Below are 107,874 nucleotides of genomic sequence, written 5' to 3'. Positions count from 1 at the left end.
GAGGCCAAAAGGTATGTCTGAAACACCACGTGAGAGCGCAGAGCAACTGGAGTTCTTGGAAACTGCCGCTGACATCACCACATGGGAAAAGGCCTTGGCGTTATCCTGTGTACATGAGCACGCAGGCGCTCTGTAACCCAGCAATTCCAGCTCCAGGCCTCGACCCCAGGAGCACTGCTTGAACATGTCAACTCAAAGACAAGCAAAAGAACATTCAAAGAAGCAGCTTTCATAATGGCAAAACACTGGCCAGCAGACTTCCATGCTGTGGCCTGGAACACTATACTGCTGTGAAAATGAAGGGCACGTCTAGGTGCTCATCTTAGTAAGGGCAAGATGAGAGGTAAAAGCAAGTCCACAAGATGCTGTACACGCAGTAGGAGAAAACAAGCCTCAACAGCATGCTATTTGGGGTGCCCACACCCCAAATACAAAATATTTTGAATTATCAAAGAAATGACAATTACAAAATACAGAATCAGGGTTCCCTCTGTTGGAGAAGTCAGAGGTAGAAATGGGAGTTATATATACGTAGCATCCACTGTGGAGTATATTGACTAAGGGTTTCACAAATATTGGGTATTATTATTATTATTACTAATTTGCAGTACCAGGATTGAATTCAGGGTTGCTCTACCATGGAACTATATCCCTAGTCCTTTTCTTTTTTATGTTTTATTTTGAGTCAGGGTATCGTTAAGTTGCCCATGCTGGCCTGGGATCCTTCTGTCTCAGCCTCCTAAATTGCTGGGATTACATGCCACCATACTCAGCTTTATTATGTTGTATAACTTAGATGCATAAAACATCTTCATGTACCATATGTTATATGACTTACAATATTAATGATGGACTGAGCGACATAGCTCAGTGGTAGATTCTGTGTGTAGTGTGCACAAGGACCTGGGTTCAATCCTCAGCACCAGAAAAACAAAAAATGTTAATGACTATGCAAGGACAGGAGGCATCTTCAAAATCTGTAAGTGGACCACTTACAGAGGAGTGGAGGTGGGGCCCCAGAACTGGGACTCTGCCAGCCACTCAAGTGGACATCAGAGGCCCAGTGGAGGTGAGCGTCATGGGGCTGCGAGTCCTGTCTTATCTCACTGATGAGGTGGCTGTGGGGGAGGCCAGGGTGATGGCGATCTCAAGGTGACTCTGGGTCTTCTTGTACCCAGCCTAGGGCACTGTTCCTTCCGTTCTGTTCTCCACGATTCCACCAGGGCCAACCCCTCATTCAGTTCTCAAAACAGGGGGATAATGGGCGCGGTGGCACACGCCTGTGATCCCATCTGCTCGGGAAGCAGGGGCAGGAGGATCACAAGTTCGAGGTCAGCCTGGGCAACTCACTTGGCGAGACCGTGTCTCAAAATAAAGGACGAAGAAGGCCGGGGGTGTGGCTCCGCAGTAGAGCACCTGTGGGGTTCAATCCAAGTACAAAAACTAGAAAGAAAAAATCAGAGAGGTGCTGACAGAGCTCAAGCTGTTTGGAGTGACATGGGAGGACTGTCAGGTGAGGAGGAGGTGATCGTTTCTGGCATTCAAAAATCTGGGGACCTCAAAGCTTGAAGATTCACAAAAGGGTAAACTGAGTCCAGAGATCCAGTCTAAGAAGCACAGGGGCCAGTCTAGGTTTTATGTCCACTCAGTCTTCCTGTGTTTCCTGCCCTTTCCTGCTGCTGCTGTTTTCTACCTGTGCACAGGTGAACAAAGCAGGAACAAAGCCTTTCCACCTGCCACCTGGCTTCTTCGCCCTGTCCTCCCTCTCCCCCATTTCTATGGCCTCAAGCTCAGGTAGCCAGTTAATCGCTGGTGGGGCTGAAACAGAGCGCTGCTCCCTGGCCCCAGGCCAGCCTCTCCGCATGTGCTTCAGAAAGGCCAGTGAGTGAAATTCCAAAGCAATGTGAGTCACAGGGACCCAGGAGGTCAGGCCAGGGCCAGAGTCAGAATAGGAGCCTGAAGGCAAAACAAAACAGGGCTCCCAGAGGTGCACCTGGCCAAAGAAGGGACCAGCAGCTGGCTTGTTTCTGGATTCTCTAAGGTCCTGGAGAAGGGGAGGGAAATGACTAGAAGACCAGCCTCAGCCTCCCGGTCACACCCTGGCTATAGTAAGCCGTGCTCTCACCTGTCCCCATGGGCTGGGCTCTGGATCCAGCCTTAAAAATCTTCCTGCCATTTCCTCACACATCCCCTCCCACCGACCTGGCCCAGGACACTGTCTGTCTCGGAACAGGAAAGAGTGACGTAGACAGCTGGACTCCAGGGGGCAGACAGTAGGTAAGTCTCTAGAATGGGTTGTTACTCTGTCCCCAGGGGGAAAAGAGGACCCTCCAGGCTCTGGCTGCCCTACCCCTTTTCCCCCTCATCATTTGGGCGCTTAGTACTACTTGAAGCTCTCTGATGTCTATCTCTTCTAAAAGGTGGTGTGTGAAAGCAGGACAGGGACGGGTGGGTTAAGGACATCAAGGGAACCTCAAGGGGCAGTGTCTACAGTGGCCATGTGCTGGGCAGGCTTGGGTTCCACTGTCTCGTGTGAAGCTGGTCAGGATGGAAGGAGAGGTGTGGAAGGACTAAGAAGATGATATCTCCCCCCACCCCATACACACACCAGCACACTGAATTCTTCCCCATCAAAGAGGCCACTGGCGAGGAGGAGGTGCAGGAACAGCTTACAAGGTTGGAGCTGCCTTTGCGCACGTGGCCAACTGATCTCTGCGCCTCCCTGTGGGGGGGGGGGGCCCTGCTTGTGTCTGACTTGTTACCAGGGAAGCCACTGCTCTGCTAGTGCCCAGCCTTCCCGATATTCTATACCCACTTTCCTCTCCTGCTGAGTGTCCCCTGCGTGAATGGCCCTTCCCGTTCTGGGAGATGCCCACACTCTGGCAGTAGATCTATTTATCCAAACAGAAACTGAGCAGCACCCCTGATCCTAATTCTCTTCCACTCTCGCCCCAACCCTGGATTTTGCTCCCCTTAGCAGTCCCACCTGACCAGGAGCCTTCAGGCCTGCACTAGGGAAAAAAAGGCCTTCTGGGGTAACCCAAGCCCTCCACCTCACCCCAAGACTAATGTTGCTTTACCGCAGGCATTAAGAAGGAACAGGGCTGTCACTGAGGCTTTCGGGGACCCGTGAGTGTCCCAACGAGGCAGGGATATCTCAGACAAGGGGTTGAGTGAACGTTGAGCCACCCTAGGTGTGCGCAAAGGTAGAGAAAGGCACAGGTCTTGCCCAAGTGTCAGGCTGCCAAAAGCACTCCCCGAAGTGACCATTTAAGGATCTTGCTGCTCATGTTTACAGTTATCTTGGCTCCAGGCTCAGAAGGAAGGAATTCCATATCTTGTCCTACTTGCCCCACCTGGAGGGCATATTTCCTCATTTGCAGGTCAGTTCCTGGGCTGGTCAGGTGTACACTCAGCTGAAAGTCCCTGCCTGGATGTAGGAAGACATTCTCACACTCTCAGTAGCCTGGGGGGCAAGGATGGTCCTGGCCACACCTTGGGGTGGTGTGGCCTGGAGGAGGTCCTGAGGCAAGTCTCAGTCAGCCATTCCTGCCTCTCTGCTCTCTGTGCCCCTCTGGCCACTGAATTCCTGTGGACTCTCCCTGATGGCAGGAAATATGCTAATATCACACTGTCAGGACTTCGACAACGGGGAGACCAATGACACTTTCAAGGAGACACTTTCGTTTCATGGAGAAAACTGAAGCCCAGAGATAAAAATCATGCCTCCCGCTCCTACAAAGTGGCTCTTTGACTTCGTAGGGGTTGTTTTCTGCTCTTGGCCTCAGTTTTCTTGTCTGTAAGAGAAAGAGAGTTATTCTGATACGAATTAAAAATGTGTTTAGCTGGAAGGGGCTGGGGCTGTGCGGTTGGTCCCCTTGGAAGTCTCTTGAACCTGCTGCCTAGTGGGAATATTCACACTGCCGCCTGCTTTGCAACCTGGGCACCCTGGAAGCTTCTACTTCCTCCTCTGCCTAATGGGGATAATAAAAATACTATTTTCTTCTTACAGGATTATTTTTGAAGTTTCAATAGGGTGATAGTAGTAGCACAAGACTGGGCATGCAATAAACACTGAATAAATTATATTGTTAATTAATATTATCCTCCTCATCCTCATCATCATTAAACTTAAGCTCCTTGGTGCCTCGCCATACAGTGTCTGGCACTGGTTGAAGCTTAACATGCATTCCAGAAATGAAAATGAAAGAAAGAGAGAATGCCAACAGGAATCAATGATCAAACAAGCCTTATTATTTTCAAAAAGGGAAGGCCAGGTTAGGCAGTGTGACTCGGTGGCACAGGCTGGTCACACTCCTTCGACCTGGCAGGGCTCTTAGTATCTCTACGTTGCCTCTTCCCAACCTCTCAGGCCTGGGAGGTGGCCTGTGGTCAGGACAACTGGACTCAACCTCTGGCTCTGATTCCTCCCAGCAGCCAGCTTCCTGGTCCTCAGTTCTGCATCTGTAAAATGGAGTGATCCAAGCCAAGGTCTCTGAGGGGCCCTGCTGGGTGTGAGGGCGGCAGTACATTCTCCATTTGGGGCTCTTCTTGGGGTTGCTTCCAGCCCTGGACTTCCACTTACCACCTGGGCTCCCAGAGAGTTCCCTGCAGGCGCTCCCAAGAAGGAGGAAGAGGGTAGGTTGGGAGGAGGATGAGCGACTGGCTGTGAACTTTGCCGGTCACGTGATCAGCCTCAGACAACTAAAATTGAGACATATGTCCAGTGGTCTCTGAGGAACCCTGAACTGTGTTTCCAAGGGGCCGCCAGCAGCAGCCAGTGCCCTGCCCCTCTGCCCAGGCACCTGCACCCAGGCCCTATGTGAAGCACATCCCACCTGCTCCACAGAAAGCTTCCAACTCTGAGCACCAGTTCCTTCCCCTTCTCCACACCCTGGGTCCCTGGGTCCCTCTGTCCCCATACCAGCCTATCTCACCGCACGCCTTGCCCCCATGGGTGGGGGCAGTAAGCCAGGCATGACCATGTCCTGCCAAGCAACATTCTGGCTGTGACAAGTCAAAGTGGATTCAGAGTCCCTGCTGCTCCCCCCACTCCTTCCTCCCTTTCCAGCCATTTAAAACCCATAACCTGGGCTGGGGAGATAGCTCAGTTGGTAGAGTGCTTGCCTTGCAAGCACAAGGCCCTGGGTTCAATCCCCAGTACCACAAAAAAATAAAAATAAAAAAATAAAATAAGTAAATTAATAAGTAAGTAAGTAAATAAATAAATAAATAAATAAATGAATCCCATAACCTTAGGAAGGAGTGGGATTTCCCTGAGTGGCAGACGAGGGTGGAAATGGCTTCTAATGGCCAGCGGGAGCCTGAGAGAGGGCTGTCGGGTCCCGAGAAGGCCAGGGATGGGGCAGATGCCCTGCTGGTTCCTCATTACTGTCACCACCTAGATGGGCCAGCATCCCCTGCCCCATTCGACTGAGGACCACCCAGAGTTGAATAATGCCCAATAGACTCCCTGGTGTCCTGGCTGGTCACTAGACCCTTCATCTTAAAGGCCGACTAAGCCAGAGTCATGTGTATTATTTTATTTGTTTGTTTGGTACCAGAAATTGAACCCAGGGGCTCTTAACCACTGAGCCACAACTGCAGTTCTTTTCATTTTTTCTTTTGAGACGGGATCTCACTAAGTTTCTTAGGGTCTTGCTAAGTTGCTGAGGCTGGCCTTGAACTCGTGATCCTCCTGCCTCAGCGTCCTGAGTCACTGGGATTATAGGTGTGTGCCGCTGTGCCTGGCGCATGCATTTATTTTTATAGAAACCTTCGCCCAGGAAGCCGGGCAAGGGAGAGAGAGGAATAGGGGAGGGAAATGAAAAAAGATAAGGAGAGGGAACGAGGAAAGGAGAGGGGACGTTCCAAAGGCGGGAGACATGGGTCTTGGACAGATCCCAGACTTTGCCGGGAAGAGAGAGCTCTGCAGAGTTAGGAGAGTTCCCTTCTGGCTGCTAAAGTTCAGGGTCAAAGGCCCCTCAGGAGTCACCCAGGCCAACACACCATTTTACCAAGTTCCCTGCAGGGATGGACATCAGTTCCCAACTCAGCTCCGGGGGCTTGTACACCATTCTCCTCCTTGCATCATTGGAGGGCCAAGTACCAAGAAGGCTCCAGGGGCAGAAAACAAGAACACACAGTCTCAGGACCACGTGGAGGTGCCCACAAAACTCCCCCATCCCTGACACTGAGGATGACCCCCGAGCCCTCAGAACTGCTGTGGAGGTGGGGAAGTGGGTCAGGGAGAAGAGATCGGGGGCTTCTGGGTGCACACCTCCCCTCTTCACCAAACACTGCAGCCACATGGAACCCATGGTGAACAGTTGGGGCTTTTTATAATCTTTATTTGTTAACAGTTCAGGCTATTTTTTCCCCCCATGCTGCAAGAGATGCCAATGCTCATAAAAAAAGTTGTGAAAAAAACACATCTATTTTGGGCGATCAGCCTCCTCAAAGCCCCACACTCCCAGCTCCAGAGGGCTCAGGGGACGGGACCTGGCCTTGCTCAGAAGGTCTGCAGCTTGCTAGGAATTCTTGGGCCTACAAGCACTGACCATGGGTTGGTTCTTGGACCCCCTCTTGTACTTTCTTCTTGGCCTATCAAACTGGGCAGTAGCAACACCATCTGGTTTCTTTCTTTTGCAAACCCACCTGATGGTGGGCCCTGTCTTGAGAAATCCACCCCAGGAGATGTGGGCCAGATCTGCACCATCGCTGCGTATCATGCATTTCCTTGGCATGCTGCTGTGGTGGCCTTTGTGGTATTACTTGTAGCTCTTCAGAGACAAAAACCAACAAGAGCTTAACTTTCTCTGCTGAATGAAGAGCCACTTCAGAGCTACAGAGAATGTTTTCTAGGGTCCTGGGCCAGCCATGGCTTCCTGGGAAGCAAGCCAGGGTAGACAGCACTGAGGGAATGGATAAAGGGTCTGCACTCCCTCTGCCAGAGGGGACTGGCCAGACCAGACTGCAAGTGTGTTCTGCAGGCTCTGCCTTGGGCAGCTCTGCCGACTGCATAGTGTGGCCAAAGTCTTGTTGCAAAGGTCCAGCTGGACTTGAGGATCCCAATAAGCACTCTCACTCATGTTTCCTGTCCCGTCTCCCCTGATCTCTCCTTCATTTTTTCAGGTGGTGCACAGGATACGAGGGCCAAAGTGAACATGGGATTCTTGCACCTTGGTGGTTTAGACTGTCAGAATTCCTCTCCCTAGTCTCAACCCATGCCCTCTGTGGTCTCTGCACCTGGGAATCACTTGGCAGGGACACAAATGGGAGTTGGGTTCCCCTACACCTATAGACAGGTGTCTGTGAGGGGCAGCAGATAGAAGTTCAGGAAGAATTGGAGGGATTGCAGCACTGGAAGGGACCATGAGAAGGTCACCTAGCCATCTACTGTCTTCAGGCAAGTGGTACTGTTATCCCCAGTGAGGGACCAGAGAGATGAAGATCCTGGCCCAAAGTCATGCAGCCTGTTTCAGGGTTGGCACCACGGAGGACAATGGCTCCTCTACTTTCGTTTTTTCCACTCTTGGGGAAAAAACTCCTTTTCTATTGGTTTTCTCCTATCTCAGCACTACCCTGTCCCTAGGGGAATTTTTACAGGGATCAACCATCCCCCCATTACCAACACAGTGCTAACTGTGCCAAAGGTGTTCAGCTGGCCTCTCCAGGCCCTTCTTGATCATTATTGATCTGCTAAAGTTCTAGAATGTTCTTTGGCTTATCTAAACCAAAGATAGTGACTAACCATTTAAGGAAACTAAAGTTGGAGTCCATTGTGGAATTAGATTTTCAATGTCTCTTACCGTGTCTACTCTCTACTCTTTCTCCCCCGTATCTCTCCCTTCAGTTTCCTCTTTAGCAGCTCTCAGATGATATTTTGCTCAGTTCCACTGTGGGTCAGGATCTGCTCCAAGGAAAAGGACAACCAATAAAATCCGGGTCTTCTATGTTAGGTACCTGTGTCAGTGTCGGAAGTCAGTGCTGGAATGAGCCTGGAAGTTCACTGACTCTTGTCTATGAGAATATGAGCCCAGAGAGGAGAGGGATTGTTTTAGTCAGCTTTTTCATTGCTGTGACTAAAAGACAGGAACAACTTTCAAGGAGGAAAAGTTTATCTGACGCTCACAGTTTCAGAGGTCTCAGTCCATAGATAGCCAACTACATAGCTCTGGGCCTAAGTTGAGGCAGAACATCATGGTGGAAGTGAAGGGTATGGCAGAGGAGATCAACTCAGAACATGGTAATCAGGGAAGAGAGAGAGAGAGAAAGAGAGAGAGAGAGAGAGAGAGAGAGAGAGAGAGAGAGAGAGAGAGAGAGAGAGAGAGAGAGAGAGAGAGAGAGAAAGAGAGCACTCCACTCAACAGGGACAAAATATATACCCCAAAGGCATCCCCCCTAGTGACCTACCTCCTCCAGCCACACCTACCTGCCTACATTTACCACCCATTAATCCATTTAAGTGAATTAATGCATTGATTAGGTTAAGGATCTCATAACCCAATCATTTCACCTCTAAACTTTCTTGCATTGCCTCATTCATGAACTCTTGAGGGACATCACATACCAATAACATAAACATGGACTTGTCCAAGATCACACAGCTCCTAGGATAGAACCCAAGCCTCCTGATGGACAACTGACCACTCTTTTCCAAATTACCCAACCAGTCCAGAACATGCAAATGCATCAAGCCTGGGATGGGCCATGGCCGAGTTCCTGGCCCTTACCTAACTCCTTGATTGCCTTAGACAGCAGCAATCCTGCTCTTGTCATTTGGGCTGGTCAAACCTTCCCTTGGGTCACTCGCAATGTGCTTATTCCCTTTCTCCCCTCTGCCTCCCCTTGGTCCTGCCTCTCACTTCCATCCATCCCAACCAAGAGCCGGGGTGGGGGTGGGGGACACAGAGCCATGGAAGCCCATGGAAGGCCTCTCTGAATAGCATGTGAGTCGCCACTTTGTGGCACCGTCCCCTCTCACCTCAATTTTCTCTCCCCAGATGTTCATCCCCACATCAAACACTGAAGGGAAGTCTGTGGTGTGCATGCTGAACCACGAGGCTCCAGGCTCCAGACCAGCATGAGACACGCCCTTTCTCTTTATGTGCAGGACTGGGAATGGAGCCCGGGGCCGCAAGCACACTAGGCAAGTGCTCTACCACTGAGTTACACATCTCCAGACCTGAGAAACCCTGTGGAATAAGCATCATCCCTTCCTTAAAGAAGCGCACCATACTGCTAGGGAGAGAGACAGCAACATGATTGGTCTTATTCGAGGAGCAAAATAAACAGCAGAACTCAGAGTCGACAGGGGGTGTTCACAGTAGGTTTCCTGGAGGCATTGGTGTGAGGCTGAGATTTGAAAGACAAGAAAGCATTATCCAATGAAAGGGGTAGGCAGAGGGACTGTTTTCGTGCTGAGGAAAACCCTTGAGCAAAGGCCCAGGAGGATTCTGTCTCCTCATAGGGATCTGATGGCACCCCCTAACTTCTGGGCAGAGAAGCCGAGACCCTCTAGGTTTTCCTGACGGCTCCTTCACCATGCCAGGGCTCTGCATCTTGAAATGCCTCTGCTTTTGCTCACAGTTGGTTTGGAACTTTGTACCCAGAGCAGGCTGGGGGTGCTACCTGCCCCACAGTGCACATTGCTGCGGGTTGGGTGGAGCACATAAGGTCTCTGGGGTGGGCTCTAGGAGGCACCACAGTGCCAGGACGGGGTGCAGTGAACGCAGGGTTAGTAAGTTGCCTCGGGAGTTGACGGGCTGCAGGCGCCTGGGACATGAATGGAACATGCAAGCTGGAGGAGGAGCTGGCAGAGGGGTCTGCATGGGCTGAACTGGCCCTGGGAGGGGCTGTGAAAGTCCCAGGAAGAGGAGAGCTGGTGGGACTGGCCAAGAGCCTGTGGCATGCATGTTTGTGAGAACCAGTCTGGAGGCTTCCCACCCCAGACTAAGCCTCTGTGTACAGGGCAGGCTGTGCCCAGCATTAGGAGAATGAGGTGGTGCCTTTTGGGAACAGGCTCAAGGGGTTTGTGTCACTGGGAGCGGGGAAATCACAGATGGCTTTGGTGAGGAAAGAGATGCTGGGTGGGGCAGGTGGCCAGAAATCCCTCAGCTGCAGTAGGCATTGCCCCCAGAGCAAGCAGGCACAGCATTGGCATCTCAGGCTCCCCAGGAAGGGCCGTGCAGCTAACCAGTGGTGTGGCAGAATAAACAGCTTGTTCTGAAAAGTTCCTCAGGACCACACCAGTGACTCCAAGCTGCAACAAATGGGCAGAGAAGACTGGTGTGTGTGTGTGTGTGTGTGTGTGTGTGTGTGTGTGTGTGAGAGAGAGAGAGAGAGAGAGAGAGAGAGAGAGAGAGAGAGAGAGAGAGAGAGTTCAGCAGCCTTTCTGGGAAAACTTCCCACCCAAGCCTGCCTTGTGCCTTGAGAAGTAACCTACAGAAAGAAAAGCAGAGTCTCAGGGTTGGGGTGGCAGGCCCAGGTGAGAGGCTGGCTACCTGTGCTGTGATGGCTGCTGCTGCTGACAGCTGGACAGGGAAGAGCACGGAGTGGGCCATTGATGACTCCTTGCTTGCTGGTGAGAAAACCCAGCCTCAGGTATGGCCCCGTTTTCCAGAGTCTGGCATTGGAGGGCTGGGCAAAGATCAGAGTAAGGAACCAGATCCTTGACCCTGGAGCTTCCATAAGGTTGTCTTGAGCAGCAGGAAGGATGGAATCGAGGGTCCAGATGGTGCCCAGGTAGCTCTCTGGGGCTAGACACAGGGAACATGGTGTAAGTGGGAGACCCCAGCATGCCATGGAAACTCTGAGAAATCTCATACTGTGCTTTTATTTGGTGCAATCATTCTTTGGCACATAGAGGAAGAGGTGAAGCTCTTCCATGCCAAATAAACACACCTGAGCACCATCTAGTTTCTTTCATAGACATGGATTTTAAGTAATATTTTTGATTTTATGGAGGTTGAGTCCTGACCGGAGGTGTGAAGTCATTCCCTCAGTCACTGTCAACCTTGTCTCCAGTTCTGAGTAGATTAAAGAGGGCGGGAAGCATCCTTCAACACTTGAGCGCCTGCTGTACCTTAAGCAGGCCAGAATGCACCTTTGTCATGAATACTTTCATGGGTGACTTCTGATTAGATGCCTTAACAGGTGAGAAACACGCTTCAGGCAATACAAATTTCAGGTTTTTTGGCAGTAAATTTATCTTTCTAACCATATTTTGTATAAACTAATATGAAAGTAGATTTGCATTCTCAGAGCACAAGATGAAGGCATGATGCAGTGGGGGGGGGGGGTTTGAGATGGAAGGCATGCCAATCTGGGCTTTAAAAACAGTCCAGGGGCAAATGACAAGATGGATAAATCCAGGAGTTGACTATTGTAATTACGCGCAGTTCCGATCATCATAAAACCAATTTTGAATATGGCTTCTTTCCGATGGTCCATCACGCACAGTAGATGTTAGAATCACCCTATTTTACAGAGGGGTAAATCAAGACAGAAAGTCCAAAGGGGATTTAGGCACCATTTCTGTGGCTAGTGTTTTGGTGGCATTCCTTTCGGAGGTCAGAAGATATTAGTGAACTCTCGGTCACAATAGGATCGCTAGACCACTGAAGAAGGCCTAGGTCGGGGGCTGGTATAGAGGTGCAGGTCCCCAACCCAGAAACTCACTATGGGCCGTGGCCATCAGAGGCTCAGGCTGTAGCTGCAGAGATGGTGGAGAGAGGAAGGCCCACAGGTGCCAGGAAAACTCCAAAGGTGGCACAGGTATGGAAACGCTGTTGTCCCCCTGTGGGCAAGTGGCGGAGGCCTGGGTTTGAGGGAAAGACAAGAAAAACGTTCGCATTGCACTCTCATTCCTTCCGCGGAGCACTAAGAAGTCTCTGAGTTCCTTTTCAATCTCCTAGAGGGAGAGGGTGAGGGGCGGAAAACCCCGCGCGAGTCCAGTGAGGCTCAGGGAGCAAGCCCACATCCGGTGGTGAGCCGAGACCCACCCTTGGCTGCCCGGGGGAGGGGAGGGAAGGCGGGATCAAGGCGGAGCCCCTGAGCGCCCAATCCTCGCCCTTCCACGCCCCTTCCACGCCCACACCCCCTTTCCACCAACCGCGCGCCACGGTGGGCGGTCCCTGTCACAGCTGCCGTTCCTGGGTGCGATTTTTTTCTCCCCCTCGTCTCCCTTTTTTACTTTTCCCGTTTTTTTTTTTTTTTCCTTTCCTTTTTTTTGAATGAAAAAAGGAGGTCGCGAGCGGTCCCCGGGACTGCAGCGCTAGGTGTCTTCGCAGCAGCGCCTGAGCCGGGGCCCCGGCGCGTAGCGGCGGCGGCCTCGCCCCGCTCCCTCCACTCCAGCGCACGGTCCGCAGCCTCCGCAGTAGAGCCCCGGCGGTGGCTGAGCGGCCCGGCAGACCCAGGTTGGAACGGCCGCGCGCAGCCCCATTCCGCGCGCCTCCATGACATTGGGCGCCCGGGGCGCGGGGAGATGCTGATCCGGAAGAGGCAGTGGCTGCAGTGCAGCGCGCGCGGCCGCTCGCGGCCCGCGGTCCGGCCTGGGCTGCTCTGTCAGAGTTTCTGATCGAACGCGAGCGGGGCCCGGAACCTGCAGCCCCAGCAGCAGCGCGGCTACGCCGGCGTCGTCCTAACTTGCACGCGCGGAGTGACCCCAGACATTTCACTAAAATGAGCGTGCTTAGCAGGAAGAGATGTGTTCCTTACACTAGAAATTACCCCGTCACATGTAGTGGTGTAAGTAAATGATTAATTTCTATTATGGCCGGGTTGCCAGCAGCCTCAGCAACGCGCCACCTCGCCCTCCTGCTGCCTCCTGCGCCCTCCCCGGCCCTGCCTGCGCCCTCCTGCCTTCCCCTGGGCTCCGCTCTTCCCTGGGCTCCGCTCTTCCCTGGGCTCTTGCTTGGGCTGCTGGGTTCTGAGGGGCGAAGAACTATCCTTTTCCGGTATTTTTAGGGGAAGGAAGATGACTTGCTTTGGCGTGGCGTGTCCCTCCCCTTTCCTTATTTATATAAAAAATGTTATATTGTGTGTGTGCGGAGCAGCGTGTAAGGCGGGGAGAAGGAGGCCCAGAGTGGCCGATGTGTTTCTGTTTAAAAAAACAAAAAGCAGACAGCGAACAGTGGAATTTGGGTATTTTGCCTGCGGTTGTGGAGATGTTTGAGCTCTCAACTCCATTGCAGTCTGCAACTGAGTTCTGGCAAACTACTGGTGGCAAATCTTCAGCGTTGTTTGTTAATGTTTCCACATTCTATGCTGACGAAGGCTTGTCGTGTGTTTAAGCTTGCATTTTTTTGTTAAGATGACCATTCAAGATCCCTTTGGGCCTTGCTTTCCGTTGGGTCTGCACTGGGATCCATCTTTCAGCCTTCCCCTTATTACTCTGTCGGCCACCCCAGCGGGAGCTCCTTTAATTCCGAATCCACCCTCTGCTCGCCTTTCTCCAGATACTCCCTTCCTATCCATCCTGTTTGATTTTTACCTTCATTTTCAGGGTTTTCCTTCCCTTTCACGTTTTGTAAGATGCAGGATGTGGGATATTGGTTGCTAGGAGACAAGTCAGGCTCCCAGGGAGATTCTGTCGTTTCCTTGGCAACCAGACTAGGGCAGCCACAGATGAACAAGCCTCCTATCAGCTGTGGGAGGGAAAGGGGGCCTTTTCTGAGCTCTGCAAAGAGTGTGTGTGGGGTGTGGGGGTGGGAATGGGAGCCCATGTGGTTTGTAGCTAATCTGAGCACACCTTTGGCTCTGGTCTGGGCTGAGTACAAAGAGCTGGGGGAGCAGCTGGGTAGGAGGCTGTTTCTGGAGAAGGGGACAGTGATCCTGGGACAAGAGTTGGGGGGAGTATATATCAGTGACTTTGGGATTGTCATGAGAGAGAAGTAAATGGGGAGTTGGGATACTCAGGGCAGGATGGCAAGGAAACTATAGTTTATGGAAGGTAGTCAGGAGGCTCTGAAGGAAGGGATGAGGCAATTATAAGGAAAAGTCTAGAGTCATTGGAGAAGAGTGTGCCAGAGGGAAAGGGGAAGTTGAGAAGCTCACTAGTGGGTTGTATCATTCTGCATCAGCAATGATCCAGAAAAGTAGCCATGTTCTGAAGCAAAAATTATATTGCTGTTGGCACACCATGTCCAGGACCGACTCTTGTGTAAGGCAGGCCTGATTAGACCCAGAGTTCTGCTGGCTTAACTGGGCCAGTCTGAATCTTAAAGAGAGATATAATTACATATATAGATATGCAATCTAGCATTATATAATGCTACATTACATAAGGAGGCAAATACCTCCTTTCACCCAGGCTCTCTTGGCACAAATGGATCGAAATTCAGGAGACTTTCTTCCAACGCCCTCATACCCATTTTCTGGAAGGGGAGACTGATGTCCACAAAAGTGAAACTATTTATCCTTTCCTAGATCGGCCAATGAAGTTTGCTGGTCAGGCAGTTGGGGCAAGAGTGGCATGTGAGGCTGATAACAATTGGGAGGTAGTGGACAGACATGCAGGGGAAGGTGAAAGGGGCAGCTGGGAGTGGTGTAGGAGGGGGTGTTCAGCCTGGTGGCAATCTAGGGAGTATGGTGTCTAAACTCAGGGCCCAGTATTTGTCACTCTGCTACTTGTTGGTTGGCTGTCCCCTACTTAACCCTAGAGGTGGAATGAAGTGCACTTGAGTGTTTTAATCACAAAGTAGCTGAACTTGGACGAGCACTGCTCTGCTGGGGTCCTGGCGTCATCCCCACTATCAAGATGTTCCTGATTGTAAGAACCAGGTCCTCCTGCATGCCTCCTCCTACCCACTTCTGCCTCCGGACCTGCATGCTGCTAGAATTGGAACTTTAGAAGGAAGTTCTGCTGGCCAGTGGGTTTTTTATCTTCAGCTTAGGGCAGCTGCACATAATTTGTAGTAGGGATTCTGTTTCTTGTTATTCACTTGATAAAACAGAGACCACACCCAGATGACTCCTCCTGGTGCCCACACATCCCTTAATTGTCTGACTTGAGACCGAGAACTGTCCAAGTGGGGTTCCCGGCCTCAGCTCAGGAGAGAAGAGGGAGGAGGGAGCTGCTGGTTAGAATAACGGGCCTGCTGGGGGAGGATGAGGAAGGAAGAGTGATGCAGACAGTTGCCCTGGAGACCAGGAGGGAGCTGCGTGGAGACCCCTTGTTGATTCAGGGTCCAGGTCCTGTAAAATTCCAAGAAGGAGAAAGAGGCTGTCTGTCTCATTGAAAAGTCCTTGCTGCACTTTTTGCTTAGGTTGCTGAGCTGCATCCACTCGCGCAAATCCCAGTTGCCATCGTTACTTGGATATTTCGGTTCTGCATTCCTGCATGCTGGCATCCAGTTACAGCCCGGCAGGAATGGAGCTCTCTGCTGCTGCTGGTGGCCTGACTTGCAGGCTGGATGGCTCAGCAGCGAGGTGCCTGGGCAGCCTCCAGGACTCCTCTGAGCCCAGCCTCTCTTAGCCTAGGAAGGATTATTCCATGTTGTTCTACCCCCAGATGACTTGTTCTGCACACAGGGAATGTGAGCCAGGGCAGGCCCATGACCCTGGAGAAACCAAGCTTCGGAATAACGCCCACCCTTCCCCTTCTCCTCTCAGCCCTTCCAGGAGGATGCTGCCATCCTCAAGGGAGGCTGCCATCCAAAGCTCTCTTGAGCTCCTGGTAAAAGCTTTTAAGACACTGACATGACATTTTGCCTGCAGAAGAACCTTCTGTTTGTTCACTTGCACCACCCCTCTCGGGGGAGAGGGGCAAGTTTCTTCCTTTCTGCCTGACACTGAAGGAAACTGAGGCAGGCATTGAGATTCAGACTGAAACTTTGACCTCTGCTTCCTCCAGCAGCCCCTTCCCCACTTGGACAGTAAAGTGAGCTTCTCCAGGGGGCAGCAGTCTGGGTCTTTCAGTTTGAGAACCTTCCTCCCTAGGAATGGGAAGTGCTGAGGAGGCAGATCCTACCTTGTCTGGTGCAGGATATAGGATGTTGGGGACAGCCCAGAGAGGGGATGGACTGCCCATGGGCCATGGAGGCATCATCGGGGCCATGCTTACTCCCACCTCCATCTCAAAGCTGGTCCCTCAGCTGAGGGAGACACATGGGCAACATGCTAGACCCCAGGTAGAAGAGGGGAGGCCTGTGGTCTAGGCAGGTGCATCTAGAAACCTTCCCAGCCCAAAGAGGCTGACAGGAAAAAGCTCTCGAATCTCCGTAAAGGGGCTAGGGTTGGAAGATGGACACGAGCAGGCTGGAGCTTGGAAATCCACCACCACAGAAGACCAGGGAAAAGAGGAAAGACCAGGAGAGCTGCTGCCCAGCCCTAACAAGTCCATTAAATTTTTAAGTGGCCCTGCCCTACGGCATGCTGGGAAGGGGTGGGGACCTGGACCCAACTCTGCTTCTCTCAGCTGTTTGTTCTGTTGCTGCCACAGCTGAGGGAGGAGGAGGAGAAGAGAAGGGGAGGAGTGAGCTCCCAGGCAGACGCTCCTCTCTCTGGGGGAGTGGGGACAGGACAGGCCCTGGGTAGGCTCCACCTTGGGATCTCCCATAGGCCTTCTCCATCCAGAAGCTCAGCTAGAGGATAGCAGGGACTGGAAGGAGACAGGTGGTCATCTTGGCACTGCCCCTCTCAGCCTGAATGGGTTCCTGTCTCCTCAGGTCCCTGCAGAGCAGCCTCCCGGAGAGTTACCCACTCCTCTCTCCTTCGTCAGTGCCAGTGCTGGACACAGGCACAGCCCCAGCTGAGGAGGGCTGCATGCACTGGCCCTGGTCCTCAGAGGACTGGTATGCCAGCCTGTCCTGACCACTCCCTTTCTGCCCCTCAGGTCCCAATTAATGGATTCTGACATGGATTATGAAAGACCAAACGTAGAGACCATCAAGTGCGTGGTGGTGGGGGACAACGCCGTGGGCAAGACCAGGCTCATCTGTGCCCGGGCCTGCAATGCCACCCTCACTCAATACCAGCTGCTCGCCACCCATGTGCCCACAGTGTGGGCCATTGACCAGTATCGCGTGTGCCAGGAGGTAAGGCTACAAAGGCATTTGGCTGGGGGTCCGTGTATCTTCCCAAGTTGTGGCTTGGTGTCTCCAGAGCTCACAGGAGCCCCCTAGGGATGGGGAGGGAGCTGGAGCAGAAGGAGCCCCTGCCTGGGAAGGGAGGTAAGGGGAGCCCAGCCCGAGGGACGGTCTTTGCCCATTTGTGTTCTCAGTAGCTGAGCTGGAGCCCGGGACCCCAGCTTTGGCTGGGTACCATGTCTCATGCCATCACAGTGCTCCATGTGGGGAATCCTAGAACTGAGGCTTGGGAGAGGTGAGAACCGAGTGGGGAAGGTCTGCTACCAAAAGATCAGAGGCTTGTAAATAGATAATTGCAAGGAAAGCCGGGAACCAGAGGAGGGTCTCCCTTCTGTATTCATGATTCTGCGCTCTCAGGGTCTCTTTTACTTCTGTGTGGCTTGGAGGCTGCCCTCACTGAATCTCCAGAGATTTTACTTGAAGGAGCATGTCGTACAAGGCACATAGTAGGGGCTACCAGCTCTGTCCCTCCACCTCTCATGATGCCAGAGAATATCAGGATTGTTGGTATCTGCCCCCAGAACTGTCTCCCCTCTCCCCTCTAGGTGCTGGAACGCTCCCGAGATGTGGTAGATGACGTCAGCGTCTCCTTGCGCCTCTGGGACACCTTTGGAGACCACCACAAAGACCGCCGCTTTGCTTATGGGAGGTAGGGGAGTCCTGGACTGCCTGAGAGAGCCAAGCGGGAGGATTTCCTGCTTTTCCAGGGAACTGAGCAACTCTGTGCAGTTGAAACTGGGAGGGAGAGAGGAGAAAACAACATGGAAGACACTCTTAGGGGTGGGGACAGCCTGGGCTTGGAGTCCAGAGGCCAGGTTTCAGTCCCAGCTCTGTCACCTACTAGCTCTGAGATGATTTTTCTCATTGTGAGATGATAAAATGGTGATTTCTAACTCTCAGAATAGGCGTGAGGCCAAATGAATCTTCGAGCTCTGAAATGCTACATAAATTAAAGGTCCCCTTATTCGGCATCGTGCGGAAGATCCTAGGAACAGGGTCATAGGCCAGGTGTGGAGCCAGTGTAGGGAGTGCAGGCGGGCACACGTGCCCCTCACCCCAGGAGCAGGTACCTCCTGCCAGCTTTCTCTGTCAATAACCTCTCTGTCCCACCCCCAGATCAGACGTGGTGGTTCTGTGCTTCTCCATTGCCAACCCCAATTCCCTCCACCATGTCAAGACCATGTGGTACCCAGAAATCAAGCACTTCTGCCCCCGAGCACCTGTCATCCTGGTGGGCTGCCAGCTGGATCTGCGCTATGCCGACCTGGAGGCTGTCAACAGGGCCAGGAGGCCGTTGGCCAGGTAGGGGTGCTGTTGCCTAAGGAGGGGAAGGGGCGCAGAGGGAGGGTATATCGCCCTGGCTCCGTGGTCTACCTGAAGGAATCCTACAGAGACTTACTTCTCTCCCTGAATCCAGAGGATCCGTTCATCTATGGATCCATGTGTTTATTGCACACCTACTGTGTGAATAGCACTCTGCTAAGCACCATGAGGAAAGACAAGAGTATTTTCATGAGAAGGACTTATAATTTTGTTAGAGATAATATAGCTGGCCCTCTGTATCCATGGGTTTCACATCTGTGGATTCAACTAACTGTGAATGGAAAATACTCCCTGCCAAATTGGGTCTGTATTGAACACATGCTGTTTTTTCCTTGTCATTATTCCTTAAACAAGGCATTATAACAACTTACATAGTATTTACATAGTACTAGTTATTATAAGTAATCTAGAGATGACTTGAAGTATAGGGGATGGTGTGTATAGGTTATATATATGAATTTCACAACGTTTTATATGAGGGACTTGAGCTTCCATGGATTTTGGTGTCCAAATGGGATCCCAGAACCAATCCCCCTTGGATACTGGGGATGACTATATATGAACAGGTTAAATACCAGTGTGAAACATTGCACGCTAATTGCCAGACAGCGAGTTGATGCTATCACTGCTTTGAAGTAAGGAGGTCACTGGGGGCTGGTATAGATACAGAAGACTTCCTGGAAGACTAAGGGATTGGAGGTGGACCTGAAGGACCTTGTAGGAATTTGACCAGACAGAGAATAAAGAGCAGGGCAGGAGAGGGGCCAATGACATAGACCCTGAGCAGAGTCCCTCCAGCCTGAGGAAGAACAGACAGGCTCTCTCCACCGCTAACATGCTCGGTTTCTCTTCTTGGACCTGCCAGGCCCATCAAGCCCAATGAGATCCTTCCTCCGGAGAAAGGCCGGGAGGTGGCCAAGGAGCTGGGCATACCCTATTACGAGACCAGCGTGGTGGCTCAGTTTGGCATCAAGGACGTCTTTGACAATGCCATTCGCGCTGCGCTCATCTCCCGCCGCCACCTGCAGTTCTGGAAGTCCCACCTGCGCAATGTGCAGCGGCCTCTGCTGCAGGCGCCCTTCCTGCCCCCCAAGCCCCCGCCCCCCATCATCGTGGTGCCCGACCCCCCCTCCAGCAGCGAGGAGTGCCCCGCCCACCTCCTGGAGGACCCGCTCTGCGCGGACGTCATCTTGGTGCTGCAGGAGCGGGTGCGCATCTTCGCCCACAAGATCTACCTCTCCACCTCCTCCTCCAAGTTCTACGACCTGTTTCTCATGGACCTGAGCGAGGGGGAGCTGGGGGGCCCCTCGGGGCCAGGGGGACCCCGCCCAGAGGACCACCGGGGCCACCCTGATCAACACCACCACCATCACCACCACCACCACGGGCGGGACTTCCTGCTTCGGGCAGCCAGCTTTGATGTGTGTGAGAGCGTGGACGAGGCTGGGGGCTCTGGTCCTGCCGGCCTCCGGGCCTCCACCAGTGACGGGATCTTACGGGGCAATGGAACAGGGTACCTGCCGGGCAGGGGTCGCGTGCTGTCTTCCTGGAGCCGAGCTTTTGTGAGCATCCAGGAAGAGATGGCGGAGGATCCTCTGACTTACAAGTCCCGGCTGATGGTGGTGGTAAAGATGGACAACTCCATCCAGCCGGGGCCCTTCCGGGCGGTTCTCAAGTACCTGTATACTGGGGAGCTGGGCGAGAACGAGCGGGACCTCATGCACATTGCCCACATCGCTGAGCTGCTGGAGGTCTTTGATTTGCGCATGATGGTGGCCAACATTCTCAACAACGAGGCCTTCATGAACCAGGAGATCACCAAGGCCTTCCACGTTCGCCGCACCAACCGGGTTAAGGAGTGCTTGGCCAAAGGCACCTTTTCAGGTACGGATCATACTTAGAAGTCAGGGCGTCTACGTCCTGACAGCTGTCGGAGGACCTGTGTTCCATTTACATTCTGGTTTGGTTTCAGGTCCAGAGGCCCTGGAGAAGGGACTGCCTTGCTCTTGAAGATGAAAGCTTGGTTGTTAGTGTGGTCTTGTAGCTTCGGAGGGAAGTTGGGGAGTCGGGGATCAGTGACTACCCTTGGCATTGATTATCTCACACTCCTGCTGTGTCCTTATGTGTTGTGTCTTCTCCCCAACAGATGTGACCTTCATCTTGGATGATGGCACCATCAGTGCCCACAAGCCCCTGTTGATTTCCAGCTGTGACTGGATGGCTGCCATGTTTGGGGGGCCGTTTGTGGAGAGTTCCACCAGGGAGGTGAGGCTGAGGATGGGAAAGGGAGGAAGGAGGGGACACATGCCACTTACACGTGCAGTACCACCAGTTCATGGTATTTGCTTCAGCATTGACTGTGCTGAGTGCCAAGTGATGGACCCGGGAGTGTTATGAGATGGTTGCTGATATTCCAGGGGAGGCGTTTACAATGACATATTCACTCCGTAGCTTGGAAAGCACTTCTGTACATTACCTCACACAGAGCAGCATTCCCACGTCAGAAGTGTGGCTCTGGGGAGGGCATGACTTGCACACAGTTGTGAACAGAAAGGAGTGTTCAGGACTGGATTTTTACATTTCACCCTGTTACCACCCTGGGACATATGAAACAAGTAGAAAAAAAAAATCAGCGTGTTCCAAACTAAAGTCACTAGTGTCTTCAAAGATAGGTTTTATTCTTATTGAGCTCTGGTGAGATCAACAAGTCAGGAGAGACTGCAATTGAAAAACTAGTCTGTTACCAATCCCAATGACAGAGGGGACCGTACACACCAGGGTGCCAGGACTGGAAGCACCAGGGTGGTCAGGAGGTGGAGGGTTTCTGTGGGAAGGAATAGTTGAGGCAGGTTAAGCAGACTTAGCCTTGCTAACTTGAACAAGTTCAGTGGCTCAGGGACATGGGGAAATGTCCTAGCTGTCTAGCACCTGGCTGTGGTGTGATCAGGACAGTGGAATGGTGGCCTGCTGTGTGAGGGCCCTGGGCAGAGGCGGTGGTGGGGCTGTGGGCTCTGCACTGGGTGGTCTGCAATATAATAAAAAAGACATGCTCGCCAACAACCTCTTTACTGTCTCTAGGAATTGGCTAGTCTTGGGAGGGACAGATCTGCTAGGGCCAGCGATTCTCTAAATGTCCAAACATCAAAATACAGAATATAAGAAGGCACCCCTCCCCACCTGTTCTTCCCAAATTCCTCTACTTGCCCAGGCACTGGACTGGACGCCTGAAGGGAGAGAGTCTATCCAGGTGTCCTTAGAGTTGCTCTGAGTCTGCTCTTTTTCATCCTCCTGGCCAAGCTGAGTGGCCCAGGCCTCAGCCGTTCTTTGAATCCTGGAACACTAATTACCCTCACTTCACCTTGTGGTTAATAAGGGTCCATTTTGTACAGATGCACTTTTAAAAGTCTCTCCCCTTGAAGTTTCCAGCTGGTGTGAAATTGCTTTTGAGTACAGGGACTAGGTCTTTGACTTCTGCCAGCTACCCCCCACCCACACCCCCAGGCCTATCACTTACTTGAAGGGAAAACTGAACAAAGAGCAATTTAGCATCACATCCTGCAATCCAGAATATGAGCTTCCAAAGATTTCTGGGAAACCATGTACTTAGGAGGCTAAGTGGAGGGCTGAGACGTGAGCCACTGTGAGGTGGGAGTAGGGTTAGGATTTCTAAGTGTGGCCTGAGATTCTCTGAAGCCCCAGGGGCCCACCTGCCCTGGGCACTTCTCAGTACCATAGACACCAGCTTTAAAGCTCTGGCCAATTCCCAGTGTGCCCAGACTCCCATCTGATAAGAGAGCAGTTTTTGTTGCCGTTCTTCTCTAAAGAGATCCCGGAGGCCCAAAGCAGCAGCTTTGAGCAGCCAGAGAAACCAGCTGGTGTTCCCTTTGCTCATTCTGTATCCCACTTCAACTGCTCCCTGCAGGCACATGGAGGGTTGGGGTGTAGGTGACTGAAAATGAAATGACTCCTTCCAGCATCTTCCAAGCCACGGTGACTTCAGAAGGATGCCACTGAGAATCTAGATCTCTTTAGAAGATGTCCATTCACTGATGCTCTCAGCAAACTGGGAACCAGCACCAGTTATTGCTGTGGGCCTGGACTTTTTCTGGGGAGGTCCTCTGTGCATATGTAGACACAGCACAGAGAAGGCTGCCTGCCCAGGGGAGACCAGCCCTGTGGACCGGGGCTGCTCAGTTTCCCAGGTCTCAGCTACTCTTTCCATACACTAGGCCTCGTTGTCACCTGTCCTCCTCCTTCCCCCCAGGTGGTGTTCCCTTACACGAGCAAGAGCTGCATGAGGGCGGTGCTGGAGTACCTGTACACTGGCATGTTCACCTCCAGTCCTGACCTGGACGACATGAAGCTCATCATCCTGGCCAACCGCCTCTGCCTGCCGCACCTGGTTGCCCTCACAGGTAAGTAACCGGAGTGCCCGGGGACCTCGCCCTGGGGTGAGGCCAGAAAGACCCTGGGGATCAATTATGTGTCTCCTGTCCTCTCTTTCCTCCTGGGGACAGGCTGTAGTGCCAAGGGAAGAAGCTCCCGAGAATGAACCCTGCTGGGGCATGGGCAGTTTTGGTTGAGGATATGATATGAGAAGAAGTGTGTGGGAGACATGTTCCATAGGGTCGCCTCTGATGCACTCTCTGAAGGTCATTTGGGTGCCATAAGGAGGTCTCCAGCAGGGAACAGTGTGTCATGTTCTTAGCTTGGCTTCACTCAAGCGGCCTAAGACATCGACAAAGAATAGAGCAGACTGTACCTGTACTTTTCCTCCTTCTCTGCTTCCTCCTTCCCCTTCTTCTTCTTTTCTTTCTTCTCCTCTTCCTCTGCCTTCAACTTCATCTTCCCTTCCTTCTTCCAGAAACAGAAAACAAGGGTTGACCTGCCATTCCTGATTCCTTAAAAAGACTGTGAGAGCCAGGCGTGGTGGTGCACCCCTGTAATCCCAGCCGCTCGGGAGGCTGAGGCAGGAGGATTGTGAGTTCAATGCCAGTTTCAGCAACTTAGTGAGACCCTGTCTCTAAATAAGATACAGAAAAGGGATGGGGATGTGGCTCAGTGGTTAAGCACTCCTGACTTCAATCCCTGGCACAAAAATAAAAGGACTATGAGAGCCAGAGCTCAGCATTTGGAATGGGCCGATCCCAGAACCCTCTGTGTTGGGCCAAGAACTGGGCCCTTGGAAGGTCAAGCAGCAGGCAGCCTGGGTCAGGGGTCTGGGAAGATAAAAGGTGCTATTGGAGTGAAGGGAGTCTGAGGCCAAAGACTCAGGCAGACAGACGGCTTCTGTTGATGTTGGAGCTGGTATTTGTGTGTTGTTGGATTGGTACCAGTGCTGGCGTTGAGGTCAAGTTTAATATTCCTGGATACGTCTTTAGGGCCAGAGACGACATCTTCAGATATTGAGTTGGGGTTCAGTCAGGGAAGGGCCAGTGTCAGAACTGCTGGGACCCTGGGAGGATGATCAAGACTGGGGCACAGACATGAGGGAAAAAGCAATCTCATGACAAGAAAGGAATTATAAGGTAGAGCTTGATCACATGAAGATGGCAGAAACCATTGATCAGAATCAGAATATTAAGAGCTGATCCTGCAGTGGGGTCCAAGGGCCCCAGCTGGGGGCAAAAGGGACTTTAGGACAGGGAGTAAGGAAGGTGTCCCAAGATTATAACCACAACAGTGTGTCATTCACTGCTGCCCATGAAAAACAGTGCACTAAAATTTCAAATTCTTGGACATAGTAATTCTACTTTTAAAAGACTGTCTCCAAAGAAATGACCCCAAGGAAAAATAAACTACAGAAAGATATTGCTATAATTTCATTTCATCAGGACAGGCAATTGGAAGCGAGTCAAAGAGGTACCCTTGGTTAAGCCCATGTAGTGGATTCTCTCAGGGCAACCATTAAAAATGTCAAACTGCTCGCCACCTGGAAGCCTTATGATGACATTGAATGGCTTTTTTCTGGAAATGCTCCATACACACAAGAAAACAGATGCAAAAATGTGTCTATCTACCTTGTTAAGGATCCGTGGGAGGTACAGAGTACAGAGTTTCGTGTTACTGGTGATGTGTTAAGTTTTGTGAGATATACTTTCTGTGAAGTTTTTTTTTTTTTTTTTATTTAACACTTGTTTGTTGTTAAATATAGCACAAATATCTAAGCTTCATGAATTGCATGTTCACCTTTTTTTATATTCATTATATTTTGCTACTTTATAACCTTTAGGTCAACTTATCTCCCCTTCTCTTTTATTTATTAAGGCATTAGTTACACAAAGTTCATTCTATATTCTTCTTTTTAATTATCATCTTAATGAATTATTATAAAGCAGAATGTCTTTCTAATCATGATGCATGTCAGGGGCTGTCCTACCTCATGCAGATCCCTCCCACCTCCCCAGAAGAACCCCCACTCTTTTTATGGTAATGTTCTACAAACTCACTTCTTTTTCCCTCCTTTATAATTTGACTATTCAAGTGCACTTTCTTAGACACTGTAGTTTGATTTTGGTTTTTTATTGTAACTTTTAAGTTGCTTTTAATCAATGTATACCTTGTCCATTAAAAAATTCCTCTGAAATTTATTTTTTGGAAAAAAAAAAAGCAAACATTGGTCTTTTGTTCCTATAGAGTTTTCCAAGATCTAGATTTTTGCTGATTGCATTTTATGGTGTAATTTAACATAATCCTCTGCCCATCATATTACCTATAAACTAACTGGTAATTGAATCTAGAGGCTAAGATTGGTGGCATAATTTTATTTTTATAAGGTTGCTTTATAGCCTTATAAAAATAGGTTGTTTCTCTCCATCAAGAGTTGTAGATTGTCTGTTCTATTCCTTTTTGTCATATTAGTAGCTGTTGAGTATTGTTTCCTGGATCTATGAAGTTATTGGTGCAATACAGTAATATTCCAATTTGGTCATTCCTTCTTCTCTTATCTTTTGGAAGATTTCTAAAAAGAGAGAAACTCTCCCTCACCTACTGTTTGGTTACATGGTTGTATAGTTCATATAGGAAAGACAGGCAGGTTCTTGATTCTTTCCTTTTATTTTCCAAATTTTGAGAAAATTTGTTTCCTATCATCCTTGAGAGTGACCAATTAATTTGAATGTTTTAAAGTAGTCTTATGAACTTTTGGATTTGGACACACTTGGTTGGTTTTAATTCACTGCAGTTATCCTTCTTGAAGCTCAAAGAATGTACTTTTAGCCAGTAGGAGTCTCTGTGAGTTGGCTTCAGAGCCTCTGGGCTCCCTTGCTTTCTGGAGTGGTGAGATATTATAGGGTCCTCTTGTGTATTTCATGCTCCAGACCTGGAATCAACCACGTCTTCTTCCTCCTCCTCCTCCTCCTCTTCCTCCTCCCCAGTGGGGGGACCCGTCTTCTCCTCCTCTTCCTCCTTTTTTGGAACTGGAAATTAAACCCAGGGGCACTTAACCACTGAGCCACATCCCCAGCCCTTTTTTGTATTTTATTTAGAGACAGGGTCTCGCTGAGTTGCTTTGAGCCTCACTAAGTTGCTGAGGCTGGCTTTGAACTCACAATCCTTCTGCCTCAGCCTCCTGAGCTGCTGCCACTGCACCTGGCCAACCATTTCTTTAAGAAGTTCTGGTTTCTTATAGTTGGAAATGGAAATTCTATTTCTGTGTATGAGGATGCTCATTGCTACAGGGTGGTTATTGTTTCCAGGTCTTTTCCATGAATGGAGTTGGGCAATGTATTTCTCTCTCTCTCTCTCTCTCTCTCTCTCTGTGTGTGTGTGTGTGTGTGTGTGTGTGTGTGTGTGTGTGTCTGTTTTGATGGGGATCAAACCAAGGGCCTTGCACATGCCAAACAGATGCTGTATCGCCGAGCTGTATCTCCAGTTCTTTTTAAATTTATTTTTGAAACAAGGTCTTGCTAACTTGCTCAGGCTTTCCTTGAACTTGCAATCCTCCTTCCTCAGCCTCCCAAGTTGTTGAGATCATGGTCATGCACTACCGTGCCCGGCTAACCTGTCGTTCTAACTCACAGTTCTCAGCCTTTTTCTGTTTTCGGCAAACGTGAAACTTCCCTTCCCGTCTGTATCAGTGACTAATTCTGTGGGGAATTTCATCCTGTGTTTATTAGACTACGTGGTGGAACACATAGTATGAAAAGCCCTCTTAGTGGTTTTAGATCCTCTGTCACTCCCACCCCACCCCACTGAGGAGTCTTGCCCTCGTCCCACACAAGTAACCTGTGGCCTTTCCTGGCCTGTTGGGACTTGCCCTTGGCCCTGATCTCTCTTTGCCCTGCAGTGAGCCGGTGCCATGGGGGTGTGAGTAGCTCAGGGCCATATGTGTGGTTCTCCAGCTAATTGGGGACTGTGTGTGTCACAGAGCAGTATACAGTGACCGGGCTGATGGAAGCGACCCAGATGATGGTGGACATCGACGGGGACGTCCTCGTGTTCCTGGAACTGGCTCAGGTACCGTGGCAGGGGATGAGTCCACCACAGTCAACTCTGGGTAGTGGACAGGAGAGCTGGGTGGGTGGTAGGTAGGAAGGGAACCCTTTGTCAGAGTTGGATTCCTTGTCGGGCAGACCCCATTTTATCCTCCATGGCAAGAAGCAGCTAGAGCACTCCCAGACATTCTCAGAGGAAAGCTGGCCACGGAAAGAAGGGACTAGGCCACCACGGGAACCCAGGTCAGGCACTGAGGGCTCTCCCTTTGAGACTAACTGCCCTCCTCCTTATTTCCAAACAAACAAGCTAAATCTCCCATGCACGCCCCCACAATGCCAGACGTTCAGCCACGGAAGTTTGTCTTATGAAGTCAGCATGGCTGATGCCAGGGCTGCCAACACTCCGGGCACGGCCTGCTCTCAGCTGGTTGCCCGTGCATGGTGGAAAACCACCTCGCTGCAGACTGCTGAAGGGGCAAGGGCCAAGGAGGGCAGGTGCAGTAGGGAGCCCCCTAGGGCCATGGATATCTGTAGGGTGGATGCCAGGGGCTGGACCATGGTGAGGTGGGGTTGGTAGTGGTGCCCAGGAGTTCAGATCAAGCGTCATCCTCCTCAATCCAGGTGGATGTGCCTCTGAGTTGGGGTTCGCACTGTGCCAATGCTGCAGCTCTGAAGGAGACTGTAGGCATCTCAGTACAGACCCGCTTCTGTTCCCTCCCCAGTTCCACTGTGCGTACCAGTTGGCCGACTGGTGTCTCCACCACATCTGTACCAACTACAACAACGTGTGCCGCAAGTTCCCCCGAGACATGAAGGCTATGTCCCCAGGTGAGCACCCAGAGCCAGCACCACAGCACTTGCTCCCTGCTTGTGTTGAAGCAGCCTCAGCTTGAGTCCACAGCTCGGACTTAACTCCAGGAACCCAAAGGCTGCCGGTGAGCTTTGGGCCTCACTTGACCTTGGTCATGGGAAGAGCCTGCAAAGGTATCTCCATCCAAGCAGAGGGGATCCTGGGAAAAGCACTGGCCTGGAGGGCTGGGGAGCTCAGGACCTAGACAGCTCACTCTTCCTCTCTGGGTTTCTATTTCTCAAAGGCTCAAAGAAGTCTTTGGACAAGAGTTGGCAGTTTTCAGACTCTTTTGGACATTTACCACAGTAAATGTTACGTTGGATATCATGACGCTGTACTCACATGGAAAAGCATATAAAAAATTAAAAATGCTGTGCAGGACCCTCTAAATTGGTTTCCCCACCTAGGAATGGCATGATCCCACAGCTTGGACCCCCCGCCCCCAGGTCTAAATATCCCTTTCAGTTGCTGGCAGCTCTGTTTCTTCTTGATTAAATTCTCAGGTCCAAGAGCCCAACACAGAATCCATGAGATCCAGGGAAAGATGGCCCTGGCCTCCCCCAGGAATCCGCCACTCAGTGTTCCTGGGTCTTCACCGGGCTCCTTCCGCTCTGCTGACCCTCTTCCCACTGCAGGGTTGTAGCTGCACGGGACCAACTCTCCCAGCCCTGTTCTCTCCTGTGTTTTCACATACATTACAACATTCTAGCATTTTCTTTCTAAAGCCCATTGCATCGCTCCCTTGATTCACACCTTTCATGGCTCCCCACACCCTCCAGAATAAGGCTGCCCCTCCCTCAAGTCTGACCTGTGCCTTACTGCCAGTCCACCTCCTGTTTCCCCCAGATCTTGGCTCTGGCCAGAAACTTCTCTCATCCCCCAGCCTTGCAGAATCCCTTCCTGCTGGAGGCCTTGCTTCTCCCTTCTCCCTCACCCCCAACCTTGCTTCTCCCTCATCCCATCTTGGTCTTTCCTGTTTTCTTCCCAATACCCAGGGTCCCTGACTTACTTTTTTTTTTTTTTTTTTTTTTTGAGTGACCATGGTGTGAAAGCAATGTGCATTGAGTAGAAATTGAACTTTGCACTTGACTTTTTCCTGGGCTAGTGATGTGATGCTGGTCAGCGGCAGCAGCTACAGTTCCCAGTCAGCCATGCAATCAGGAAGGGAAATGACCTCCATCCATGGTGCACCGTGCTGCTAAGCATGGGTGCTCCATTGGTTAGGTGGATCAAGTACATTTTTTACTTACTGTGGGCTGATTGGGCTCCTCTCTTTGTTATCCAGAAGTGCCTTTCCCGGGTCGACTGTGGACATCTCCCCTGGGCCTTTCACCTCCTTCAGGGGCTCTGTGCAGGAGGCCATGGGGTCCTGGACCACAGGGTCAGGGTGTACTTGGTGCTGGCTTGGAGGCAGGTCTTCAAGGGCTGGTGGACCTTCTTGGCCCCCCACCCTCCTCACTAAGCCCTGTGCATTCTGTTCCAGAAAACCAAGAGTACTTCGAGAAGCACCGGTGGCCACCAGTCTGGTACCTGAAGGAGGAGGATCACTATCAGAGAGCACGGAAAGAGCGGGAGAAAGAGGACTATCTGCACCTGAAGCGGCAGCCCAAGCGGCGGTGGCTGTTCTGGAACAGCCCCTCCTCACCGTCCTCCTCTGCAGCCAACTCATCCTCCCCGTCTTCATCCTCGGCTGTGGTCTGAGATGCTGCCACCCTCTTCTGACCCTGCTGCTGTTGTCCCCATTTGCCTTTGTCCCTCTGCTCTTGTGCATCACCCCCACCACCCACCAGGGACAAGGGGACCCACCTCACCAGGACCCTAAGGGCAGAGCTGTTCTCACCAGCCAACATAGCTCAGCCAGAGAGGAGCCAGGCCCTGCTGGCGGGACCCCAGTTCCAAGGCAAGACAGGAGATACCTTCTGGGCGGCAGGGAGCAGGGGAGGAGCCAAGAGCTCCGGCGTTTTCTCTCTGGGTTGGAGGACCCTAGAGTCAAGGGGAAAAGCCTCCCAGCACAAGGGCTTGCCTGTGTGTCTGGGTCTCCGCTCTGGCTGGAGAGGCAGCCCCCTTCCCAGTGAGCAGCCAGGGTCCTGCCTCTCTTGGCCACGTCTTTCCACCAACAGACTTGACGGTTGCAAATGTTTTGTGGGCATTTTCACATGAAGCCTACTCAAATCCTCACTGGAGAAGTCAGGGTAGAAACGAAGCTGCAGAGCTCAGCTCAAGGCTTTGACATCCCGGCTGCAGCTGCAAGAGGCCATGCATGGAGAAGCTCGCATTCTGCTGTGTCCCTCCCAGGGCTGCAGGCAGTGCGGCCTGGTTTGTGGGTAGCAGAGGTAGCGCAGAGCTCCAGGCCTGGAGGCAGTGCCTCTTGGTGCAGTGAGCACCTTCTCCCGTGTCCCTCCTGCCCTCCTAGATTTAGAGATGGAAACCAAAGGAGACGGCTGGACTTGGGGAGGAGGGGGGCCTGTGTGTAGCAATCCCATGCTCCTCTGGGCCCTTCCCCGGCCTCTGGGCAGCACTGCTTTTTATTGGGGTGGGGCAACATTAGCAAAAAAACCCAAACAAACAAACAAAACAAAAACACAAAAACAAAAACCAAACTCAAACGGAAACCACCACCAACGAAAACACTCTATCCTCTATCTCCCCAAAGAATGGAAATCAGAAATAGACCCCAAATAGCTTACATTTTTATAAAGCCAAACAGAGGCCCCATGGCTAGGAGATGGAGGCTCAGTATACCTTCAGCTCTGATGCCTTTTGGGAAAGGGCTCCTTGCCTGCTGTGGCTGAGGACATCCTGGGCCTGCCCGCCAGCCTTCAGGGCAGCCCAGCTCCTGGCCTGCTGCGAGCTGGTGACAGAGGTTGTGGGGGTGGAGGGGAGGGCTTTGGTCTCGGTCCAGTCCAGCAGCACTGGACCCCTTCCTTTGCCCATCTCCAGGATGTAGACAGCCTCACATTCTGAGGGTGAGCCCCCAGGATGCTTAGGGATTTTGTGTTTGGGGGGCTTAGGACAGGGGTCAATGTCAGCCAAAAGGACGGTTGGAGAACAAGAGTCCCATGGAATGAAGGGTCCCGGGACATGAAGCCCTGCCTAGCGCTGGTTTAGGATGAAGGGGAGAATTGAACAGAAGGAAGAGCAAGGTTAATCCAGGAAAGAAGGGTGAGCCTGGGGAATTAAGACAGCTTGCAGCCCCTATGCTCTTCTTAGTGCCAGTGATGTGGACCCTGGTGGGAAGTGGCAGAGCCAGGAGGCAGCGAGTTGAGAGCTAAGGAGTTCCCTGAGAGAGATGCTTCAGGAGGAGGGACTGGGTGGGTCCCAGGGCGGGTCAGTTAGGTCTAGATAGAGCAAACCCAGAAACCAAGGCAATCCTGCAGGGATGGTGTGGTGCCAAGACCCGAGCTCTGAGCCTAATCCTTGTCGCGAGGCCCAGGCAGGGGCAGGTCTAAAATGGCATGAGCCCCGGGCGCCTGAGCCCCGCCTTCCAAGATCTTGACTGCCTCCTTCCAGTCCTACCGTCAGTTGGCTGGAAGCCAGTCATGTGCTGCCCCCTGCTGGCTGTCCAGCCTCCCTGCACCCCAGCTCTGCCCACAGCTTCCAGGGTGAGGCTGAGGTGGGGGCCGGGGCATCCAGGAGGGGGGCCGTGCAGCCTTGGCACCATCCCTTCGTGGCAGGGGACTAGGTGAGAGGGAGAGCTCAGTTCTGGAGTGGAAGGGGCAATGGGTCTCCCAGGTGCTTGCAGGGCTGAGGAACCTGGAGGCAGAGTGGGGAAGCCCACAGGAGAGTGACCACAGAACTCCCTCCCCAACCAGGGCCAGCTCACCCCTCAGGGACCCGCCCCACACAGCCCTGCAGCCCAGAGAAACCACCTTGGGAGGCTGTGGGTGAGCCAGACCAGAGCAGGTGTCCCTGTCGCCAGAAGGAAGGGCAGGTGGGGAGAAGAAGGAGGTGCTGAATTTCGGCCCCCCAGGAACCGGCCCTCTGGATTGCAGGGAGGCAGTAGAAAACACCCCCCAGCCAGGCCGACCCAAGGAATAAGGGGGAGGGAGAGGGCACGGGTTACATGGGGGGCAGGACATCTCCCCAGACTCGGGTCACTCAGAGCTGGTTCAGAGGATGAGAGGATGGGGGCAAAAGACAAAAACCACACCTCTTTTTATATAAGGTTTCATATTTAATTTGGTCATGAATTCATAAATACATGAGTATTTTGTACCTGACGGCCTTCCTGTGTGGCTCCATATCACCAACTCGTTTCCAGTGGAAGCAACAGCAGACGCCCAGCTTCCAGGGAAGCACCTGCTAACGTGCCCGTCTGCTATCAGCACTTGGTAGGCAACGTGGCAGAACCAGCCAGGGAAAAAGCTGACATCTGCATGTCACATCTGCTTCCTTTGCAAAAATAAGCACACCCAACACTGGGGAGGCAACACTTCATGAGATAGGACCCAAGGAAGTCCTCTGAGAGAGGCAGAGAGCTGAAACCTAACTGGCTTCCTCTCAGATGCGGGGACAAGTGTCCACCCAAGCAGCAGCAAAGGCGGAGAGGGAGCAGCCTGAGGGAGAGGGAAGGGTATGGGAAGATGAAGGGGTCTCCTCTCTGAAAGATGCACAGAGGCCACATTTAAAAAAAAAAAAAAAAAAACTGTTTTGTATTTGTTCTTTGTAGTTATACACGACACATTATGCACATGGAGCATAACTTCCCTTTCTTGTGGTTGTCCATGATGTGGAGTTATACTGGTCGTGTACAAACATTGATGTGGCCATATCACTATATTATGCTGATTTTAAGTCCTTTGGGTATATGCCAAGGAGTGGGATAACTGGGTCAAATGGTGGTTCCATTCCTAGTTTTTTGAGGAATCAGAGGTCACAAATTAATGTGCCTCTGGCTTTAGCCTGGTCATACCAGCCCTGGAATGAGAAAACATACAATGCCTTGAGATGAGAACTAGCATCTCCATGCAAGTGTCCTGCCATGACTGGAATACTCCGGAGAAGATTTTGCTGGAAGGTGGGCTGAGTTAATGAGGAGTTAAATACAGAGGAGAAAGCATCCAGGACAAAATGCCCATAGCCATTTTAGGTCTTTCTGTACCAGAATTTCAGAATCTGTATTTTTGTGTTAAATCTTACACCTAGAACCCCTATGCAAATAGAGGGCTTTGGTTCTCAAGTACAACTCTGTACCCCAAAATGCAGCTCTGGGGCTTGGATTCACAAGTAAGCGGTCCAGAGTTAGCAAATATTCCACGTTCGTGAGTACTGTCTATCCTTCCTTTCTGAGATCAAGGCAGACATCAGGGACAGATCCCCATACTCTTCCTGAGCTCCGGGAGGACTCAGAGTTCAATAACATATAGCAGCAAAGATGCCACCTCTGATCTAACCCACCCCCACTTCCCCTCTAGAGCCTCAGAGGAGGGAAGGAAGGTCACTACCCAGGTCAGGGTTTCACAAGGGTACAGTTCTCCTCAAGTTCCTGCTACATCTTCAGTAAATAACTATTCACGTGCAGAATAAACAACACATAGAAATGTCAGGTTTATATTTTGGAGATGATCAGTGGTAGAGCTCTTGACTAGCATGTGCAAGGCCCTGAGTGTGATCCCAACACCATCAAAAGAAATAAGTAAATCTGTCAGGTTTAAAAGACTAGGTTCTTTAGAAGTCGCTAAACATTGGAAAGTCATCAAAGTGCTTAAGAGAGAAACGAACTCTAATGGTGGACTACATATTTTGACACACAACAATTACAAAAACACAAAACTTCATAGTCATATAACATCAGAAATAAGTTAACATTTATGTAAACATAGACACACATAACAATTCTTCAGCCCCACCCAGGGCTGAAGTTGCACAGACATGAATGGAAGCTGGGATTCAAGAATTAACCAAAAGTGGGGGTGGGGCTGGGGCTGGGGCTGGGGGCTTAGCCTAGCACGTGTTCAGCACTAGGTTTGATCCTAAAAAAACCAAAAGGTTTTGTATCTACAACTAAAAGAAAAAAAAAAAAAAAAAAAAGGAAGACAAATTAGTTAATCACTAGTAGTTTTCAAGTCCCAATTAGCATAAGTTTGGGACTTTTTCCAAACCTAAGTAGTGTAAGTTTGGACCAACAGCAGCAAACTAAGTTCTCTGTGATCTCCTAGACTAGCACACTGGATGGGAGAAATCTATCAGTCCCCTCTGGTGGTGCAGGAGGTCTACTCCCGTGCGTTCACTCTTCCTGGTCTGTGGGTTTCATTCTTCAAGTGCACAAGAACTTGCACTTGTGCAAGAAGAAGAAGAAACAGTTACAGACCCGTCATGTGGAAGCTCTCCAGTGCTTCTTCTGCGGAGCAAATATCAAGGAACGAACATCTGTCTTTCTAAAGAAAGGACTCAGCAGTGTCTGCTCCATCTTCTTGATAGATAAATTTTCCAGACCTCACCATGTACTCCTCAATTTTCTCCCTTGCAGTCCTCTCCCCTAGTATTTCTAAGGCATCCAGCAGGCTGTTGATGGAGGCATCCCGGCCCATTTTGTTGAACCATTTCACCATCATTTGGTACAAAACATCTCCTGGGTCCTCTGTTTCACATCTGATCACTTGGATCTCATTATCTGTAAGGCCCAACTGGCGCATGAGCCTGTTCCAGGATTGATAGGGAATCACGTCGGGCTGGCAATTGAAAAACTGTAATAGGGCTGGAAGAGAAACATGAAGCACAGGTGAGTTGGAAGCAGTTACCAAGGGCGGAGGATCCTAAATCAGGTCAGGAACCCAAGTGTGGAAAGTAATGAGCTCCCTAAGCCCAGAAGCCTGTTGCGCCAACATCCCTACCTGCTTCCAGGAACACTGCCTAGGCCCCACCTGCACCCAAGACACTGGGGGAGAGTCAAAGGCAACGGAGAATACTGCCCTCAGGGGGCTGATGAGCCACCCGGGAAGGGTGCGCAGTCATTGTGGAGGAAAGCGACGTGTGATAGGTGCCCGAGAGGCTCAGGGGCGTCACGGGTGCTGTCTGTCATCCTGAGTGGCCACATCTCCTCCATGGAAGGAGCAGTGCCTGCCACCCAGACCCAGCTCAGCCTCCGACACTGCCCTGGGGCACGCTGGACGGGGGCAAACAGACCCAAAGGGACAGCTGGACCCGTGAAGCAGTCAACTACACCCAGCTCACGGGGCTGAGAGGGGCTAAATGAGACGTGCGCAGGATGCACGCACAGCGCGTCCTGGGAAAGAGAAGGGACGCAAGCTGACTTTTTTTTTTTTTTTGGTGGTGCTGGGGATCGAACTCAGGGCCTTGGCTTAGGAGGCAAGCACTCTACCAGCTGAGCTGAGCTATCTCCCCAGCCCCAAACTGACATTTTTCTAACAGCCTCACTTAAAGAAGTAAAAGGAAATAAGTGAAATTCATTTCGATAAGACGTTTTCCTTAACTCAGTATTGATAAAAAGTTATCATTCCATCATATAACCAATATTCAAAATATTATCCATGAGATCGTCTCCATTCTTTTTTTAACATCTGGCGTTTGAAATCCAGATTGTAGTTGACACTACAGTGCATCACACAGGGCCTGGCCGCAGGTCAGGTGTGCACTTGCCTCCGGGGGACCGTGCAGGCCTTCAGGGGGTCCTGGGGTATGCTGAACTGCAAGCAAGGAGGGAGCACGGTGGAAGAGGGGGGGTCCAGAAGGGTGCGGACCATGAGGGACAGGTGGGTCCCCGTGGGACAAGCAGAGGGGAGGAAGGGATCTGGTCCCCAAGGCCCAGTGACAGCAGCACAGAACTCCCTGCATCAGCTCCACCTGCCTTGGTGAAGCGCCATCGGCGACAGGGACAGCAGTTACAACACTGTTCCTACCCCCTGGACTCCTGTTTTATCATCCCCAAAGGAAACACTTACTCTCACGGGTGTCCGTCCCATCTGCTGGAATCAGCCTCCTCGTCCTCCAAGAAGGCTCCGATTCTGCAGGTCTCTGGAACAGAGGGGAGATGCCCTGGTCAGAGTCAGGGATCTGGGCTGTAGGCCTGGCCCTGACAACCAGCCAGGCTTGAGACCAGGACCACTTCCCTTATTCCTTCCAGGTCTGCGTGGAGGTAGAGATCAACGTCCCACCTGGAGCGGCTCACCTGAAGAGTTCCATTCCGAGCTCACTCCGTAAGAGGCAATACTCCCACCAGCCCAGAACTTCCTTTTCTGATCAATTCCCTCCCACCTCTGGCAGGAGACAGTGGCCTTCTCAGAGGCTTGATTCTCTTATTTTTGCAGTAGTGGGGACTGAATCCGGCGTCTTGAGCATGCTAGGCAAGTGCTTTACCATTAAGCTACACCCCAGTCCTTTTTTCCTTTGGTACTAGGACTGAACTCAGGGGCATTCTACCACTGTACTAAGACCCTAGCCCTTTTTATTTTTAGTTTTGAGACAGGGTCTCACTGCCAAGTTTGGCCTCAAACTAGTGATCCTCCTGCCTCAGCCTCCTGAGTGGCTGGAATTAAGGAGAGCTCCACCACACAGGGCTCTTGCAGATTTTTTTTTTTTTTTTTTTTTTTTTTTTTTTTTTTTTTGCCGTGCTGGGGATTGAACCCAGGGCTTTGTGCTTGGGAGGCAAGCACTCTACCAACTGATCTACATCCCCAGTCCTCTTACAGATTTTTTTATGAGACTCAGGAGAAGACTGGGCATTTGGCAAAATCCAAAGTCATAGCTGGTTTCGAGACTGTGAAGGTGTTCTGATCGATAATAATGTCTCATTTCAATAGTCGACATAAGGAAATGGAAGCATTAGAGAATCACCAAGAAGGCTGGGAAGCATTTGGTGAAATTAAACACCAGCTCTGAGCTTTTAAAACAGCTTGGAATCAAAAGATGCGTTTCTATATGGGATATGGAAATGTTCACAGGGGTGGCACCAGAGGCCTTGCCAAGGAGACGCGACGGGTGCTTTCCTCCCCTCCTCCCTCCTGACCTTTTCCCTCACCACTTTTTTTTTTTTTTTTAAATCGTGCTGCAGATGGAACCCAGGGCCTCCTACACGAGACAAGTGCTCCACCACCCAGGTGCCTCCCCAGCCCTTCTCTGCGTCCTTGAACACTGTTCTCAACAGTTCTGGCCACACAGCAGGCAGGGTAACGAAACCGTGAAGCAGGATTCTTGGAATGGAGCAGAAAAGTCAGTCACCCTGTAGACACGTTTGTATACTTAAAAAACCCCAAAGTTTAAATAGTACTGAAAGAGCAACAGAACTCCGAATGAATGGCTAAAAATGTAGTGAAACAACACATGAGAAATGAGATCCAATTTATAAAGTTTATAAAACACTTAAGTACAAAGAGAACAGCACTGTTGCGAAACAGAAATAATTTGTAGAAAAAGACAAATCTTCATTTAGCTGGGAAAAAAACCACTTGTCTTGAAATGCTGTCTTTTGCGATAAGAAAAACAATGAATATTGACAAGATCTCAATTCTTTCTAGGTTAAATTTTCATATTTAAGGTGAACTTGGAATAGAAATTCCAACTAGGAGCTGAGGATGAAGCTCAGTGGTTAAAGCCTTAGCCTAGCATGTGTGAGGCCTTGAGTTCCATCCCTTAGCATCAGAAAAAAAAATCCAAATATTTTTTGACATAGAGAAGATCTTATGGGTGAATTCTAAATTTTATCTGGGAAAAATTTTTAGTTTTAAAAAACTAAGGAAAACTTGTTTGGTTTATTATGAAAACAAAAACACTTCATGGTGTGGAAGAGTATTTCATATAATATATGATCTTTCAATAAAACGTCAATAAACTTATGCGTAAAGACTTGGAGAAAGAATCACAAGGAACTAACTCTCACAGTTATCTTGGGGCTTGGGAGAGATGAAGAAAGCTCTTATTCATTGAGATCCTTTCTAAACTGTTTAAATTTTCTCACTTTGAACATGTAGTCATATCTTTCTAAAAATATCAAGGTATTTAACCAAGTTGGAGGGATTATTGACCTTTTTAATGCATATTTTTCTTTTTTACTTTCTCATCATTAAAAGGAAACTGGATGTTTCCCCCTATGAGGGATGACACCCCCTCTCCCTGTCCACAGCCTGAGACCGCCTGTCCCCCACTCACCAGTAGACTTGTTACCTCTTCAGTGGCAACTGTCCCCAGATTTTGTCTGTCCCTTTGCTGCTCCAAGTCCCAGGTGGATGATGAGTTCCTGTTGCTTAGGATCTCATTGTGGTCATTGTCCCGAGCTTCAGGCCCTCCTGGGGTATTGTGTGAGACCTTGGGAATACAAAGTAATCACTCAGGAGTCCACACCCAGGGCTCCCTGCAAGGTCCTCATCCCCGCCCCCTGTGGGGTCATCCCAGGTGGGCACAGGTTCAGACCTCCATAATCTGTTGCTGGCACCAAGACCCTAGTGTTGTGCCAAGGAGGGTGACAAAGTCCTAAGTGACCCCACCCCCGGGGGCAAGGCCATGGGAGAGGATGTCTCCCAGGCAGCAGGAAGGACAGGGTAGCAGCATGGCCCACAGGCCTCCAGGGAGCTCAAAATGGCCATCTGCCTCTGTCAGTTGGCCCAGAGTTCCAGGCCACTTCAGAGAGCAAGGGCAGCATCACAGGACAAACAGGGATGGCCCTCCCAGGCTGTGCTGCCCAGAGACTCCAAGTGGAGGGAAGACCAACTCACTGAGTTCAGGTGCTCAGAGTCTTGTCCATAGCCTGGAAGAGAAAGGGGTCCCTTTAGCAAGTGGGCAGGGGCCTTACCTCCCTCCCTTCCTGAGGGAGTGCTGGGCCTCCTGGGCTGGGGACCCAGACACAGCACAAGGGGGAAACGGGGAGAAACTGAGGGAAAGAACCATGTTCCCAGTCTGCCTGGCTCTGCCCTGACCAAAGCTGTCTTCTACCCGACCACTTCCCCCGTGACCTGCCCCCGTCAAGGAGATCACGCCTCTCTGCCTGGTGGGCCCTGACCTCCTGGACTTGGCTGAGAGACGAAACGACGCTGAGAGACAAGGTGACTGGCAGCCCCAAGAGGGACTAGTGAGACCCTGGTGGCCATGAGGTGCCACGAGGTGGGAGATGGCAGGGTCACCACTGGGAACAAAGAGCCAGGCTCTGGGAAACAGGGGAGGGCAGGGAGTGTGTGGGGAGAGGGCAGGAAGCGGGCGGAGTGCCTGGCATGCCCACCCCAGCCAACACTTACGTAAAATGGTCTTCGCACGAGCGCATAGTTTCCTCAACATCGCATACTTCCACTCAGCCAGAATCACCAGTAGAACCACAACCACAGGCAGCACAACGCCTAGGACTATGGGGACTGCATAGACTGAGGAAGGATGGGGAGAGGAGGTAGTGCTCGGGTTGCCTGTCACCGGCTCTGCAGAAGCTGGGGTTTCCCTGGTGGCCTTGGTACCTGATTCTTTGTGGACACATTTGCGGTCACTCCAGGGGAGACAGGGACTCTCCTCCACCAGCCCTTTCTTGCATCTGGGCACAGAGAGGAAACAATGGGAAGATGTGAGAAAGGGTGGACAGGGGATGAAGGAGGGAGCCACGCTCCCCATCCAGTGTCCCCCAATGTCCCTGAGAAGGTGTTAGAAGAAGGATAGGCTCCTTGTGTTTCCAGGGAACCCCAATCCCATGCTCTGCCTGAGTCTGCGGAAGGATCTGAGCACACACCTTTCCATCCCTCAGAATCCCAGCTGTGTGTGGAGGTGCAGCCTTAGGGGCCTCTCTCCAGGGTGAGGCTGCATGGCCCTGGCTGGGGGAGGCCCTGAGTGAGGTGGGATCTCACCCTGGGGGGACAGCAGGAGCCCAGGCAGCCACAGCTGAGCCGAGCCCCCTGCCAACCTTTAACACAGCTGAGCTTCTGTGGACCTTCCTGTCTGACCTTCTTACCAAGCACAGCAAACAGCAGCGACAGAGAAGAGTAAATAAACTATCAGCCCCCAAAGCCCAAAATAGGAAAAAGATACATGTTTATTAGGGGTCAGGGGTCTGGAGTGAGGCTGGCAGAACTAGCTCAGGCCTTCATGGGAGCCTTTGACTTCATGAGCTTCTGTCGCACAAAAATTGATTAAAAATTACATTTTTATTACTGACTTGGGATATAATGAATATAAGCCTGGTTGAATTTTTCTACTCATTCTTCTGTTTTCCAAAGGAATTCAGTCATGTCCTGGGGCCCTCAAAAGGATCATGGGCCCTAAGTCATGGCCTCTTGTGGCCAGTGAACAAGTCCTAGGAGAAAAGGACAGGGGGAAGGGACCACTTCAGGGGCAGGTGTGAGGATGTGCAGAAGGATCAGGAAGGGCCACCGCAGGCTCAGAAAACTCCCAAGGGACACCCTGAGGGGTTGGGGGCCTCTGTAGGGCCAGGGGAGAGAAAGGGGTACAAAAAAGTCAGGTCTTCCAGGGCTTCCCTTGTGCTGGGAGCTCCCAGCCCTAGGATCTCACCCAGAGGTGCATCTGAGGCAGTACTCAGGGGACTCTGGATCCTGGAAAGTGCCCGGTTTGCACTGGCACACCGTGTCTCTGGTTGTGGTGCATGGGCTCTTCTCTTCTTTATCTGGAGATGAAGGATGAGTTTTGGGGATGAGTTGCCCTGAGTACCTCTCCCCTTCTCCACACGAACACCCTCCCAGTCAGCCCAGTTCTGCAGCAAGAGAGTATGGGGCACGAAGACCCTGTCACCTGTATTCAGACTCACACGGAAGGAACACGATTTATTATTGAGTGCATCAAATTTTAGATCCCAAGCTCCAGTGCAAGGAAGGGGTCTTGGGATGTGAAGGCTGGAGAACCAAGCACCTGCCAGGAAGTCGGAGCACAGAGTAGACAGTCTGGGACAAAATCCAGCCCGTTTCCACTCAGTCACTTATTTTCTTGTGCTCTAGACCTAAACGTTTTAGTAGGTCCAAGAATGGAGACATGAATGTGTGTTGGAGCTTTTGTGGAAGGTTGAGGCCTGAGGTCAGGGAGTGTCTGACCCCTGGGAAGAGAAGGTAATCCACACTGAGAAGAAAGTGACGGAGCCTGAGGGTGGGGATGGAGCACAACTGGATCCCCCCAGCTGGAGGCTGACCGCAGGACAGAGCAGGGAGCCTCCCTTCTCTCCATTCTTCCTCTGCCCTTCCCTGTATGTTCCGAGGGAGCCTGGTCAAATGCAAAGCAGGTAATGACTTGAAATCTGTCAGTGGACCCCCAAATCCCTAGCAGAGTACAGAAGGCTCAGAGCAGACCCAGAATTGAATCAGGCACTTCTCCTGAGTGCACGAGGTTCACTAACCCTCAGCTCTGGACCTCTGGACGGAGAGATGTTCTCCATCTACCGCTCGGAATCCTTGTATCTGCCCTTCAACATCCTTCTCGAATGTGCCCTGGTCTATGGAGTCCAGTGTCCTTGTCTTTATTGTGGCTTGTGTCACCTGCTCAGCCCTCTTGGGCTACCTCCAGGGAAGGGTCCTCTCATAGCCAGTCCCAGTGCACTCAGTGCCTGTCCTGTCCCAGGGCATATGCTGAGTAAGTGTTTGCCAAGTTTACAAATCAAGGGACAGTGACAGCAGCAGTAATTGCCCTGGAAATGCTTCTGAGGGGCAGAGGAGCCCCTCCCCTGGGGGCAGATGAATCTCCTACCCCTCCCTACCGCTGTTTTAGATGACTACCTTCTAAAGTGGCATGCAGGATACGTGAAATTTTCATTTTTTAACAACTGTGTTTCATGGAATCATAGGCGATCATGGGACAGGGCAGAAAGAAGACCAAGTTGGGCTGGAATTGAGGTTTCTGAGTCCACATGGAATCCAGTCCCAGCCCACCACCCTCCCTGGGGCCACTTGCTCTGTACCATCTTTACAGATGCTGCAGGGGAAGCAGGAAGAGAGGTTGTTGGAATGGTTGGTGAAGTCCACACCCTCCTGGCACTCCTTGCAAGCCCCAGTCTCAGGAGCTCGGTAGTAGCCTGAGGAGAAAGAGAAAAGCCGGGGAGTGAATGAATTTTACTGCAGCTGGCAGTGGTGAGCAGAATTCGCTCCCCAACAGAGGAATCTAAACAGCGACATCCACTCTACCTGGTCTGGCTCAGCTCCTCCTTTCTGTACCTACTATACAACTTAGCCCAGCACCCACAGAAGCACAATACAAGGCACACAGGAAATCCTGACTCACTATCCACAGTAAAAAGAATATGGTCCAATGAATTTTAACAATGTACTTTTTGACCTGAATACCCAAAATGTTATCATTTCAATATATAATCAGTATATCATAGTGAAACATTCTATTATTATTTAAAATACTAAGTCTTCAAAATCTGGTTATTTTTTTTAAGTCATAGCATAGGGATCACCTAGTATTCCACTTTCAGATACTGAAAAGGGAAGCACAAATTAAAGGTGAAGCAAGTAAGTAGGCAAGAAATAAAACAGATTAAAGCATAAATGAACTAGCAGAGATGGGAAAAACAAGGGAGAAAATCAATAAGACCAGGGCTGGGATGTAGCTCAACCCTCGAGCCCTTGCCTAGCAAATGTGAGGCCCTGAGTTCCAGCCCCAGCCCATCATGCCAGTAAAGGCGAAAGAGATTAATAAGACAATTATACTACATTTATGTATGACCTATCAAAATGTATACATACATTCTACTGTCATGTACAACAAATTAGAACAAATAAAAAAAGTTTTTTAAAAAAGCTGGTTCTTTGAACATAATCTACTAGGGTAATAATGGGGGAAAACTCAAAATATTAGAATCTGAAAAAAGTACTGACTTTATGGGGAAACAAAGTTTATAAGAGAATGCTGTGAACCTTGGTACATCCCCAAATTGGGCCAACTTGTTAGAAAAACAAACTACTGAAACCAACCCAAGGATGAGACAAGACAACCCGGCGAGCAGCTAAAAACTATAAAACATCACTGAAAGAAATTAAAGACAATCTAATAAAATGGAAAAATATCCCATGTTCTTGGATTGAACTACAGAAATCAACTGTCATGCCAATTCCCACCACAAAAGACCTGCCAATCAAGGGACAGAACTACGGAAATAGACTGTTATGCCACTTCCTGCCACAGCAGCCCTGCCAATCAGGTGAAAGGAGGGAAGGAGAAGGAAATGGAGACCTTTCAAGTAGCAAGACACAAAAACAGAGGCAGGGAAGAAGTTTCAAAAAACCAAGTTCTTAGACTTCAGCTAGACAACCGGTCAGGAAAGCAGCCATGCCCCAAAACTATCTGTTTTTGCCACTTGATTATTCAACACTGCTGGTGGTTCTCATCAGGGTAGTTGGCAAGAAAAAGAAATGAATGTGACCCGATTGAAAAGGAAATAAAAACCATATTTACTAATGGCACCATCTTATTGACAGAAAAACCTAGGGAACTGATGGAAAGAGGATTAAAAATAGTAAGTTCAGCAAGGTTAAAAAATATAAGATCAATACACAAAAATTAGCTGTATTGTTATATGCTCACAATAGGAACAATCCCAAAATGAGACTAAGATAAATTCATTCACAATAGCATCAAAAGGTATTAAGTATTTAGAAATAAGTTTAACAAAATAAATGCAAAACTTGTAATCTAAAAACTACAAAACATCACTGAAAGAAATTAAAGATGATCTAAATAAATGGAAAAATATCCCATGTTCATGGATTGAAAGACTTAATGTTAAGATGACTGTACTCTCCCAACCTGGCTACAGATTCAGCACATTACCTATAGAAAGTCAGCTGACTGCTTTATAAAGACTGAGAAGGTGATTCTAAAATTCATATGGAATCTCAAGGGATTCAGGATAACCAAAATAATCCTGGAAAAGGAAAACAAAACAGGAAGACACACTTCTGATTTTAAAACACACTCCAAGTTGGTACTGGAAAAGAATGGACACAAACAAATGGAAAAGAACTGAGAATCCAAGAATAAACTCTTCCATTTAAGTTCAACTGATTTTCAACAAGGGTGCCAAGACCATTGAATGGGAAAGTTGTCTTTTCAACAAATTGTGCTGGGACCGCTACATCTGGATAGCCACATGCAAGCGGAAGAAGTTGAATCCTTACCTGACACTACATACAATAAATTATTATCTCAAAATGAATCAAATACCTAAATGTAAGAGCAAAGACTACCAAACTAAACTAGAAGAAAACCTGGGGATAAATATTCATAACCCTAGATGTGGCCAAGGATCAGTAAATATCTAATGAATAAAAGGACAAGGAACAGTAGGAAACAGAAGTCTAGAAGAACATGGAGACAAGGGTGGTGTTAAAGATTACAACTGGAGCCAGGTGTGGTGGTCGCCTGTAATCCCAGAAGCTTGGGAGGCACAAGTTCAAAGCCAGCTTCAGTAACCAAGTGAAACAACTTAGCAAGATCCTGTCTCAAAATAAAAAAAATAAAAAGGGCGGGTGGTGGAGCTAAGTGGTTAGGTGCCCCTGGGTTCAATCCCTGTTACCAAAAAAAAAAAAAAGATTACAGATCAATCTTAGAATGTACCTGCTTGACACAATTTTTCGAAGAGACCCAATTCCATCCTCCTCAGGGTAGCTGATGCAAAAGCTCTAGAGCTAGTGGCTGGCCCAACCTGGACCTGTGGAGACAAAACAGGGATTAGCATGAATGGCTTCCAGATCTCACTCCTCACAAGATCCATCTCACATTCCTTCCCAACAGCTTCCAAAACTAAACAGAATTTGGATCTTCCTTCAAGTTCAAAAACTCTCAGCTATTTGTTTATATCTATGCCTCTTAGGACTTGACAAGTGATATACACATGAAAACCTCCTTTATTCTTTCACTTATTAAAAAACAGTATTTACTCAGATGGAGGAAAAGTAAAGGAAAAGTTTTCACAAGAATAAAATCACAGAAATTGCAACCTCTATTATACTGTCTTAGTGTGAATATTCTGTCTCCCTCTTTGTCTCTCTTGTGCACACAAATACACTTTTTAAAAATTGTAGTCAAACAAACATAAGATAAAATTTACCATCTTAATCATTGTACGTGTACAGTTTAACGGTGCTAGATACATTCACACTGCAGCGCAATCGACATCCAGAACTTTCTATGTCTTGATAACTGGAAAGTATTTGTCTATGAAACCATTGCCCATTCCCCACCCCTCCACCCCGACAGCCACCATTCTACTGTTTCCATGAACTTGAGTAATCTCAGTACCTCAAATAAGTGGAATCATACTGAATTTTCTTTTTTCATGACTGGCATATATCACTTAGCAAAATATCCTCATGGTTCATTCACATTGTACCATACAATAGAATTTCCTTTCTATGTATGTTTATTTCTATGTACATGCATTTTGCTTATTCATTCATCTATTAATGGACAATTAAGTTAATCCTGCCTTCTGGCTATTGTGAATAATGCTCATGGACGTACATGTACAAAATCTCCTTAGGGTTTTTCAATCCTTTCGATCCTTTGGCTAAGGGACGGGGATGTGGCTCAATGGTAGAGCATTTGCCTGGCATGCGTGAGGCCCTGGGTTTGGTTCCTAGCATTGCAAAAACCAAATAATTCTTTTGGGTCTGCACCCAGAAGTGGAATTGCTAGGTCACATGGCAATCCTATCTGTTATCATTCAAGAAGTGGCCATCCTGTTCTTCATCGTGTCCGCAACATTTTACATGGTCATCAAAAGGGCACAAAAGTTCTCCACATCCTCACCAGAATCTCTTATTCATGTTTGGACAGACCATCTTGGTAGGTGTGAGGTGGCATCTCCTTGTGGTTTCCATTTGCATTTCCGTAACAAACCGTGGTGCTGAGCATCTATTTTCGTGCTTGCTGGCTATTTATACATCTTCTTGGAAGAAATGTCTTATTCACACTCTTTGCTTATTTTTGAATTGTACTATTTGTTTATTTTATTGCTCTTCTAGGAGTTTTTAAAAAACATACTCTGGATATTGACCTTTCATCTCATTTCTCCCATTCTGTAGGTTGCCTTTCCTTCATTGACTGGGTCCTTTTACTTTGAGGCGAAGAAGTTTTTTATTTTGATGTAGTTCAATTTATCAATTTCTACTTTTGTTGTCTGTGTTTTTGATATCTTAAAAAAAAAAAAACATTGTCAAGTCCAATGTAATGAAGCTTTTCCTCCAAAATTTTTATAATTTTAGCTCTTACATCACAGGTCCTTGAACTGTGAGTTGACTTTCATAAATGGTATAAGGTAAAGGGCAATTTGATTCTTCCGCTGCTGAATATTCAATTTCCCAACATTATTTGATAAAACACTGTCCTTTCCATCATCTGTTGGTCTTGGCACCCTTGTTGAGAATCACGTGAGCATATGTTGGACGGTTTATTTCTGAGCTCTGTATTCTCTTCCATTCGTCTGTCTTTTCTTTATATTAGTACTATACTGTTTTGAGAACTGTAGCTTTGTAAAAATGTTTGTAAGTCAGTTAGTTGAGACTTCAAATTTTGATCTTTTTCAAAACTGTGTGGACTATCAGTATTCCTTGAGATTCCACGTGAATCGTAGGATGGATTTTTCAATCTCTGCAAGTATGCCATTGAGATTTTAGTAGGAATTGCATTAAATCTGTAGACCACTTTGGATAGAAATGACATCTTAACAATATTAAGTTAATTAATTATCATTCAGGAATGGGGGAATTTTATGGAATCTTGAGGATCTTCTACATATAAGAATATGTTGACCAGCATGGTGACATATGTGTATAACTGTAGCTATTCAGGAGGCTGAGGCAGGAGGATCACAAGTTTAAGAGCAGCCTGGGTGACTTATTGAGACCTTGTCTCAAAATAAAAAATAAAAAGGGTTGGGGATGTAGGTCAGTGGTCGAGCACCCCTGAGTTCGAACCCCAGTACTACACACGTTATCCACAAACAGATTTTACTTCTTCCTTTTCAATGCCTTTCTTTCCTTCCTTCCTTCCTTCTTTCCTTCCTTTCCTTTCCTTTTCTTTTCTCTTCTTTTCTTTTTTTCCTTTTCCTTGTCTAATTGCTTGGGCTAGGACTTCCATTACCATGGAAGTGGTGAAAGGGTCATCCTTGCTTTATTCCTGATCCTGGGGAAAAGGCCTTTAAGGCTTTCTCCATTGAGAAGTATGATGTTACCTGTGAACTTCTCATACGTGGCCATTAATGTGCTGAGGTAGTTTCCTGCCATCCCTGCTGTGTTGAGTGTTTTCATCATAAAAAGGTGTTGAATTCTGTCAAATCCCTTTCCTGTATCACTTGAGATGAGGATGATAATATAGCTTTTGTCCTGTCTTCTGTCAGTGCTGCTAACATTCTGTAAGTGTGGCATATTACACTGATTTTCATGCTAAATTATTCCCTAATTTCAGAAACAAATCCCACTGGTCATGGTGTAGCATTCTTTTAATGTGCCATTATATTCTGTTGGCTAGTACAATAATTGGCTGAGAATTTTTACATTAATATTTATCAAAGATATTGTTCTGTAATTTTTTTTTCTTGTAGTGCTTTTGTCTGGCTTTGGTATTAGGGTAATACTGGTCTCCTAAAATGAGTTGGGAAGGGTCTCCTCCTCTCCAATTTCTTGGAAGAATTTGAAGAGGATTGACAGTGCTTCTTTAAATGTTTGGTAGAATTTACCAGGGAAGTCATCTGGTCCTGGAATTTTCTTTATTGGATAGGCGGCTTTGGCTCCCTGATTGAATCTCCTTACTTGCTGTAGTTCTGTTGAAAACCTCTAGTTCTACAGAATTGAGTCTTAGTGTTTCCAAGAATTTGTCCATTTTTCATATGGGACCTAATACGTAGAAGTACACCTACTCAGAACATTATCTTAAAATCCTATTGATTTACAAAAAATCAGTTATATGTTCTCATTTTCATATATGATTTTTGTTTACTTGAGTCTTAAAGTTTTGTCCATTTTGTGAATCTTTTTATTTTATTTACTATTACTATTGGCAGTAGCAGTAGTACTGGGGATTGAACCCAAGAGTGTCCTACCATGAGCCACATCCCAAGCCCTTTTTATTTCTTTTAATTTTGAGACAGGGTCTCACTAAGTGAGACTGGCTTCGAACTTGAGATCTTCCTGCCTCAGCCTCCTGAATTACTTGGATTAAAGGTGTGTGCCACCAAGCCTAGCTTGCAGATCTTTTAAAATAACCAACTTTTGGTTTCTCTGATTTTTCTCCACTGTTTTCTAGTCTCTATTTTTTTTTGAATCTCTTCTCTGATCTTTATTATATATTACCTTCGCTAGCTTTGGGCTTTAGTTTTCGCTTCATTTTCATACAAAGCTGTACCTTCTTATATGTGGAATTCATCAAACTGAGAAAGTTCACCTTTGTTCTAAATATAATGAGAATTTTTTATTGCGAATGCATGTTAAATTTTATCAATTTACATGTTCATATAGGTTTTTTCCTTCACAATGTTAATATCATGACTAACACTGATTTTCAAATGCTAATTCGATTATATTCCTGAAATAAACTCCATTGGCTCAGAGTAATTTTTTAAAAAAGTTTCTAGACTCAATTGGCTTTTCTTTTTTACGTCTACATTTATAATGTATGTGATCAGAGTTCTTTTTGTCATATCCTTGTCAGATATTACAAAATATATACTGGCATTATACAATGATGATGTTCTATAACAACAATGGTGAACCGCCTCCTCTGATTTTTTCTGAAACAATCTATTTAAGGTTAGCACTGTTTCTTCCATAATATTTGCAGAATTATCAGTGAAATGACTGTGGGCCAGCAATTTTCATTATTTTCAGCTTTTAAATAACAGATTTCAATGCATAAATAGGTATAAGACAATTCAGATTATCCTTACATCTTGTGGCTATTTTGCGAAGTAGTATTTTTCTAGGAATTTTTCCATATCATCCAACTTGTTGGATTTATTGTCAGAGTTATTCATAAGCTCTCATTTTTATCCTTTTGATGGTGGTGCCGTTCGTAATATCCCATCATTAATTCTTTGGTTTTTTTAAAAAACATTTTGAGTTGTAGGTGGACACAATGCCTTTATTTTATTCATTTATTTTTATGTGGTGCTGAGGATTGAACTCAGTGCCTCACACATGGTAGGCAAGTGCTCTACCACTGAGCCACAACCCCAGCCCCCATCATTAATTCTTAATACTAGTATTTCCTGCTCTTGCTGTTGGTCTCAAACTCCTGGGCTCAAGTGACCCTTCTGAATTAACTTCCCAAGCAGCTGGGATTACAGGCATCTGCCAGCGTGCCTGGTTTGTTCTTGTCCTTGTTGTTTTCTGAATTTTGTTTACTAATTTTCTTCATTAATTTTTTGATCATTGCAGGGAGCCAGCTCTTGGTTTGTCACTACCTTTTATTGTTCATATTCCATCTCATTAATTTCTTCTCTCATTACTTCCTTCTTATTACTTTCTTTGAGTTTAATTTATACTTATTTTATGGGTGATTAATGTGGATCTTCAGGTCATTGATTTTTAAAAATTGTTTTGATGTTGACAGACCTTTATTTTATTCATTTATTTATATGTGGTGCTGAGAATTGAACCCAGTGAATAGGCGAGTGCTTTGCCACCACTGAGTCACAACCCCAGCCCTGATTTTTATATTTTTCTTATTTTTTTCCTTAGGAATTTTACTGAACTACAATTCATGAATCATATAATTCACCTCTTTAATGTGAACAACTCAGTGATTTTAAATTTATTCACAGAGGTTCACAGTCATTACTTAAAAATCAATTTTTGAACACTTTTAAAGAAACTCCATGTCCATCAGCAATAACCCTATTTCCCCTAAACCACTATTCATTTAACAGAAGCACTAAAAGTTATATATTTCACTCTCAAAGAACTACTTTAGCAGTACCTCAGATTTCCAAGTGTTACACAATCATTACCATTTAGTGTGAAATATTTTTAAATACCATGTTTATTCCATCAGCTCAGCATGGATTATTATTAAATAGCATGTTGCTGAGTATCAAAATTTGGGGGATCTTTCTAGATATCGGTATTGATTAACAATTTAATTTCATTGAGGTCAGAGAACATATTCTGTATTATTTTATTCCCTTTACATGTATTTAGATTGCTTCATAGTCCACAATGGGATATATCTTGGTAAAAGTACCATGCTTACTAGAAAAGAATTTATGCTATGTACAATACAAATACATCACAACGAATCCCACTTTTACACATAAATTATAATATACCCATTAAAAAAGAAAAAGGGAGATAAATAAAGAAGGGGGTTCAAGAGAGGGAGGGAAGGAGGGAAAGGGAGGTACTGGGGAATGAGACCCACCAAATTATGTTATGTACATGTACAGGTATGTCCCAATGAATTCCACTACTACATATAATTTTAACGTACCAATAAAAACAAGAAAAAATAATGAATTTTCAGTGACTGTTCTGCATGCTATACACACATCAAAGTGGTTGACAATGCTCACGTATGTTATTATTTACTACTTTTCATCTGTTAATTCTATCAATTGCTGAGAAAGGACTGATATGATCTGCCTTTAATCCTGTAGACTTTTTCCTTCACATATTTTAAAGCTCTATTATTAGCACACATGAGTTTATTATTATCATGACTTCAATCAATCGATGTTCTTTTTTTTTTTTTTTGTACTTGGGCTTGAACCCAGGAATGCTTAATCACTGAGCAACAGCCCCAGCCCTTTTTATTTTTAATTTTGAGACAGGGTGTCACTAAGTTGCTGAGGCTGGCTTTGAACTCAGGATCCTCCTGCCTCGACCTCCCACTGGGGATTACAGGCATGCACCACCATGCCTGGGTGAATGATATTCTCAGCACCACAAATGGTGGTTTTTTTTTTTTTTTTTTTTTTTAATCTCTGGTAATCTCAAGTGAAAATTCCACAGCTGATTAGCTCCTGGAGCCCTGGAGCCTGGGCTGGTTCTTGGCACTTGACTCAGCTGCCTTCGAGCAGCAGCCCAGAGTACAGGCTGCTCATTCATTCAGTGGGGGCTCCTGGTGACCACACTGTACAAGAAACTGGAGTACCAACAACAGGGACTGGCACCTTCTTTACTCAGGACACTTCTGGTTCACAGGCAGCTGGGACTCAGACTTAATAACCTCAAGGTCAACTGAAGTGAAAGGAGCCTGGAGTGGTGGCTCCAGGAGAAGCGACAAATACCATCTGAGGGACTCTGGTTTACACACAGTGAAACGGAGGAAGGAAGTGGAAAGTGGCAGGGGTAGGTTGTGGCTCGTGGCTACCTTTGATGGTGGGAGGCTGAGAGTGAGTCAGACTCCGCTCCTGGGTGTGTGTTTACGGGAGTGTGAGTGTGTGACAGGGAGCTTGTTCCCAGCGCTGGCCCGCACAGACTGAGTCACCTTATCCTCCCCATTTCCTGTCTCAGGCATTCCACTGCCCCTCCAAAAACGGCCTGGTTGTCTGAAACTGAATGGCTTTAACTTTGGCTTAAGACAAGGTCTTCCTGTTGTCCGAAGTCCGCTTCCTAAGTTTTATTTTGTCGGCTTGTTTGGTCTTTTGTAGAAAGACCCCTGGATTAAAGAACCAAGTCATGTGACTTGTAGCCCAGAGCCAGGTGTGGAATAGCTCCGTGGTCCTGGAGAAGCCACTTCCCTCCTCTAAACATGTTTCTCTTCCCTGGAATAAGAGGGACCCTGTGCTAGCTCAGCGTGGGCCTCATAGATGGCCATTGACTACTGCCCTGGGGACAGGCCAGAGAATCAGTGACCCAATCAATGGTGGGGCTGCAGCTGATCACCCACCCCTGCCCAGTTCCTCTCCTCACCAAATGGGCTTTGTGGTCTCAGTGCTGCTCAGATGAAACAAAGATGGCAAGGGTTCCCCGCAGCCTGGGGGTTGTGAGAATTAGATATGTTAACAAATGTAAAGGAGCTGAGGACAAAGCCTGGCATCAGCAAGTGCAGGTTTACACTCTGGTTTGTTTAAACTCATCACCCACAATGTTGATTTTAATCAAGCCACAGCCTCAGGAATACCACAGCAGGTCTCACCAGCATCCAAGCCTCTTTAGAGGCCAGCTGAGGGGGGTTGGGCCTCTTGTGCAATCTTCATGCTGCTGCCTATTAGTCATTTAAGTTTATGGAAACATCTCCTCTATCAAACTGTGGGAAAAAAGATTCATACAGGTCTGATCCCCACCCCGTCCCCCAGGCCCAGGCTGTCTTAAGAATGAAGCTCACCATCTACTTGCTGGGAGAACTGGACCTCCGCCACCACCCAGGACACACTACTGAGTGCAGAGATGTCGCAACTACCCAAGCACCAGCTCCAGGGTGCAGCACCGGCAGGGGATGCTGCAGAGCCCCGGCTCAGATGTCAGTACAAGCAGGTACAGCCACTAATAGGTGGAAAATGTATGCCCTGTGGCCATTCAGCACCAAGTGCCGACACCACCCCTGAGGAAGTGACCTGTCCTCCCACACAACTTCATACAGTGACCAGCTCACTGCAGCTCACAGAGCAGACTTGTGTGTGCTCACTATCTGACATAAGAGAAAGCTGGGGCCACCTCCAGGTCACAGGCCTGGAGAGGAAGAGCAGCACACCATCTCTGGCCTTCAACTAATACTGCCCAGTGTCTGAGCATCTGAGATGCCAAAACTTCCCACTTTGATAAAGAGGGACCCATGTGGAAGGTCCAGGCACAGGCAATGGACAATCCCAGCATTTATAGGGCGGTGATCTCGGCTCAGAACCTGGGCTCTGGGCCAGACTTCCTCTGATGAAATCCCTCTGTCAGCCCAGGGCAAGGTCAGTCTATGTCCATTCATAGATGCTGCTTAGTGGCAGGGACTGGACTCAGGAGCCAAGGTTTCAAGTATGCAGTTGGAATTCCAGGCTCCCGGCTGCCTAATCTGGTGTCTCCTGCTCATCTACTACCCTGGAAAATCCCCTGGAGGTTGGAAAACCTCTAAAAGCTCTGCAGAATCAAAAGCACAATGCTGTGGTGTATCATTTTTTACTTGTTAGATTAGCAAGGAGTTAATGTTGCTATATCCGAGCTGCCCTTGCAGCTAGGGACAGAGGAGAGTTTGTATACTCTAGGTGTGAATATCAAACAGGTAGAACCTTCTTCTGAAGGATAATGTAGCAATATCTGAACAAATTCCAAAATTGGCTCAAGAATTCCATTCTAAGGACTTACCCAGTTTCATGGTGCACATGGATATATGCACCTGTGATACATACCTGTTTACTACAATGCTACTGGAATTAGCAAAAACAAAACCAAGATGTAATCTGAACAGCTACCTATAGGATGGAAGATCAAGACAAACCGTGGTTCACCCATAAAATACTAACCTGTTGTTAAAAAAAAAAAAAAAAAAAAAGTGCAGGTACATAAAACATCTCATGTAATTTATTATTAGCTTCATAATTGTAAAGAGCTCTACATAATGGAAGAAAGGCTGATTTATGGAAGGATGACAGGGCCATTTGGGATACCAGAAGGCCTAAGTCTCACATTTCCAAAACAAGCAGATTCAGACTTTTGACCTTGATGTCTACATTCCACTGAATACACATAGACCTGACAAAAGTAATCCATTCATCAAACAGTATTAAATGTGGATCCCACAATAAGTGTCTGTGGCTTAAAAAATGTGGATCTCACCTAATATAAACTGGTATTCAAAACATAAATTCCCTAATTATTCTGAGATTTTGACAAATAAAAATGCTATTTCCTGGATTAAGTGTTAATTTGTTAAATGAAATATTAAAAATGTCATGAGACTCGCAAGGCTGTGCTATGGTTTGGACATGATTTGCGGATATCCCCAAGGGTCCGGTTTTGGAAGCTAGGTCGGGTGGTAAGAGTGGGTGGGGCGTTTAAGAGGAGGGGCCGAGTGGGATGATATTAGGTCATTACCGGCCTTGTCCAGGAAAAAATAAGGTAGTTCTTAGTGCTAGGAAGAGAGTTGATACAAAAACACGTGCCTGAATCCACCACCCTCTCAGGGTTCTTGTCTTGCCCTGCGATCTCTCCCGCTCCCGCCCTGAAGCCATGCAATCAGTAGGCCCTTCACTGGAGCTGGAGCTGTGCACTTGAACTTCCAGAAGAGTGAGCCAAATAAAATTCCTTTATATATGACCCAGTCTCAAGTATTTGTTGGAGCAGTGGAAAACGGAATCACACAGGTTGGTTTGTTTTTCTGGTTTTGAACTTTTTTCCCTATCAGGCAAGTAACATCTACCTAGAAAGTACAGCCGGCCCGGCCCCGCCCCGCCCCCGCCACACGCACGCCTTTCTCCCTACACTAAATCACGGTCCCTCACAGGGAATCAAGACATAACTTTCGCTTGCGGCCTCTACAATCCTCTAATCCTGATGAGAGGCAGGCCAGGGAAAGTTACTTTCCACCGCCTGCGTTTCGATCCATGGAAGCGCGTGGAGCGGGAGCATGAAAGAAATGGAAAAGTCCCTTGGTCCTCCTCCAGGGAACGGTGGAACTTGCTGCGTCCGTTTTGAAATGCCCCAAAAGTGTCCCTAACCCGTGGAGAGGCGCGCGGGGCAGCAGCTCTTCTCCCCCTCACCCGGGTCGGTCCTGGGCGCCCGGGACCTGGACTTTCCCTTTCCCGCGGCTGCTGGGTTGGTCCTGCCCGGGCTTGCCGGGCGGCGGGCGACCGGGGCCTGGCACCCCCACCCCCACCCCCACGCCTCCTGTCCCCTCCGGACGCAGAAATGCTCCGAGAATCGGAGCCGGGACTCACCAGCAGCACCATCAAAACGAGAACAAGGGGCTTGATCGAAGGCTTAGGCGTGGCCGCCTGCGCTGGGCTGGGGCCCGGGTCGCGCCCGCCCGGGACCCCAGGGCCGCCGGGCGCGCTCCCCCTGGGTTGCATCGTGTTAGAGCTGCCCTTTCCTCGGTCTCGTGACTTTGATTTGGGCACTGGCCGAGGAATCTTCCGCGTTTTACGTCTACTGGGAAATGTCGCCGAGCTTTGCTGCGCGCGCTGCCACCTGCCGCGTTCGCTCTCTTCTACAGTGATTTGCTAAACTGTCCCGAAGACACAAAAGTCACGCCTACTTAGTCTCACGTGGGAAGATGGACGTAATCCGACATTACCCTGAGATCCACGCCTGCCACGCCTCCTTAGTTAGCCCAGAAGTTGGGTTCGGCCGGCCGGATCCTCCCTGGATCTGGGGCGCTTGCCTTTCCTGTCCAGGAACTCTACCTTCCCTTCTCCCACCGCCTTCCGCCTGGGAACTCATGTACTTCCCCTCCCTGGTGATCGCGTGACTCAAGGATGTCGCTCTGAACGCAGCGAATGCGTGGGTGGCTGGCTGGACAGGAGGCCGGGAAGTGCAGGTCTGAATCTAGAGTCCCCAGAGGGCTGCCACACCCACCCAGCTGCCCATCACCCCAGGGCAGTGAATCATCCGTAGCTTGGTCTCAGGGTTCCATGCCAGTGGAATGTCATCTTCACCCTACTGCGCCTGACTCAGGCAAGCCCCAGGAACCCAATTCTACCCTTCTGCTGGGCGTTCCCTCCTTGTTGGATTCTTGAAAGACTTTAGGAAACACAACTGCGGGACATTCTCAAGCACAAGACACCAAAGGGCCTTAAGCACGTGGGTCAAGTTTTTCCAGCTGCCTCCACACCCAGCGCTGCGCTGGACTCGGGGCATGGCCGTCCAGGATCCTGCAAGCCAAGAAGCTCAAGGTCCTGTCTTGGCGTTACAGGATTTTGTAGGTGCTGGGGAGTGGATGGAAGCAAACGGAAGCCAGGTCCTCTCGAGCTATAACCACCCCGTACTTGTGTACTGCAGGTGTGGGTTGAGGTTCATTTTTCTTCATTTTATCCAGTTATTTCAACACTATTTGTTGGAAAAAAAAAAACAAAAAAAAAACAAAAAACACACTTTTCCCCCATTGAATAGGCTTGCTGCGTTTGTTGAAATGCCATTGAACAGATATGTGTAGGTCGAGTCTAGTTTCGTTTCAGTTCCTTTGATTTTTGTTTACCTATCCTCATGTCAATCATTGTCTTGATTTCTGTAGCTTTATAGGCAGTCTTGGAATCAAGCAGTGAAGTCCATCCACTGTTCCACCCTCAAAAAGTTTGTATTTCCATATAAATTTTATATAGAATAAAATGTTCAATTTTTAAAAAGAATGCTGGATTTTTAATTGGGATTGCATTGAATATAGATATCATTGCATAGAATTAACATTCAACCATTTTTGGGCCTTATAATTCATCAAAAAATTATTTATTTCTATCTTCTTAAGTGTGACAATGTTTAACAAGCTCTGTGACATTTTTAAGTGTATTCCTAAATATTTTTAATGCTATTTTGTTAGCGGAATTGGCTTAGATTCTGTATTTTAAAATTTTTTGTCACTTCTATATAGAAGTACAATTGATTTTTATGCATCGGTCTTGTATTCTATGGTCTTGTTAAATTTGTATATTATTTCCAGTTGTTATTTTGTAGAGTCTTTAGGTTTCTTAATATAAGCAATCAGACTTTCTGTCGCTGAAAACAGCTTTAGTTTTCTTTTTCCCCCAATCTTCATACTTTTTTCGTCTTGCTTAATTGCCCTGGCTAGGTCATCTATCTAGTACAATGTTAAATAGAATTGGTTGAAGCAGAGATGCTTGTCTTATTCCCAATCTTAGAAGGAAAGCATCCAATTAGGTCCTATTAGATAGGATGCTTATTGTTGTTTTTTTTTAATAGAGGCTTAATGTCAGGTTAAATTCCCTTCCATCCCCAGTTTGTTAAGAATTGTTATCATGAACGGTTGTTGAAATTTGTCAAATGATATTTTTCTGCATCTGTTAAGATGATTTCATAGTTTTTCCTCTTTTATGCTATTAAAATAATTAATGGGTTTGTTGTTCAAACGTTATATACAATAAATTTCACTTGTGATGTGTTTTGATGTATTATTACCTTTTTTACATATTGCTAGATTTGATTTAGTAATACTGTTTTTTTTTTTTTTTTTTTCTTTAACAATACTGAGAATCAAAACTAGGGGCGCTCTACCACTGAGCTACATCCCCAGTCCTTTTTTAAAACATTTTTTATTTTGAGACGGGGTCTCTCTAAGTTGCCCAGGCTAGCCTGGAACTTGAGATCCACATGCTTCACCCTCAAATTGTGGGGAATACAGGAATGTGCCACCATGCCCAGCTGGCAATACTTTAAGAATATTTTTGTGTATATGTTCATGAAAGATATTGGTTTATCATTTTCTCCACTATTTCATGTCATTTGCCTTTCATATAATTGTTCCTATGAATGAAAAAGTTTTGTGTACAAAACTTCTCTTTACCATGAACCACAATGTCCCTGGGTAGCATATTCTATATATTTATCTCTCTTGAAGTGGGTTTCCAAGTTTCTCAAATCTGTGAGTAAATGTTTTTCTCTGCATTTTAGGACATATCTGTCTGTTCTTTGCCCTTCCCTTTTTCAGTCACTTCTTGGTCTCCATTCCACATGGAGTGCATAATATTGTTCTGCAGGTCGCTGAGAATCTTTTCCTTCGTTTCTTTCAGTCCCTTTCTCCTTTAGATTTTTTTTAAAAAAATCTCTCTTCAAGCTTACTCATTCTTTCTTCTGCAGTGTTTAATTTCTCTTAGGAACATCCAAGTGAATTTTGCACTTCAGATAGTAGAATTTCGGGTTCTCAAATATCCATTTGGTAGAAGACACAGAGACAAACCCACATGAATACAGTTATCTCATACTAGACAAAGGCACCATAAACATACATTAGAGAAAAGATAGCCTATTCAACAAATGGTGCTGGGAAAACTGGAAATCCATATGTAACAAAATGAAATTAAACCTCTATCTCTCACCCTGCCCAAAAATCGATTCAAAGTGGATCAAAGACTAAGGCACTAGAACAGAGACTCTGCAACAAACAGAAGAAAAAGTAGGCCCAGATCTTCACATGTCAGCTTAGAACCTGACTTCCTTAATAAGACTCCTAAAGCGCAGAAAGTAAAATTAGGAATCAATAAATGGGATGGATTCAAACTAAAAAACTTCTTCTCAGCAAATAAAACAATCAATAATGTGAAGAGAGACCCTATAAAATGGGAAAAAAATCTTTACCACATGCACCTCAGATAGAGCACTAATCTCCAAGATATATAAAGAACTCAAAAAACTTAGATACTCTTCAAATTATGGCATTTCCATCTTCTGAGGTTTTCATTAATTTCTTTCTTTAGTGTTCTGTAGTTTTCATTGTAGAGGTCTTTCACCTCTTTTGTTAGATTGATTCCCAGACATTTTTTTTTTTTTTTTTGAGGCTATTGTGAATGGAGTGGTTTTCCTAATTTCTCTTTCAGAGGATTCATCACTTATGAATAGAAGTGCATCAGATTTATGCATGTTGATTTTATATCCTGCTACTCTTCTGAATTCATTTACTAGTTCTAGAAGTTTTCTGGTGGAGGTTTTTGAATCATGTCATCTGCAGATAGTGATAGATTGAGTTCCTCTTTTCCTATTTGTATCCCTTTAATTTCTTTAGTCTGTCTGATTGCTTTGGCTAGTGTTTCAAGGATGTTGTTGAATAGAAGTGGTGGGGAGCCAAACAGTACAATGGAGAAAAGACAGCCTCTTCAAGAAATGCTGCTGGGAAAACTGGAAATCCATATGCAATTAAATGACATTAAATGTCTATCTCTCACCCTGCACAAAACTCAACTCAAAATGGATCAAGGACCTAGGAATTAGACCAGAGAGCCTGCACCAAACAGAAGAAAAAGCAGGCCTGAATCTTCATCATGTTGGTTTAGGACCAGACTTCCTGAACAATACTCCTAAATCACAGAGATGAAAGCAAGGATCAATAAATGGGATAGATGCAAATTAAAAAGCTTTTTCTCAGCAAAGGAAACTATCAATAATGTGAAAAGAGAGCCTACAGAGTGGGAGAAAATCTTTTCCACAGGCACTTCAGATAGAGCATTAATCTCCAAAAGTTATAAAGAACTTAGAAAACTTTGCACCAAAAATACAGATAACCCAGTCAATAAATGGGCTAAGGAACTGGGCAGGCACCTCACAGAAGAAGATATACAAACAATTAACAAATTTATGAAAAAGTGTTCAACATTTCTAGTAATTAGAGAAGTGCAAATTAAAACCACCCTAAGATTTCATCTCACTCCTATTAGAATGGCTATTATCAAGAACACAAGCAATAATAGGTGTTGGCATGGATGTGGGGAAAAAGGCACACTCATACATTGCTGGTGGAGTTGCAAATTGGTGTAGCCACTCTGGGAAGCAGTGTAGAGATTCCTCAGAAAACTTGGAATGGACACACCTTTTGACCCAGTTATCCCACTCTTCGGTTTATACCCAAAGGACTTAAAATCAGCATACTACAGTAAAGCAACCACATCAGTGTTTATAGTTGCTCAATTCACAATAGCTAGATTGTGGAACTAACCTAGGTGCCCTTCAATAGATGAACAAATAAAGAAACTGTGGTATATATACACAGTGGAATATTATTCAGCCATAAAGAAGAATAAAATTATGGCATTTGCAAGTAAATGGATGGAATTGGAGAATATCATGCTAAGTGAAATAAGCCAATCCCAAAAACCAAAGGCCTAATGTTTTCTCTGATAAGTGAATGATGATATATAATGGGAGTAGGTGGGTGAGGGGTAAGAGAATGGAGGAACTTTGGATTATGTATAGGGAAATAAGAGGGGGGAGGGGGTAGGAAAGATGGTGGAATGAGACAGATATCATTACTCTATGTACATGTGAGATTACACAAATGGTGTGACTCTATATTGTGTACAACCACAGAAAATTAAAAGTTGTACCCCATTTGTGTACAAAGAATCAAATGCAGTCTGTAAAATTTTTTCAAAATTAAAAAAATAAAGGTCCATTGACAACTGAAAGCATTTTAAAAAATTGTCAGGAGAATTTCTCAGACCTTATTTACAAGGACAATAGGGGAGATGAAATCAAGGACCACAGAAGAAATTTTAGCTTCCCACACTTACAGCCTCACAAACAATAAACATGGCTTCCTAGGCAGGTAAACACAAAACCTCACACAGAAGTCCTGCTTAGCTCAGTTCCTTTACCCAGTCCATCATGTGCATTTTTTTAAACAAATATTATGTAAAAATAGTAAAGACAAGGGACAGAATTTGAAGAGATAGAGCCAACACCAGAATCAGACACTGATATGGCAGTGATATTGGAGTGAGCACGTCTGGGATGTAAAACCACTCTGATTCCTATGCTAAGGGGTCTGACGGGGAAAAGTAACCAACAGGAAGGAACAGAAAGGAGGGGTGAGCAGAAACATTCAAACTTGAAGGAAAAAATGAATGTGAGAAATGAAAGACAGGGACAGAAATGACAAACGCTTTCACGGGTTCAATGATAAGCTGACTGTGGCTGAATAAGGAATCTGTGAGCTTGAAGAAATGTCAACAGGAACACCCACCAAAATGCAGAGGAAAAAGAGGAGGGCAGCAGAAGGACACTCAAGAACAGTGGGACAGTGAAAAGTGTCATGGAGAGTCCTCAGAAAACTTGGAACCGGTGGGCTGCAAATTAGTGCAGCCACTCTGGAAAGCAGTGTGGAGATTCCTTAGAAAACTTGGAATGGACCTACCATTTGACCCAGCTATCCCACTCCTTGGCCTATACCCAAAGGACTTAAAATCAGCATACTCCAGAGATACAGCCACATCAATGTTCATAGCGGCTCAATTCACAATAGCCAGACTATGGAACCAACCTAGATGCCCTTCAATTGATGAATGGATAAAGAAACTGTGGTATATATATACAATGGAATATTACTCAGCTATAAAGAATAATAAAATTATGGCATTTGCAGGCAAATGGATGAAATTGGAGAATATCGTGTTAAGTGAGATAAGCCAATCTCAAAAATCCAAAAGAGGAATGATCTCACTGAGAAGCGGATGATGACACTTAATGGGGGGTGGGAGTGGGACAAGAATGGAAGAAGGAGTGACTGTATAGAGGGAAAAGAGAGGTGGGAGGGGTGGGGGGAAGGAAAAAAATAATGGAATGAATCAAACATCATTACTCTATGTAAATTTATGAATATGCAAATGGTATGCTGTTACTCCATGTACAAACAGAAACAACGTGTATCCCATTTGCTTACAATAAAAATAAATTTAAAAAAAAAGAAAAGAAAACTTGGAACCACCATTTGACTCAGTTATTCCACTGCTCCGTTTATACCCAAAGGACTTAAAATCAGCACACTACAGTGACGCAGCCACATCCATGTTGACAGCAGCGCAAACTCATGATAGTTAAACTGTGGAACCAATCTAGGTGCCCTTCAACAGATGAATAGATAAAGAAAATCTGTTACATACACACAATGGAATGCTACTCAGCCTTAAAGAAGAATGAAATTATGGCATTTGCTGGTAAATGGCTGGAGCTGGAGAACATCATGCTAAGTGGAAATAAGCCAATCCCAAAAAACCGAAGGCCAAATATTTTCTCTGATTTGTGACTGCTAACTCACAATAAGGGTGAGATGGCAGGGATGCTAGGGAAGCATAGAGTTACTTTAGGTTAGGTAGAGGGGAGTGAGGGGAGGGGGTGGGAAGGATAGTTGAGTGAATCAGACATTGTTACCCTATTACATATATGTCTACAAGACCAGTGGGATTCTACATCATGTACAACCAAATGACAAATTATACCCCATTTATGTATGATGTATCATGGTGCATTCTACTATCATGCATAACTAACTAAAACAAATGTAAAAAAAAAACATGGAACAACTCAAAAAGGAGTAACATATGTAATAGAGACATCAAAGGGAAAAGAGGAAGGAATAGAAGCAAAATCAGTGATTAACACCAGCTTGCATATCTATGAAACTGAGTAAATAGCTAGAAGAGAAAACAAACAACAACAACAACAAAAAAAAAAAAAAAAAAAAAAAAAAAAAAAAACCTGCACGTAGACATATTCCTCAAGCTGCAGAAGAACAAAGGAAAAGAAAATCTTGAAAGAGGACAGAGATGTGCAAGGCCCTGAGTGAGATTCCCCACCAGGGGGTGCGTGGGGAGATTGAGAGGAGAAAACATCTTCCCTGCACAGGAGCAAAGGAAAGAATGACATCATGCTTCTATTGAGGAAGGTACGCAAGCAGGAGGAAGGTAGCAGAAATGCTGAAGGTCTAGAGGAAAATGAATCTACTGACTTAGAATTCAGTATTCAGGAAAACTATCAACTAGAAGTGAACAAGAAATAAAAACTCTCAGAAACAACTTGTTGCCAATAAACCTGCCTTGCAGGAAATGTTTTCAAAAATTTCTTCAAAAGAAGGAAACCGGTATAAGTCAGAAACTCAGATCTACATAAAGGAAAAATTAGAGCATTATAGAAGGAATAAGTAAAAGTAAAATGAAGTTTTAGTTTACTTATTCTTTTTTTGTTGGGTGAGGGGACTGGGGACTGGGCATTGAACCCAGGGGTGCTTTACCACCGAGCTACATCCCAAGCCCATTTTGTTGTTTTATTTTGAAACAGGGTCTTGCTAAATTTCTGTGGGTCTTGATAAGTTTCCCAGGCTGGCCTCAGTCTTCCAATCCTCCCTCCTTAGCCTTCGGAGTCACTGGGATTACAGGTGAGCACCACTATGCCTGGCTATTTTACTTATTCTTGCTTGAATTAACAGATAAGGATTTGCTCAAAGCAATAATAGCAACAACTTCATCTAGTAATCATAGCTTATTGATGACTGCAATGAATAATGCAATGTCATAAGGCATAGAAGGAAGAATTGAGACCACCCTAAGTTATTTCTAGTATTCATGAGGATGTACAGTATGATTTGAAAGAGGACGTAGATTAGTTGTATATAAATATATAATGTATATATTGTAAACTACAGGGCAACTAATAACAAAGTTAAAAAAGAAATAAAACTTATATGCTAACAATATTTAAAAATGGAATCACATGAGATGCTCAATTAAAACCACAAAGGCCAGAATAGAAGCCAAAAATAAGAAACAAAGACCAAAGGAAGCAAACAGTACAGTAAAAAATATGGTAGACATTAACTGTATTAATAATAACAGTACACCCATTTTCTAAATACACCTTTTAAAAGTCAGAGACTGTCAGAGTAGACATGCAAACAAGACTCAACTACATGGTGTTTCAGAAAAAAATCCAGTTTAGGGAAACATTGATTAAAAGCAGCTGAACTGAAAACGATATACTATGTTAACCTAACCCTGTACACAAAGATGACCTAATAGTTGGAATAGCCATTCTAGACAGGTGGAAAAGCTACATTAATTTCAGACAAAGGATACTTTAAGGAGATTTGTCAGAGGTGAAGAGGAGCATTATATAATGACAAGAAGGTTGATTTTACAGAAAGACATCAAAATTCCTTATGTGTATGCACCTCACAAGAGTGGCAAGATACGTGAGGCAGAATCTGGTAGAACTGCAAAGAGAAATAGAAGAATCCAGAAGTACAGATGGAGATTTCAGCAGCCATCTATTGATAATGAAAAATTAGAAGAAAATCAGTGAGGACACAGTTGAACACACCATCTATCAGCTGAATCTAATTGACTTAAGAGACTATTTCATTCAACAACCAAAGCCTGCATGTTATTATCAGGCTCACTTGGAACATTCCCCAAGATAGGCCACATACTGGGCCATGAAACACACATTTACAAAATTTAAAGAATAAAAATCATACAGAGTATACTCTCAGACCACAATGGAATTGAACTGCAAACATGCAAAAGAAAGATAAAGGGAAAGCCCTTAAGTGCTTGGAGAGTAAACAACACACTTCTAAATAGCTTATGAATCAATGAAGAAGATTCAAGAATTAAAAGAAAGGGGTTGGGGTTGTGGCTTAGTGGTAGAGAGCTTGCCTACAAGTATAAGGCACTAGATTTGATCCTCAGAACCACATAAAAATAAACAAATAAAATAAAGGCAAGGTGTCCATCTACAACTACAAAAAAAATTTTTTAAAGGAATTAAAAGAAAAATTTGAAAATCTACAGCTAACATAAGAATATATGTGAGAAATTAGATGCTTTCACACTAAAGAACAACACAAGAATGTTCACTCACACCATTCCTATCAATATGATCCTGGAAGTTAATGAATACACACTGAGAAGGCAAAAATAAAATTTTCTGATTACAGATGACAGGATTGTCTATATAAAAAAACCCATAGAGTCATCATCATTTTCAACTATGAAGAAACTCTTAGAACCAGTAGTCAATTGTAACAGGTTTCAGGATACAATGTTTATACACAAAACTCAATTGTTTTCTTATACATCAGCAATGAACAAGTGGAACTTGAATTAAAAACATAGCACTTACATTTCTGCTAAAAATAAAGAATGAATACTTAAACACAAAACTAACAAAATAAGCACATGACTTAGGAAATACATCTGATTAAAAAACCTAATAAAAATCAAACTAAATAAATGGAGAGATATTCCATGTACATGGAGGTGAAGACACAATATTGTCAAGTTGTTAGTTCTTCCCAATTTGATTTATACATTCCATGCAATGCAGAGAATGAAAAGGCAAGTCACAGACTGAGAAGCTTGGCTGAATTCTGATCTGATAAAAAACTGGAATCCAAAATATACAAGGGAATCTTAAAATTCAACAATAAAAAAATAAAAAATCCAACTTAAAAATGGGCCAAACATATGAACAGACACTTCAGGTATTTTGACACAGCAATAAAAAGCTCACTGACACAACCTATTACTGAAAAAATCTTCATCACAATACTGGCAAACTGCGACACCAGGATTAAGTGGGATTTATTGCTGGAATGCAGGGATAGGTCATCATATGAAAATTAATCAACCCGGTGAAGCTCGGCCCGGGCAGCAGGCCTGGATTCGGGCAGCTTATTAGAGTAGGGCAGAGCAGCTAGAGTCCTCCCCAGGCAGCCCTGCGCACTCCGGCGGTGGGCTCCTCCCACAGGGCCAGATTCTCCAGCTTCTCGGAGCAGGCCCCCCAGTGAGAGCCTTTCTGCACAGAACCAAGTCCCTGAGCCGCCTCCAGCCTGCCCGCAGGTTGCTTCAGAGACCAGGACAGGGCAGCCAGGGACTTCCCCAAGCAGCCCGGCTTCCTCCTGTGGGAAGCGCCTTTCTAGGCTAGCTTCTCGGAGCAGACCGCCCAGTGAGAGCCTTTCTACACAGAGCCAATCACAAGTCCCCAAGCCAGTGGAGAGTTCCGACCTGCAAGCAACCTCTGGGACCAGGGCAGGGCAGCCAGAGATCTCTCCAGGTGGCCCTGCCCCCTCCGGCCACAGGCTTTTTCCACGGGGCGATCCAAGATGGTGGACTAGAGGGTGACTGCATCTCCAGTCACTCCAAACCCAGGATTCAAGAAGGGGAGGCATTGAGAGACTCGGACTAAAATAGAACCACGGGGTGAGTCTCCCCCACCCGGTGAAGCTCGGCCTGGGTGGCAGGCCCGGATTCTGACAGCTTATTAGAGTAGGGCAGGGCAGCTAGAGTCTTCTCCAGGCAGCCCTGGGCACTCCGGTGGTGGGCTCCTCCCACACGGCCAGCTTCTTGGAGCAGGCCCCCCAGTGAGAGCCTTTCCACACAGAGCCAGCTCCAAGCCCTGGAACCAGTAGTGGGCTAGGGGCAGCTTTCTTCAGAAGCACTACATTATCAAGTTACTCCAAGACTTCAGACAACTGAAGGCTGGGAGGTGATACACTGGAAATCTACAGGGACACTATAAGCCAATAGAGGAAATCTGCAATATCACAGAGTCCCACTGACATCAGACCAATATGAGAAAACAAGGGAAGAAAATGTCCCAAACAAACCTAGATACTATATCAATAAAACCCAATGACAGCACAGCAGAAGAAATGTCAGAAAGGGAGTTCAGAATGTACATAATTAAAACAATCAGGGAAGCAAACGAGGAGATGAAAGAGCAAATGCAGGCATTGAAGGAGGAGATGAAAGAGCAAATGCACACATTAACTGATTGCACCAATCAACAGTTAAAAGAGCAAATACGAGAAGCAAGAGATCATTTCAATAAAGAGTTAGAGATACTGAAAAAAAAAACCAAACAGAAATCCTTGAAATGAAGGAAACAATAAACCAAGTTAAAAACTCCATAGAAAGCATAACCAATAGGATAGAACACCTGGAAGACAGAACCTCAGATATTGAAGACAAAATATTTAATCTTGAAAACAAAGTTGACCAAACAGAAAAGATGGTAAGAAATCATGAACAGAATCTACAAGAATTATGGGATATCATGAAAAGGCCAAATTTAAGAATTATTGGGATTGAGGAAGGCTTAGAGAAACAAACCAAACGAATGAACAATCTATTCAATGAAATAATATCAGAAAACTTCCCAAATCTGAAGAATGAAATGGAAAACCAAGTACAAGAGGCTTACAGGACTCCAAATATACAAAATTACAACAGACCTACACCAAGGCACATTATTATGAAAATACCTAACATACAAAATAAAGACAGAATTTTAAAGAGAGAAAAGAATCAAATTACATTCAGGGGGAAACCAGTAAGAATATCAGAAGATTTTTCAATCCAGACCGTAAAAGCTAGAAGGGCCTGGAACAACATTTACCAAGCCCTGAAAGAAAATGGATGCCAACCAAGAATCTTATACCCAGCAAAACTTACTTTCAGATTTGATGACGAAATAAGATTCTTCCATGATAAACAAAAGCTAAAGGAATTTACAAAAAGAAAGCCGGCATTACAGAATATTCTCAGCAAAATATTCCATGAGGAAGAGATGAAAAACAACGATGCAAATCAGCAACGGGAGGAACTAGCCTAAAGGAATAGCCAAATAAAGGAGAAACCAAATCATGTCAAAAAACAAAAATGAATCAAATGACTGGGAATACAAATCATATCACAATAATAACCCTGAATGTTAATGGCCTGAACTCATCAATCAAAAGACATAGACTGGCAGATTGGATTAAAAAGAAAAATCCAACAATATGCTGCCTGCAAGAGACTCATCTCATAGAAAGAGATACCCATAGACTAAAGGTGAAAGGATGGGAAAAAACATACCATGCACACAGACACAGCAAAAAAGCTGGAGTATCCATCCTCATTTCAGATAATGTGGACTTCAAGCCAAAACTAGTCAGAAAGGATAAAGAAGGACATTACATACTGCTTAAGGGAAGCATAAATCAACAAGACATAACAATCATAAATATCTATGCCCCGAACATTGGCTCATCCATGTATGTCAAACAAATCCTTCTCAATTCCAGAAATAAAATAGACCACAACACAATAATACTAGGCAATTTTAACACACTTCTCTCACCGCTGGATAGATCGTCCAAACAAAAATTGAATAAAGAAACCATAGATCTCAATAACACAATCAACAATTTAGACTTAATGGACTTATATAGAATATACCATCCAACAAAGAATGAATACACTTTCTTCTCAGCAGCACATGGATCCTTCTCTAAAATAGACCATGTTTTATGCCACAAAGCTACTGTTAGCAAATACAAGAAGACAGAGATACTACCTTGTATTCTATCAGATCATAATGGATTGAAATTAGAAATAAATGACAGAATAAAAAACAGAAACTTCTTCAATACATGGAGATTAAATAATACACTATTATATGATGAATGGATAACAGAAGACATCAGGAGGGAAATAAAAAAATTCTTAGAAGTAAACAAGAACAAAGACACATCATATCAAAATCTCTGGGACACTATGAAAGCAGTACTTAGAGGAGGATTTATTTCATGGGTGCATTCAACAAAAGAAGTAGAAATCAACAAATAAATGACTTAACACTACAGCTCAAAGCCCTAGAAAAAGAAGAGCAGACCAACACCAAAAGTAGTAGAAGACAGGAAACAGTTAAAATCAGAGCCGAAATCAACGAAATTGAAACAAAAGGAAACAATCGGAAAAATTAACAAAATAAATAGTTGGTTCCTTGAAAAAATAAACAAAATTGATAAACCCTTAGCCACACTAACAAAGAGAAAGAGGGAGAAAACTCAAATTACTAAAATTCGGAATGAACAAGGAAATATTACAACAGACATGAGTGAAATACAAACATAATTAGAAGCTATTTTGAAAATCTATATTCCAACAAAACAGAAAGCCTGGAAGACATCAACAAGTTTCTAGAGACATATGAATTACCTAAACTGAACGAGGAGGACATACACAACTTAAATATATCAATTTCAAGCAATGAAATAGAAGAGGTCATCAAAAGCCTACCAAGAAAGAAAAGTCCGAGACTAGATGGGTTCTCAGCCGAGTTCTACAAAACCTTTAAAGAAGAGCTCATTCCAATACTTCTCAAAGTATTCCATAAAATAGAAGAGGAGGGAACCCTCCCAAACTCATTCTATGAAGCCAATATCACCCTGATACCTAAACCAGACAGAGACACATCGAGGAAAGAAAATTTCAGACCAATATCCTTAATGAACATCGACACAAAAATTCTCAAAAAATTTTAGCAAATCGCATACAAAAATGTATTAAAAAGATAGTGCACCACGATCAAGTGGGTTTTATCCCAGGGATGCAAGGTTGGTTCAACATCCGGAAATCAATAAATGTCATTCACCATGTCAACAGACTAAAAGTTAAGAATCACATGATTATTTCAATAGATGCAGAAAAAGCATTTGATAAAATACAGCATCCCTTCATGCTCAAAACACTAGAAAAAATTGGGGTAGTGGGATCATTCCTTAACATTGTAAAGGCCATCTACGCTAAGCCCATGGCCAATATCATTCTAAATGGTGAAAAACTGAAAGCATTCCCCCTAAAAACTGGAACAAGGCAGGGATGCCCTCTTTCACCACTTCTATTCAACATCGTTCTTGAGACTCTAGCCAGAGCAATTAGACAAACCAAAGAAATTAAAGGGATATGAATTGGAAAAGAAGTGTCAAACTATCCCTGTTCGCTGATGACATGATTATACATTTAGAGGAACCTGGAAATTCCACCAGAATACTCTTAGAAATCATAAGTGAATTCAGTAAAGTAGCAGGTTACAAGATCAATGCTCATAAATCCAACGCATTTTTATACATAAGTGATGAATCTTCAGAAAGAGAAATTAGGAAAACTACCCCATTCACGATAGCCTCGAAAAAAATAAAATACTTGGGAATCAATCTCACAAAAGAGTGAAAGACCTCTACAATGAGAACTACAGAACACAAAAGAAAGAAATTAAAGAAAACCTTAGAAGATGGAAAGATCTCCCATGTTCTTGGATAGGCAGAATTAATATTGTCAAAATGGCCATACTACCAAAAGTGCTATACAGATTCAATGCAATTCCAATTAAAATCCCAATGATGTACCTTACAGAAATAGAGCAAGCAATTATGAAATTCATCTGGAAGAATAAAAAACCCAGAATAGCTAAAGCAATCCTCAGTAGAAAGAGTGAAGCAGGGGGTATCGCAATACCAGATCTTCAACTCTATTACAAAGCAATAGTAACAAAAACAGCATGGTATTGGTACCAAAATAGACAGGTAGATCAATGGTACAGAATAGAGGACATGGACACAAACCCAAATAAATACAATTTTCTCATACTAGACAAAGGTGCCAAAAATATGCAAAGGAGAAAAGATAGCCTCTTCAACAAATGGTGCTGGGAAAACTGGAAAACCATATGCAACAGAATGAAATTAATCCCCTATCTCTCACCCTGCACAAAACTCAACTCAAAATGGATCAAGGACCTCGGAATCAGACCAGAGACCCTGCATCTTATAGAAGAAAAAATTGGTCCAAACCTTCAATTGTTGGCTTAGGATCAGACTTCCTTAACAGGACTCCCATAGCACAAGAAATAAAAGCAAGAATCAACAACTGGGATAGATTCAAACTAAAAAGCTTTCTCTCAGCAAAGGAAACTATCACTAATGTGAAGAGAGAGCCTACAGAGTGGGAGACTATCTTTGCCACTCATACTTCAGATAGAGCGCTAATTTCCAGAATCTATAAAGAACTCAAAAAACTCTACACCAAGAATACAAATAATCCAATCAACAAATGGGCTATGGAAATGAACAGACGCTTCACAGAAGAAGATGTACAAGCAATCAACAGATATATGAAAAAAATGTTCAACATCTCTAGTAATAAGAGAAATGCAAATCAAAACTACCCTAAGATTTCATCTCACCCCAATTAGAATGGTGATTATCAAGAACACAAGCAACAACAGGTGTTGGTGAGGATGTGGGGAAAAAGGTAGACTCATACATTGCTGGTGGGGTTGCAAATTAGTGCAGCCACTCTGGAAAGCAGAATGGAGAGTCCTCAGAAAGCTTGGAATGGAACCACCATTTGGCCCAGCTATCCCACTCCTTGGCCTATACCCAAAGGACTTAAAATCAGCATACTACAGAGATACAGCCACATCAATGTTCATAGCTGCTCAATTCACCATAGGCAGATTTTGGAACCAACCTAGATGCCCTTCAGTTGATGAATGGATAAAGAAACTGTGGCATATACATACAATGGAATATTACTCCACCATGAAGAATAATAAAATTATGGCATTTGCAGGCAAATGGATGAAATTGGAGAATATCATGCTAAGTGAGATAAGCCAATCTCAAAAAACTAAAGGATGAATGATCTCGCTGATAAGCGGATGAGGACATATAAGGGGGGGTAGAAGGGGTGAGCGTTAGGGTTAGGGTTAGGTTTAGGGATAGGGATAAGGAGGGTGGTAAGAATGGAGGAAGGAAGGACTGTATAGAGGGAAAAGAGGGGTGGGAGGGGTGGGGGGGAAGGGAAAAAAATAACAGAATGAATCAAACAACATTGCCCTATGTAAATTTATGATTTTTAATTAAAAAATGAAAAAATAAAAAAAATAAAAACAAGTTAAAAAAAAAGAAAATTAATCAATGTAGTGAATACATAACAGAATGAAGGATAAAACCCATGTCATCATCCTCATCTCAATGCAGAAAAAGCATTTAACAAAATTCACCAAAAATATTCAATGAACTAAGAATAGAAGCAAATGGCCTCATATAATAATAAAAGCCTTATATGAAAATGACAGCTGGCAAATTTAAGAATAAAATGCTAAAAGATTTATCTAAGGAATAAGACATGAAGCAACACTATACCAGTTCTATTCAAAATAGTACTGAGAGTCTTAGCCAGAGCAATTAGTCAAGAGAAATAAAGTCATTCAAATTGGAAAGGAAAAACAAAATTATCTCTGCTTATAGATGACATAATCTTACATGTAGAAACCTCCAAATATGCTACAAAAATCTATTAGACTGAATAAACAAATTCAGAAAACTTCAGAAAATAAATCAACACACAAAATTGGTTTTTCCTGTACACTAATGTGGGGGCCTCTCTGCCATGTCCCACATGGATGAGAAAAGGGTTAACTGCCTGAGGAGGATGTTGGCATGTATCACTCAATTACCCAAAAACTTATATACTCAGTAAACACACAAGAGCAGATTCTCTTTTTAAATGAGAGGGTTCAGCGATGGGTCTGGTCATTCCAGCTCTGGCCTCTTACAACATCTCGTCCAACTCTCTTTTATTTATAATATATAGGTAAAGGGGACAAGGCATGGGAGGAGCTTCTTCTGTGATGGACAGGATAGGGTGGAGTCAGGGGAGCCATTCTCTTAAGGGGGAAAATTCCAGAAGGAGACAAGTCACAGACTGAGAGACTTGGCAGGCAGCACCACATACTTCCTGGCAGTTCCTGGAAGCCAGGCCTCTGCAGTCCTGTGGCTCAAACCAGTCTGATTCTGTGAAATAAGATGGCTTCCCACACACTATGAATAAACAATCCAAAAAGAGAATTAAGAAAGCAACTCATTTAGAGTAGCATACAAATTACAGTCATAAACCTGAGCAGGGAGGCGGAAGACTTATACACTGAAAACTAAATTGTTAAAATAAATGAAAGAAAAGGTCAATGAATGAAAAGGCATTCCACATCCATGGTTTAGAAGACTTAGTATTGTTAAAGTGATCCACAGACCCAAAACAATCACTACCAAAATTTCATTGATGTGTTTTGCAGAAATAGAAAAATACATCTTAACATTTATATGGAAGCTCAAGAACCCCCAACAACCAAAACAATCTTGAGAAAACAAAAACAGAGAGGGAGGACTCATACTTTTTTATTTGAAAGTGTAGAAAACGCCAAAATATACCCTCATAGTGTCCAAGGATTTATTATTATTACCTTTGCAATGTTGGGGATGTAACTCAGAGCCTCACACATGCAAGACACACACTCCATCTCTGACATGTATCCCCAACTCTGTCAAATGACTTTTGCCATATAGGTTCATGATGGTTCAATAGTGGAAAAGACAGTCTTTTCAAAAAATAATGCAGGGAATACTGAATATCCTCATGTAGAAGAATGAATTTGGACCCCTAACTAGTAGTACATACAAAATTAACTCTAAGTGAATCAAAGATCTAAATGTGAGAACTGAAACTATAAAGCTCTTAGAAGAAAACCAGACATTGAATTTGACAATGATTTCTTAATCACCATACTAAGAACCCAGACAACAAAAGAAAAATAGATAACTGAACTTCATCATAATTAAAAACTTTTGTGCCAAAAACGACACTATTCACAGAAAAAAAAGGCAGCCCACACAATGGGAGAAAATATCATATAACTAATAAGAGGTTAGTATCCAGCATGTCACAACAAGTAACACACAAACAACCCAATTTTAAAATGACTAAAGGGCTTGAGGAGATAATTCTTTAAAGAAAATGTGCAGATGATCAGTAACCAGACTGAAAAGATCCCCATGGGAGTTGTCATTAGGGAAATCCAAAACAATGTTACCATGAAGTAGCACTTCCCACATATATAGAGATCACCATTATAAAATCAGAGCAGAAGTAAAAGTAACAAGTCTGGACAAGAATGTGGAGAAAGTAGAGCCCTAGGCACTGCTGGTGGAAATGTAAAGTGGTGTGGCCACTATGGGGAACAGCATGGGGAAAAGAAATAAACCAAACAGAATTATCATATGACCAGCAATTTCATTCCTGAGTATTTACTCAGAAGAGTGTTAAAGACCCCTGTTGGAATTATACATATGTGAGTCTTTTGTTTTATTTTTTGAATTAGAGCATTACAGTTACACATGGTAGCTGGGTTCATTTGGACAAAATCATACATGCTTGGAATTTGACTTACTCTGTTCCTGTTCTCCTTGTTTCCCTCCCCCTATTCTCCTTCCTCTACTCTGCTGATCTTCCTTTTGCTCACTTATTTATTTAATTTTGATTGGTATTTTCTACATATACATAAAGATTAAATTTCCCATCATGTATCTATATACACACATAACATAATTTTGTTAAATTCAGTCTTCATTTCTTCCCCCTTCACCCTCCCTTCTCCTTCCCTCTTGATCTCCTTCTTCTACTCCACTGATTTTCCCTGTACCTTTATGACTTCTGATGCCTTCTCTCCCTTACTTTGCTCTAGCTTTCACATATAAGAGAAAACATTTGACCCTTGAATTTCTGAGTCTGGCTTATGTTCATTTACCTTCCATAATTTTATTCTTCTTTACGGCTGAGTAAAATTCCATTATGTAGATATACTACATTTTGAAAATTCATTCATTCATTCATCTATTAACAGGCATCTGGGCTGATTCCTAATTTGACTGTTGTGAATTGTGCTTCTATAAACATTGAAGTGGCTGTATTGCTATAGTATACTGAATTTAATTCTTTTGGATAAATGCCAAGGAGTGGGATAGCTGAGTCACATGGTGGTTCCATTCCTAGTTTTTTGAGGAATCTCTATAATACTTTCCAGAGTGGTTTTACCAATCTGCAGTCCAACAACAATGTGTATACCTTTTTCTCATCCTCACCAGCATTTGTTATTTGTATTCTTGACAATTGCCTTTCTGACCAGAGAGGGATTAAACCTTTGTGTAGTTTTGATTTGCATTTCTCTGATTGCTAGAGATGTTGAACATTTTAAAATATATTTGTTGGCCATTTGTGTTTCTTCTTTTGAAAAAAAAATCTGTTTAACTTTTTTGCCCATTTATTGATCAGGGTTGATTGATTGATTGGATTTTCTTTAATTTTTCATTTATTTGTGCTAAATTCTTTTTTTTTTTTTTTTTTGGTGTTTAGTTTTTTGAGTTCTTTATATATTCTGGGTGTTAATCCCCTGTCAGAGGAGAAGCTGGCAAAGATTTTGCCCCACTCTGCAGGAGCTGTCTTCATACTATTAATCACTACCTTTTCTGTGTAGAAGTCTTTTAATTTAATACCATCTCACTTCTTGAGTCTTGGTTTTATTTTTTTGAGCTTTCGGGGTCTTGTTAAGGAAGTTGGTGCCTGCACCAATAGGATGGAGTGTTGACACTGTGTTTCCTTCTAGCAGTTGCAAAGGTTCTGGTCTGATTCTTAAGTCTTCAATTTATTTTGATTTGACTTTTCTGCAGGGTGAGAGATAGGGATCTAGTTTCATTCTACATATGATAGTCAGTTTTCCTAGCACCATTTGTTAAAAAGGCTAACTTTTCCAATATATAGTTTGGTCACCTTTGTCAAGTGTCAGATGCTTGTAAGTATGTGGGTTTGTCTCTGTGTCTTCTATTCTTTTCCATTGGTCTTCACATCTATTTTGATACCAATGCCATGCTGGTTTTGTTACTATAGCTCTATAGTATAATTTGAGATCAGATATTGTGATGCCTCCTGCATTGCTCTTCTTGATCAGGATAGCCTTTGTTATTCTGGGTCTCTTATTCTTCCAAATGACTTTTAGGACTGTTTCTCTTTTCTTTTCTTTTCTTTTTTTTTAAGTTCTCTGAAGAATGTCATTGGTATCTTGATGGGAATTGCATTGAATCCATATTTGCTTTTGATAGTACGGCCATTTTGACTATTAATTCTGCCTATCCAAGAACATGGGCAGTCTTTTCATCTTCTAAGTTCTTCAATTGCTTTCTTCAATGTTCTATACTTTTCATTGTAGAGAACTTTTGTCTCCTTGGTTAGATTAATTCCCAAGTATTTTATTGAGGTTATTATGAATGAAATGGTTTTCCTGATTTTTTTTTCTTCAGGAGAGTCATTGTTGGACTATAGGAAGGCTGTTGATCTATGAATGTTGATCTTGTGTTCTATGACTGTGAATTTATTTATCATCCTTAGAAGTCATCCAGTAGAGTTTTTTTTGGGGTCTTCTAGATATAGGATCTTGTCACTGTAGCAAACAGAGATAATTTGACTTTTCTTTTCCTATTTATATTCCTTTAATTTCTTTTCTTGCCTGATTGTTCTGCCTAGAGTTTTGAGAACTATTCAAAACTAGAGTTTTGAATAGAAGTTGTGAGAGTGGACATCCTTGTCTTGTTCCTGATTTTAGAAGAAATGCTTTCAGTCTTTCTTTGTCTGGTATGGTTTTGGCTTTGGGTTTGTCATATATAGCTTTTTTTTTTTTTTTTTTCCCAGCGCTTTTAACTTGAATGGGTGCTGAGTTTTATCAGATGTCTTTTCTACATTTGTTGAGATGATCCTGATTCTTGTTTTAATTCTATTTATGTAGTAAATTACATTTATTGATTGGTGTAAGTTGAACCAAATTTGCATCCCTGGGATGAAACCCACTTGACCATGGTGTAGTAACTTCTTGATGTGTTTTCAAATGTGGCTTTTCTAATACTTTATCCAGCATTCTTGCATCTGTGTTCATGAGGGATGATGATCTGTAGTTTTCTTTCCTTGATATGTCTTTGTCTGGTCTTAATATCAGGGTTACACTGGCTTCATAGAATGTATTTGGCTGTGTTCCCTCCCTTTCAATTTCATGGCATAATTTGAGAAAGACTGGTGTTATTTCTTCTTAATGTTCTGGTAGAACTCAGCTGAGAATCCATCTGGTCTTGGGCTTCTCTTTGTTGGAAAGCTTTTAATTGTTGTTTCAATTTCATTACTTGATATGGGTCTATTTAGGTTTTCTGTATCTTCCTGGTTCCATTCAGGTAGGTCATATGTGTCTAGAAATTTGTTAATATCTTCTAGATTTTTCAGTTTTTTGTGGTATAAATTTTCAATATAGTTTCTAATGAGCCACTGGATTTCAGAAGTATCTCTAGTGATACTTCCTTTTTCGTCTCTAATTTTGCTTATTTGGGCCTTCTCTCTAAGGGTTTATTAATCTTATTTATCTTTTCTAAGAACTAACTATTTGGTGCAGTCATCCTTCATGTTTTTTATTCTCAATTTCATTAATTTTGGCTCTGATTTCTACTATTTCCTGTCTTCTACTGGTTTTGGAATTAGTTTGTCCTTCCTTTTCTAAGACCTGGAGGTGAAGAATAAACTTATCTATTTAGGATCTCTGTTTTTTAAATGTAGGCACTGCTATAATTTTCCTTTTAGAACTGCTTTCATACTGTCCCAGAGATTTTGACATGTTATTTCTTAGTTGTGTCTAAGAATTTCTTGATTTCTTATTTCTTCTGAGACATTCTTTAAGAGAGTGAGTCATTCTTTAAGAGAGTATTGTTCAATATTGATGTGTTTGTGTGGTTTCTATTATTTTTCTTGCTGTTGATCTCTAGTTTCATTTCATTATGATCTGACAGGATGCACAAGATTATATGAATTTTTTTTATTTGCTAAGACTTACATTGTGACCTAGAATGTAGTCTGTTTTGAAAAAGGTTGATAAACTGCTGAGAAGAAGATAAATTTAGCTGTGTTGGGGTGAATATTATGTGATTGTCTGTTAGAGTCACTTGATTTATAGTATTATTTAGGTCAGAAATATCTTTATTGATTTTATGTTTGGTTGACCTGTTTATTGGTGATAAGGCCACATTGAAATCACCCAGTATTAATGTATTATGATCTATCTGGGATTTAATGTCAAGAAGTTCTTGACATTAAGTACTCCCAGTGGCTCAAGAGGCTGAGATAGGAGGGTTTCAAGTTCAAGGCCAGCCTCAGCAACTTAGCAAGGCCCTAAGCAAATTAGTGAGACCATGTCTCAAAATAAAAAACAAAAAGGACTAGGAATATAGCTCAATGGTAAAGTGCTCCCTTGGTTTTATCCCCAGTACCAAAAAAAAAAAAAAAAAAAAAAAAAAAGGCAGCATTTAAAAAATATAATTAAGTACACTAACATTCAGGGTATATATATTTACTGACCTTAACACTTGTTGGATTGCTCCTAGCAGTAGGTAGTGGTCTTCTTTGTCTCTTCTGATTAATTTTGGCTTGAAATCTGCTTCATCAGACATGAGAGTATCTACTTCTGATTTTTTTGTTTTTTGGACCCCATTTGCATGGACTATTTTTTTCTATGCTTTTATTTTTAGCCTGTGAGTGTCTTTGATGATGAGATGAGTCTCTTGCAAACAGCACATAGTTAGATCTAGTTTTTTTGTTTTTTTTTTAACCAATCTACTAATCTGTCTTAATTGGAGAGTTGAGACCATTTACATTTAGTGTTATTGTGGAAATGTGTTTGTAGCTTGCTAGCATTTTGGTTTGTTTGCTGTATTTAATGCTGTCTTGGTCTTCATTTAGTTGGTTGGTCTTCTAGTGATCTTCATCTACTTGAGAGCATTTTGTTGTTTGTTTTGTTTTTGTTCCTCTGTGTGCCTCTAAATGTGACCTGATGCTTTTCTCCTACAGCTTTTAATACTTTTTCCTTATTTCCTTATCCAAAATGTTAGGCATTTTGATGATGATATGTCTTGGAGAGTTTCTCTTTTGACCTTGTGGATTTAGAATGCTGTATGAATCCTGTGAAATGTCCATCTCATTTCTGACATGGGGAAAGTTTTCTGGTACTATCTCATTGAAAACGTTCTTAGTCTGCATCTTCATGTTCTTTTCTACCTCAGTGACTCTCAGCTTACTTCTCTTGATGCTGTCCCAGAGTTCTGGTATATTCTGATCATGGTTTTCCCCTTTATTGCATACTGAGCATTCAGGTTCATATACTCTGTCTTCATGGCCTGAAATTATATCTTCTAAGCCTGAAGCTCTGTTTTCTACACAATATAATCAGTTGGTGATGCTTTTAAGTGAATTTTAAATTTGATTTATTGTATCTTTCATTTCCAGGAATTTTGATTGTTTCTTTTCATCATCTCTATTTCTTTACTGACATGGTCTTTCATCTCCTGTATGCACTCTTTTAACTCATTCCTTCAATCTTATTTCAGCTCATTAAACATTTTACTCATCAGTGTCTTATAATATTTTTCTGAAATTCTGTTTTTCTATAATATTTCTCTGGAACTTCCATATCTGTGGGATCCTTTGTTGGGAGGGTGTGAATTATGAGGGGAGATTTTATTTGCTCATTTCCTCATGTTTTCAGAGATCTTAGACTTATACAACAACTGACATGGATTTCCCTTCCTCTTTCATACACAAGTCCTTTTGTGTGTAGTTATCTATTTCATCCTGGGACTTCTGTTTTTTTAAAAAATATTTTTTTCATTGTCAATGGATCTTTCTAAATTTTATTTATTTACATGCGGTGCTGAGGATTGAAACCAGGGCCTCACACATGCCAGGCAAGTGCTCTACTACTGAGCCACAACTCCAGCCCTTCTCTCTGTTTTTGATATATGAATAGATGTCCAGAAGGGGGACCTGATGTCCCCCTCTGATTATTCCTTCTTGGGGCTTGGTTGCTGGTTTGGGGTTTTTCTCTCCCAAGAAGAGAGAAAAAGTCTCTATGAGTTAAAGTATTATCAAGGCTGAGGTGGGTGCTATATCGTGTGTGGGGTTAGCTTTGCTGTTACATGGATGAGTTGTGAATATCATTCAGTATCAGGATCTCTACTCTGTGAACTTGAAGTGTCCCAATAACTTTCAGCCCGTCTTATGGGAAGCAGGAGCCAAGGATAGCACTGATATCTGCAACAGCTGTACAGTTTTAAGACAGATGTTCAATGTCTACTTTGACATCTATAGCACAAATTCCACCTATGTAGGAATGATGGGGTCAGCAGTTAACATCAGCACCAACAGTAAAGATTTGTGCATTAAGTAGCAGGCACCTCCTATATCATCCACTGTATTGTTAATCGCAACATGAATCAGACATGAATTACATAAACTATATAATTCTATTAGTGGGATTACAGTTTCTTAAGTGAAGAGAAAATAGGACAGGAAGGCAAGAGAGAGTCTGAAATATTTAGAAATGTGAGCAGAGGAGCGGCAGGAGATAGGTAGGAGATGACAGTTGTAAAGAAGAGAAATAAAAACAACTAAAAGTGATTAAAAATGAAAGTGAAGAGGGAAGAGAAAAGTTGGCGGTTAGTGGAGGAAGGGCGTGAAGGAGGGGCAATAAAAGGACAAAACCCAAGGTACAAACAAATAAGCAAAAGTAAGATCCACACAATGCAAAGTCATGCATAATTACACCCCAGCTAAGTCAAACCAAGGCCAAATAAGAAAGAGATATTATTGCAGAAGAAAGTGGTTAAACTGAAAGTTAAATTATATATCGTGCAGAATGGAAAAAGTAATAAAATATAATGAAATGATTTTTTAAGAGAAATTTTTAAAGAGTAAAAAATGAAAAGAATAGGGGGAATATGGAAGACAAAGAGAAAAGGAAAAAAATCTTGATCATTGTTAAAGGACTTGTTTCTACCCAGGTGGTCAAAACTTTGGCAGAACTGGACTTTCATTCTTTATGTTTATTTTTGGGCTCTGTCACCCTTGGGTCAAGGACTGCGGGTTGCTAGGTCCAATGCCTGTGCTCCTCACCTAGCTTCCAGCCTTGTGGCCAGGAGCCAAAGGGTCGTAGTCGCCCTGGGCTTCCCAACTCCCAGTACAGGGTGGGATGGACGGCGATGCTGGCAAACTGTGCATTCTTGTAATGGAGTGGTAGAGTTCTAAACTGGAAGTGCCAGTGGTTGGGGTTTAGTCTTGAGTGATCTTTGGAACTTTGTCAGCATGTGCGATTTGAGATTTGACCCATGACCCCTATTGCTGGAGAGATGCGGGTCTCCGCAGGACATCTGGATCTCAGGGGTCTCGGGTGAAACACACTTTCAGGGCATAGAAACGAAAACCTCCACCGGTTTCACATTCACCATATGAATATGAATCACTGGTGTCAACCTGGGGTGCGGACGCTCCTGTGGCCTTATTGGTATCTTCCCAGGAGCTCTCATGGGGCACCAGCACCAAAGGGACCTTTCTCCTTTGGTATTGGGAGCCCATGTGCTCCGGGCACAGTTCTTTGTGCCTGTTTCAATCACTCTGGTTCAGGCACACTCTGGGGATCATAGCAGGTGACTCCTGGGTTCGCTGGCAGTTTCGTTTTTGAGTTCGCGACCTCTGGTCTCTGGTCTCTGCCATGCGCAGTGCTTTTAAATGGTTTCCGCGCCAGCGACCCCAGCTCCCCCTGAACTATCTGTCCGTGGTGAGCGATTTGGACTCCCACTAACTCTGGGTGCATTAGGATCAGCCCTCCTCTCTATTTCGCAGGTTACCCGAGCCAGTATTTATTTATTTTATCCCCAGGCTGTCCTGGCTCTGCCTGAGCTCTCCCTCGCTTGGCAGCAGCGACCGTTTCTGCTGTCAATCAAGCGGGTGCGTCTCTGATGTATCCTTCCCTCTATAAGTTCCCGGTTTTGAAGCCAGAATTGGGAACAGGTAGTTAGTGCAGAAATAGGGGATCGGGTCAAATCAAGGAAATGGAGGCCATAAAATCACCTGCCTCTGGAAGTTGGAGACTGCCCCTGGAAGAATGGAATGTCAAGGATCTTGGAGCCCATTGATTACCAAATTTACCTGCCTTTATCAAGGACTGCAAGCAAGGAGCTGCTAATTAATGCCCCCTGGGCCCTTGCCTGCCTGAATCACCTTGTCCCTCCCCCTGCCCATGGCTTCTCACTTAATGCAAAACCAGGCCTAGTCACGTAGGCAGGAAGGAGAGATAAGGGGGAGAGAGAACTGGAGAACAAAAGAGAATTTAATCTATAAAAGATGTGGGGTGCGCTCACTTCTTGGGACTTTAGAACATCAGCCATGGCCCCCTTCTTCCTGCCGGGAGAAGTCTGTATTATTACCTTTAAATAAAACCTGCTTAATCTGCTTGCCTTGGCGTGCTTCTCTAGTGTTCAATCTTCAACATTAGAAGGAGCAGAACTCATCACCGGTAAACGGTGTATCAGTTTCTGACTTTCTGTGTCTCTGGTTTCTTTTACAGTCCAGGGTTAAGTTTCCGTGAGTTCCCTTTCACCCGCCTCACTGAGGAGCAGTCTTCCAGTTTTCGAAGCCTGGTGCTAAGGAATTGCTGGGAATTTCCTCTTCCCTCTAAAAAGCCTCCCTGAGTCTTACTGTGAAGTCTTCAGAGACAAAATATCCTTAAAGCTCTTCTCAAAATAAAGTAATCAAAGCATGAAATATGTTGCTTTTTTAAAGTGTGCAAATAGGGCTGGGGAGATAGCTCAGTCAGTAGGGTGCTTGCCTTGCAAGCACAAGGCCCTGGGTTCAATCCCCCCGCACCGCCAAGAAAAAAAAAAAAAAAAAAAATTCTTTACCCTAAAGTGTGCAAACAATATGTTTACAAAGGCAGACTGAATGTCTCATTAAATACGTGGGAAACCTTTCTCATCTCTTCAAGCTTTGAAGCCTGTGTCAGAAAAATCCTATTTGTGGCTTACACTGCAGATTATGAAAGCAGTTTTTCTCTTAAAACTGTTGGTTTCTTGCATTCCCTTTCAGACTAAGCACTAAAAATCAAACCAAAACTTGTTGCCTTCACAAAATATATGAATCAAAAGTGTCATGAGGAAAATGCTTCATTAGCTTTTGACCAACTCCAGGGCTACAAATACCCCAAGCATACTGTGGAGGACTCAACAGAGAGGTTTTGGATATTTTATTACTCACACACTGGTTGGTGGCAGCAGGCTGGGATACAATGGAGGGCCGCCTCATGCCTCCAAGTAGGGGAAATATATAGGATAGGCTGCAGGCCCATTGCACAGGCGGAGTGTTTTCAGATGTTTTTAAAAACTTTTTAAATTTGCTCTTTTTAGTTATACATGACAGTAACATGTATTTGGACATATTATACACAAGTGGAGTCTAACTTCCCATTCTTGTGGTCGTACATGATGTGGAGTTACACTGGCTGTGTAGTCATAAACGAACATAGGAAGGTTCTGTCCATTTCATTCTACTGCCTTTTCTATTCCCATCCTCCCTCCTTTCCCTTCCTTGCCCTTTGTCTAATCCAGTGAACTTCTATTCTTCTCTTCCCTACCTGCTTACTGTGTGTTAGCATCCACACATCAGAGAGAACATTTGGCCTTTGGATTTTTGGAATTGGCTTATTTCACTTAGCATGATTGTCTCCAGTTCCATCCATTTACTGGCAAAAGCGGTAATTTCATTCTTTTTATGGCTGAGTAATATTGTGTATATATACCACATTTTCTTTATCCATTCATCTGTTGAAGGGTATCTGGTTTGGTTTCACAATCTAGCTATTGTGAATTGAGTTGCTATAAACATTGACGTGGCTGTGTCACTATAGTACGCTGATTTTAAGTTCTTTGGGTATATGCTGAGAAGTGGGATAACTGGGTCAAATGGTGGTTCCATTCCAAGTTTTCTGAGAAATCTCCATACTGCATTCCAAAGTGGTTGCACCACTTTGCAGCCCCACCAGCAATATAAGAGTGTACCTTCTCCCCACATCTTCATCAACATTTATCATTACTTGTATTCTTGATAATTGCCATTCTAACTGGAGTGAGATGGAATCTCAATGTAGTTTTAATTTGCATTTCTCTAATTGTAGAGATGTTGAACATATTTTCATATATCTGTTGACCATTTGTATTTCTTCTTCTGTGAAGTGATTGTTCAGTTCATTTGCCCATTTATTGATTGGGTTATTTTGGGTTTTTTTGGTGTTTTTTTGAGTTCTTTATATATCCTGGAGATTAATCCTTTATCTGAGGTGCAGGTGGCAAAGATTTTCTCCCATTCTGTAGGCTCTCTCTTCATGTTTGTGATTGTTTCCTTTGTTGTGAAGAAGCTTATTGATTCTTGATTTTATTTGTGCTTTAAGAACATGATGGAGATTTGGGCCTACTTTTTCCTCTAGTAGGTGCAGGGTCTCTGGTTTAATGCCTAGGTCCTTGATCCACTTTAAGTTGAGTTTTATGCAGGGTGAGAGACAGGGGTTTAATTTCACTTTGCTACACATGGATTTCCAGTTTTCCCAGCATCATTTGCTGAAGAGTCTTATCTTTTCTCCAATGTATGTTTATGGCAGCTTTGTCTAGTATAAGATAACTGGATGTATGTGGGTTTGTCTCTGTTCTGAACCATTGGTCTTCATATCTGTTTTGGTGCCAGTACCATGCTGTTTTTGCTACTGTTGCTCTGTAGTATAATTTAAGGTTTGGTATTATGATGCCTACAGCTTTACTTTTCTCACTAAGGATTGCTTTGGCTTTTCTGGGCCTCGTATTTTTCCATATGAATTTTGTCATTGCTTTTTCTATTTCTATGAATAACATCACTGGAATTTTAATAGGAATAGGATTAACTCTGTATAGTGTTTTTGGTAGTATGGCCGTTTTAACAATATTAATTCTGCCTATACCAGAACATGGGAGATCTTTCCATCTTCTAAGGTCTTCCTCAATTTCTTTCTCTAGTGTTCTGTAGTTTTCATTGTAGAGGTCTTTCATCTCTTTTGTTAGATTGATTCCCAAATATTTTTTTTTGAGGCTATTGTGTATGGGGTAGTTTTCCTAATTTCTCTTTCAGTTGATTTATCACTGATGTATAGGAATGCAATCAATTTATGGGTGTTAATTTTATATCCTGCTACTTTGCTGAATTTATTTATGAGTTCTAGAAGTTTCCTGGTGGAGTTCTTTGGGTCTTATAAATATAGAATCATGTTTTGGGCAAACAGGGATAGTTTGAGTTCTTCTTTTCCTGTTCTTATTCCTTTAATTTTTTTCTCCTAATTGCTCTGGCTATAGTTTCAAGGACTGTGTTGTATACATTGGTGAAAGAGGGCATCCCTAACTTATTCTAGTTTTTAGAGGGAATGTTTTTCAATTTTCTCCATTTAGAATGATATTGGCCTTGAGTTTAGCATATATAGCTTTTACAATGTTGAAGCATATTCCTACTCTCCCTAGGTTTTCTAGTGTTTTGAACATAAATGGATGCTATATTTTGTCAAATGCTTTTTCTGCATCTATTGCATTTGGTGGGGGGTACCAGGGTTTGAACTCAGAGGTACTTAACCACTGAGCCACATCTCCAGCCCTATTTTGTATTTTATTTAGAGACAGGGTCTCCCTGAGTTGCTTAGAACCTTGCTGTTGCTGAGGCTGGCTTTGAACTCAAGATCCTCCTGCCTCAGTCTCCCGAGCCATTGGGATTACAGGCATGCACCACCCTGCCTGACTGCATCTATTGAGATAATCATGTGATTCTTGTCTTTAAGTCTATTGATGTGATGAATTATGTCTATTGATTTTTAGATATTGAACCAACCTTGCATCTCTGGGATGAACCCCGCTTGATTGTGGTTCACTATCTTTTTCATATGTTTTTGTATGATTGACAGTATTTTATTAAGAATTTTTACATCCATATTCACGAGGGATATTGATCTGAAGTTTTCTTTCCTTGATGTGTTTTTGTCTGGTTTTGGTATCAGGGTGATACTAGCTTCATAGAATAAGTTTGGGTTCCCTCTTTTTCTATTTCATGGACTAATTAGAGGAGGATTAGTGTTAGTTCTTCTTTGAAGGTCTGTTAGAACTCAGCTGAGAATCTGGTCCTGGGCTTTTCCTTTGTTGGTAGGCTTTTGATGTCCTCTTTAAGTTCTTTGCTTGAAATTGACCTGTTTAAATTTTCTATGTCCTCCTGATTCAATTTGAGTAAGTCACATGTCTCTAGAAATTTGTCAATGTCATCAAGATTTTCAATTTTATTAGAGTATAAATTTTCAAAATAGTCTTTGCTTATCGTCTTTATTTCTATAGTGTCTGTCATGAAATTTCCTTTTTCATCAAGAATTTTAGTAATTTGAGTTATTTCTTTCTCTTCATTAGCTTGGCTAAGGACTTATCAATTTTATTTATATTTCCAAAGAATCAACTTGTTTTTGTGTCGATTTTTTTTGGACTGGTTTTTTGTGTCAATTTCATTTACTTAATCTCCGATTTTGATTATTTCATATCTTCTACTGCTTTGTTGTTAGCTTGTTCTTCTTTTTCTAGGGGCTTTGAGATGTAATGTTAGGTTATTTATTTGGTGACTCTATTCCTTTAATAAATGAACTCAATACAAAGAACTTTCCTCTTAGAATTATTACAGAGATTTTGATATTTTGTATCACTATTCTCATTTACCTCTAAGTATTTTTAATTTCATCCCTGGTTTCTTCTGTTATCCATTGGTCATTTAGTAGCATATTATTTAGTCTCCAGGTATTAGAGCAGTTTCTATTTTTATTTAATCATTGATTTCTAATTTCATTCTATTATGATCTGATAGAATGCAAGGTATTATCTCTATTTTTAGGATTTTCTAAGAGTTGCTTTGTGGCCTAAGATATGGTCTATTTTAGAGAAGTAGCCATGTGCTGCTGAGAAGAAATTGTGTTCAGTCTTTGTTAGATGAAATATTCTATATGTCTGTTAAGTCTGAATTATTAATCGTATTTTTATATATATCTATAGCTTCTTTATTCAGTTTTTATATGGAGGATCTATCCAGTGATGACAGAATACTGGGAAACTGTACCCAGTATTATTGTATTGTGGTCTATTCAACTCTTGAAATTGAGAAGGGTTTGTTTGATGTACATAGGTGCTCCATTGTTTGGGACATAAACATTTATGATTCTTGTGTCTTGTTGATGTATAATTCCCTTAAGCAGTATGAAATGTCTTTCTTTGTCCCTTCTTATTAACATTGGCTTGAAGTCCACTTTATCTGATATGAGGATAGAAACCCTGCTTGTTTACAAGATCCATGTGAATGATATGTTTTTTCCCATTCTTTTACCTTTAGTCTGTGGATGTCTTTGCTCATGAGGTGAGTCTCTTAGAGACAGCATATTGTTGGGACTTGTTTTTTTAATACAATTTGCAAGTCTATGTCTTTTGACTTATGAGTTTAGGCCATTTACATTCAATGTTATTGTTGAGAAATTATTTTTATTCCCTGACATTTTGATTTATTTCTGGTTTTTAATTTGAATTAGTTTATCCTTTGATTGACTATTCTTCTAGTGTAGTTCCTCCCTTCGCTAGTTTTCACTTTTATTTTTAATTTCTTCTTCATGAAATATTTTATTGAGTATGTTCTGTAGTGCAGGCTTTTTAGTTGTGAATTCTTTTAACTGTTGTTCATCATTGAAGGTTTTTATTTCATCATCAATTCTGAAGCTTAATTTTGCTAGATATAGGATTCTTGACTGGCATCCATTTTCTTTCAGAGCTTGGTATATGTTATTCTAGAACCTCCTAGTTTTGAGGGTATGAGTTGAGAAATCATCTCAGATCTGAATTAGTTTCCCCCTATACGTAATCTGATTTTTTTCTCTTGCAGTCTTTAAAATCCTATCCTTATTCTATATGTTAGGCATTTTCATTATAATGTGCCATGGTGTGGGTTTGTTGTAATTTTGCATATTTGGGGTCTGTAAGCTTCCTGTATCTGATTTTCCATTTCATTCTTTAGGTTTGGGAAATTTTGTGATATTATTTCATTGTAAAGATTGTCCATTCCCTTGGTTTGTGTCTCTGAGTCTTCATCTATTCCAATAAATCTTCAATTTGGTCTTTTCAGATTATCCCATATTTCTTGGAAGTTCTGTTGATGGTTTTCTTAACATCTTTTATTCATGGTCAACTTTATTTTCAAGATGATAGCTGGACAGGGTACCACACACTTGTAATTCCAGTGACTCAGGGTGCTAAGACAGTAGGATTGTGAATTTAAAGCCAGCCTCAGCAAAAGCAAGGCAGTGAGAACCTGTATCCAAATAAAATACCAAATAGGGCTGGAGGTGTGGCTCAGTGGTTAAGTAACCTTGAGTTCAATCCCTGGTACAAAAAAAAAAGAAGAATAAGATTTTATATATATATATATATATATATATATATATATTTTGTCTTCATTGCCTGAAACTCTGTCTTCCACATGGTCTAGTCTTTTGGTGATATTTTCCATTTAATTTGGTTTATTGATCCCTTCATTTTGAAGATTTCTGCTTGATTTTTTTCTCAGAATCCCCTCTTTTTTTTTTTCTTTTTCTTTTTTTTTTTTTTTGTGGTATATATACACAATGAAGTTTTATTCATCCATAAAGAAAAATGAAATCACATCATTTGTAGGAAAATGGATGGAATTCGAGACAAATAAGATATGAAGTGTATTTGGATATATTTACTGGAACCAAAACACAAATTTTTTCTCTTGCTTTTTCATGTTGTTTGTGAGTCTACCCATCTAACAGTATGGGTATGAGGGAGTAGAGTTTCCACCCTGTAGACTTAGAATGTCCCTGAAGGTTTCCAATACCTCACCATGTAGGGGGAGACAAATAATAACAACAACCAATGCAAACAATATGCAGCATTAAACCAACTGCTACAACATCACAGTGTCATAACAATAAATAGAAATGATATGATCAGTTATTGCCTACAATAGAAACTAATTTTTCGAAAGGATTTACAATTTCGAGGGGTGGACAGGGAGAGAGCAGAAGTGATGTAGAATGTGATGATTGTGAGGGGGAGGAGAGTAAAAGAAGCAAAAAGTTAAAGAAAGAGTGAAAGAAAGAACAACAGTGATTGGCTGTTAGCAGAAGAAAGAAAAACATATAAGTGAGAGAAAAATATATAATTGTATATAAAGTAAAAAGTTAAAAAATTAAAAAATAAAAATAAAAATATTCAAAACAAAACTGAAATATACTATTCAAACATCTTAGTCCTCAAAAATCTGATGCATGAAAAAGAATTGGTTTCTAAATGCTAGAAATGAGAAAAAATATGAAATTATATAAATGTGTATGAACCATTAAGGTCACAATGAAACAGAAAAGAAAAAAGGGGAAGAGCAAGATCTTGGTGAAAAATGAGAGAATTGCTCCTCTGGAGTTCAAGAGTTGCTTAGCTTTCCTTCTCAGCAGCGTTAGGTGGGGTTTTCTGGAGTGAGATACTTGCTCCACTCTCAGGGTGGGTTTGCTGGAGTGAGAGGGGCAATCCTCTAGGCAGAATTCCTGGATGGGGACACGTAGGCTTGGATGGGCTCCAGGCTCTTCTCTGAATGCCAGTTGGTCTGGAGATTTTAAATCAGTGCACCTCCAGGGCCCAGCAATTGCAGTCCACGCTGGAGGACTGCACCCCAGGGGTCTCCCCTGGGTTCCACTCCTGTGATGGAGGAACAAATTCTTAGGCTGCTCCCTCATCTGCAGACCCCTCATTTCCTGGTCTTGGGTTTAGTCTCCAAACTCCATCTCTCCCACCCCTGCCCTTATAAGTTCCCAGCCAGATGGTCTCTCCCAGCCAGGCCTGCAAGCACCCAGATTGGAGGGGGAGGAGTAAAGCCAGATGGGTTTCCACAACCAGTTTTCCCCACCATGTAAACTTCTCTCCACGTTTGATTTTCTCCTGGTCACTTAGGCACACTTTCTGTCATACAGTGTGGGTTTGCCAGGTCTGTATTTCAGGCCAGATTCAGGTTTTCCAGGAATCAGCTCCCTCAGCTGCTGGCCCCTGCACCTCAGCTGCAAATGATTTCTTCCTCTGTTCTCCGCACATTGCCAGGAGAGATGGGGTTTCTTACCCCTACAAGAAAATTGTGCAGCACACTCTCAGTTTAGTCAGGCAGTGTCTTTGATCTCTAAACTCTCATTACCCGGACATGCCTCAGGCCTCTTAAGAATAAGGGTTCCTTTATTTATTTATTTATTTTTTTTGGGTGCTGGGGATCGAACCCAGGGCCTTGTGCTTACAAGGCAAGCACTCTACCGACTGAGCTATCTCCCCAGCCCCAAAAATAAGCGTTCCTTTAATTCCCTTATCCTTTCACTTTGCTCTTGAAGGGACCATTCTGGGTATGGCAGTGGCTGTGACGCTGAGGATTTCTTCTTTATTTTTTATTTCCAACCTCATGAGTCCCCAAATCTCCTTCGAGTGCCCAGTATTAAATTCAGTAAAGTCCTCCCCTATCCCATTTTTTTTTTTAATTCACCCACCTTGCTGGTAGGTGCTTGTCTGCTTTCTTGGTGTCAAACCACTGAGCAGCCAGGAAAGCGAACTTCTCTATTCTGCTATCTTGAAAACACCCTCTCACATGTTTATGAATACACTTGTTTACTTTAAACCAACATCACTCTCTTTTGATCCTCACCTAAAGATCGGAGATAAGGGAAGGAGTCAGCTTCCTCTGTTTTCTTCCTTTTTATATTTTTCAGAGTCCTTTTTAACTCCCTGCAAGCTTTCCTAGGCCCTGATTAGCATTCATCTAACAGTTTCCCCAAGCAGAAGTTTTTTTGTGGGGGGCAGATGGTTACTGGAGATTGAACCCAAGGGCACTTTACCACCAAGATAAATCCCCAGATCTTTTTATTTTTTGTTTTGAAACAAGGTCTTGCTACACTGCTGAGGGCCTTGCTAAATTGCTGAAGCTGGCCTTGAGCTTGTAGTTCTCCTGCCTCAGCCTCCTGAGTTGCTGGAATTATAGGTGTGCACCACCATGCCCAGCTCAGAATTTTCTTCCTGTTTTGCACAGACCATTAGTTAGCTTTCTTGTGACATTTGGAATGGTGTTTTTTGTTTTTGTTTTTGTTTTTAATACAGAAGAGTTATTTTTGGAAGTATTTAGTGAACAGAAAAAGTCTGTGTGATTATTGAGTTCATTACTGTTTTTGAGAAAAATTTATTATAGTAATCCAGAAATAACCATTTTAACCATCTCAAAGTATTTAGAATGCTCATCACAGAAACAATAAAGGTTTCAACAAGGGGGGCGGAAATGTCATATTTTTCCTTCCAAATCTGACAACTGTTGGTTGATCTGCTACAAATATCTATGTGCAGGTGTTTTGTGTGGATATAGATTTTCAACACATTTCAGTAAATGCCAAACAATGTGATGTGGGTGGTAAGAAAATGTGTAGTTTTGTGCAAAACTGCCACACTCTCTTTCAAAGTAGCTGCACCAGTTTGCATCCTGTTATAGTTTGACTATTGAATGTTCTCCAAGGGCCCATATGCAGAAGAATTGTATGATAATTGATACTTGATAATATGTTAAAGGTTTGGTCCTCAGGGTGGTGTTATTGGGAGGTGGTGGAACTTTTAAAAGGTAGGGATCTGGTGATAGGTCTTTATGTCATTGTGGGTATGTCCTTGAAAAGCACTATGCGACCTTGGCCCTTCCTCACTCTCTTTGCTTCTTGGTCATGAGGCAAATGGTTTGCTCTGCCACATGCTCCCAACATAAGGTATTGTCCCATCACCAATCAACAGGCCAACTAACTATGTGCTGGAATCTCCCAAATTGTGAGACAAAATGAACTTTTCCTCTTTGTTAGTTGATTATCTCAGGCATCTTTTACAGTAATGGAAAGGTGACTAACACACATTCCCATCAACAATGAAGGAATCTTCTAGTGGCTTTACATTCCTGCCAGAATTTGGTGTGGTCATTATTTTGGAATGTATATATTGGTTGGTTTTATATAGGTGTAAAGCTGTTGTTTTAACTTGCAGTTTTCCAATAACATGATGTTGGGCATCTTTTTATATACGTATCTTCCTTGCTGAGGGATCTGTTCAGATCTTTTACTCATGTTTTAATTGGGTATTCATTTTCTTTTTGTTAAATTTAAGAGTTCTCTGTATATTTTGGATACTAGTCTTTTATTAAATGTGTTCTTTGCAAATAGTTTTTACCAGTCTATGTCGTCTTCACATTCTCTTGATCATATATTTCACAGAGAAAAAAAAAATTATTTTTATTTTTTCTGCTTATCAATTATTCCTGTCATAAATTTTGCTTTTTGTGTTGTCTCTAAAAATCATCACCATGTCCAGGTTATCTATATTTTCCCTTATGTTGTCTTCTAGGAGTTGTATAGTTTTGTATTTCATATTTAGGCCCATGATCCATTTTGAGCTGTACGTGTGTGTGTGTGTGTGTGTGTGTGTGTGTGTGTGTGTGTATGTGAAAAGATCTGTGCTGAGATTTTGAGTTTTTGTTTGTGTGATTGGTTGGTCTTTGTATGTCACAGTATAGTTGTTCTTCTGGCATCAGTTGTTGAAAACACTGGTGGCATTTTTGAATCACCTTCCTTCCTTTGTCAAAGGTTAGTTGACTATATGTATGTGGGTCTATTTCTAGGATCTCTATTCTATTCCCTTGGTTCATTTGCCTCTTCTTTCATCAATACCACACTGTCTCGATTACTATGGATTTGCAGTGATTCTTGAAATTGGATCATATCAATCCTCTGACTTAATTCTTCTTTAATATTGTTTTGACTATTCTGGGTCTTTTGCTACTCCACATAAGCTTTAAAATCAACTTGTTGATTTTTATATTCATGAAATAACTACCTTGGATTTTGACTGGGATTATATTAATTTATAGATCAATTTGGGAAGAGGTGACATCTTGATAATATTGAGTCTTCCTATCCATGAACATGGAATATTGTGCATATATTTAGTTCTTTGATGTATTTTTTCAGAGTTTTGCAGATTTCCTCTTGTAGATCTTATACCTATATTGTTAGATTACACTTAAGTATTTAATTTTGGGAGGTGCTATTGTGAATGATATTTTTTTTAATATCTCACTTGTTAATTACTGGTATATAGAATAGGGGTTGACTTTTTATTTTTAAATGCATAATGATGCTGAATAACAATGTTTCAGTCAGCAATATATGAACTGCATACTTGAAGATAGTCCCTTAAAATTGCATCACCCAGTGACATCACAGCTGTCTTAGAGTAAGTACACTCTATGAATTTCACCCAATGACAAAAATTACCTAGCACTGCACTTATCATAATGCACCTCCATTGTTAAGTGATGCATGACTGTATAACTTTTATATCCTGCAACCTTGCTCTAATTGTTAGTTCCAGGACATTATTTTGGTAACTTTTCAGAATTTCTACAATTATATCATCTGTAAGCACAATTTTATTTCTTCCTTCACAATCTGTGTGCTTTTTATTTCCTTTTGTCTCATTGCAATAACTAGGGTTTTCAGTGCCTTGTTGACTAGGAATGGTGTGAGCTGCTGTTCTTGCATTGTTCTTGATTTCAGTGGGAAAGCATCCAGTTTCTTATCATATATTCTTATGTTAGCTTTGGGTTTTTACTGATTTTTTTATCAAGTAGTGAACATTCTCCTCTTAAGCAAACTGAGAGTTTTTTTCAGGAATGGGTATTGGATCTCATAAGACTCTTTTGCATGTATGCATATGATCATGAATTTTACTTCCTTAGCCTGTTGATAAGATGGATTATGTTGATTGATTTTCAATTTTTCTTTTTTTTACAAAGTTGGGGATTGAGTACCCGGGGCCTCGTGCATGCTAGGCAAGCACTCTACCACTGAGCTACACCCCAGCCTCTCAAATGTTGAACTAGCTATGCATTTCTATAATAAATCCTTAATGGTCATGGTGCATAATTATTTTTATACATTGTTGGATTTGATTTGCTAGTATTTTATTAAGGACTTTTTACATCAATGTTTACAAGATACATAGTTTTGTAGTGGTCCTGGGTTTTGTAGTGCTGGGTTTTGTTTGGTTTTAGGGTAATATTGGCCTCATAAGATGAGTTAGGAAGTATTTGCTTTGCTTTGATCTTCTGAAACAGATTATACGGTATTGGTGCAATTTCTTTCTTTGGTTTTTGATACAATTTACTGGTAAAACCACCTGGGCCTGGGGCTTTCTATTTTGGAATGTTATTAATTATTGACCTAATTTCTTTAATATGTAGGCACATTTGAATTGTCTGTTTCCTCTTGTGTGAGTTTTGACAGTGTGCTTTTCAGGAATTGGTCCTTTTCATTAAGGTTATCGAATTTGTGGACACACAGTTATTCATAGTTGTGTTGGTCAGCTTTTTATCACAGGACCCCAATACCTGATTTGAACAATTTAGAGGAGGAAAGATTTATTTTGGCTCATCATTTCAGGGGTTTCAACACATGATGAGTCAGCTCCAATGCTTTGGATATGAACCAAGGCAGAACATCATGGCAGCAGAAAGCTGCTCACTTCATGGTGGCCAGGAAGCAGAGAAAGAGGGGAGAAGGGGCTGGGGACAAGAACTACCCTTCCAGGGTACACCCCCTGTGACCTACTTCCTGCAACTAGACTCCATTTCCTACAACTTTCACCAGTTCCCCAAAATGCCATGGAATTTTCAGTCACCAGGGGGATTCACTCCCTTCCCAACAGCTCCACCTCTGAACATTGCTGTGTCAGGGATCCAGCCTTCCACGTGGGAGTCTTTGGAGAACACTTCACATCCAAACCATAACAGTAGTCCCTTATTAACCTTGTAATGTCCATGGGACTATAGTAATGCCTCTTCTTTCATTTCTGATATTAACCTTTTGTTTTTCCTCTGTCTTTTTTTCTTAGTTAGCCTGGAAGGGGTTTACTGATATTATTGATCTTTTAAAAAACAGCTTAAGGTTTGGTTGATATTTATTGGTCTTTCCTTTCGATTTCATTCACTTCTGCTTTTTTATTATTTCTTTCCTTCAGCTTACTTTGGATTTAACTTGCTCTTGTTTTTCTAATTCTTTGGTTGAATCTTACATTATTGGCTTTAAGTTTCTTTTTTTCTAGTTCACTTGTTTACTAATATTAAGGTCCCTTCATACACTGCTTTTGCTTTGCACATTTAAATTTTTTTCACTTAATTGTAAGTTTATGAAATTTGATATTTTTGCATGTGAATTGCTGAGGATCAAACCCAGACCTTGCACATGCTAGGCAAAGTGCTCTTCCACTGAGCTATATCCCCAGGCCTAAAATTTTTCACTTAGTTCAAAATATTTTTAATTTTATCTTGATATTTCTTCTTTGACCCATACTATTTAGAAAAGTGTTATTAGTATCCAAGTGGAATTTTTACAGCTACCTTTCTGTAATTGGCTACTTGTTTAATCTCATTGTGGTCTGAGAACAGATAGTATGTGATTTATAGTCACAAGTTTGTTCATTTGTTTTATGGCCCTAACTTCATGAATATTCCATGTGAGCTTGACAAAATGTGTATTTTGGTGTTGGAGGAAGTATTCTATTGATGTCAGTTTCAGCCAGTTGATTGATGATGTTGAGCTCATCTGTCCTCTGATTTTCTGCCCGCTTGTCCTGTTGAAATTTCCAACTGTAATGGTGAATTCATTTGTTTTTCATTGCAGTTCTCCAGTATCTTTTGTTAGGTGCACACACAATAAGGTTAGTATATCTTCTTGATTCTTTGTCATTATGTAAAACCTCTCTTTAGTTCAGATAACTTTCCTTGCTTGAAGTTTACTGTGTTGGAAATTAATATAGCTGCTCTCATTGTCTTTTGATTAGTGTTAGCATTGAAGCCAGAATTAAGAACAGGTAGTTAGTGTAGAAATAGGGGATCGGGTCAAATCGAGGAAATGGAGGCCATTGATTACCAAATTTACCTGCCTTTATCAAGGACTGCAAGCAAGGAGCTGCTAGTTGGTGCCCCCTGGGCCCTTATCTGCCTGAATCACCCTGGCCCTCCCCCTGCCCGTGGTTTCTCAGTTAATGAAAAACCTGGTTAAGTAGGCAGGAAGGAGAGATAAGCAGGGAGAGAACTGGAGAACAGAAGAGACTTTAACCTATAAAAGGGTGAGCAAACTTCTTGGGACTTTTAGAACATCAGCCATGGCCCCCTTCTCCCTGCCGGGAGAAGTCTGTATTATTAGCTTTAAATAAAACCTGCTTAACATGCTTGCCTTGGCTGCTTCTCTAGTGTTCAATCTTCAACATTAGAAGGAGCAGAACTCAGCACCAGTAAACGGCGGTATCAGATTTGGAGGTCCCACCGAGATTTACGCCAAGGTAAGTAAGCTTCTCTCTCCACGCACCCCACATCTGTTTGAGGTGCATCTTTCTGTCTCTTTATTTTTGGAGGGCAAAATGGGCACCCGTCGGCTACTTAAATGCAGTTAGTGCAGCCGCCATTCTTAAGACTCGGGTGGAAGGTTTCCCGGCCCAGGCAAGTTTCCAATCACCTGCCCTGTAGGCATGTGGACTGTGCTGAAGCCATTTCCTACTTTTCTGTCCAGGCCCGGAGCGCAATTGCCGCCAGTACACAGTGTCCCTAGTCCTGATCTGCCCAGGATGCGAGGAGGTGGAGGAAGGGTTGGAACAACTGCGGGGTTCTCGGCCCGGGCTACTCTCGGGTGGACCCCAAAGGTTCCTTCTCCGGACTCCCCCTCCCGACCGCCCTGAGGGGTATCCAGGGTGATCGGTAGACGAATGGCACCGAGGGAAAGCGCCAATTACCTTTGCCTCCGTATGGGCCGCACAGTGCACAACACTCCCGCACATCCACTCCCTCCTGGATGCTCCCCTTCCCTTGCCGGTCAGATATTAGGAATTCAAGCTATAGGATTAAGGCCTGGGATGATGAGTATGAAAATGCCCAGGTTCCCTTTGTTCGCATAGTTAGGCTTCACTAGTGTAGACACTAGAGTCTCCCCATTACTGTTCCTGTGCTTAAATGTGCTCACGGTGTTCTCTTTAAGATGCAAGAGGGAGGCATTTAAAAACTCCTCTCTGTGAGACCCTCCAAGCAAAGGGCGTTATACGCCTAACAACCAAAGATGTCCCCTCACCCTCCGGAGATTCCTTTAGTCTACAGGGCAAAAAGATAGGCAAAAGGCACACTTTTTACTTTTGTCATCGTTTTTCATAATTAGGAGTTTATAGTGGCAGGAGGAAAGCAGTAATGCCCTTAAGTCTGAATCCTCCCAGGGTCTCTAGCACAGGGCAAACTAGGACCCTAGCACTTTGCCGAAGAAGGCCAGAAATAACTTTGGCAAAGCCAGGTAGTGAGAGACGGGTTTTCTGGACCGTAAGGAAGCTCAAAGTTAGGGAGACGACCCTAATACTTCTAACTCAGAAGGGAGCTTCTCTCTCAACAGTGTTGCCAGGTTCACCACTAGCCTGCATACTGCTAAATTGCAAATGAAAAGTGCCTTTTATATGTTACCATGCTTGACATCAATGATCTCTACCATGAGAGGAGAAAGCCTTGAGGAATCGCCCACTAAGGGAGGAAAATCGAGGGGACCCTCCCAACTTAAGACAGACAAAAATAAGTTTAAGGAGGCTTTTGCAGGATCCTAATAAATATTGAGATGTTTCAAAACTTATGCCAGGTATTTGACTTCACCTGGAAAATTATGCTATTAACCATCTAGAGCACAGGCAGTTCCCAGAAACCATCCTAACTGGGATTCAAATAGTGAGTAGGATGCCTAGGAAACTATTATGCAGCCTTCAGGAAAGTCCTGCTATTTTCATGGAGAGACTTAGGAAAGCAATAAGAAAACACACCACTCTGAATCCTGAATCCATAAAGGGCCACCTACTTTTAAAGTATAAATTTATCATTTAGTCAGCCCCAAATATTTAGAGGAAATTACAAAAATTGGTACATGGCCCTGATCAATCCTCAGATGATCTTCTCCAGCTTGCATCTTCCATTTTTTAATAGACATGAAAAAGAAAGAGAAAAGGGAACATATAGGCAAGAAAAAGGACTTATTAAAGATCATTCAAACTGATAGAAACTTTTAATGCCTTGCAATAGCCCATGCAATTCACCCATTTTAGGAGTTAAAAAGCAAACTGCCTAGTCCAAAACCTTAGAATAATGAAGCAGTAATTTCCCCCACCCTGTAGTTCTTAATCCATACACTTTTATCTTGGATTCCAACTGCTGCTTGGTTTACTAAGTTAGATTTAAAAGATGACTTTTCCTGTCTGTGCTAGACTCTGAATGGCAATTTCTGTTTGCCTTTGAGGAACCAGATACTGTATCTCAACTAACCTAGACAGTGTTGCCTCAGGATTTAGATGGCCCTCACCTGTTCTGGACAAACCTTAGCTAAGGACTTAACAAAATTCAGAGATAAAACATCTGTGATTGTTCTCCAGTAAGTAAATGACATCCTTTATGTGCCTCCACCCAGGAGGAATATCAAAAGGCCATTATGGAACTCCTAAACTTCTTAGCTAATAAGAATTAAAAGATCTCAAAAAATGAAGCTTAATTATGTCATCAACAGGTTCAATACTATAGAAAATAGCCACTATAGGACAATATTCTGCCCCAGGAATATCAAGAAGGGGTCTTATTTCAAGCTCCTGTCCTCAGCTTACCTATGAAGCAAGATTTAACCTGTTTGTCACAAAGGGGAAAATAAATCCTGGATAAGCAGCCATAGGCAGCTTAATAACCAATGGCATATCTCAGGGAGGAACTTAGCAAATTAGCTTCATTCACAAAAGTAATGGAAAATAAGTTCTCATAATTTTCTTTGACATCCAACCTGTCCTGATGAGATGGCTAAAATGCCCGAGGCACAAGGTTTCTGTTAAAACCTGTTAGATCCTTCCAGATCTCAGTCAAGGCTTACATTGAAATGTACATAAAGGAAGCCTAAAGGCTCAGTGGGAGACCCATCTCAAACCCAAGGGAAAAAAAAGGTAAAAAGAGTCTTACCTGAACTCCAGCAAAAGTAAATTTTATGGTACTTTACTGAAGTAATTAACGGCCATATCATTTTTCCAGGACTCTTGTTTTTTTTTTTTTTTAATTCTATATTTTTTTGAGCTCATGATTTTTTTGATCAGTTCTATTTTTTATTGAACTAGAGTTTTTGAACACCTGTTACATTGCCATGGAGATTCACCTATAAAGTTACAAGGCCTTTCATTTTGTGTTATTTGTATGTCGTGCTGTCTAATGTCATGTTTTGTCTGTATCAAAACTGAGCGCTCCTAAAATTAAAATTTAAAAATGGATCCAGATACTTTTAATTCACATGATTTAAAGGTTCAGTTCAAATTGGGTAAACTAATAAAAGTAAAATGTCTTTGAAAATAACTCGCAAGTCTCTAGGTGGTCAAGCTAATAAAATATTGATGTTAATAAAATGTCTACTATCAATTGTTTCTAGGACTTTTCTTCAACAGGAAAGAGACAGCAAATACTGTTCAGGACACTTGTCTGATATCTTGGTTTTTACAGAATAAGTGAATTAGAGTTAACATGTATGGGATTACTCAAATGTGTTTGTAGAGACATCTGATTAATTTACAAAGTTAAAATGCTAATTGTTAAATAACATCGAGTACTTTTAACTCCTTAAATTCCATGGGGTATCATACTTAAACATTATTGGTGTTTTCATAGGTTAGTAAATAAAAGGGTTTAAACTTGCTTTGTGTCATCACTAAACTAAAAACAAGGTTACTAAGAGTTATGTCCTAACAAGTGCAATTCCATATACAAAGAGTCCCAAAAGTTTCAACTGTGTTTCAATTAGAGTACTATAAACAACAAAATATTTAATCTTATTAAAATAGAGTAATTTATCTAAATTCAGAAATTTCATGAGTTGTTTCAGAATGTGAACAAAAAGGGGTCAACAAATAGGAAAGAGAAAATAAAAGGTTCTGGGTATAGAAATATATTTAGTAAAAGAGAAAAGGAAATGTTTTTGGGTAAGAAAGTGCTTGTGTGATGAAATACGTGAGGGTCTAAGTAAGTGCTAAGAAAGTCTGTGTGTAAGTAAAGGGCAAGTTTCAACAAGTTTGTGTGAAACTAAGTTGGTTGTATGTATGTGAGACAGCTAAAGCTATTTAAGGTTTTTCCTAAGGTGAAATACCAATGTTCTGATATAAACCAAAGTTTAATCTATATGGTAAAATGACAAGGATTTCTTAGAAACACTAATTTACTCTTAACTTTATGTCTATTAAGTTTTATTCTTTAGAACAATTAGTCTTAAAAATTGGGGTTTATACAATTATGGTTAAACAACTGTTAGAGTATTGTACTATGTTACAGAGTCTAAATTTTTCTTTAAAAACTAAATTTGGTAAGATAAAAGTGTCAAGGTAATTGTGAAATGGTCACTAGTTGTATATTAAATGTGTTCATATTTTCCAGGTATACAAGTTTTTAAAGCAGGGAATTTATCAAGCTCTGCTATTCTCCAGATTAAACTTGTCTGTAATGATAATCTTAAACTTATAAAGAGTAAAGTTTAATTGGGGATTTATTTCTATCATTTAATGTTCTATTATAGGACCTGCTATCAATAGTGTATATGTAAAATTTGTTACTTTTTATACTGATAAAGAATTTCAAATATAAATATATTTATAAAAGTTAGAGCCTGACTTGTTTAAAGGTTAATATTGTGAAACATGAAAACATTTTGCCACTTTGACACACAAAAGGAAAGTTAAAATCTCTCTCAGCCTTTCATTGATTCATGTTTTAGATACAATGTTAAATTGTGTTAATTATAAAGTTTATATAGACTCAGGAAACAGTATACGTAAACTACTTAATGATATTGAAGGAAGAAGCAAAGATCAACATCAGAATTAGAACACTTAAGATCTGTAAAGAGCCCTGCCTTACCTGAGATAAGGTTCTGCCTCCCACCTTACTGCATGTTAGAGTGACTCCAAAATAAGTCAGACTTCAGCTTATTTAAAGTTATAGTCATTTAAAGTTATTTAAAGTTATTTAAAGTTATTGGTTCTTGTTGTAAAAGTACTGTGTTCTCAAATAGGGGATATAATGTAGTTCTCAGTCAAAATTCAAGATAGCTATTATACAAGCTGAATATATTTTTACTCTTGCTAATTTCATTTTGTAAAACTGTTACCTGTTAATGTTTTGCAGAAGTAGCTGCTTCAAGAACACACAACCTAGGTAACTTGTGATAATAAGCCATCACCTATAGAACAGATAGTGGTAACTTCCAATACTAATGCAGACTCCAGTTAGATAAAAGGGTAAATAACTGTAAAGATATAGACATTGAAGTTAAACCCAGTACTCTTACTTTATGACTGGTGAGGCTGGCTTGCTGGATGATTAAGATCAAACTTAGAAATTGGAATTAAATACAGAGGCCAAGAAAAAAACAGTATTTTGCCCTCAAAATCAGCCTGAACCCAGGGAATAAGAGGACTTCTCTAAGGAGTGTTGCAACTCTGGGTCACACAACCTCCTGATCAAGGAGATTGTTGAGACCAATAGAGGATTAAAAATCACTCAGTGCATCTGCTGCAGAGGAGGTTCATGGAAAAAGGGAGACATCCCTTGATGCTTCCAAAGGAAGCCACCTCATCAAGGACACACGGCCTAACCAAAGGCACTGGTGGAGCTAAGAAGCCACTCTTAAGTTCTCTATGGGTGACCCCTGTGGGAACTCAGCTGACTCTTTAACAAGACAGGAACCAGGTAAGTTTGACCAGCTTGATCTTTAGACACCCAGCAAAACAGTTAAAACCAAAATATAGCCATTCTTGGGCATTTAAAAGAAATAATAGTTAAATGTAACTTAAGATGTACACTTGTATTAGCCCACTAGAATAAAGACTGGAAGCTACAAATGAAAGAAAGATTCTTAGGCAAATGTGCCTGATAACTATCAAGAGAAATTGCCAGAGTCAGAAGTTTTTAGTCAGTTTAAGGCCTGCAGACCTTCCTAAGCTACACAGGTAGACTTAATCTATGTTTGCTCGTATGATTATCTATCCCTAAGTAACAGAAGTATAGAGATCTCTACTAAACACAGGTTATAACAATAAAGGGATATTTTACAAAAATCAGATGACATTAAGTAGCTTAACTATATTTTCTGGGGACATCTATGACATTAAGAGTTAAATGTTGTGTTTACATTTCTGATAACCTGGACAATGTTAAAGTCCCCAAATAAAGGCCTTGTCCTCTCCAGCCTTTGTTAGGCCTAGTTACAGGAATAATTTCTCAGTTCTTCCACCTCCTGGTGAGAGATTGACTTCTGTCATTTTCATGATACTCAGTGGCATGTTTCAGATGCTGCAACATTTACTTTGTACTAATCTCATTTCAGTACTCAGGTCTTTTTGTTCTTCTTTCATAGAAGCAGCCACCCCCAGATGACTCTACAACCTGCTCTTTCCCAACCAGACTTCTACCTTGAACCCCTCGATTGAACCGATTTTTAAAAAAGGAACTCCAAACTGCTTGCCCCTCGCTGCCCCCTTTCAGCTTTGAAGCAGCCAGAACGATCGGTGTCCCCTTTCTTTTCCTTACAGCAGTTAGGAGTTCCTAAAGCAAAAGGGGGGATGAAGCCAGAATTAAGAACAGGTAGTTAGTGTAGAAATAGGGGATCGGGTCAAATTGAGGAAATGGAGGCCATTGATTACCAAATTTACCTGCCTTTATCGAGGACTGCAAGCAAGGAGCTGCTAATTGGTGCCCCCTGGGCCCTTATCTGCCTGAATCACCCTGGCCCTCCCCCTGCCCATGGTTTCTCAGTTAATGAAAAACCAGGCCTGGTTACATAGGCAGGAAGGAGAGATAAGCAGGGAGAGAACTGGAGAACAGAAGAGACTTTAACCTATAAAAGATGTAGGGTGAGCAAACTTCTTGGGACTTTTAGAACATCAGCCATGGCCCCCTTCTTCCTGCTGGGAGAAGTCTGTATTATTACCTTTAAATAAAACCTGCTTAATATGCTTGCCTTGGCATGCTTCTCTAGTGTTCAATCTTCAACATTAGAAGGAGCAGAACTCGTCACCAGTAAACAGCGGTATCAGCATGGTGTATCTTCTCTATCCATTTATTTTTCATGTATATATGTTATATTAAAAGTTGGTTTCTTGGGGTTGAAGTGGTACAGCACCTACTAGCATTTGTGAGGTCCTCAGTACTACAAAAAATAAAGGCTGGTTTCTTGTGAACAAAATAAAGTTGGGTCTGTTTTTCCTTCCCACTCTGACAGTCTATTTGTCAAAGGTTTATTTAGACCATTGAAATTTACAGTGATCATTGATATAGTTGGATTAATATTTATTCTATTTGTTCTTATTCTTGTTTTACATCTTTGAAGGATGATTTCATTGAATTCTAAGTTGTCAGGCTTTTTCCTCTTTAAATATTCTAATTGTATGTTTTCTCTCATATGTGGAAGCGAGAGAGGAAAAAGGGAAATAAATGTGTGGGAATCTCATGAATATCAAAGGAAGTCTAGTAGAGGAAAGGAACTAAGAGGATGGAGGAGGGGAAGGAAAGGGGAAATAATGGGGAATGATATTGGCCAAATTATACCTTGTGCATGTATGAATATATAATGACAAAACTCACCATTATGTATAATTGTAATGCACCAACAAAAATATGGAAAAAGAAAAAAATATTTGACTCCATTTTCTTCTTTTCCTGGGGAAAAGTCAGATGTAATTCTTATCTTCGATCTTTCAAGATTTTTCTTCACCTTTGGTTTTCTAAAGTTTGAACATGATAATGTGCAAGTATTTTATTTTGGCATTTATCCTGCTTGGTGTTCTCAGAGCTTCCTGGATCTGTGGCTTGGTATCTGATCTTAATTAAGGGGAAATTCTTAATTATTATTATTATTATTTCAAATATTTCTTTTCCTTTCTGTCTCTTGTCCTTCTGATATTTCCTTTTTGTGTTTTTACAACTTTTATACTTTTTCCCCACCATGCTTGAATGTTTTGATCTATTATTTTCTACTTTTTAATTTTGGAAGTTTCTATTGACATAGCTTCAAGCTTACTGATTTTTCCTCACCGGATCTAGGGCATTAACACGCTCGTCAAAGACATTTTTTATTTCTTTTATGGTGTTTTGGATCTCTAACATTTCTTTCTTATTCTTTCTTTAGCATTCCCACCTCTTTCCTTGTATATTGTCTACTTTTTCCATTAGAACCCTTCACAAGTTAATCGTAGTTATTTTATATTGCTGATCTGATTATTCTAACATTCCTACCACATAGTGATTCTGATGCTTCCTCTGTTTCTTCAAACTGTGGCAGCAATGTTGTTTTTCCTTTGTCTTTTAGCATGTCTTATAATTTTATTTTATTTTTTTTTTAAGATCGGGCATTATGTATTGGGTAAAAGGAATTACTCTAAATAGGCCTTAGTAACGTTGTGGTGGTAAATCGTAAGGAAAAGGGGAAGCATTCTGTACTCCTGTCTTTTTGGTGACCGTGTGGTTCTGGGCTGTGAACTTCACAAGTGCTTCTTTGCCTCTCCCACCTCCCCTTAGGTGGGACAAAATGGCTAGATGGAGCTGGGTAATCTCCTTCCCTCAGATCCACCAACCTTTGGTAAGACCCTGGTAGGTAAGGTGTGTGGAAGTTACCCTGGAGGTAAGGCCTTGTTAAGAACAGAGCTTTGACAACCCAATCAATAAATGGGCAAAGGAACTGAACAGGCACCTGACACAAGAAGAAATACAAATGGTCAACAAATATAAAAAAAAATGTTCAACTTCTCTATAATTAGAGAAGTGCAAATTAAAACTACACTGAGATTCCATCTCACCCCAGTCAGAATGGCAATTATCAAGAATACAAGTAAAAATAAATATTGGTGAGGATGTGGGGATAAGGTACGCTCATACATTATTGGTGGGACTGCAAATGGCTGCAACCACTTTGGAATGCAGTATGGAGATTCCTCAGAAAACTTGGAATGGAACCACCACTTGACTCAGCTATCCCACTCCTCAGCACATACCCAAAGAACTTAAAAATCAGCACACTATAGTGACATGGTCACATCTATGTTTATAGCAATACAATTCGCATTAGCTAAACTATGGAACCAACCTAGTTGCCCTTCAACAGATGAATGGATAAGAAAATGTGGTACATGTACACAATGGAATATTACTCAGCCAAAAAAATGAAATTATAGCATTTTCTGGTAAATGGATAGAACTAGAGACTATCATGCTAAGTGAAATAAGCCAGTCCCACAAAACCGAAGGCTGAAAGTTCTCTCTGATGTGCGGATGCTAGCACACAATAAAGTGGGGGTAAGGGAAGAATATAAGCTCATTGGATTAAACAAAGGGGAATGAAGGTACGTGGGGCGGGGCGGGTAGGAAAGACAGGAGAATGAATCAGACGTGACTTTCCTATGTTCACATGTATGGATACACCACCAGTGTAACTCCACATCATGTACAACCACAAGAATGGGATCCTAATTAGAATATTGTAGGCTATGTTCATACAATATGTCAAAAAACACCCTACTATCATGTATATCTAAAAAGAACAAATAAAATGAACAGAAAAAACAAACCAAACAAAAAAAGAACAGACCTTTGGCATATTTCAGAATGCTGCTTTTCCATTTGTGAGACACTCTCGTTCAAGCCTCAGTAGTGTTGGGGTGGGGAGTATTTTTCTCTTCTTTCCGCTAGAACTAATGGAAACTTTGATCTTCACCGTGAGCATGTTACAGAGCTTCATTTGAGGTAACTCCAAGACTGGCTTCCCCAGTATTTTTAAACTCAGATTTGTCAGCCGTCGACAATTCACAACTATGGTTTTCCTAACCGAGTCCTGGTTCACACCAAAGATTTTGCTTGTGGGTCTTTGCTCTGTTGTAATTCTCTGTACCTACTGATAGCATGTTGATAGCAACAGCTTCCTGTGGTGTGGTGACGCAATGGAAATGAGGCAAGGGGAATCGGTTGCAGTTATGCATACCTGTAATCCATGTGGTTCAGGAGGTTGAGGCAGGAGGATCACAAGTTTGAGGCCAGCCTGGGCAACCTAGTGAGACTGTATCTTGAAATTAAAAATCAAAAGGGTCGAGGTGTACCTCAGGGTAGCAAGCTCCTGAGTTTAGTCCTATAGATTAGGGGACAGTGGCTTGCCCTTTTACTTCAGTTCTTTGACAAATCTAAGAAGAGTTGTTTATTTTTTTTCCAGATTTTTACTTCTTGTTAGGATGAAAAGATGACTTCCAAGCTTTTCACACGCTGTGCTGTACTGAAAATATAGTACAAATTGAAAGAGCGGGAGGAAGATGGTGAAATTTAAAATAAGAAGGGTAAATTTGACATGTCCATGGTATGAAATTGGTTAGCTGTGATCATGAAGCATGTTGATAGCAACAGCTTCCTGTGGTTTGGATACTTTGAAAAAAGAAACAAGAGGAACTACATATGTGACATTTCCTGTGACATCAGTGACTCGGGAGGCTGAGACAGGAGGATCACAAATTCAAGGCCAACCTGGGCAACTTACTGAGATCCTGTTTCAAATTTAAAAATCGAAAAGGCTGGGGATGTAGCTCAGTGGTAGTATGCCCTGCGTTCAATCCCCACTATTATAAAAGGAAAAAAAGCATGAAATGTACAATCACTGATATTTCCCTACTCTCAGCCCACCCATGCCCTTGCTGCAAATAGAGAGTTTCATCTACAAATGCTTCAGGTGTATCTTCAAAATATAAAGACTTCGTGTGTATGTGTGTGAGGTACTGGGGATTAAGCCCAGAGACTCACACACTAGGTTACTTCCCCAGCCCTTATATTGTATTTTAAGACAAAGCCTTGCTAAGTTCTGCAGACTGGCCTCCTACTTGTGACCCTCCAGCCTCATCCTCCTAAATCATGTGGATTACAGGTACTCCTGGCCAAAATATATAGAAAGACTTTCCATAAAATGTAACTGTATCATTGCTCTCAAAATAATTCACTGGTATCTCAAATATCCAGTTGATATTTGTCTCACAGATGAGTTGTTAATTTTTCTTTGTGTAAATAGGATCCAATACTGTTCACTCATTGAATATCAAAAGTCTTTTTGCTGACATTTTCTGTTGTGGAAACAAGGTCATAATCAAGTAGTATTTCCCAGTCTGGAGGTTGCCGATTACCATCTCAGTTTTCACTTAACATGTTTCCATATCCTTCGATTTTCTTTTTTTTTTAACCTCCATAAATTAGTACTTTGTCCGGGGTGGTGATTTGAATCACAGCCTCTGTCCCACACCAGGAGATGCACCTGCCTGGGAACTTCCTATGCAAAGGTGAAGGCCAAGACTGCCAAGCTGCTATGGGGACCCCTGCTTAAGGGAGGTTCTGTGCTAGGCAGGGGACTATCAGTCTTGACCCTGAGTTCAGACATCAGCTACCAGGGGGAGAGAATTATAAGCGTGAGTTTACAATCATAATTGGCTGCTAGACTTCAACCTTCAGCCTGCGTGCTTTGAAGAAACTTTCTCCCACAAAAATCTTTTGATGATAAAACCTATATAATAAGAGTGCTCAGCTGGCTCTGGGCCATTATATCTGTATTGGAGAGTAATGTCCCACCTGGCCCCAACTTTCTCTGTGTGCCTGTTTGTCTTTTCTCAATTTTCCATCTTCCCTTGCAGGTTTCTGGATTAATGGCTGCACTGATTGTGGTAGTACTTACGAATACTTTGTGGTTTAATCAGATTCAGTTTCACGTTTCTGACAAAAATACCGCATACATGGTTCTGCCTACTTCCTACTGTGTTGCTTCTGGAGGCACACAGTACCTGGTTGTCATTCTTTGGGGGATGTTACCATTAATCAGCAAGTGTTATCAAACCAATCTATTAGAAAATTCCAAGGGTGCTATTTTGAATAGAGGATTTGGATAAGGTCTTTCTGAGGAGATGATTTATTTTTATGTATTTTTTTAATTGAACCCAGGGCGCTTAACCACAGAGCTACATCCCTAGTAGTTTTTTTTTTTTTTTTTTTTTTTTTTTTAACTTTATTTTTAATTTTAAGACAGGGTCTCTCTAATTTTCTTAAGGTCTCACTAAGTTGCTAAGGCTGACCTGGAACTTGTGATCCTCCTGCCTCAGCCTCCAGAGTTACTGGGATAACAGGTGTGTGTCACTGCATCTGGCCTGAAGAGGTGACTTTTAACTGTGACCTAAAGTATGAAAAAGGCAGTCATGCAGAGTAGAGCACAGTGGGTAGAAACCCAGAGGTAAGGAGGAACTTGTTAGGTAGTATTAAATGAATTCAATTTAGTATTTAATGAAATTCTAATGTGAAAGTGCTTGGAGAAATATAACAATACATGGAAATCAGTTGAAACACATTTTTGTATAATAACTGTAATGTACAAAGCTGCTCCCCCTGACCTTCCCGGCGCAGCCGTTTTCCCTGCCTCCCAACCACTTGTCAGTCTGTGAACATCCTAGCTAGCTATTGGTTCATCAGTCAGCTTGCAAGTGTCCTTCTCCCATATTGGTCCCCTGTTAGCCCGGCAGAATTCAATTGCTTTACTGTAGCTATCCCGCCAACTTTCCTTCTCTCTCTCTCCTACTCACTTTCTCTATCCTCCTTGTTTTCCATTCTCTCTAGCACGTGCCGTTTCTCTTCCCTTTCTTTTCCTCTCATTTTCTCTCTTACCCTGCAGGGAGACACTCTGTTTGCTTAATAAACTCCCTTATGTGATTTCCCGTGTCCAGCGTGGTTTTCCTGGGATTCCTTACAATAACCCTGTAACCAAAAGCTCAGTCCTTGTCCCTGATGCCAATTCAATAACGACGCAGACACAGTTTTGAGAAAAAGGGAAAAGAAGGCTTATTGTTTTGCTAGCAAACCAGAAAGGGGACTCCTGTCCCAAGGTTGTGATTCTCCTCATCAGGAGGGACAGGGGTCTTTTAAAAGAACTCTTTGAGTGTTACTTTCCAGGTGTGCTCTGGTAGGGGGGTTCCAGGGTGCCTTTATGGTGGGTTAAGATTCTCTTGTTAATTTGGGAGACAGTCATCTCCCAGATCCTCAGCAGGCATCTCCTTCCTGTTAGTAGGTGTGTTCAAGGGCAGTTAACTAGGGGAAGAAAATCATAACCTTGCCTTCCTAATCTTGTTAGGGAGG

At 43.4% G+C, this 107,874-nt stretch overlaps 2 protein-coding genes and 1 long non-coding RNA gene across 4 annotated transcripts; 1 reads left to right on the top strand and 2 right to left on the bottom strand.

Moving 5' to 3' along the window:
- Positions 1-4,232: 4,232 nt before the first annotated feature.
- LOC306661515 lies at positions 4,233-11,983 on the bottom strand. 2 transcript variants are annotated; one of them, XR_013763891.1, is made up of 5 exons: positions 11,683-11,983; positions 10,506-10,760; positions 6,658-6,782; positions 4,586-6,117; positions 4,233-4,464 (listed from the first exon to the last, which is right to left on the bottom strand). It is a non-coding gene; the product is annotated as an uncharacterized lncRNA (long non-coding RNA). The 2 variants fall into 2 exon arrangements; XR_013763890.1 differs by having other exon boundaries at positions 4,233-6,117.
- A 268-nt stretch (positions 11,984-12,251) lies between these two features.
- On the top strand, positions 12,252-29,640 carry RHOBTB2 (Rho related BTB domain containing 2). Its single transcript, XM_079140499.1, has 10 exons — positions 12,252-12,750; positions 16,838-17,039; positions 17,636-17,739; positions 18,207-18,392; positions 19,279-20,297; positions 20,560-20,678; positions 22,678-22,828; positions 26,782-26,870; positions 27,571-27,676; positions 29,182-29,640. Exons 2-10 carry the CDS (start codon positions 16,848-16,850, stop codon positions 29,397-29,399), a joined length of 2,184 nt encoding a protein of 727 aa, XP_078996625.1. The 5' UTR covers positions 12,252-12,750; positions 16,838-16,847; the 3' UTR covers positions 29,400-29,640.
- Positions 29,641-33,483: 3,843 nt separating this feature from the next.
- Positions 33,484-55,892, bottom strand: LOC306661021 (tumor necrosis factor receptor superfamily member 10B-like). Its single transcript, XM_079139862.1, has 9 exons — positions 54,427-55,892; positions 44,184-44,277; positions 41,524-41,637; positions 40,134-40,245; positions 38,949-39,165; positions 38,366-38,578; positions 37,803-37,958; positions 35,600-35,672; positions 33,484-34,395 (listed from the first exon to the last, which is right to left on the bottom strand). The coding sequence occupies exons 1-9, from the start codon at positions 54,556-54,558 to the stop codon at positions 34,076-34,078; spliced, it is 1,431 nt and encodes a 476-aa protein (XP_078995988.1). The 5' UTR covers positions 54,559-55,892; the 3' UTR covers positions 33,484-34,075.
- Between the last annotated feature and the right edge of the window lie 51,982 nt (positions 55,893-107,874).

Source organism: Sciurus vulgaris (genome assembly GCF_902686455.1).
Source record: "Sciurus vulgaris genome assembly, chromosome: 5".
In the NCBI taxonomy this organism is placed as follows: domain Eukaryota; kingdom Metazoa; phylum Chordata; class Mammalia; order Rodentia; family Sciuridae; genus Sciurus; species Sciurus vulgaris.
This window is presented reverse-complemented; position numbering and strand designations above follow the sequence as displayed.

Bases quoted from the DNA above. Each gene is read 5' to 3' on its own strand.
- RHOBTB2 (XM_079140499.1), top strand. From the start codon at position 16,848: ATGGATTCTGACATGGATTATGAAAGACCAAACGTAGAGACCATCAAG. The intron at 17,040-17,635 runs GTAAGGCTACAA...TCTCCCCTCTAG, and splicing joins AGTATCGCGTGTGCCAGGAG to GTGCTGGAACGCTCCCGAGA. The intron at 27,677-29,181 runs GTGAGCACCCAG...ATTCTGTTCCAG, and splicing joins CATGAAGGCTATGTCCCCAG to AAAACCAAGAGTACTTCGAG.
- LOC306661021 (XM_079139862.1), bottom strand. From the start codon at position 54,558: ATGCAACCCAGGGGGAGCGCGCCCGGCGGCCCTGGGGTCCCGGGCGGG. The intron at 41,638-44,183 runs GTACATTCTAAG...CTTTCTCCTCAG, and splicing joins CGAAAAATTGTGTCAAGCAG to GCTACTACCGAGCTCCTGAG. The intron at 37,959-38,365 runs GTGAGTTGGTCT...TGTATTCCCAAG, and splicing joins ACTCTGAGCACCTGAACTCA to GTCTCACACAATACCCCAGG.